This window comes from Ovis aries, chromosome 14, assembly GCF_016772045.2.
Source record: "Ovis aries strain OAR_USU_Benz2616 breed Rambouillet chromosome 14, ARS-UI_Ramb_v3.0, whole genome shotgun sequence".
NCBI lineage: Eukaryota > Metazoa > Chordata > Mammalia > Artiodactyla > Bovidae > Ovis > Ovis aries.
This window is the reverse complement of record NC_056067.1, coordinates 51,371,709-51,510,366: the sequence shown is the minus strand read 5'-3', so window position 1 is coordinate 51,510,366 and position 138,658 is coordinate 51,371,709. Positions and strand designations below refer to the sequence as shown.

Here is a 138,658-nt window from a genome sequence, read left to right as displayed (position 1 = left end):
TTTGGCAGGCAGGTTGCGCACTGAACCATGGGGAAGTCCTTCACGGACTTCTGTGGAACTTCAGGTGCAGCTGGTTCTCAGAAGTGGGATCACCTTCCTTGTGGGTACCAGGCTGTCTAAGTCTGGTAGGCAGTGGGCGCTCAGGCAGGGGTACCCGAGAGGAGATCTACATCCCAGGTCAGGAAGAAAGATTGAGGACTAAGAGGATAAGGGCCTGGATTCCTTGGTCCTGAGAGAGGAGGCAACTGGGGGCCCAGACACAAGGATCTGCATCCTGGGGCAAGTGGAGCTGCCTGAACTCCGACATCTAAGGAGGAGGACACCGGGGACCTGAACTGCTTAGAGTCCTGGGAGAAAGGAAGTCTCTCGACCTCGCCTTATTTTTTTTCATACTAATGAAAAATACTAATCATACTCTCATCTGATTTTCTAGAATTCAGGTGTCTTATTCTGAGACACTGCCTGGGATATAGGGAGCAGAGCCCATCCAAACCTCTCCTATCTCAGAGATTTAAACCCATAGGTTTTTTAGCACTTTCTCCCTTGGGGACCCAGGCTTTCTCTCCTTTACCCTCTGCCTTCTCCATGAATTGCAATTCCCAGGACACCTTCTCTTTCCCTTCTCCCTTGAGGACCTGGCAGAATGTTCTCTCATACTCCTTGTTTTGAGGGTCCCAGGAGTCCAGAGCCATAGTCACTTACCCAGACCCAGGAGGGTGTAGAGCAGAGCGGAGGCCAGCAGGAAGGTCTCGGGTTTCATGGAAGGCTTCATGATGGATGGATGAGTGACCCTGCAGGCCCGGGTCCCCAGCTGTTCTTATAGGAAGCTGGGAAGGGGCGTGTTTGGACCTACCTTACCCTAGGCTAAGAAATGATGAGGTAAGCCCTGGGGGTAGGTCTCTGCAGCTCTGAGTGGGGGAAGGGAATCAGAATCCAAAAGGAGCAGTGGCATCTTGTACCAACGACCCTCCTCCATGCAGCCCTAGGCGTCTGAGCTTCCAACCCTCTCTTCAATCAGGTCCCACCGCACCAGCCATGACCCCTTTTTTCTAACGTGAAGCCCACGATCAGAATCAGGTCATTTTGCTTCCTGTAGGGGAGAGCAGCTGCTACGACTCAGGTACCCTACCCCTTCTCTCCTTCCCCAAGGAGGAGCCCAGTGTGGGTGAGGCCCTACCTGTGAGTGCCCAGCAAATCCAGGCTGGTTTTGCTGGCGCCTGCTTGGCTCATACTCCCTTTTCTGTGTTTGGTCTGTCTCCATCTCCGACCCCACCCCACGATTCACTTGGGTCTCTCGGAGACTGAACAGAGGGCTGCTTGTTCAGGGCATGCGGATGGTAGGGGACAAATGCCCAGAGTTCCCACTGGAAAAGGAAGGCTGGGTGTGTGTCTGGTTCAGGCACATACTTTGTGGTTTATTGAGGTTCTTTACATACTCCCTCTGTCTCAGACCTGATCTTCAGGGATCAGAGATTTTCTCGTGTGTGTGTGTCCAGGTGTGTGTCTGTGTGTGTTGGGCGTGGGGAGAGTAGCCAGCCAGCCAGCTATGGAGGGGATCGTGTTGCGGTAGGCTCCCGACTTCCTGAGAAAAACGACTCTAGTTGGCTGGCCTCTTGCTTTCCGGGCTTCAGTTAGGGTGCTGAGGACGGCGAATTTCTGCTGGGGACCAATCCTGCTGGCCAAGCCGGTTGCTAGGAAAGCCTGGTGTGAAAGTGACTGGGAGGAGGGGCGAGAGAGCCGTTTGGCCAGAGCCAGGCAGGAAAATCTCGTTGCTAGTGAGCTCCGCGCGTCTGGCAGCTCTCCGGGGAGACGCACTAGGCATGCGCAGTGGTGACGTAACCGCCGACGCGCCGCGGTGTGAAAGGCCCCAGTCTCGTGCGCTTGCGCAGTGAAGGCCGCCCAGGGCGCACCCCCTGTGAGCCCCCTAAACTCAGAGCTTCGTGCATCTTTTGAGTCGGGGGAAGCCCACACGGCGTTGACATGCCGGAGATCCGCCTCCGCCATGTGGTGTCCTGCAGTAGGCAGGACTCGGTGAGGCACTGGCGTGGGGGAGGGTGGAAGAAGTGAAGGAATTCATCAGCGGGCTCTGGAGCTTCTGGAGTCTCAGAGGTGTTGAAGGCTAATCCGTATGCGGGGTGCCAAGAAAGAGCTTTATTGGGGTTCTTAAGAATTGCAGTTTGGGAGACAGAGATTCCGGTAAACGGAGTGTTGGCAGAGGGAATCAGGGGCTTATGAGAACAGAGGTCAGCAGGTTGTTAAAGTCGTGTGGAGAGAATTCTAATTGACTGTGATACACGGAAAGAAATATTTGGCTTTAAAAAAGAAGCTGTCCTGAGTTACTGAAGGATAAGGGTCTGATAAGTACCTTGAGTTCCTGGCATATATTCTGGATTCCTGTGTGAATACAGTAAGTGGTCAAAAGGTCAGATTCCACTGTAGCTGCGACCCGCTTGGTCAAAATTCCTCCCTGGCCCCCCGGTCGACTTAGAGAACACTTTTAGCAATACGCACTTCATTTTGGTTTTCCTTTCACAAAGGGGACTTTGTGCAGTTCTAAGGAGGGTCATCCCAGGGACGGGGAAGCCTGGTGGGCTGCCATCTATGGGGTCGCACAGAGTCGGACACGACTGAAGGGACTTAGCAGCAGCAGCAAGGAGGGTCATGGGAGAATTTCTGGGAGGCCATCGGGAATTCTGGAGAGATGTGAGATAGAGGAATTTGCTGAGAGAAAAGGGGGGTGTTTTGCTTCCTGGGAAGAAGCAGAGGTGAATTTCCAGGGGAAAATGTTGGGGTGGACCCCAGGTAGTGTGTGGGGTTCTTATTTTAACACTAGAAGGTTTTTGAATTGGGGTATAGCCAGAAAAGAGAAGGCAATGGCAACCCACTCCAGTGTTCTTGCCTGGAGAATCCCAAGGACAGGGGAGACTGGTGGGCTGCCGTCTATGGGGTCACACGGAGTCCGACACCACTGAAGGGATTTAGCAGCAGCAGCAACATAGCCAGATAACAAAGTTGGGATAGTTTCAGATGAAGAGCAAGGGGACTCAGACATACATATACATGTATCCATTCTTCCCCACACCCCAGTGTGTGGGGGGATTATAAGGAAAGTTAAACCTGGGTGATGTCAGAGGGCTTGAGAGAACTCTCAGACTAATCTGAGAGCTGGGGACATAGCTCTCATCTCTGAACCCTAACATTCCCTTTTCTATTCTTCTCTCCAGACCTACCGTGCAGAAAACCTTCTCAAGGCAGACACTTACCGTAAATGGCAGGCAGCCTCTAAGACCATCTCTGTAGTACTCCAGGTGATTCTGCCAGCTGGCCCCCCGCCCCCGCCCTGCCATCTTTGTTTTATTCCCGCTCTCTCGGTGGCCTGAAGGATCTTAGTTCTCTGACCATGAACCGAACTGAAGTCCCTGTCCTGGAAGCTCAGAGTCTTAACCACTGGGCCCCGAGAGAAGTCTCCTTCCCTCCATGTCCTTAATAGAAATCTGTAGGTCCACGGTCCACACTCTACTCTGGAGTTAACTGGCAGTGAGCTGAGGCACTTTCTCTTTGGTCCCCACCACCTCACCTGGACAATGAGCAGTGTGGTCCCTGTACCCTTAGCAGAGGAGAGAGGTGATGCAAAGAGTAGGCCAGGAATGAATCCGTGTGTGGTCCATGTAGGTTGCTGCTCTTTTCAGAGCCTTATCATCCTCAGTTGGAAGAGAGTAAACCATTGCTACACATTCTGCCTTCTGAAGGCCCTGGGCTTAGGACTGGAAGGCGTCTCATATCATCTAAGCCAATCAACCTCATTTTAAAGTTGAGGAAGCTGAGGCCTAGGAAGGGCCAAAGTGAAGTGGCCAGTCTTAGTGGCCATTGTGGACTGCAGAGTGCTGTGGTACATGCTTGGTGAAGTTGGAGGGAGCAAAAGGAAAAGAGGAGTTTGATCCAGGATGGTGACAGACTTCCCAACAGGCTTTTCCCATCAGGCACAAGGAACTGGTGGGAGAAGAGAGCTAGTGAGTTCCCAGGGCTGCCTGGGTGTTACCCTGCATGATCCGGCTGTCCAGGGAGTGGGATGGTGGTGGAGCTGTTATCACCCCTCGTGCATGGCGGTGCTGCGAGCTGAACCCAGTGTGATTGCTCTAGCTGCCTTTTTCTTCCTTCTTTGTGTCCATACGTTGACTTACTTTGTTTTTTATATTGATTCATTTTTGGCTGTGTTGGGTCTTAGTTGCAGCATGTGGGATCTAGTTAGCTGGCCAGGGTTGGGAACCTGGGCACCCTGCATTGGGAACATGGAGTTGTAGCTCCTGAATCTCCTGAGAAGTCTCTGTCTTTCTTTATTTTTAATTTTTGGCCACACCACATGACACTTTGGGGCATTAGTTCCTCAGCCAGGGACTGAACCTGCCCCCAGCCCCCTGCCCCGTTGGAGGCACGGATTCTTAACCACTGGACCACCAGGGAAGTCCTCCACTTCTGGATTTTGTCCACATTCATCCCTCCAATGTAAGGGTGTTTGTGGAGGGATGCTGGGGGCAAGGCCTGCCGGATTGTGTTAAATTTATTATTGTCTGTCTTACCCAGTGGTTCTGAAAATGTTTTGGTTCATAGACCTTTTTGCAAATTAGAGAGAAGCTGAGAATTCTCCTCCCAGGAATTATTCACAAAGCCACAAGATTTTGTGAATGATTTTTGGACTTTACATATCTCATAGTTCCCTAAGGTAGTACAGTCAGAATAATGAGAGCTAACAGTTTATTCACAGTTACAACTGTTTGGGAAAACTGTGGTGGGGCATGGTTAGGATTCCACTCCATGCCATGAGGCCCAGGTTCAATGCCCAACTTGGGAACATGCCCCCCACCCCAGAAAAGAAAACCCTGCCAGTTACCATTCTAAATGCCTCCTATGGGTTAGTTCATTGAATCCTCATAAAAATCCCATCACCTCAAATCTATTATTATCCCCTGTATGATGCAGAAACTAGGCGCAGAGAGAGTATACATTTGCCTAGAGGCAGTATTTTCAACTGAGAGAGAGATGCAGGTGGCTGACAAGTTAATCTCAGGTGGAATTCAAGTCCCCATTTCTCCCTCTTACTCTCCCTGTGACCTCAGGCCAATGGTTTCCTTTCTCAGAAGCTGTTTTCTCACCTGTCCATGGGGGATAATGTGATGGGCGCCCAGGGTCACCGTGACAATCCGGTGACATCATGTTTGCAGAAGTGCCGTGTCAGCACACAGGTGTGTGTGTAAAGGGGGGACTCACGTGTGTGTTACTGGATGGTCTTGCTGGGCTCTTTATGATCAGGAGCATCCTGTTTAATTCTGCACCGCTGTTGGAGTGGGGGCAAGAAAGACAGGAAGTGGGGATTGAGCGAGCCAGAGGAGCCAGCAGAGGCTCATGTCGTCCATAACTGAAAAGAGCACAAAAGGGAGGGTGTACACTGGAAAGGAAGTCCTCACCACAGGCCACCTGCTTCCATCCCCTCCTGCCCCAGCCCCCCATTCCTGCTGCCCAGGTCTTCCTTCCTGTGGCAGTCATCGTGAACAGCTTCTCATGTGGTTCCCCAGGTCCCTCTGTCCACATACAAGCATATGGATTCACCTGAACCCCCTTTCTTAAAGTATGTAATATGTAATGGGCATCACCCTTGCTTTTTCCAAGAAACCAATCTTAGAGGTCCTGTCACGGCATCAAGTTCTACCTGATTCTTCTGAATGGTGCATAACATTGCCTTTCATGGATGTGGAACCTTGTTTTAAAATTTTAATTTAATTTTTTAATTCGTTGGCCACAGTGGGCGGCATGCAGGATCTTATTTCCCCAACCAGGGATCGACCCTGTGCCTCCGGCAGTGGAAGCTCAGAGTCTTAACCACTGGATCACCAGGGAAGGCCCTTTAATTTTTATTTTTTGTTGAGGTAGAGTTAGAGTTGATTAACGATGTTGTGTTAATTTCAAGTGTACAGCAAAGTCATTCGGCTATGCATATACATGTATCTATGCTCTGTCAAAGTTATTTCCCACCCAGGTTCTCACAGAATACTGAGTAGAGTTCCCTGTGTTGTACAGTAGGTTCTTGTTGGTTATCTATTTTACATATAACTCTGTGTGCATGTGGATCCTGAGCTCCCTATCTGTTCCTCTCCCGCCTCTGCATTCGCCCTGATAACCATGAATTTGTTCTCCTGAGTCTGTGTGTCTGTTTCTGTTTTGTAGATAAATCCTTTTGTATAATTTTTTTTTTAGATTTTGCATAGAGACAATATCATATGATATTTATCTTGGAAAAGTTGTTTTAACTAGATGTCTCCTTGTTGGCAGACCTTCCGTGTCTCATTTATGCCACTGTCGTGAATCCTGTCTTCCTGAGACAGGTGCACACAGACCTGGGCCCCAGATGAGTCTCGTGCGCTTAAGCCTTTCTCCTAACTGCTGATACTTAGCGAACACTCTCTTCTTTCTTCATGAGATAAAATTCATGTAACATAAGTTCATTACTTTAACCATTGAAAGTGTGTGATTCAGAGGATTTGGTATAGTCACAGCGTGCAGCATTCATTACAGCGTCTAATCCAGAACATTTTCATCACCTCACCCTAAAAAACCCCAGAACCATTAAGTAGTCATTCCCTTACCCTCTTCCCACAGTTGTCCTTAGCAACTGTTGATGTATATTTTTAAAAAAGCAAAAAATATGAAATTCAGTTGTTTATTTTTTATTTTTCACTCGAATTTATTGAATTAATCTGAATTTAACATTGCTACTGTATACTTAAATCAACTTTTGATATTGACCTTTTTAATATTTAAATCCTAATATTTATATCCTATATTTTAAAAACTATATGATTATTTTAGTCTGAACTTCTTTTTCTGATTTTGTAAAAAGCTTGAGGTAGAGTTGGTTTACAGTGTGGTGGTACTTTCAGGTGTATAGCAGTGATTCGTTTATTTATACGTGTATAAATATTGTTTTCCGAGTCTCTTCCCTTATGCGTTATTACAAAATATTGCGTGTCATTCTCTGTGCTACACAGCAGGTCCTTTTGGTTATTTACTGGATACTAGTGTGTGTATGTACCACTGATGTGCTTTCTGTCTCTCCGAATTTGTCTGTCCTGAACGTTTCCTATAAATAAGACCTTGCAATATGCTCCCTGTTGTGTCTGGCTCCCTTCACGTAGTTTTCGGATTTCCTCCATGTTGTAACTTGCATCAGACCTTCATTCCTGTTTATAGCAGAATACCGTTCCATTAGCTCAGATGGTGAAGAATCTGCCTGCAATGCAGGAGACCGGGGTTCGTTCCCTGGGTCGGGAAGATCCCCTGGGCAAGGGAATAGCACCCCATTCCAGTATTCTTGCCTGGAGATCCCATGAACAGAGGAGCCTGGCGGGCTACAGTCCATGGGGGTCACAAAGCATGGGCCCTGACTGAGTGACTAATACTTGCCTTTTCACTGTTCCATTGTAGGGAATCATGCACTATATGTCCATTCATATGGACATTTGGGTTGTTTCCATATTTTTTAATCAGAAAGTTTTGTCTGTCATAAGAAAGACAGACAAGGGAGCATCTGTGTGTGTTAAAAGTAGAAGTACTCATATGTGAAATCCGAATTAGTCATTAAAATACAAAGGTATATGTCTTACTAGATGGAGGGTCCCATGCTTTTAATTTGGGCCAGGCAGAGGTGTTGAGTCTTGATTTTTTTTTTGGACGTGCCATGTGGCAGTGGGATCTTAGTTCCCTGACCAGGGATTGAACCCAGGCCCCCTGCGGTGGAAGCTGGGAGTCCTAACCCTGGGCCACCAGGGAAGTGCCAAGATGTGGAGGTTTTACCACGAGGATTGAAGTTGTGGAGTTGGAGAGCACGGTTGGCGTGTAGTCCGGCAGTTGGTCTGAATTTCTCTGCCAGTCATTACCTGTGTGTGCCGTGCAAGCCGTTGATTTTCCTGTCTGCATCTTGGTTCCCCATCTGTAAAGCATATCCTACATAGGGTGATCATCCCCAATTTACAGACAAAGAAACTGAGGCTCCAAAAGCTGAGCCTTCAAGGTGCTATAGCTAGTGTACAGCAGAGCTGGGCCCAAGCTCAGGAACCAGTAGTGAACAAAACCAAACCAGGCCCCGACCCTTAGGGAACATCCACAGAGTCCTATGTGATTGCAGGCAGGGGTGACAGATATACAGTTTGTCATAGCGCCATCAAGGAGAGCTTGTGGTGCCAGGTTGGAAGCCTGTTTAGCAGAGTCTGGTGGAGCTGGGAACACGGGGTCTCACATATTGTGTGTGCGTTAGTGGTCTGTTCCACCTTGTCGCTGAGAAGCTTCACTGAAAGCGGAGATCTTGATGTCAGGCCTCTGGACTGTTGCCTCGTTTTGGTGGCTGTATCTGTCCGCACCTCGCAGCTTTTAGGATCTTAGTGCTCCAGGCAGGGACTGAACTCAGACCCCAGCAGTGCAAGTGAAAAGCCCTCACCACTAGACCGCTAGGGAACTGCCCACCACTTTTTGACTACTATGAACACAGCTGCTGTGAGCCTTCTTGTAAAGGCTCTGTACAGAGATATCCTTGGGGTAACCATCTAAAAGAGTCAAATTGCAGGGTCTTCAGTCCTTAGGTCTAGGACTTACTTGCCTGTTGGCTCAGTGGTAAAGAATCTGCCTGCAAGGCAGGAGACACAGGAGAGGTGGGTTGGATCTGTGGGTTGGGAAGATGCCCTGGAGGAGGGCATGGCAACCCACTCCAGTGTTGTTGCCTAGAGAGCCCCATGGACAGAGGAGCCTGGTGGGCTACAGTCCATAGGGTCACAAAGAGTTGGAGACAACTGAACTGACTTAGCATGCAGGCAGATTTGCTTTCCTATTAGAAATGGACTGGTTTCCAAAGTGGTTGTTCCACGTCACGTTTCCTTCAGCAGTCTGTGAGCGACACGCCCTCACTGACCCTTGACATCGCCAGGCCTCATGTGTTGATGTCGCTGGGCCAGGCCTTAGTTGCAGCTGCACTTGGCAGCAGGGTCTAGTTCACTGACCAGGGATCGGGCCCGGCCCCTGCAAGGAAGTGCAGACTCTAGCCACTAGGCCCCCATGGAAGACCTACGAGTCTTTTAACTGACGTGCGTTGAATTTTAACCAGCACTTTTTCCACCTTACAAAGTACATTCTAACCTATGAGGTTTTCCTTGAACGCACATTCTTATTCTAAAGGTCTTAGGGAATTCCCTGGCGGTGCAGTGGTTAGGACGCCACTCTCTCATTGCCAGGGGCCCAGGTTCAGTCAGTCCCTGATTGGGGAACTAAAATCCCACAAGCTGTGCAGTGTGACCAAAAAGATTGGTAATAATAAAATAAAGGTCCTATCAGTTGTAAAAGGTGAACTGCGGCACTTTATAGTTTGAAGAGTTCATTTAGGTAGACAGTTCAAGTCAGACAGCCAAAACTGAAAGATGATTAGACGTGCTTTGTGGGTAGGACGACAGAAGATTTCAGAGAGAAAACATGGAAGTGGAGCAATTATTTACTGGGCTTGAGCGTGAACTTTTCAAATTAATCTATTTTATTGGGATATAGTTCCTTTACAGTGTTGTGTTGGTTCTCACTGGGCAGCAAGGTGAATCAGCTGCCGGTACACACATATCCCCTCACTCCTGGATTTCCTCCCCATTTAGGTTGGCACAGAGCCCTGAGTGCAGCGCCCCGCACCGTACAGCAGGTTCTCATCAGCCATCTCTGCCCGAGAGGGTATCAGGAGTATACGGGTGTCAGTCCCAGTTTCCCAGTCCATCCCACCTCCCTGGACCTGAAACGATTTCTTACTTGGGAAAATCAAGGGACTTGGCTGTTCATGATTAGTTGATTTCATTTTGTTAGATTGGAGTTCATCAACTCAGGCTTAAATTTTGATTGGTTTACTAAAGCTACCTAAGGCTTTAGAGTCACCCAGTCTAATGGCCCCCTTGATTAAAATTTTACATAAAATCAACCATCTTGGGGCAATTAAAAGGAAAAAAAACTTCCTGGCAAAGAGATTCAAATCAAAATTCCACCTTTTAATTATGAGAAGAGTCAATGCATTTTTGACTAAAACTGTATCTAATCTGGTCTGTGGATCTTTATTATTCACCTCTTATCTACCTAGAAATGTGGAATGGTCAGCTCAGGACTTTATGTTTGCAGAGGCTAGAAATGCTTATGTCAGTAGTTCCTCATTCCCTTGAGGTTTTTTAAAATTATTATTCAGTTCAGTTCAGTTCAGTTCAGTCGCTCAGTCATGTCCGACTCTTTGGGACCCCATGAATTGCAGCACGCCAGGCCTCCCTGTCCATCACCAACTCCCAGAGTTCACTCAAACTCACATCCATGGAGTTTGGTGCCATCCAGCCATCTCATCCTCTGTCATCCCCTTCTCCTCCTGCCCCCAATCCCTCCCAGCATCAGTCTTTTCCAGTGAGTCAACTCTTCGCATGAGGTGGCCAAAGTACTGGCATTTCAGCTTCAGCATCAGTCCTTCCAATTACTACACTTTATTTATCATTTTTGGCTGCACCAGGTCTTCATTGCTGAGCGTGCGCTTTCTCTCGTGGCAGCGAGTGGAGTTTACTCTCATTGCTGTGCACGGGCTTCTCACACAAAGACTTTGCTTACTGCGGAGCACAGGCCTTTGGTGCCTGGAGTCAGTAGTTGTGGGGCTTGGACTCAGTTGCCCTGAGGCATGTGGAATCTTCCTAGACCTGGGATGGAAACTGAGCGCCCTGCACTGGAGGGGGATTCTTACCCACTTACTTTTATATTGTGTGTTTCATGATATCAGTTTGTTGTTGTTCAGTACCTTAGTCGTGGCTGGCTCTTTGCGACCCCATGGCCCGCAGCACACCAGGCTTCCCTGTCCTTCACCGGCTCTTGGAGTTTGCTCAGACTCATGTCCATTGAGTCAGTGAGCCCACGATGCCATCTAAACTCTCAGCCTCTGCTGCCCTGTTCACCTTCTGCCATCACTCTTTCCCAGCATCCGTGAAAGTGGAAGTCACTCAGTTGTGTCTGACGCTTTCCAAGCCCACTGACTGCTTGTGGAATTCTCCAGGCCAGAACACTGAGTGGGCAGCCATTCCCTTCTGCAGGGGATCATCCCACCCCAGGGATCGAACCCAGGTCTCCCACATTGCAGGTGGATACTTTATCATCTGACCACCAAGGACGCCCTCCTAACATCAGGGTCTTTTCGAATGAGTCAGCTCTTCACATCAGGTGGCCACAGTATTGGGGCTTCAGCATCAGTCCTTCCAATGAATATTCAGGGTTGATTTACTTTAGGATGGACTGGATTGATCTCCTTCGAGTCTTCCCCAGCACCACAGTTTGAAAGCATCAGCTCTTTGGTGCTCAGCCTTCTTTATGGTCCAAAGCTCACGTCCGTGCATGACTACTGGAAAAGCCATAGCCTTCACTATACAGACCTTTGTCAGCAAAGTGATGTCTCTGCTTTTAAATATGATGTGTAGGTTTGTCATAGCTTTTCTTCCAAGGAGCAAGCGTCTTTTAGTTTCATGGCGGCAGTCACCGTGCCAGCAATTTTGGAGCCCAAGAAAATACAGTCTGTCACTCTTTCTGGGTTTCCACAATCAATATATGCAATCTTTGTGTGTCTGAGTCTGCAGTTTGTGGTTTCTACCAATCCTTAATCATGGCAGCCTATCAATAACCTCAGATATGCAGATGACACCACCCTTATGGCAGAAAGTGAAGAGGAACTAAAAGCCTCTTGATGAAAGTGAAAGAGGAGAGTGAAAAAGTTGGCTTAAAGCTCAACATTCAGAAAACGAAGATCATGGCATCCGGTCCCATCACTTCATGGGAAATAGATGGGGAAACAGTGGAAACAGTGTCAGACTTTATTTTTGGGGGCTACAAAATCACTGCAGATGGTGACTGCAGCCATGAAATTAAAAGATGCTTAATCCTTGGAAGAAAAGTTATGACCAACCTAGATAGTGTATTCAAAAGCAGAGACATTACTTTGCCGACAAAGGTCCGTCTATCAAGGCTATGGTTTTTCCAGCAGTCATGTATGGATGTGAGAGTTGGACTGTGAAGAAGGCTGAGTGCCGAAGAATGGATGCTTTTGATCTGTGGTATTGGAGAAGACTCTGGAGAGTCCCTTGGACTGCAAGGAGATCCAACCAGTCCATTCTGAAGGAGATCAGCCCTGGGATTTCTTTGGAAGGAATGATGCTAAAGCTGAAACTCCAGTACTTTGGCCACCTCATGCAAAGAGTTGACTCACTGGAAAAGACTCTGATGCGGGAGGGATTGGGGGCAGGAGGAGAAGGGGACAACCGAGGATGAGATGGCTGGATGGCATCACTGACTCGATGGACACGAGTCTGAGTGAACTCCAGGAGTTGGTGATGGACAGGGAGGCCTGGCGTGCTGCAATTCATGGGATCGCGAGGAGTCAGACACGACTGAGCAACTGAACTGAACTGAATGGTGTGTGTGTGTGTGTGTGTGTGTGTGTGTGTGTGAATTCCTCTTAGGGTAATATATTGGTGGAAATTCTTTGAGGGGCTGGTTTGAAGTTCATTCCTCCAAAGAGGATCTGCCCTGGCACCAGGTGATACTACATATATGGCACCACTTAGAGTTCTCAACTTGGGTCTTTCCGCACTGACAACTAGTTAGGATTTTTGCTCCAAATCGTTGACAGTAGAGATCATGGATGAGAATACTGCAGTGGGTTGCCATTCCCTTCTCCAGGGGGTCTTCCGGACCTAGGGATCCAATCCAGGTCTCCTGCATTGCAGGCAGATTCTTTACCGTCCGAGCCCCGAGGGAAGCCATTATTGGCTACTGAGTCTGCAGAGAGGCAGAGAGAAGTTTTCATGTTTTGTCTCTTGTCCCTGCAGAGCTAAGGCCGCCCACGGACACCCCCACAAAGCACATTTCTCCTTCATTTACCCGCAGCAGGAGACCTCTGCTCTGCGCTCTGAGTCCAGGGGCGGCTCCTGAGAGGCCTGTCTTCCTGAGTGGGCGCTAATGCCCTGTTTCCCTTCCCATCCTGCTCCCGCCACATTGTCGTTCAGTCGCTAAGTCCTGTCCGCCTCCTTGAGACCCCATGGACTGCAGCACGCCAGGCTTCCCGCTTCTTCACTATATCCCAGAGTCTGCTCAAATTCATGTCTGTTGAGTCAGTGATTCCATACAACCGTCTCATCCTCTGTCACCCCCTTCTCATCCTGCCACAAACTTTCCCAGCATCAGGGACTTCCCCAGTGAGTCAGATCTTCACATCCTATGGCCAAAGTATTCCTGCCACCTAGAGCCCTTTGAAAAGCAAGCTCTGTGCCACTTGGAATCACTGACAAGGCAGACACCAACATCAGTGCCACCCTGTATCAGTCAGGGTCCCACCAGGAGGCTGAAACCACAGCAGTTAGTTTACCAGAGAATTAATATAAAGAACTAGTAAGGAGGTGGCTCAGTCAGTGAAGAATCTGCCTTCAATGCAGGGGGCACCAGTTGGATTCCTGGTGTGGGAAGATCTCCAGGAGGAGGAAAGGGCAGCCACTGAGTGGGGTCCAGTATTCTTGCGTGGAGAGCTCCATGGACCAAGGAGCCTGGCGGGCTACATTCCATGGGGTCGCAAAGAGCTGGACGCGCCTTGGTGACTAAAGCACCACCATTGACTAAAGAGGACAGAAGACGCGGGTAGAACACAGAAGCAAGTGCTGGGAGCAGCCGCCACACTTAGGGCTGGAGGAGGAAAAGGAAGAGGTTGGAATTACAGAAATGAGGACGTTTGGAAGCTTGGAGGTGAACCCTTGGGGCAGAAACTCAGATCCTGAGGAGGGGGTGATCCGCAGCTGATTCTGGTCTTAGCCTGAGAACGTGCGGTGAGGCTAGTTCTGCAGGTCCTGGGACACTGCAACCTGGACTCACCTGCGCGACCCCTCCCAGATCCGCCCCCCCCCCCCCACCAAAGCGGCCTCAAAGCACATCTGGGGTGCTGAACACGTGACCTGCAGGATCCTGCCTCCCTTCACCAGCCTTGCAGCAGCCCAGGTGCTCTCTCTCTCTCTCTCTGGCTCCCCCTGCTGGCGGAGCCTGACGAGGAGCAGCTGGAGATTAGTGTTGTGCCAGCATCCCACCAGAGAAGGCAATGGCACCCACTCCAGTACTCTTGCCTGGAAAATCCCATGGACGGAGGAGACTGGCAGGCTGCAGTCCATGGGGTCGCTAAGAGTCGGACACGACTGAGCAACTTCACTTTCACTTTTCAGATTCCTGCATTGGAGAAGGAAATGGCAACCCACTCCAGAGTTCTTGCCTGGAGAATCCCAGGGACGGAAGAGCCTGATGGGCTGCCGTCTATGGGGTCGCGCAGAGTCAGACACGACTGAAGCGACCTAGCAGCAGCAGCATCCCACAGCATCCACGGCGCGCGGCGTGGCCCTGCAGCAGGCGCTGGTCGAGATGCGCGCAGTCGCCAAAGCAGTGCTGGCGCCGAAGGTGCCCATGCAGTGAGAGCTGGGCTGAGGGCCAGGGCTTTCGCGTGTGCCCAGGGCCCTAGCTGCCTGGCTGGGGCTGAGGACTCAAGACCCGGTGAGAGGGAGAGGGCGCGGGGTCCAGACTCTTAACATGGGATGTCTGGGCCTGAGAGATCGCAGACTGAAGGGTCGGCTGTCAGAATCCTGGGTGCTTGAAGGGAATAAGGGCTCTGACCAGGGGCTGGAGTGGGTGATATATAGTCTCCAGGATTCCTAGGTCCTGAAGGGAAATAAGAGTTTTAGGGACGGAATTCCTTATTTCTCTGGGGACCATTAGACTGTGGAACTCCTCAAGGGAGCTAAGGGTTTGGACTCCTGGAATGAGGCTATCTTGGTCTCTAAGAGTAGAAAGTAGATCTAATAGGTGTCTAGTCACCCTGCAGAGCAGGAATTGGACACCCTGATTGCTGATGAAGGTGGTCTCCTTCACACTGGGGATTCTGACATGAAGGAGGGGGCTCTGGGTTCCCCAGGGAGCTGGAATCCTTAGGCTTCTGAGCCACATAGGGTATACGATGTAGGTTTCCGGGGTTGGGGATAGGCCTGCATCCAAAGAGGGCTTTAAATCTTCTTTGGGAGGAGGACAGTTCTTGGAGTCTCAGAACTCCTGGCTTCGCAGAGGGCTGTGGTCCTTGCTTCGTAATTCATGGCTGGTGAAAGGTCTCCATGGAGAGGAGGGAACTGGGGTCTGTGTGAGAGAACTGAAGACCCTTTGGTCCCTCTTGGGGAATAGGAATTCCATCTGCAAGTTGCTAGTGAGGCATCTGTCTCTGGGAGTGTCCAAACAGAAAAGACTGAAGACTCCCTTGTGGAGGGATCACTGGCTGACCTCAGGTTGAATCTACGTGGCACCTGCAGGCTGGCAGGCCCTTGAAGGCAGAAATTCAAGGAAACAAATTCTACCACCGGCAGAAGCAGAGGAGGTCCAAAAGCCTCATCAGCTTAGCTGAATTTCTTCCAGTCTGGATAACGATACATGTGTGTTCATTGAGGTAGGGAACCATGAAGCCCCAGGGGCGGTTTGCCTGTGGTGTGTTTTAGAGGAGTGAATAAAAAAGTAGAAATTCTGTTGTGTGTCTGTTGTCTGGGGTTTCAGGGGGGTGGAAGATGCTTGGGACTCTGTGAGCTGGAAGCCGAGATTGCTGGGTCTGAGGGAGGGAGGATCCAGGGTGAGGACTCCAGGGTCCCTGGAGAGGAGGGATACTGGGGTCGTGTGCAGGATGGAACTCCTGCTCACCCCCAAACCTCCGCAGGGACCTTTGGTGCACTTGGCTTCTGTGCCCCTGTCATCTGTCATGAGAAGGATGTTAACCAGGGAGTCACAATCCCAGAAGGCTCTGGAACCCGACGGAGGAGAACTGGAGTCCCCTCCCAAACCCACCAGCGCACAGCCAGAAACAGAGCTGCCCCAGATACCTACAAACCCTTAGGAAGAAGAATGTTTCTTCTTACAAGTCTCAATTTGGGCATGGTTTGTTACACAACATTACTACAGCATCAACAGACGAATACAACTTTGTTGTTTTAAAGGACTGAGTTTAGGGACTTGCTTGTTACTGTAGCATAATCCGGAGTATCCTGATAGGTGCCAAGGTCTAGCATCTGCCACCGGAGAAGGCAATGGCAACCCACTCCAGTACTCTTGCCTGGAAAATCCCATGGACGGAGGAGACTTGCAGGCTGCAGTCCATGGGGACGCTAAGAGTTGGATACGACTGAGCAACTTCACTTTCACTTTTCACTTTCATGCATTGGAGAAGGAAATGGCAACCCACTCCGGTGTTCTTGCCTGGAGAATCCCAGGGATGGGGGAGCCTGGTGGCCTGCCGTCTATGGTGTCACACAGAGTCGGACATGACTGAAGTAACTTAGCAGCAACAACAGCAGCATCTGCCACACATGGCTACTGAGTAAGTAGTAGCTATTAGGGTGGTAAGTATTGGCCAGACACATTGTCTCCAGAACTGACACCGTCTTGAAGGCGCCAGTGCAGTGTGCTCAGCCACGGAGTGGGCTCTGACTCTTTGTGACTCCATGGACTGCAGCCTGTCAGACTTCTCTGTCCGGGGGATGCTCCAGACAAAAATAATGGAGTGGGTTGCCAGGCCCTTCTCCAGAGGGTCTTGCACATCCAGGCATCGAACCCGCGTCTCCCACATTGGAAGGCAGATTCCTGTCTGAGACAGCAGGGAAGCCCCTGAAAGGTGCTAGGCATGCACTAAGTCCTTTTTTCGTTTTCTTTCATTTGACTCTTAAGACAGCCCTTTGAAGTTATAGCTATTATATCCACATTGATGAACATGAACTCTGGGTCAAAAACAGGTTAACTAGGAGAGCTGATCATGGACTCTGGAGTCTGACCCTCCCAGCTGTTTGACCGAAGGCAAGTGACACCACAATCCATGCCTCAGTGTGTTCCTCTGTAAAATGGGGGCAATACTTTCAGCGTCACTGAGTTGTGATTATGAAATGAGGTACCGCATGGAAAACACTTAGCATGGGGACCAGGCAGGAAGTAATCCCTTAAGAAAAGGTAGCATCTTCCCTTTCTTTCTTCCAAAGAGACGGTTCCCAAGGGTTCAGACGCCTGCTTTTTGCATCCCATCTCCCCGAAATACAGCACATCACAGACTCAGGATTGTTCTGTTAACTTGTTTAATTTATAGACACATGGGAACCGTAGCAATTTCTAGAACCATAGCTGAGAAGGAATGGACACCAAACACCACATGGGCCTCAGTTCTTCGCTCAGGCTTGCCAGAAGCCTGGGGGTTCAAAGACAGCTGGTCTTCTTGATGGTGAACAAACGAGCGCCTGAGGGCACCAGGGTTCCGGGTTTGGTGTGGCAGGCGGTCTCCATACCACAGCCCCGGACAGCGAATTTGACACCTGCTAGAAGGGATTTTAGACTACAGTCAGGATCGCCAGCCTCCCTCCTCCTAGTCCAGGGTCATACGCCCCAGAAACCTTCTCCCCAAGATCTTTGGAGCCACTCTCTCCCTTAGAATCTGGAAGCATAAGGCTCCAGTTCTGGGCCTGTCTGGAACCCCTGTCCCTCCTCCCGAATGCCAGGTGCCCCTTACCAGGCTGCACCAGGCCAGACACGGCGACACAGCGGGTTTCCTCGCCAACGCAGAGCGCTTCCTCACTGGCAGTGCATGTTTCCGTAAAGGCAGCGATGCAGGAAGGACAGCGAAGGCCATTCTCTGTTTGGTTTCTCACGAATGCTGAAGGGGAGGGTGGAGGGTCAGGTAATCGGAGACGCGAGTCCCTTTCCCAACTTCCCAACCCCTCAGCAGACAGCTATTGGTAACAAACACTGCATTTTCAGAAAACAATGTCTATTTGGCTGTGTTGGCTCTTAGTTGCGCCCTGTGGAATCGAGTTCCCTGACCAAGGATCCATCCCCTGCAGAGGGAGCATGGAGGCTTAGTCAGTGGACCACCAGGGACGTCCCTGGACACCGCAGTTTACAGGAGAAGAAACCAAGACTCAGCGCCAGGAAGACGCTTGCCCCGCAGGTCAGAGACAGGCGCTCACAGCTGGCTCTGCGGGGGAGGGGTGGGCAGGGCGGGACTCCAGCCATCAGGCTCAGCTGGGGCTTACCGGGCAGGGGGTCCTGGTTGCAGCCATCCTTCTGGCAGCAGCGCCTCCTGGAGCCCATGTAGTTCTCAGGGTTCATGGTGATGCCGAAGAGTCCTGACTCACACTCGCTGGATTTCGCACACCCCTTGTAGCTGGTCACCGCCAAGGAGGCCTCTGCAGGATGGCCGTGGGCAGGGGGCTCAGTGGCCCCAGTCTGGACCCTTGCCCTGGGGTGTCTCCCCCACCTTAGAGTTGCCTCAGCCCACTGCTGTCTAGACAGGTCTCCTCCACCTCCCCAATTTAGACCTCTATTCTGCCTGGGGCATCCTCTGAATGGTTCATTCCATATGCAATCCATCCTCCCTCAGCCCCCAGGCTGTGCTGGACTCTCCAGGGTAGGCCTTTCAGCCCCAGAGCCACCCCACTGCCATCCTGCAGGGCTCCCACCTGCAGTGGTCTTTTCCAGACCACCTGTGACTACCCCTATGCCTGTGTGAATGGTCTCTTCCAGTCTTCAGCCTTCCCCTGACCCCTGGAATTCCATCCACCAAATGCTGGGATGGGGCTGCCATCCCCACCCGCTGTAACACCCATTTCCTTCTCCACCTAAGGTAGACGCTTCCAGATTTCCCAGGGTCACTCCCCAGACTTCCTCTCTATGGTCTCTTGCTGCCCTCCTTGGCTTCTCTCAGGTCTTCCTGAAGTGGTGTCTTCCAGTCTCCCTGGCCTTCCCCTTCCCCACCGTAGGCTGGGTGGGCTCCTCCAGGACTAGGGTTTCTGCTCTTTACCCGCCCTGCTTGGGTGTGTGGGTGCTCAGTTGTGCCTGATTCTTTGCGACTTCATGGAGTGTGCCCGGGGATCATCTGTCCTTAGACGTCTCTCTCTCTATGACAATATTGGGACTTCCCAGGTGGTGCAGTGGTATAGAACCCCCGTGCCAATGTAGGAGATGCAAGAGACGCGGGTTCCATCCCTGGGTGGGGAAGACCCCCTGGAGGAGGCTATGGCAAGCCTCTCCAGTATTCTTGCCTGGAAAATCCCAGGACAGAGGAGCCTGAAGGGTTACACTCCATGGGGTCGCAAAGACTCAGACACAGCTGAGCTCTCACCCAGTAGCGCCAGTATCTCCCTCTTTCTCATGTCAGGAACAGTCTGTTGCAGACCGCATCTCTGGGAGACCCCTCCCAGCTCCAGAGAATCAACCTGATCACATTCCTTTCAACTCACCCAAGTCCTTTTTACGCCCACTCCTTCACCTTTTACATATTAGATTTTCCGCTTCTCTGGATTCCACTCTTCCCCCATGTCCGTTGCTTTCCTAATTCTTTCTTTGGTAAGAAAGTCTGTATCTGCACTTCCCCATCCTCTCTTTGGAGTCTCATCTTCAGAAATCCTTGGCAACAGTGGTTCCTGTCATTCCACAGGATTCTCTGTCCACTACCCACCTCGAGATTGCCTTTCCCTCTTTCCTGACATAATCATCACTCAAAGGTTCACCCAGCACATGGCAGTATCTACCACCATGAAGGTGCCCCCCGCCTCCTCTGGATCTGATACCAGCCCATGCCCTCTTACTTCTGTTGGTCTCGGTCACGGCAACGACACAGGAGTCCTCATCCGGGGCACAAGTCTGCAGTTTCCCAGTGCAACTGGGACCGTCACCGACACACACCTCACAGCTCAGCGGGTACCCTGCAGTTAGAGAGCGGGGCTCTAGTGAATGGTGCTGTAGTCTGTGGGCCATGAGTCCCCAATCCAGACGGGGATGGGGTGGAGGGGTCTGAAGGAAGAAGGACTGGTTTCTCCCTAATCATGGGGAGGACACTGGCCGCTGAACTGGGATCTATCTGAAGCTCAGCAGGGATGCCATGGTGCTGGGAGCAAAGCTGCTCTCTGGGGCAGGGCAGAAAGCAACTCCGATCAGGGAGCAAGTTTATCAAATTACAAGGCTGGGGACTTTGGATGGTAGACCCCCTGATAAACCTTGAGGGATCCTGCTGAAGATACCATGAACTTTAAAAATGTTTTTTATATTATTAATTTTCTTTTTTCTATTGTTGGCTGTGCTGGGTTCCAGCTTCTTGTTGGTTTTTGTCTAGCTGTAGCGAGTAGATGCTACTTCCTACTTGCGGTTTGCGGTTTCTCATTTGTGCTGGTTTCTCCGCTTGCAGAGCACAGGCTCTAGAGCCTGAGCTCAGTAGTTGTGGTGAAGGGTCTTAGTTGACCCAGTGCATGTAGATGCTTCCTTGACCAGGGATTGCACCCATGTCCCCAGCTTTGGCAGGCAGATTCTGCACTGAACCACTAGGGAACTCCTTCATGGGCCTTCGTGAACCTTCATGTCCAGCTGGTTTTGGAAGTGGGATCACCTTCCTTGTGGGTACCACACTAAGTCCGGTAGGCAGTGGGTGCTCAGGCAGGGGTACCTGAGAGGAGATCTGCATCCCAGGTCAAGAAGAAAGATCGAGGACTAAGCGGATAAGGGCCTGGACTCCTTGGTCCTGAGAGAAGAGGCAACTGAGGGGCCAGAGGAGGGGCCCCTCAGAGGAGGGGCCCAGACACAAGACATCCGGGTCCTGGGGAAAGTGGAGCTGCCTGAACCCCTACATCGAAGGGAGGAGGACACCGGGGACCTGAACTGCTTAGAGTCCTGGGAGAAAGGAAGTCTCTCGACGTCGCCTCATTTTTTTTCATACTAATGAAAAATACTAATCATACTCTCATCTGATTTTCTAGAATTCAGGTGTCTTATTCTGAGACACTGCCTGGGATATAGGGAGCAGAACCCATCCAAACCTCTCCTGTCTCAGAGATTTAAACCCATAGGTTTTTTAGCTCTTCCTCCCTTGGGGACCCAGGCTTTCTCTCCTTTAGCCTCTGCCTTCTCCATGAATTGCAATTCCCAGGACACCTCCTCTTTCGCTTCTCCCTCTACGACCTGGCAGAATGTTCTCTCATACTCCTTGTATTAAGGGTTCCAGGAGTCCAGAGCCCTAGTCACTTACCCAGACCCAGGAGGGTGCAGAGCAGAGCGGAGGCCAGCAGGAAGGTCTCGGGTTTCATGGAAGGATTCATGATGGATGGATGAGTGACCCTGCAGGCCTGGGTCCCCAGCTGTTCTTATAGGAAGCTGGGAAGGGGTGGCTCTGGACCTACCTTACCCCTAGGCTAAGAAATGATGAGGTAAGCCCTGGGGTAGGTCTCTCCAGCTCTGAGTGGGGGAGAGGGAAACAGAATCCAAAAGGAGCAGTGGCATCTTGTGCCCAGCCCCCTCCTCCATGCAGCCCCAGGCATTTGGGCTTCCAACCCTCTCTTCCATCAGGTCCCACCGCACCGGCCGTCACCACCTTTTTTTCTAATGTTAAGCCCACGATCAGAATCAGGTCATTTTGTTTCCTGTAGGGGAGAGCAGCTGCTAGGACTCAGGTGCCCTCCCCCTTCTCTCCTTCCCCAAGGAGGTGCCCAGTGTGGGTGAGGCACTACCTGTGAGCGCCCAGCAAGTCCAGGCTTGTTTTGCTGGCGCGAGCTTGGCTCATACTCCCTTTTCTGTGTTTGGTCTGTCTCCATCTCCGACCCCACCCCAGGATGCACATGGGTCTCTCGGAGACGGAACAGAGGGCTGCTTGTTCAGGGCATGGGGATGGTAGTGGACAGATGCCCAGAGTTCCCATTGGAAAAGGAAGGCTGGGTGTGTGTCTGGTTCGGGCACACACTTTGTGGTTTATTAAGGTCCTTTACACAATGTCTCTGCCTCAGGCCTGATCTTCAGGGATCAGAGATTTTCTTGTGGGTGTGTGTCTGGATGTGTGTCTGTGTGTTGGTGTGGGGAGGGTAGCCAGCCAGCCAGCCATGGAGGGGATCGTGTTGCGGTAGGCTCCCGGCTTCCTGAAAAAATGCACTCAAGATTGCTGGCCTCTTGCTTTCCAGGCTTCAGTTAGGGCGCTGAGGACGGCGAATTTCTGCTGGGGACCAATCCTGCAGGCCAAGCCAGTTGCTAGGAAAGCCTGGTGTGAAAGTGACTGGGAGGAGGGGCGAGAGAGCCGTTTGGCCAGAGCCAGGCGGGAAAAGCTCGTTGCTAGGGAACTCGGCTCCTCTGGGCGCTCTCCGGGGAGACGCACTAGGCATGCGCAGTGGTGACGTAACCGCCGGCGCGCCGCGGTTTGAAAGGCCCGAGCCTCGTGCGCTTGCGCAGTGAAGGCCGCACGGGGCGCACCCCCTGTGAGCCCCCGAAACTCAGACCTTCGTGCATCTTTTGGGTCGGGCGAAGCCCTCTCGACGTTGACATGCCGGAGATCCGCCTCCGCCATGTGGTGTCCTGCAGTAGCCAGGACTCGGTGAGGGACTGGCGTGGGGGAGGGTGGAAGAAGTGAAGGAATTCGTCAGCGGGCTCTGGAACTTCTGGAGTCTCAGAGGTGTTGAAAAATAATCCGTATGCGGGGTGCCAAGAAAGAGCTTGGGGTTCTTACGAATTGCAGTTTGGGAGACAGATTCCGTTGAACGGAGTGTTGGCAGCGGGAATCAGGCGCTTATGAGGACAGAGGTCGCAGGTTATTACAGTCGTGTGGAGAGAATTCTAATTGGTTGTGATACACGGAAAGAAGTATTTGGCTTTAAAGAAGACGCTGTTCTGAGTTACCGGAGGGTAAGGGTCTGATAAGTACCTTGAGTTTCTGGCACATATTCTGGATGCCTGTGTGAATACAATAAGTGGTCAAAAGGTCAGATTCCACTGTAGCTGCGACCCGCTTGGTCAGAATTCCTCCGTAGCCCCCCGGTCAATCTTTGAGAACACTTTTAGCAATGCGGACTTCATTTTGGTTTTCCTTTCACAAAGGGGACTTTGTGTAATTCTAGGAGGGTCATGGGAGAATTTCTGGGAGGCCATAGGGAATTTTGGAGAGATGTGGGATCGAGAAATTTGCTGAGAGAAAAGTAGGGTGCTTTGCTTCCTGGGAAGGAGCAGAGGTGAATTTCTAGGGGGAAATGTTGGAGGGGACTCCAGGTAGAGTGTGGAGGGATTTATTATTTTAACACTAGAAGGTTTTGTATTGGGGTATAGACAGATAACAATGTTGGGATAGTTTCAGGTGAACAGCAAAGGGACTCAGACATACATATCCATGTATCCATTCTTCCTCAAACCCCAGAGTGTGGGGGGATTGATAAGGAAACTGAAACCTGGGTGATGTCAGATGGCTTGAGAGAACTCTCAGACTAATCTGAGAGCTGGGGACATAGCCCTCACCTCTGAACCCTAACGTTTCCTTTTCTACTCTTCTCTCCAGACCTACTGTGCAGAAAACCTTCTCAAGGCAGACACTTACCGTAAATGGCGAGCAGCCAAGGCGGGTGAGAAGACCATCTCTGTGGTGCTCCAGGTGATTCTGCCAGCTGCCACCTCCCCCCACCCCCAGCCCCCGCCATCTTTTTTTTCCCCCTCTCTGCTGGGTGGTATGTGGGATATTAGTTCTCTGACCATGAACAGAACTGGAGCCCCTTGCTTTGGAAGCTCAGAGTCTTAACCTCTGGGCCCCCAGAGAAGTCCCCCTCCCTCCATCTCCTTAATAGAAATCTGTAGGTCCAGGGTCCACACTCTACTCTGGAGTTAACTGGCAGTGAGCTGAGGCACTTTCTCTTTGGTCCCCACCACCTCACCTGGACAATAAGCAGTGTGGTCCCTGTGCCCTTAGCAGAGGAGAGAGGTGAGGCAAGGACTAGGCCAGGAATGAATCCGTGTGTGGTCCAGGTAGGTTGCTGCTCTTTTCAGAGCCTTATCCTCAGTTGGAAGAGAGTAAACCATTGCCACGCATTCTGCCTTCTCAAGGCCCTGGGCTTAGGACTGGAAGGTGTCTCATATCTAAGCCAATCAACCTCATTTTAAAGATGGAGAAACTGAGGCCTAGGAAGGGCCAAAGTGAAGTGGCCAGCCTAGTGGCCATCGTGGAATGCAGAGTGCTGTGGTACGTGTTGGTGAAGTTGGAGGCAGCAAAGGGAAAAGGGCAGTTTGACCCAGGATGGTGACAGACTTCCCAACAGGCTTTTCCCATCAGGCACAAGGAACTGGTAGGAGAAGCGAGCTAGTGAGTTCCCAGGGCTGCCTGGGTGTTACCCTGCGTGATCTGGCTCTCCAAGGAGTCGAATGGTGGTGGAGCTGTTATCACCCCTCATGCATGGCAGTGCTGCGAGTTGAACCCAGTGTGGGTGCTCTAGCCATCTCTTTCTTCTTTGTGTCTATATGTTGACTTAACTTTGTTTTTTATATTTATTCATATTTGGCTGTGTTGGGTCTTAGTTGCAGCATGTGGGATCTAGTTAGCTGGCCAGGGTTGGGAACCTGGGCACCCTGCATTGGGAGCATGGAGTTGTAGCTCCTGGATCTCCTGAGAAGTCTCTGTCTTTTTTATTTTTAATTTTTGGCCACACCACATGACACTTTGGGGCGTTAGTTCCTCAGCCAGGGATTGAACCTGCCCCCAGCCCCCTGCCCCGTTGGCGGCACGGATTCTTAACCACTGGACCACCAGGGAAGTCCTCCACTTCTGGATTTTGGCCACATTCATCCCTCCAATGTAAGGGTGTTTGGGGAGGGATGCTGGGCAAGGCCTGCCGGATTGTGTTAAATTTATTATTGTCTGTCTTACCCAGTGGTTCTGAAAATGTTTTGGTTCATAGACCTTTTTGCAAATTAGAGAGAAGCTAAGAATTCTTCTCCCAAGAATTATACACAAAGTCACAGGATTTTGTGAATGATTTTTGAACTTTTAATATTTCATAGTTCCCTAAGGTAGTATAGTCAGAATAATGAGAGCTAAGAGTTTATTCACAGATACAACTGTTTGGGAATAGCCTGGTGGGCCAGTGGTTAGGATTCCACTCCATGCCACAAGGCCCAGGTTCAATGCCCAACTTGGGAAAATGCTCCCCACCTCAGAAAAAAAAAACAAAACCCTGCCAGTTACCATTCTAAATGCCTCATATGGGTTAGTTCATTGAATCCTCATAAAAATCCCATCACCTCAAATCTATTATTATCCCCTGTATGATGCAGAAACTAGGCCCAGAGAGAGTATACATTTGCCTAGAGGCAGTATTCTCAACTGAGAGAGAGATGCAGGTGGCTGACAAGTTAATCTCAGGTGGAATTCAAGTCCCCATCTCCCTCTCTTACTCTCGCTGTGACCTCAGGCAAATAGTTTCATGTCTCAGAAGCTGTCTTCTCACCTGTTCTTGGAGGATAATGTGCTGGGCGCCCAGGGTCACCGTGAAAATCCGGTGACATAGTGTTTGCAGAAGTGCCATGTCAGCACGCAGGCGTGTGTGTCAAGGGGGGATTCACGTGTGTGTTACTGGATGGTCTTGCTGGGCTCTTTATGATCAAGAGCATCCTGTTTAATTCTGCACCGCTGTTGGAGTGGGGGCAAGAAAGACAGGAAGTGGGGAGTGAGAGAGCCAGAGGAGCCAGCGGAGGCTCAGGCTTCTCTGGCCTGGGAGACCGATGGGGGCTTGACAACTGTCAGGAAAATGCAGGACTTAGAGCAGGGGGGCAGCCTTAGAGCGGGGGGGCCAGCTGGTTGGGATGCCAGCTTTGCCGTGGGATACACGAGGAACAGTTTCCAAGGGACAGGTAGGAATTGGGCCTGGAGCCGGAGACAGAGCTGTAGGAGTTGTCAGCACAGAGACAGGCCCCGGAGACTTGAGAGTGGGTGGATTCATTTGTTCCTTGCTGCATCACAGCACCTTCTGTAGGCCCAGCGCTGTTGCAGGCACACGGTGCCGCAGACATCACAAGACACATATGTGACCTGTGGAGATTGGATATTTGCAAGGAAAGACGGACAGACCAATAAGTCAAACGTATGTCAGATGACGAGTGCTGGGGAGGATATTACACAGTCAGGAGGAAGGAGGAGTGTCTCCAGTGGGAGAGGAGGCAGGGGCAAGGAGTGTTTTGACTTTAAAAATATATACATTCATTTATTTATTTGGCTGAGTTGGGTCTTAGTGGTGGCGTGCAGTATCCTTTAGTTGTGGGATGTGGGATCTAGTTCCCTGACCAGGGATAGAACTTGGGTCCCCTCTCTTGGGAATGTGGAGTCTCAGCCCCTGGACCACCAAGGAAGTCCCAAGATGTTGAGGTTTTACCAGAAGGATTGAAATGGTGGAGTTGGGGAGCACTGGTGGCGTGTAGTCTGGCAGTTGGTCTGAATTTCTGTGCCAGGCATTACCTGTGTGTGACACGTGAGCCATTGATTTTCCTGCCTGCATCTGGGTTTCCCCATCTGTAAGGCTGGGGGAGTTAACAGACCCTCCCTCCCAGTGTGGTGGTGAGGATTCAGTGATGCCCGGCCCAGGAAGAGCTTTGCTCAGCGTGGTAGACAGAATAGCGGCCCCTAGAGGTGTCACAGCCTTCGCTGGTGACTCAGTGGTGAAGAATCTGCCTGCTGATGCAGGAAACAGGTTCCATCCCTGGACTGGGAAGATCCCCTGGAGAAGGAAAGAGCAACCTGCTCCAGTATTCTTGCCAGGAATGTTGTATGGACAGAGCAGCCCAGTGGGCTCCAGTCCCTGGGGTGGCAAAGAGCTGGACATGACTGGCCAACTGAGTGCGCACACGCACAAAAGTTGTCTGCATCCTAATCCCCAGAACCTGTGCACGTGTCCTTTACGTGGAGAAGGGGACTTTGTGAGGATTTTTAAAAATACTTACCTGGGCGGCATTGAGTCTTAGCTGGGGCATGCGGGATCTTCCGTCTTCCTTGTGGTGTGCGCAATCCTTTAGGTGGAGCATGTGAACTCTTAGCGGCAGCTTGTGGGATCAGGTTCCCCGACCAGGGTTCAAACCCAAGCCCTCTGCATTGGGAGGGCAGAGTCTTAGCCACTGCACCACCAGGGAAGTCCGTGTAAGGATCTCGAGGAGGGGAGATGGGCCTGGATGATTTGGGGGGAAGCAGTGTCATCACAAGGGTCCTTATCAGGGAAGGAGGGCGACTGGAGAACCAGAGAGGAGCTGTGGGCATGGAAGCAGAGGCTGGAGTGGTGCCACTGCTGGCTCTGGAGCTGGAGGAAGGGGCCACCGCCCAGGAGGGCAGGGGGCTCTAGAAGCTCAGACAAGATGAGGGAATGATTCTCCCCCAGAACGTCTAGAAGGAATGCAGCCCAGCTGTCACTGGCTTTAGCCCAGCCTCGTGACCTCTGGGAAGTTACACAGCTGCTTCCTGTCTCAGTGGCTCGCCTGTGAAATGGAGATAAAGATAGTCCCCGGCTCCCAGAGGTGTCGGCGGTCTTACAGGAGTTACAGGTCTGCCGCACTGTTTACACTTGGGCGCCGCCGCAGTGGCTGTGCATTGCGATGGTTAGCATTCTGCGTCCCGTCAGCTCCTTTCAGAAGCGCGGAGCCCCCCCTTCACTCATGAGGAAACTGCCGCTCAGAGAGGTTTTATGTCACCCAGGGCTGCACAGCTTGGCACTGGCAGGGCTAGATTTGGACTCGGGCTGGTCTCCTCACAAGCCCAGGCTCCTTGCTCCGCTGTGGGGACCTTCTTGTCTGTAGCAGTGTGCCAGCAGAGTCTCCAGGCCACCTCCCGGCTGGGAGGTGACATTGCAGATAGGGTCATCGGATGTTCCTGGCTGTGTGGGGTGGCGGACTAGGAACCTTTGGGGGTCACAGTCACTTGTCATGCTGTGAGCCAAATCAAACAACCCCAGAAACTTTCCAGGTGGTCCAGTGGTTAAGAATCCTTCTTGCAATACAGGGGCTTCAGGTGTGATCCCTAGTCAGGGATCTAAGATCCCACATGCCTGGGGTAACTAAGCTCAGTCATCCAAACAAAGGATCCTGCAACAAAGATCCCCAGTGTCGCAACTGAGACCCGAGTTAGCCAGATAAATAAATCATCATAATAAAAGCCCCAGGATGGAAAGTAGGAGATTGCTTCAGCCCCTGCAGCTGCCTTCTACCCCCGCAGCTGCCTTCCACCCCCACATGACTTTCTATGTGTTTACGTCAGACGGGACTGTCAGAGACTTTGGGGGAAGACTTCCTGCGGCCAGTTCTTATTTTTGGCCGTGCCGGGTCCTCGTTGTTTTAGCGTGGGCTTCCTCTAGTTGCGTTGAGCAGGGGCCACCTCTGATTGCAGTTGTGGGCTTCTCAGTGCAGTGGCTTCTGTTCCGGAGCACGGGACACAGGCTTCCGTAGTTACGGCACGTGGGTCAGTAGTTGCAGCTCAAAGGCTCTAGAGCACAGGCTCAGTAGTTCTGGCTCGTGGGCTAAGTTGCTCGGTGGCCTGTGGAATCTTCCCGAACCAGGGGTCAAACCCCTGTCCCCTGCACTGGCAGGCGGACTCTTATCCCCCGAGCCACCAGGGAAATTCAGCTCTTTCCTTCTTTCAGCAAATAATCATTGAGTGGTGGCTAATAACACTTCCTGACTGGTAGCCACAGGGTGCCTGCTGCATGCCATGCCCTGTGAGCGTGGTATTTATGTGCATTATCCTACATAGGGTGATCATCCCCACTTTACAGATGAGGAAACTGAGGCTCCAAGAGCTGAATTGACAAGGCCCTATAGCTAGGGAGTGGCAGAGATGGGACTCAAACCCAGAGTCCGTGGTGAGCCAAACCAGACCAGGCCCCTACCCTCAGGGAGCATCCATGGGATCCTGTGTGATTGCGGGCAGGTGTGCCCTTTGTCTGTATAGCGCCGCCAAGGAGAGCTCCGTGGTTAGAGCGCCGGGTTAGAAGCCGGTTAGGCAGAGTCTGGTGGTGCCAGGAACGTGGGTGCCGGGGCGTAGGCAATCGGTCAGTGTCTGTTTTCCAACTCTGACTCCACATCCTGTGCTGTGTACAGGGGACACGGTGGCAGCCTGCCGCCCTGCCCCCTCTGTTACCGAGTTCACTTGGCAACGAGACGAGGTGGCCCAGATGGGGGTCGTCTGTCTTCTGAGGTCCCTCAAGGAAGCCAGGTGGGGCACAGGGCAGAGCAGCACTGACCTGGGCCTTGTCTCCCCTGCAGTTGGAGAAGGAGGAACAGATCCACAGCGTGGACATCGGGAATGACGGCTCGGCCTTCGTGGAGGTGCTGGTGGGCAGCTCGGCCGGAGGGGCCGGGGAGCAGGACTATGAGGTGAGCTGGGCCTTGAGGTGGGCCCCCTGCTGATCCCTGCCCAGATGCCCCCATTGCTGCCCCAGGGTTTCCTAGCCCCTGGGCCACCTCAGCCCTTCAGAGGAGCCCAGGACTCGAAGAGATGAAGAGCTGACCCAGGTGATAAGCTGTGTGCCGAAACAGCATCACAGTTGCAGAAAGAACAGAAGGCACCTCTGTGTTTTACGACTCGGGCGTCTTAGTGGCTCAGCTGGTAAAGAATCCTCCTGCAATGCAGGAGGCCCACGTTCAGTCCCTGGGTCAAGAAGATCCCCTGGAGGAGGGCATGGCAGCCCACTCCAGTATTCTTGGGCTTCCCAGGGGGCTCAGTGGTAAAGAATCTGCCTGCAATGCAGGAGACCCAGGTTCAATCCCTGGGTCAAGAAGATCCCCTGAAGGAGGGCATGGCAACCCACTGCCAGTATTCCTGCCTGGAAAATCCCATGGACAGAGGAGCCTGGCGGGCTACAGTCCATGGGGTCACAGAGAGTCGGACAGGACCGAGCAACTAACACTTTCCCTTTCCCTGCTTGAGAGCAAAACTGCTTTTATCTGGTCCCAGAACTTCAAGATGTCCCGGAAAATTGACATTCCAAATTGCTTGGGGCGCCTCTGTGAGCTATTTGATTTGTGACAGATGTGTACGAGTCTCTTGCTGTATTACAAATATTTTAAATGTTGACCCAATCCCTTTTTTAAAAACCAGTTGAATTAATGCAAGCAGGACTGGGGAGATGATAGTGAGCCAGCTGGTGAGTCAGCCAAATGTTTTGGTGAAAAATAAACATATTGTGGAAAAGAGTTTATAATTGTAAGTGAATGAATCTGTTTTCTACAAGAAATGGTGTTTTCCTCGCAGTGAGAAGTTGTTTTTAATTGAGGTATGTTTTGCGTGTAGTAAAACGCACAGGCCATTGTTCTGACAGTTGCATATACCTGGGTAACCATCCCCCAGATCGAAGCATAAAACACTGGACTTCCCTGGTGTTCAGTGGTTCAGGCTCTGCCTTCCAATGTGGAAGTCCTGGGTTTGATCCCTGGTAGGGGAACTAAGGTCCCACATACTTTGGAGTGTGGCCCCAAAAAAAGGAAAAAAAATGACATAGAGCATCACTGGCCTCCCTGCAAGCTCCCTCTTGTCACTTGGGGTCACCCTCAGCTCAGGCCAGCACTACCCCTTTTCTGTCACTACAGACTAGTTTTGCCTTTCCTAGAATTACATATGAATGGTGTTACAGTATGCGGTTTTCAGCGTGTGTGTGGCTGTGTGTGTGGCTGGCTTCTTTTACTCTACACTGGTTTTTGAGGGTCTAACATACTGTGTGTGCGTTAGCGGTCTGTTCCACCTTGTTGCTGAGAAGCTTCACTGGAAGCGGAGATCTCAACGTGTTCCTCCATTCTCTTGTTGATGGGCCTCTGGACTGTTGCCACTTTTTGGTGGCTGTTTTTGTCCGCACCTCGAGGCTTTCAGGATCTTAGTTCTCCAAGGAGGGATTGAACGCAGACCCCAGCAGTCAAAGTGCAAGGGAGTGAGAGTGCAAAGTCCTCTCAACACTAGAGCGCCAGGGAACTCCCCGCCACTTTTTGGTTATTATGAACACAGCTGCTGAGAACCTTCTCGTACAAGCCTCTGTATAGAGATCTCTTTGGGGTAAATACTTAAAAGAGTTGAATTGCAGTGTCTTCAGGTAGATCTCTGTTTTAACCTTTTTAGAAAAGTGAAAGTGAAGTCGCTCAGTCGTGTCCGACTCTTTGTGACCCCATGGACGGTAGCCTACCAGGCTCCGCAGTCCATCGGATTTTCCAGGCAAGAATACTGGAGTGGGCTGCCATTTCCTTCTCCAGGGGATCTTCCCGACCCAGGGATCGAAGCCGGTCTCCTGCATTGCAGACAGACACTTTACCGTCTGAGCCACCAGGGAAGCCCAAACTAGAGTTTCTAGTATTGTGGTGGTTTAGTCACTAAAGTCTTGTCTGAACTCTTGCTACCCTATGGACTGTGGCCTGCTAGGCTCCTCTGTCATGGGATTTTCCAGACAAGAATGCTGGAGTGGGCTGCCATTTCCTTCTCCAGCCTGATTAGAAATGGATAGTTTTCCAGAGTGGTTTATTCCATTTTACATTCCCTTCAGCAGTATATGAGCTCCACACCGTTATTACACTTGATGTTGCCAGTCTTTCTTTATTTCGCTGGGCCAGGTCTTCAGTTCAGTTCAGTTACTCAGTTGTGTCTGACTCTTTGTGATCCCGTGAATTGCAGCACGCCAGGCCTCCCTGTCCATCACCAACTCCCGGAGTTCACTCAGACTCATGTCCATCGAGTCCGTGATGCCATCCAGCCATCTCATCCTCGGTCGTCCCCTTCTCCTCCTACCCTCAATCCCTCCCAGCATCAGAGTCTTTTCCAATGAGTCAACTCTTCACATGACATGCCTAAAGTACTGGAGCTACACCTTTAGCATCATTCCTTCCAAAGAAATCCCAGGGCTGATCTCCTTCAGAATGGACTGGTTGGATCTCCTTGCAGTCCAAGGGACTCTCCAGAGTCTTCTCCAACACCACAGTTCAAAAGCATCAATTCTTCGGCACTCAGCTTTCTTCACAGTCCAACTCTCACATCCATACATGACCACTGGAGAAACCATAGCCTTGACTAGACAGACCTTTGTTGGCAAAGTAATGTCTCTGCTTTTCAATATGCTATCTAGGTTGGTCATAACTTTTCTTCCAAGGAGTAGGCGTCTTTTAATTTCATGGCTGCAGTCACCATCTGCAGTGATTTTGTAGCCCCCAAAAATAAAGTCTGACACTGTTTCCACTGTTTCCCCATCTATTTCCCATGAAGTCATGGGACCAGATGCCATGATCTCTGTTTTCTGAATGTTGAGCTTTAAGCCAACTTTTTCATTCTCCTCTTTCACTTTCATCAGGAGGCTTTTTAGTTCACTTTCTGCCATAAGGGTGGTGTCATCTGCATGTCTGAGGTTATTGATATTTCTCCCGGCAATCTTGATTCCAGCTTGTGCTTCTTCCAGCCCAGCATTTCTCATGATGTACTCTGCATATAAGTTAAATAAGCAGGGTGACGATATACAGCCTTGACATACTCCTTTTCCTATTTGGAACCAGTCTGATGTTCCATGTCCAGTTCTAACTGTTGCTTCCTTACCTGCATATAGGTTTCTCAAGAGGCAGGTCAGGTGGTCTGGTATGCCCATCTCTTTCAGAATTTTCCACAGTTTATTGTGATCCACACAGTCAAAGGCTTTGGCATAGTCGAGAAAGCAGAAATAGATGTGTTTCTGGAACTCTCTTGCTTTTTCCATGATCCAGCGGACGTTGGCAATTTGATCTCTGGTTCCTCTGCCTTTTCTAAAACCAGCTTGAACATCTGGAAGTTCACGGTTCACGTATTGCTGAAGCCTGGCTTGGAGAATTTTGAGCATTACTTTACTAGCATGTGAGATGAGTGCAATTGTGCGGTAGTTTGAGCATTGTTTGGCATTGCCTTTCTTTGGGATTGGAATGAAAACTGACCTTTCCCAGTCCTTTGGCCACTGTGGAATTTTCCAAATTTGCTGGCATATTGAGTGCAGCACTTTCATGGCATCATCTTTCAGGATTTGAAATAGCTCCACTGGAATTCTATCACCTCCACTAGCTTTGTTCGTAGTGATGCTTTCTAAGGCCCACTTGACTTCACATTCCAGGATGTCTGGCTCTAGGTGAGTGATTACACCATCGTGATTATCTGGGTTGTGAAGATCTTTTTTGTACAGTTCTTCTGTGTATTCTTGCCACCTCTTCTTAATATCTTCTGCTTCTGTTAGGTCCAGACCATTTCTGTCCTTTATCGAGCCCATCTTTGCATGAAATGTTCCCTTGGCATCTCTAATTTTCTTAAAGAGATCTCTAGTCTTTCCCATTCTGTTGTTTTCCTCTATTTCTTTACATTGATCGCTGAAGAAGGCTTTCTTATCTCTTCTTGGTATTCTTTGGAACTCTGCATTCAGATGCTTATATCTTTCCTTTTCTCCTTTGCTTTTCGCCTCTCTTCTTTTCACAGCTATTTGTAAGGCCTCCTCAGACAGCCATATTGCTTTTTTGCATTTCTTTTCCATGGGGATGGTCTTGATCCCTGTCTCCTGTACAATGTCATGAACCTCAGTCCATAGTACATCAGGCACTCTATCTATCAGATCTGGTCCCTTAAATCTATTTCCCACTTCCACTGTATAATCATAAGGGATTTGATTTAGGTCATACCTGAATGGTCTAGTGGTTTTCCCTACTTTCTTCAATTCAAGTCTGAATTTGGCAATAAGGGGTTCATGGTCTGAGCCACAGTCAGCTCCCAGTCATATGCGGCATGCAGGATCTAGTTCCTTGACCAGGGATCAAACCCAGGCTCCTTGCATTGGAAGTGCAGAGTCCTAGCCACTGGACCACCAGTGAGGTCCTGCCAGTCTTTTAAATGAATATGTGTTGAATTTTATCAAGTACTTTTTCCATCATACAAGGTGCATTCCAACCAATGAGGTTTTCCTTGAACACACATTCTTATTCTACAGGTTCTAGGGGATTCCCTGGTGGTCCAGTGGTTAGGATAGGAGGGCATGGCAACCCACTCCAGTATTCTTGCCTGGAGAGTCCCATGGACGGACAGAGGAGACTTGAAGGCTACGGTCCATAGGATCACGAAGAGTCGGACATGACTGAAGTCCCTTAGCTAGCATGCACACGCGGCGGTCCAGTATTTACGACGCCACTGTCATTACCAGGGGCCCAGATTCAATCGGTCTCTGGTTGGGGAACTAAAATCCCACAGGCTGTGCAGTGTGACGAAAAATAATAATAATAAAATACAGCTTTCATAAGTTGCAAAAAGGCAAATTGATGGCACATTATGGTTTAAAGAGTTTATTTAAGCAGACAACTTGAATCCAAAACTAGGTAGCCAAAACTGAAAAATGATTAGAGGTGCTTTGTGGGTGGGCTAGGACAGAGGTGTTTAGAGAGAAACAGGAAAGCAGAGCAGAGCAGTTGTTTAATGGACTAGAGTTTGAACATTTTTTTAACTAATTTTTTTTTAAGAGTATAGTTGCTTTACAGTGTTGTGTTAGTTTAGTCGCCGCTGGGCAGCAAAGTGAATCAGCTGCGTGTACACACGTGTCCCCTCACTCCTGGGTTTCCTCCCCATTTAGGTCGGCACAGAGCCCTGAGTGCAGCGCCCCGGGCTGTGCAGCAGGTTCTCATCAGCCATCTCTGCCTGACAGGGTATCAGGAGTATATGCGTGTTAGTCCGTGTCCCACTCCATCCCACCTCCCTGGACCTGAAACGATTTTCTCACTTGGGAAAATCAAGGGACTCGGCTGTTCATGATTAGTTGATTTTATTTTCTTAGACTGGAGTTCATCAACTCTTGCTTAAACTTTGATTGATTTACTGAAGCTACCTAAGTACCCAGTCTAATGGCCTCCTTGTTTAAAATTTTACATAAAATCAACCATCTTTGGGGCAATTAAAAAAAAAAAAAGTTGTCTCTTCTTCTTGGCAAACAGATTCAGATCAAAATTCCACTTTTTAATTATAAGAAGAGCTAGTGCATTTTTTGCTAAAACTGTATCTAATCTGGCATGTGGATCTTTATTGTAAACCTCTTATCTACCTAGAAAAGTGGAATGGTCAGCTCAGGGCTTTATGTCTGCAGAGTCTGGAAACGTGTATATCAGTAGTCTCCTATTCCCTTGAGGTTTTTGGTTTTTTAATTTTATAATTTATTTATCAGTTTTGGCGGCACTGTGTCTTCATCGCTGTGCGCGGGCTTTCTCTAGTTGCACCGAGTGGGGTCTACTCTACTGGTGCACGGGCTCAGTAATTGTGCTCCTGGGGCTCAGTTGCCCCAAGACGTGTGAATCTTCCCAGACCTGGGATCGAAACCATGACCCCTGCACTGGCAGGTAGGTTCTTAACCACTGGACCACCAGGGAAGCTGCACACTTACTTGTGTGTTGTGTGTTTGATAATACCAATTTTTTGTTGTTCAGCTGCTAAGTCCTGTCTGTCTCTTCATGACCCCATGGGCTGCAGCCCACCAGGCTCCCCTGTCCTTCACTGTCTCCCAGAGTTTGCTCAAACTCATGTCCATTGAGTCGGTGATACCATCCAACCATCTTGTCCTCTGTTGCTTCCTTCTCCTCCTGCCCTCAATCTTTCCCAGCATCAGGGTCTCTTCTAGTGAGTCAGCTCTTCCCATCAGCTGGCCAAAGTATTGGAGCTTCAGCTTCAGCCTCAGTTCCTCCAGTGAGTAGTCAGGGTTGGTTTCCTTTAGGATTGACTGGTTTGATTTCCTTGCTGTCCAAGGGACTCTCAAGAGCCTTCTCCAGCACCGCAATTTGAAAGCATCAGTTCTTTGGCGGGGTGCCTTCTTTTTGGTCCAATGCTCACATTCATTAATGACTACTGGAAAAACCATAGCTTTCACTATACAGACCTTTGTCAGCAAAGTGATATCTCGCTTTTGAATACGATGTGTGGGTTTGTCATAGCTTTTCTTTCAAGGAGCAAGTGTCTTTTCGTTTCATGGCTTCAGTCACCGTCCACAGTGATTTTGGAGCCCAAGAAAATACAGTCTGTCACTCCTTCCGGATTTCCCCATCAATGTATGCACTCCTTGTGTGTCTGAGTCTGCAGTGTGTGGTTTTTGCTGACCTTAAATCATGGCAGCCTATTTCCTCATGCCTAATGGTGTGTGTGTATGTGTATGTGTGTGTGTTAATTCCACTCTTGGGTAATATATAGGTGGAAGTTCTATGAGGGCCTGGTTTGAAGTACATTCCTCCAAAGAGGATTTGCTCCAGCCAGCACCAGGTGATACTACATACATGGGACCACTTACATTTTCAACTTGGGTTTTCCCATTCTGATAACTAGTGTGGACTTTTGCTCCAAATCCTTGAGAGTAGAGATCTCAGGCAAGAATACTGTAGTGGGTTGCCATTCTGTTCTCCAGGGCATCTTCCCGACCTGGGGATTGAACCCAGGCCTCCTACATTGCAGGCAGATTCCTTACCGTCAGAGCTACCAGGGAAACCCATCCGGGGATAGGAGTCTCTAGAGATAATTTTTCATCTTTTCTCTGCTGGGAGAGAGCTCTGGCCAGAGCTAAGGGCTCCCACTAACTTTCCCCACCAGACGTGTTTCTCCCTAATTTGCTCATGGAAGGAAGGTCCAGCTCTCTGCACAGGGGTGTCTCCTGAGATGCCTTTCTTCCTGAGTTGGAGCTCACGCTTTGAACTCCCCATCCTCCCTGCTTACATCACGTTGTTGTTCAGTCACTAAATCCCGTCTCTTTTCAACCCTATGGACTGCAGCACGCCAGGCTTCCCTGTCCTTCACTGTCTCCCAGAGATTGCTCAAACTCTCGTCCATTGAGTTGGTGATGCCATCCAACCATCTCATCCTCTGTCATCCACTTCTCCACTTGCCCTCAGTCTTTCCCAGCATCAAGGTCTTTTCCACTGAGTTGGCGGTTTCTATCAGGTGGCCAAAGTATTCCTGCCGTGTAGAACCCTTTGATTCAATCAGGCTCTGTGTCACCTGAAGTCAGTAACAAGGCAGACACCAACATCAGTGCCACCCACTGTATCAGTCAGGGTCCCAGCAGGAGGCCGAAATTACACCAGTTAGTTTAACAGAGAGAATTAATGTAAATAATTAGAGAGAATTAATGTAAAGAATTAGTAACTAAGTATTGGACTAAAGAGGACAAGACGCAGGTAGAACCCAGAAGCACCTGCTGGGAGCAGCCACCACCCTTAGGGCTGGAGGAACAAAAGGAAGAGGTTGGAATTGTTGAAATGTGGGTGTTGAAGCTAGGAGGTGAACCCCTGGGGCTGAAACTCAGATCCTGAGGAGGGGGTGATCTGCAGCTGATTCTGGTCTTAGCCTGAGAATGTGCGGTGAGGCTAGTTCTGCAGGTCCTGGGACACTGCAACCTGGATCCACCTGCGCGACGACCCGCACCGCCCCGTACTTCCTCTTTGGAAGAACTGCTGCACAAACGGCAGCAAAGCACACCTAAGATGCTGCCCACCTGATCTGCAAAAATCCGCCTCCCTTCTCCAGCCTTGCAGCCTATCTCTCTCTAGCTCCCCCTGCTGGAGGAGCTGACAAGGAGCAGCTGGCAATTAGAAATGTCCCCAGCATCCCAGAGCTGAGCCACCAGTGTGGAATTTTATATATGTATATATATGTATAAGTTTTTAAAATTTTTTTCTTCTTTTTTATTTTCTCCATTATATTCCTTGATTATTTATTTGATTTTTTATTTTTCAAAATGGGTCTGAACTGAGAAACAGTCAAAAATTTTTTTTAATTAATCAATTTATTTATTTGGCTGTGCCAGGTCTTAGTCGTGACACACTAAGATCTTCAGTCTTCATTACAGTATGTGGGACCCAGTTCCCTGACCAGGGATCGAACCCAGGCCCCTGTATTGGGAATGCAGTCTTAGCCTCTGGACCGCCAGGGAAGTCCAGAGACAGTCAATTAATAGTGGGTGTGTCTCCTCTATCTCTTTGGTTTCTGGGCTGTTCCTTTGGGCCCTAACACTTCCCTTCTGCTCACTCAGTCGTGCATTTCTGAAAAGTAATTGTAAATATCCTCTGCTGGGAGCCCACCAATCTGGGAGGGTTCCCAAGGCTGTGCAGCCCTCTGCATGTCCAGATATGGAAGACTCTGGAAGAATTTAGAGAAGGGCGGTTCAGATCTGGGAGGAGAAGGATCCCTCTGGGCCCTGTGTCAGGGAGGGACTGAGAGGACACCCAGGAAGAAGAGAAGCGTCTAGAAGCCTTGAGGAGCGCTGAGGTAGAGCTGGATCTGGAGAGCCCTTAGACTCTGCTCAGGCCCCTGCGCTCTTCCAGTCCCTAGGAGGCGTCATTGCCACCAGCCAGGCCTGGACCTTAGCCACTCTGCCTTTCCCCAGGTCCTTCTGGTCACCTCGTCTTTCATGTCCCCTGCCGAGAGTCGCAGTGGCTCAAACTCCAACCGCGTTCGTATCTTTGGGCCTGACAAGCTCGTCCGGGCAGCAGCAGAGAAGCGCTGGGACCGAGTCAAAATTGTCTGCAGCCAGCCCTACAGCAAGGTACCCAGGGTGGGAGCGGGGTCCTTGGTTCCACGGGAGAGGCGAGAGACTGATATTGAGTCCCTGAGGGCTGGGAGGGCCAGGCAGTCCGCCTCCCCGGGGAATTACAAGGAGGCTAGGCCCCTGCGTTCTCTGAAATTGGTTTTCCGTCCTGCCTATATAGGAATCTTGGTTTCCTGGAGGGAGATTGGGAAGGGTGACCTGCAAGGTCTCACGGGAATTGGGAGGGGGATCTGCTGACTTGTGGGAGACGTGTGGCTTCTTAGAGCGGGGGCCTCAGAGTTAGCATCGTGAGATCTGGAGTCAGAACACTGGTTTAGAGCCTGGCTGCTGCACTCCTTAGCTCTGTGATCTCGGGCTGGTGACTTCACCTTTCCGGCCATCCTGGGATCCAGGTTCCTTCCATCTCATGGTTCCGCATCCACCCAGCAGAGGAGGAAAGAGCCGGGAGCATTTCTGAGTCACGGAAGTGGCACACGGCCCCCCTTCGCATTCCACGGGCAGAAAATTGGCAGGCAGAGTGGATTTGCCTAGACCCTGCAGCCTTTGCCAGTTGCTCTGAGGCTCAAGGGCTGAGCACATAAAGGGCTTTGTGCCAAGCCTGACCCCAAGTTAGGGCTCAGTGACAGCATGTGGTTATTATTCTTGTCATGATCAACCGGGCAGCTCCCCAGATGTGTGTATCCATTGGAGGGAAAGAGGCAGGAAGGGGTTTCTCTCAACAAAAGGGATGGGGCCAAGCCTTTGTCCTTGGCCAGACTCCCTGACTCCCACCTCTCCTCTCCCAGGATGCCCCCTATGGCCTGAGTTTTGTACGGTTTCACAGCCCCCCAGACAAAGACGAGGCCGAGGCCTCATCCCAGGTAAGCTCTGCCTGCCGCTGCCCCTGCCCAGAGCCTTCTCCCCACCTCTTCACCCTCACCTGCCAACAGCCCTCCCGCTGCACTGACCTTTTGGGACTTTAGAAGGTGACCAAGCTCGGCCAGTTCCGTGTGAAAGAGGAGGATGAGAGTGCCAGCTCCCTGAAACCCGGGGCTCTCTTCTTCAGTCGTATCAACAAGACACCCCCAGGTGAGGATTCCAGAAAGCCTGGGTCCTGAGCAAGTAAAGGCTGGGGGCCTGGATCCTGGGCCTGAGGGAGTGGGGGCTGGGGCCTGGACCCCTGGGTCACTGCTGGGTCTTGGGAACAACACTTTGTGACCCATGGATAGAAAGGAGCCCGAAGGCCTGAGGGTCCAGCCCCCTCATCCTGGATCCACTATCCCCCTCTGCAGTGGCAGCCGGTGACCCGGCAGGACCCAGCTATGCAGCGGCTACACTGCAGGCCTCCAGTGCCGCCTCCTCAGCCTCCCCAGCCTCCAAGGCAGCAGGCAGCACCTTCAAGGTGAGATCACCAGACCCTGGGGGGGCAGAAAAGGAGGAGAGGAGCTGGAGGCCTCAGCACAACCCACCCCCTCAGCCTCAGGAGTCCCCCAAAGGCAAGAGGAAGCTGGATTTGAACCAAGAAGAAAAGAAGACCCCCAGCAAACCATCAGCTCAGCCCTCAGTACCTGCCCTCAAAAGACCCAAATGTGAGCAAACTGGATTCCTTGTTCCCACAGAGGGTCCAGGTGTGGAGGGGCAAGGGATCCTGGGTCTGAGGGAAGAGGGCCTGGGGGTCTGAACTCCTGGGTCTGAGAGAGGAGGGGCTGGGGAGCCTGAACTCCTGGGTCTGAGACAGGAGAGGTGGGCGTGTAGCCCTACATTTTCTAACTGAATCCACTGTCTGGCTTCCCCAGTGCCAGCTCCCCCCCGTACCCCAGCCACTTCCCCCACCCCTGCCCCAGCACGAGGGGCGGCACCAGAGAAGCTCCGAGGAGAAGGCGCTGAGCCCAAGGCCCCCCGCGCAGGCCCGCAGGAGCTGGGGAAGATCCTCCAGGGTGTGGTGGTGGTGCTGAGTGGCTTCCAGAACCCCTTCCGCTCGGAGCTCCGGGACAAGGCCCTTGAGCTGGGGGCCAAGTATCGACCGGACTGGACTCCAGACAGCACGCACCTCATGTAGGCCGGCGTCCCCTCCCCTCACTCCCCGCTGCGCCTTCTCCGACTTCTTCCATCTGCTCCGTCTTGCTCGCTCTCTGTCACCTCGCCTCTCCGCATCCTCTGCCTCTCGTTCTCTTTCTTTTCTTCCCTCCTCCCCTCTGTCTCTCTCCCATGCCCCTTGTCTCTTGGCCTTTGCCGCTCAGTCTGCCCTCCGTTCTGCTCCCCACCAGCTGCGCCTTTGCCAACACCCCCAAGTACAGCCAGGTCCTTGGCCTCGGAGGCCGAATCGTGCGCAAAGAGTGGGTGCTGGACTGTCACCGCATGCGGCGGCGGCTGCCCTCGCGGAGGTAAGGCCTCTCTGCACACGTGTGCTTTACACACGCACACCCCACCCCGACCCTGCCCCTCATCCCTGTGCCGAGCAGCGCCAGGGATCTGGGGAGAAATCAGGCTGTGGCCTGCCAGCTCGGGAGTCAGCCGACTTCCCAGAGGAGGAGGGGCAGGGCTGGGAGATGGGGAGGAGAGGGAGGGTATCCTCAGGGGTCCCAGGAGGGCTCTGGGAAGTCTGCTTAGCAAAGGAAAAGGCTGCAGGCTGGAGAAACAGCGTTCACAAAGGCTCAGGGCGGAGAATGAAGTGTTGCGACCTGTTGACATTCATTCGTCTGAAACCCCTGTGTGGTGTCAGGCTGGGCTGCCCACCGCTGGACCCCAGACATCGGTCCCTCCTTTCGAGAGCCTCTGACTTTGATGAGGGGCCAGACTTATTGTGAAATACTTTGGAGGAGGGCCCACAGGGAGAACTGCAGTGAGCCAGGGTTCCTCAAGGAGAAGAGGTTCGCCAGGCTGAGCTGAGGCAGAGGAGCCGAGGCTGGCTCAGCCTGGTGTCTGTTGGGAAGTGGGGCTCCTTTAGCAGTCTGAGCCCCTGGACCACCGGGGAAGGCCCCCAGCACTTTAAGCCTTCTGAGTTTTCCCACGAGCCCTGGTTCTACAGTGAGGGTGACTTTCCCGAAAAGGGCGTCACCAGGTTGGAAGCAACCGTATCACGTGCAGAAGGGTCTTAACGTGGGGGCCAGGGCAGCATGCCCAGCAGGTTCACTCGCTTCTGCTGCGTACGCACTCTGCCCTGTGATTTGGGGCCACTTGATTCATCTCTCTGGGCCTCCGTTTCCTCTTCTGTAAAATGGGGCTGAAAATAGCACCCGCCTCAGGATTCAGCGATTCTGAACCTGTAAAGTGTTCACAGCAGTGCCTGGCACACAGGAAATTTGCTTTCAAGATTTTTCCCTTGATCAGTAGGCATTCTCCTAATGAGAAACTGACTTTGATGCTTGCCGGAGAGAATTATTTCTGATTTTTTTTGTTTGTTTCTGAAATGAGACATTTCTTCCCTCGGAGGGGAAGCCAGGGGTTGCTGTGGTCAATGGTGTGGGTGGCTGAAGGTCCACGGGGCCCTTCTGGAGCTGGGAGAAGGGGTAGACCAGGAGGGAGACCACGTCTGCACCCTGAGGATTTATTTATTGATAGTAAATGCAAGCGCCTGCTGCTTCTTAAGCCCCCTCCCCACCTCCCCTGGAGGACGCATCTGCTGTTGGTCTGAGGCCCGATCCCTCCTCCAGGTACCTCATGGCTGGGTCAGGCTCGAGCAGCGAGGACGAGGGGGGCTCTCACAGCGGCAGCAGTGGGAATGAAGCCCCCAAGGCTCCCCGAAAGGTCCATGCCCCTTGCCCGGCATGGGGGAGGGTGGAGTCGGGGGGACACGGTACCCCAAACTCTCTACTTCTGTCTCCTGCGGGCACACACTCACACCCTCATTGCCCCTTCCCTCCTCCCTGACCCACCCTCCCTCCTCAGCGCCCCCAGACCAAAGCCAAGCCCCCTCAGGCAGCAGGACCTAGCTCACCCCAGAGACCCCCAACCCCAGAAGAGACCAAACCAGCCTCACCAGGGGCCCAGGAAGATAATGACGACACTGAGGCGGAGCAGTCAGGTCAGAGTCTGAGGGAAGAGCGGCTGAAGACCCAGATTCCCTCGTCTAAAAGGGGAAGGAGTTCCAAGTCTGAGCTCCTGGGTCCAGCGAGATGGGGCTGGATCCTAGACAGTGGACCTAGGGGGTGGAGGGAGGCCGCCCCCTCACCCCCAACTGGATCTGGGGAGCAATTGGGTTGGGGGTTGAGACACCCCACCTATGCTCAGGTGTGAGGCTGGGAGGTAGGGGCCTCGAGCTGACTAAGTGTCTGCTCACAGAAGGACGGGACAACGGGGCAGAAGACTCTGGGGACACCGAGGACGAGCTGAGAAGGTAGGGTGGGGCTGGGTGGCTAGGGTGGCCCCGGCCTTGGGTGGAGGGGAAGCCGATCTGCACACTCTTTCCCCACCCTTGGCCTCTCCAGGGTGGCCGAGCAGAAGGAAGAAAGGCAGCCCCCTGGTCAGGAGGAGAATGGCGAGGACCCGTACGCAGGATCCACAGATGAGAACACGGACCATGAGGGCCCCCCGGAGTCTCCCGACCTGCCGATTCCCGAGCTCCCAGGTGGGAACCCCTCCCTCCTGAGGTGGGGTTTGCCCTGTCACTTGTCTAAGGTGACTTGCCCCAGGCCCCCTGGGATGGCCGCCGCCCACTCTGACTTGTCTCCCAGGCTCCTCACCCTCCTCCCTGACCTCTGCCACCTCCGTATCCTCTCAGGCCTGTTCCCTTCCTGTCAGCATCCGTGCCTGTCTGTCCCGTCCTGACTTCCACTGTGACCACCTCCCTCACAGCCCAGCCCCTTGCCAGACCCCGTTTAGCTTCTCACCCCCTGATGACAGGGGCCTCCCACTCCCTCGGCTTCAAGACCGACCTGGGGGCTTTAAGAATCTGCAGGTACCCCAGCTACACCCCCCGGGTTCAGCTTTGTCGGTGGGGGTGGGGCTCAGGGAATACAGCTGTGCCGATCTCCGTTGGGACCCGCCTTGCTATCCATCACCCCAGACATGGGGGCAGGCATCGGAGCCTCTTCTGGTCAAGAATGAAAGGAGAGGGACTCCCCGGGTGGTCCAGTGGTTAAGATTCCACGGTATGGAATGAACGGTATGACTGTAAAGGGGGTGAACTGTTTGGAAATCAACGAAGATTTCCTGGACACCTTTTTTGGGACTTTCAGATAAATATCTTAGGTGAAAAGGATGATACTCCAGTTCATTTGTGCAGGGGGCTCAGGTTTGATCCCTGGTCAAGGAGCTAAGGTCCCACATGTGGCGTGGCGCAGCCGAAAGAGAATGAAAGGAGAGCTGGACAGTCAGAGGCTCTGAGTGGAGGCGAGGGTCTGTGGCCTCCCGAAAAAGCTATTTCCACCCGGTTCCTCACAAGTGATGGGCAGGAATGTACTCTGATCCTCCTCCAAAGCCCCAAACGTGACCTTGGCAACTTAACAGAAAATCATGTTAAACTGGAACAAAGAGCCACCCTGAAGGTCAGCGTCAGAGAAGGCACTGGTTAACAGGAGTGGGCTAGCCAGTGGAGGAAGTGGCCGGATGTGAAGTTTCCAGCCTAGACCAAGTGAAGGAACTGACTGACCTGGTTTAAGAAACACATTGCCACTAATAGTAATTGTATCTATTACCATTAATATAAAACAAAACCCCATTAGGCCTGCCTAGAACCACTGCTTGTCAGGGATGGCTTCTGAGTCAGGGTGTCCACGGACATTCCGCACCCCATCCAGCCACTGCGCCTGCTTTCTTGTCCAGTCTGCAAATGTCCCGTGGCTCCTGGCTGGAACCCCGGGACTCCAGGGGTTCATGTTGGCTCTCCCCGCCCCATCTCCATCTCTCCCCTGCAGACTTCTTCCAGGGCAAACGCTTCTTCCTTTACGGGGAGTTCCCAGGAGACGAGCGGCGGACACTCAGCCGCTATGTCACAGCCTTCAACGGGTCAGTCTCCAGGGGCAGGAGGTGGGGGGTGGAAGGTCATGGGGAGGATGGAGAAGGGATATACCCTGAGGGTCGACACAGGCTGTGGAGCTCCGTGCCAGCCCTGCTCGCTGTGCTAGGGCCCTGGACGCATAGCTTCCCACACCACACCCCCAAACTCCCCGTCCCCGACCCTTTCACCCCCACTTCCTCTTGTCTAAAATGAGGCTCCTCACCGCCCTTCTGAAAGGATTGGTGCTGGCAGGAGCTGGCGGTTTCATGGATACGGCGAGCCTGGCACGTGGGAGTGGGGGACCCACGGGTGGCCCACAGGGGACGTGGGTGGGGGTGAAGAGAGGACGGCCTCTAGGGTGGTTGGGGAGGAGGGCGTCAAGAGACGGGGCGCCGATTCTCCGCCTCTTCGCATCCCCCGCCAGGGAGCTTGAGGACTACATGAGTGAGCGGGTCCAGTTTGTGATCACCGCGCAGGAGTGGGACCCCAGCTTTGAGGAGGTGAGTCCTGGAGGGGCAGGAGAGGGAGGCCCAGCCTGCCCCAGCACATCCCCCAGCCCCTCCTGGCTCACCCTTCCCACTGCCCCCCGCCCCTTGCAGGCCCTGACGGACAACCCCTCCCTGGTGTTCGTCCGCCCCCGCTGGATCTACAGTTGCAATGAGAAGCAGAAGTTACTTCCCCACCAGCTCTACGGGGTGGTGCCCCAGGCGTGAAATGTGTGTGGACAGACATGGACGCACACACACATGTGCACGCATACACACACCCACACGAGTGTAATAAAGGAGACTTGGCTTGGAGCAGCTGCCCCTCCCGCTCGCGTCTCTGAGAACCCCCAGCAGGCTCCCTGCCTTCTGTCTCAGGTTTGGTTCCACTTGGCTCTGAAGGCTGGGTCTTTGGGCCACCTGATGACTCCTGTCCTGGGGTCTGCGGAAGAACGACCGGCTCTCTGTCCGGGGCCTGGTTGGGAAGGAGCTCCTTATTACTCTCCCTGGTGCCTCCCCGCTTTGGCAGCAGGTGGTAGGGGATTGGGAATCTGACACTCAGCACACACCCCTCAGCTGGTTTGGATCCCTGGAGCCCATTCCCGTATCTCAGTTGTCCCTCTGGGGGTCCTGGGCTGTGGGTTGGGATGCTCATGGGGTGGCCTCCCTTGAAGTCTCAGCTCCCCTGGGCCAAGGACATCTCCCTTTCTCCAGGGCTCTCAGAAGTAGCTGTGAAACCATCCCCAGCCTGGTTTGACGTCACCTCATTTGGGAGGGAGAGCTAGGGAAGGGGCATTTAAATTACCCTCCACAAATCCCAGACCCTCTTTAAGGCTCCACCATATTTAAGGTGGGACCTGACCTGGTTGTTAGAGAATCAGGGTAGAAGGTGGGGGTGGGATGGGGGACTTATCTGGTGGTCCAGTGGTTAAGACTCCGTGTTCCCAATGCAGGGGCATGGGTTCAGTCCCTGGTTGGGGGAGATCCAGCATGCCAGGTAGCACAGCCAAAAATTACTAAACAAAATAAACAACCACCTTTAGGAGTTCCCTCGTGGTCCAGTGGTTAGGACTGCGCAGTTCCACTGCAGGGAAGATGGGTTCAGTCCCTGGTCAGGGAACTAAGGTCCTGCCTGCCATTCGGTGTGGCAAAAAAACGAAACCAAAACTTAGCAACAGGGAAACGAACAATTCACTTGCTCAGCCACAGTGGCCGTGCTTCCAGTGCCCACCGGCTGCTGGTCTGGACAGTGCCGACGGAGAGCCTTCCCTCACTGTGGAGAGCAGGTAGGGCAGCCCTGCAGTGCAGTGGACGGCAGCCTAGAAGCTCGAACTTCATCCTAGGGAGGGCAAAGGGCAGGGTCAGAGCTGGGGAGCAAATGACCACCAACTTGGTGTCTTAAAGGTCATAACCTAGATTTGAGGTCCAAAATGGGTCTCGCCAGGCTAACCATCAGGGCGCAGGCAGGGCTCTGGCTCCTCCTGGGGCTCTGGGAGAGAGTCTGTCCTTATCTTTATCTTTCCCACTTGCAGCCCACGACCCATGCCCCTTCTGTCTTCAAAGCCAGCAACGGCTGGTGGAGTCTTTCTCAGGCTGCGTCACTCTGACACTGACTTCTTGGGGTTATGCTGCGCCCACCTGGATAACCTGGGATAATCTCCCGGTTTTAAAGTCAGCCCGTTAGCAACCTTCCTTCCTTATGCTGTCTTTAAATGTTTTATTCATTTCTGACTGTGCTAGGTCTTCGTTGCTGTGTGGCCTTTCCTCGTTGCACCAAGCGGGGACTACTCTAGTTGAGTTGCCCGGCCTTCTCATTGCGGTGGCTTCTCTCATGGCTGAGCACAGGCGGGCTTCAATAGTTGGGGCACATGGGCTCAATAGTTGTGGTGCCCAGGCTTAGTTGCTCTGAGGCCTGTGGGATCTTCCCAGGTCAGGGGTCGAACCTGTGTTTCCTCCACTAGCAGGTGGATTCTTTACCACTGAGCCATCAGGGAAGCCCCATCATGCTCTGTTAATTCACCTTTGCCATGTAACATATCCACAGGTTCCAGGGATTAGGCTGTGGGTGTCTTTGAGGGGTTATTACTGTGCCACCCACACCCACCATGTGTAAGGCACTGGGGCTCTGGTGTGCCAAATGAGACATGAGTCCCTGCTCTCATGGCGCTGACATTCTGCTGGGGGTCAGAGACGGCGAGTGTCTTGCAGCGTGGCGATAAGCCCCGTGTGAGCAGAAAAAGCTGGGTGGGGTTATCCAGTGATGAGAGCGACAGGTCATGGGGAAGGCATCTCAGCACTCACCTGTCGGCAGGGACTCGGGAGAAGCAAGGGAGGGTCTGGGGGAGCCATCCCAGGCAGAGGAAAGGCAAGGCAGGAGCACATGCACGGAGCAGCAGGGCGTCGGGAAGGCAGGGGAACGGGGCCCACCCAGACTCAGCACTGTCCCCTGGTTTGTATGCGTGCGCAGTCCTGTCTGAGAGTTAGGCCTTGAGGAGCTACTGTTTGAGCTCAGATCTGAAAGGTGGGGAGGATGGAATGCAAGGTGGTTTATGGAATCGCCAGCATCAGGGGCATGAGCCCTTTCTGACTCTGATGCCATGGACTGTAGCCCACCAGGCTCCTCTGTCCATGGGATTTTCCAGGCAAGAATACTGGAGTGGGTTGCCATGCCCTCCTCCAGGGGATCTTCCCAACCCAGGAGTTGAACCCGAGTCTCTTACATGTCCATGATAATGGGTCAAACCCGCTTATCCTGCGTCTCCTGAGTTGGCAGGCTGGGTTCTTCACCACTAGCACTACCTGGGAAGCCTGGGTATGGCCAAATCCCATCTCTCCAGGAGTCAGTTTTCTGATCTAGACAAGCTAAGGTTGGACCAGATGGACACATCCCAAATGAGTTTGTGTCCTTGAGACTCGGATAGCGGTGTGGTTGCTTCCGAGGAGATCTGCCAAGACAAGCCCCATGGTAAACTTGGGCACAGGCCATACTGCTGACTTTGGAGGAGAGATCCTGCCCCTTGGCTGTCCCTCTCCCAGGGCCTTGCTGAGCAGCCTGCCATCCTGCGGCCTCTGGTTTTCATTTGTCTGGAGCCTGATGCTGGAGATTCCACAAACCACCTCACATTCCATCCTCCCCACCTTTCAGATCCGAGCTCAAATAATAGCTCCTCAAGAAGACCTTTCCTAACTCTCTGTATCTAACAGCATATGCCAGGTATACACTCATAATGAGCTTCCCTGATAGCTCAGCTGCTAAAGAATGCGCCTGCAATGCAGGAGACATAGAGACCCGGGTTTGATCCCTGGGAAGATCCCTTGGATGAGGGCATGGCAACCCACTCCAGTATTGGACTGGAGAATCCTACAGACAGTGGAGCCAGGCAGGGAACAGTCCATAGGGTTGCAAAGAGTCAGACACGACTGAAGCAACTTAGCATGCATATACTCATAATACTGTATCTTTGGACTTCCCTCCTGGTCCAGCAGTTAGGACTGCATCCCCAAAGCAGAGGGCATGGGTTTGATCCCTGGACAGGGAACTAAAATCCCACATGGTGGGGCCAAAAAGAAAAAAAAACCCAACCCTTATGTATCTTTATCATAGCCGTCCCAACGCTTATGTATCTTTATCATAGCCGTAACTTGGTTTGTTTATGATCAGAGTCACCAGCCTTTCCCTCTACAATTTATACTTTTTGTGTCAGTTTCTTTGTCTCTGAGGTTACTAAGATATTCTTTAATTCCCATCTAAATGCTCCAGAGTCTTGTGTCTCAAACTTAGATCTTAAATCACTAGCAACTTAATTTTTGTGTATGCTGTAAGGTGGAGAGCTGTATTCATTTCTACACTGCTGTAACAAATTACCAAGGTCACAGGATTTAAACAATACAACTTTATTCTCTTACAGTTCTGGGGGTCAGTAAACCAAAGTCAGTCTAAGTTGGGGTAAAAACGTGGTGATGTCTGGGTTGTGTTCCTTCTGTCTTTTAAAATTTATTTTTCATTTTATTTATGTATTTAAAATTGTATTTTGTTGTGTTTCTTCTGGCAGTTCTAGGGCAGAATCCATTTCCTCGCCTTTTCTAGCCTTGAGAAGCTGCCTGCGCTCCTTGACTCCTGGCCCCCCATCACTCCAGTCTTTGCTTCCATTGCCACATCTCTGGCTCCTCTGCCTCCCTCTTTCCCATGTAAGGACCCTTGTGATTACACTGGGCCCACTGGAATAATCAGGATAATCTCCCATCTCAAGATGAGATCCTTCATCATGTATGCCAAGCCCCCTCTGCCGTGTGGAAGCCAACACAAACTCAGGTTCCAGGGATTAGGACGTGGACGTCTTTGGGGGACCATTATTCTGCCGACCACAGGGTCTCATTTAATTTTCTTCTCTTTTCTCTCAGCTCATTTGCTGATTAGCTATCCTGCCCCGGCTCGTCTATGGTTGGGACTGGCAAACTACAGTCCATGGGCTGAATCTGCCCACCGGCTGTTTGTAAATAACGTTTTATCAGAACACGGCCATCCTTATATCCTAATGTGTTGTCTGCCTTTGCAGCACAACAGCAGAGCTGGGTAGTAGTGGCAGACCCTGTATGGCCTGCAAAACCTAATAAGATCTACTGCCCGGCCCTTTACAGAAGAAATTTGCCAGCCTCTGAGTATATAGTGAGGAGCATCTCCTGACAGGATCTTGTAAGCATAGGTCTGTTTCTGAGCTCCCAGTGCCCTCTCTCCAGCCTGTTCCCAAACCGACATCACCAGCCTCATGACAGCTGTGTAATAATTCTTCGAATGGGGGGAGGTGAGGCTCCCCTACTTGTTTAAAGTGGGCTTGGCTTCTTTATCTTTTTTTAGCCTATATGTTGTACAGTACTATTTCTAGACAATATTTATTTGGCTACACCAGGAGATAGTGGAGGACAGGGAAGCCTAGCGTGCTGCAGTCCACAGGGTCACAAAGAGTAGGATGCGACTTAGCCACTGAAGGACAACCAGGTCTTAGTTGCAGCACATGGGATCTTCATTGCAGCTGGTGGGATCTAGTTCTCTGACCAGGGACCAAACCTGGGCACTCTGCTTTGGACACATGGAGTCTTAGCCACTGGAGCACCAGAGAAGTTCCTTGGCTTCTTTCTCTTGTTTTTGCAACTCTGGCTGGTGTCCACCCCCTCACTAGACCAGGTCTGTCTTATCACCCTGTTCCTAACACCCTGTGCAGGGCCCAGCTCACAGTACCTGCCTAATACATGTCTGTAGAATGAAGAGCAGTCCACTGTTAGCTCAGTCATCCTTGTTTTATAGCAGGAGAAACAGGCTCCAAAAGGGGAACCATCTTTGCCCAAAAAGGTGCTTGTAAAGACCTTATAATACTCCCATTTGGAAATTCTCTGGCAGTCCAGTGGTTAGGACTCAGCACTTTCACTCCAGCAGCCTGGGTTCCGTCCCTGGTTGGGTAACTAAGATTGCGAAAGTTGTGCAGTGTGGCCAAAAATTTTTTTTTTTTAAATCCCATTTTATAGATAAGGCCTCTGAGTCCAGAGAAATCACAAAACTTGTCTGAGCCCCTGAGGCTCTTAAGTAGTGGGTCAAAGATGGCTCCAAAGCTTGGGCTTTAGAAAAATTTTTATGCTACTGGTGGTACACCCTCTGTGCTTGCTTTTATGATTTAGTATGCCTTGGGAATTCTACATGTCAATACATATAGAGCTGACTTTCCCCCCTGCAGCTACATCTTCCATTCTGTGGCTGTACTGCAGTTCCTTAGTTGGTCCCCTTATCAATGGGCACTCAGGTTATTTCTCATCTTTGGCACTGCCATTGTACTGCAGTGAACATCCTTAATCTTACATCCGCCCCCCCCCCCCCCCCCCCCCGGCAAGTGCCAGGATAAATTCTGAGCCGTGGAATAGCTGACATGAACATAGATGCATTCGAAGTTCTTTATACCTATAGTCGGGGGTTCCCTGGTGGCTCAGATGGTAAAGGATCTGCCCACAGTGCAGGAGACCCGGATTCAGTCTCTGGGTCAAGAAGATCCCCTAGAGAAAGGAATGGCTACCCACTCTAGTATTCTTGCCTGGAGAATCCCATAGACAGAGGAGCTTGGGGGGCTACAGGGATCCATGGGGTCGAAAAGAGTCGGACACAACTGACTAACACACACATACACAGTCAATGGCCAAAGCGGAGGCACTAATTTAAACTCACAACAACAAGGAGAGCTTGTCTCCACACTCCTCAGCAGCACACGATGCTAGCAGCAGTTTAACCTTTGCCATATGAATAGGTGAGGGGGAAACTAGAGCCAAGACCTTTCTAACCACACCTCCAGGTCCATGGTTTGGGACTCAGTGCAAACTCATGGATGACACTTTCCTTTCCCCCAAACAAAGGATTCCTCCGCCTCTAAGTTTGAGCCCAATGCGGGGGCAACTTCCCTTCTGTCTACCTGGAAGAGGCAAGTCCATACAGCCTGGCTTAGAGATGCCACCTTTTTATTGACCGGGGCTGGCAGAAGAAGGAGCCACGGAGCCGAGAGGAGCGCTCACTCCCGCTCCCCGGGGCTCTCCGCCTGGTGGCTGCGCTGGTGAACGAGTAGAAGGCGTCTCTGGCCAAACGCCTGACTGCAGCTGGAGCAGCGGTGCCGCGCGGTGGCCTGGCTGCCCGGCGCGGTCGGGGGGTCGTGGCACAGGCGATGGGCCGCCAGTTTGGAGGGGAACGAAAAAGCCTTGGGGCAGTGTGGGCAAGGATAGGGGCGGGCGTCGGTGGCATGGTGCGTGTGGCGGTGGGCCGCCAGCTTGGAGGGGTAGCAGAAGGACTTGGGGCAGTCGGGGCACGGGTAGGGGCGGGTGGGCGCGTGGGTCCAGAGGTGGGCTGCCAGCTTGGAGCGGTGGCCGAAGGCCTTTGGGCAGTGCGGGCACGGGTGCGGGCGGGCGCCGCTGTGCGTGAGGCGGTGGGCGGCCAGCTTGGAGGGGTAGGAGAAGGCTTTGGGGCAGTCGGGGCACGGGTGGGGGCGGGCGCCGCCGTGTGCCAACCGGTGTGTGGCCAGCTTGGACGGGTACGAGAAGGCCTTGTCGCAGTCGGGGCAGCGGTGCGGGCGCTGGGGCGGGGGTCGCCGGCGGGGTCGGGAAGGCGCCCCCGTGGAGGCAGCGGGCTCTGGAACAGACTGGCTGGGCTTCTGCGGCGGGCCCTGGTCGGGAGCTAGGGGACAGGAGGGTTGGTGGGCTCCAGAAAGCAGCCAACGCCCTGAATCTAGACCAGACTCCCCCTAGACCTTGACATTCTAGTATATTTGGACACCTCCAGGGTCATACTGAGGTTCCCCAAATGGCTTGATCCTGCTCCTCACCCACTGCCATGCATCCTCCTAAGGCAGGCTCCAAAGAGTTACGTCTCTGGAACCCCAGACCTAAGCTGTCCCAAAGCCACTGAAGTGTCCGTTTCCAGTATCCTCCCAAGTGATAACCCTGAAATCCTTACAGAGGATCACTGAGGTCCCCCAAAGACAACCTGGAGGATTCCCCAGAACGTTCATTTTGGGGATCCGAAATGGTTATCACCCTGGGCCCTCAAACTGTCACCCTAAGGTTCCCACAATACGTGACTCTCTTGGCCCCAATTCCTGGAGAACGCCCCCTCCCCCGGGGGAGACGCCCTCACCTTCTCCTTTGGTCACGGGCTCCTTGTCAGTGGGACTAGGCTCGGCGCCCCCGGCCGCAGACTCCGCCTCTCGCTCCAGCATCTTGCTGGCCCAGAAACCTAGAGGGAGGACCTAGCCGGGAGAGGGGGCGACGCCGGGGGTTATCAGGTTGTTGGGGATAGGACTGAGAGCCCATATTCAGGGCTTAATTTGTTCAGGAGCAGGGGCTATCACGTTGGGTCCTAGAAGGCGAGGGTGGGTGGAGCCTAAGGGTGAAGTGGGCGGGGTCACGCAAACCCGACCCAGAAGCAGTCTGTTTGGAACCTAGTCCCTGCGACTGAGCCTTCCAGCGAAGTGGGCGGGGCCTCTACAACTTTAACTCCCAGCCGCCCCGGGAGCGGAGCAGGCGGGGCCTAAGCCCAGGGTGGGCGGGGCCGGCCGCGGATGGGTGGAGCTATACAATTAAGACCCGAAGTCGGTTGCTCAGCAACTCTGTCCCAGGGGAGGGGCCTACGAGCTCAGTGTGCTGGAATTCACACCCAATAGGTAGCTTTACCCTGCTCTTGGCTCAGTCTCAGTCCATTAACGCCGCGTGCACTGCCTTTTAACCCCGGAGTGGTGCTGGAGACGTGGAGAGGAGAGGGGAGACCTGGAGGAAGACACAGAAAGAGCGTGGCTCTTGTGTTGCAATCCAGAGACCCATAATGGACTTCTCCCTCGAGGTCCAAGCGTCCGAGCCTTCACGCTACCCTTGGGATCATGGCATTCGGGTATCAATGCACCCTCCCAAGGCTCAGGCGCCAATGCAGCCCCTCCGGAACCTATGCATCAGGACCCCAATGGGTCCTTCTCTGGGAACTGTGGCGTCCAGGCCCCACTCCACTTCCCGAAGACCCAGGTGTCTGGGTCCGAACCCCTGCCCCCTCACCTGCGGACGGCCCCTCCCTGGGGGCGGGGCTCCGGGCCCCTCCCTCGGCGGCCGTGGCCACTGCAGCGCTGCCTTCGGATGCTGGGGAGCTGCACCACCCGGCGCGCGCCCAGCGACGGAAGGGAAAAGGAGGGAGCGCGCGCGAGCTGCTGGGCCCAGCCTTATTTCCATCCCCTCCTCCCACGCCGAGCCGGTGGGGGCGTCAGTTCGCATGCGCAGTCGCGGCTCGCGGGGGCTGCTGCGGAGGAGATGGAAAGGAAGGAGTGGGTGGGTGCGCCAGGCCAACGAGTTGGCGAGCAGGCGCAGAGCTAAACAGGCCGAAGGACCGCAGGAAAGTGTCCTGCGGCTTGCGGGGCCTACGGTGGCTGACTGGGGTCAAGCACGTGCCCGAGTTAACGCGGGGAAACCTAACTCGGAGATCACTGAGACAGCCTTCTCTTGTTCTGTTCTTCTGCTTTTCGAGAATTCTGCTGGGAGCTTGAGCTCCGGCTCGCGAATCAGTTTCAAGAATCCGCCTCCTATTCTCCCGTTCAAGGGATTGGCAAGGAAAGGGTAGCCATTTCCTCGAGAGAGGACGGAAGCGGGACTCCGGGCTCAGAGGGAGCTGATGCCCAGTGAAAGTCACGTTATTTGTACAGCGCCCGGCACTTTTCGCCGTTGGGTGATTCAGGATTCTCAGCCCCTCGAACCCCAATGCTAAGGCCCTGGGGCAAGGAGGGCGGCAGTGTCCACGTTTTCCGGGCCCCCGCGTTCCTGGCTGGAGCTCCTGATGCCTAGGCCCAGGGTGGCTTGCTTGGCACCATTGCGTGACGGTGCACCTTCCCGCCCCGCACAGGAATGATCATGAAGTGCCCATAAACTACCCCCGCATGGGTGGGTCTTCAGTTTGATAATCCACAAGATCTGGCAAGCCCTGGCAGTCACGGGAGTTATAAGGAAGGATTATTTGGGCTCATTTCCCCACCCACTCCTCCCAAGTGATTTTTGAAGCTATATACCAGGCCTCCTATTCCATAAAAATATTTTTATTATGCTTGGTTTGTTTGAATCAGTAAACAAGATCCACACGTTGGATTTGTTTGCTGTGGGTCTTCAGTCTCTTCTTTAACATTTTTAAAGGTTCATTTAAAAGGTTACTGCATGGAAAATGGATCATCGGGAGGCAGAGTGGAAGACAAGTCAATGAGGCGGCTGTTACATATTAATTATATTATTACCTATTAAAATAATATAATTTTGTAATAGTTATATTATCATTACAGCATCTGATCTTTTATATCAGAAATTGTCCTGAGTGCTTTATAGATGTTCATTCATTTAATCCTGACAGCAATTTTCTCAAGAGGAGGCGCTACTATGATAAAAATGATGCACAATGGGACTTCCCTGGTCTAGTAGTCTAGTGATTAAAAATCTGCCTGCCAATCCAGAGGGCATGGTGTCCATCCCTGGTCCGGGAAGAGCTCACATCTTTCTTCGTTGCGGTGAGACAGCTAAGGCCATGTGCCGCAACTAGTAAGCAGGCCCGCTAGAGCCTGTGCACTGGCAACTAGAAAGTAGCCTCCACTGGCTGCAACTACAGAAAGCCCGTGCACAGGAACGAGGACCTCATGCACCCCAAGGAAGATACAGCACAGCCAAAAATAAAAATAATTTCTTTTTAAGAAATGAGGCACTGGGACTTCCCTGGTGATCCCGTGGCTTAAACACCATGCTCCCAATGCAGGAGGCTCAGGATCAAACCCCGGTCAGGGAACTAGGTCCGACATGCTACAGCTGAGTCTGCATGCCACAGCTGAAGATCCTGTATATGGCAACTAAGACCCAGAGCAGCCGAAAAAAAACAAGAGGCACTAAGACTGATTCAGAGCAGAAAGAAGCAGGGCCAGGATTTGAACCCTTGCAGCCTAACCCTGGAATTCATGTCATTTACCTTCTTGCTTTGCTGCCTCTGTGACTGGGGCAGAGGGCATGATAATGGAAAAGTGATCTGATTGGAGAGGTTAATTCAACAGGGCTTAGTCATGAATGGAGAGGTAGTAGTAAAAGGGGGAAGGAGTCAAGGATGATGAAATAAGCAGAGCCGCCTCCCTGGGAGGAAAACGCCTAGAAATTGTTCTGAGCCAGGTGATCTGCCAAACTTTTTGCAAGCATGCACTCATTTGATTTTTTTCTAAATGGAAATACAGCTGCTGACAATAGTATATAAATCACGAGTGTATAGTCTAGTGATTCAGTTTATTGAATATAAAGGTAATATTCCATTTAGAGTTATTATGAAATATTGGCTATATTCCCCATTTGCATTGTATATCCTTGTGGCCTATTTTACACCTACTAGTTTATACCTCTTAATCCTCTACCCATGTAATGCCCCTCCCCACTGGTAACCACTAGTTTGTACTTATCTGTGAGTCTGCTGCTGCTGCTTTTGTTTCCTGTTACATTCAGTAGCTTGTTGTATTTTTTAGATTCCACATATAAGTGATATCATTGCAGTATTTGCCTTTTTCTGTCTGATTGATTTCACTTGGCAGAATGCCCTTCAAGTCAATCCATGTTGCTGCCAACAGCAAAATTTTGTTCTTTTTCTTATGGCTGAATCGTATTCCATTGTATATATACATCACATCTTCCTTAGCCATTCCTCTGTGGCTGTTCACTTACGTGGCATCCATATCTTGGCAATTGTAAATAATGCTGCTGTGAACATTGGGAGGCTTGTTATCGTTCCTTAGATCTTCACAGTGAGGGAGGAACTATTTTCAGCCACAATTTACAGATGAGAAAACAGAAACCCAGAAGAGGTTAAGTTTTGAGCCTGAGTCACACAGTTGGGAAGAATGATGGTAGTTTCTAACTCTTAGGATGCCTCACAGCTAACTCTACAAATCCCCCAGAGGGCGTGCATGCCTTCTAGGGACAGGTAGAGATCCTGCCAGAACAGTTAGGAATGGACCCTAGGGCTGAGGAGGTTTTATTTGGGGGATCCTCACAGTCAAGTGCCTGAGAGTCCCTGCTTTCCTGGCCTCTCTCCCCTGAGCTCCTGGCCATCCCTGTACCTCTCCTTGTTTTAGGCCTGATGTCTGCTCCTCTTTCTCCACCAACCAGACTGAGGACTCTCCTCTGAATCTCCAACTTCACCCAGCTTGAGCCAAACATTCAGGACACCTCAGTGTGAGGATAACTGAACCGAGTTCTCTCCTTGAGTCTGAGCCTGTCTTTCTGTCTCTCCCTTCTCTGGGTGTTTCTCTGTTCTGACAGGCTCTCCTTCCTGTACCTCTCTCCCAGCTCTAATGTTCCCTGCTCCCCACATCTCTTCCCATCTCCACAGTCTTCTAGCATCTCCAAGTATATCTTTTTTTGTGTTTTGGCTGTGCTATGTTGCATTCATGATCTTATTCCCTGAGAGAAAGTGAAAGTCGCTCAGTTGTGTCTGACTCTTTGCAACCTCATGGACTATACAGTCCATGGAATTCTCCCGGCCAGAATACTGGAGTGGGTAGCCTTTTCTTTCTCCAGGGGATCTTCCCAACCCAGGAATCAAACTGGGGTCTCCTGCATTGCAGGCAGATTCTTTACCAACTGAGCCTGACCAGGGATCAAACCTGTGCAGTGAAAGCACAGAGTCTTAACCCCTGGACAGCCAGTAAAGTCCTTCCGGGTATATCTTTGTGACCATAGTCCTTTTGACTCACACCCCATTTCAACTCTATGCCTCTCCATGTATCTCTGAAACTCTCCAGATCTCTCTCTCTATCTCTCAGTATCACTGAGTCTCTGCATCTTCCTTGTCTCTGAGTCTCTCCCCTCATAAAGTCCATCAGAAACACACTAGGAGTCTGGCAAAGCTGGCTAAGGGGAGAGGACCAAAGACGGAGCACTGGCTGTCTCCCCAAACATAGGGAGAATTACAGTCATCCCTCAGCATCCACAGGCTTTCCCAGTGGCTCAGCAGTAAAGAACCCACCTGCAATCCTGGAGACACAGAAGATGCTGGTTCGATCCCTGGGTCGGGAAGTTCCCCTGGAGAAGGGCATGGCAGCCCACTCCAGTATTCTTGCCTAGAGAATCCCACTGATAGAGGAACCTGGTGGGCTACAGTCCACGGGCTCATGAAGCGTAGGACAGGACTGAAACTACTGAGCGTGAACATGAGTTCAGTATCCACGGGATGGGGTGGGAGTGGTTAGTTCAGGACCCCTCTTGGCTACAGAATGGGGAATGCTAATGTATCTCATATAAAATGATGTGATACAGTTGACCTCTGAATCTCTGACCCTCTAGGTGAGGGTGGGGTGCCCTATTCTCGCTATTTATATGATTCCAAAGAGTAAACTTTCAGGCTGCCCATGACTAGACGTGTTTCAACTCTAGGTCCTTGGTGTAAATTAACAAAAGCCATTTTTAGAGGTTCACATTCCAAAAGAAGCCAAATGATTCCAAACCCGATTTTGCAAGGCATCATGGAAAATTATGTATTTATTTGGGGCTTTCCAGGTGGCACTAATGGTAAAGAACCTGCCTGCCAATGCGGGAGACTAAGAGATGAAGATTTGATCCCTGGGTGGGGAAGACCCCCTGCAGGAGGAAATGGCAACCCACTCCAGTATTCTTGCCTGGAGAATCCCATGGACAGAGGAGCCAGTCCATAGTGTTGCAAAGAGTCAGACATGACTGAAGAAACTTAGCAAGCATTTATTTATTTATTTAGCTGCACCTAATGGCTTGTGGGATCTTAGACCTGTCAATAGTGAAAGTGCCAAGTCTTAACCGCTGAACACCCAGGGAATTCTGGGAAATTATTTTTTTTTAATGATTTTTTTTCCTGGGAAGAGATAAACATTCCTGATAAAATACTTAAGCGAATTTAAAATAAACTTTAATTGGATAATATGTTGTTCTAGAACCAGGCACCCATCCAACAGCCCCTCAAGACACTAATGACATTGCACCAAACTTTTTTCTTTTTCTAAAAATGAGTGTCCAACTGCCTGGGTTTCCTATAAAGTGGCCCCAGAGCTATGAGTGTATTGGGGTCTCTTATTGGATTTCTACTTCTCCAGAGAAAGAAGTCTGTGCTTCTCCCAATGTACCTCCCTTGACCTTTGAGTATCTTCCTGTGTTTTGTTTTTCTGATTTTTTAAAAAATTTATTTTTTATTTTATATCAGAGTAGAGTTGATTTACAATGTTGTGTTAGTTTCAGGCGTACAGCAAAGTGATTCATTTACACGTATACACACATCCGTTCTTTTCAGATTCTTCTCGTATGCAGCTTATTACAGAAGGCTGAGTAGAGTTCCCTGTGCTATACAGTAGGACCTTGTTGTTTCTCTATTTTATATGTAGCAGTGTGTGTATGTTAATCCCTAATTTATCCCTCCCCTCAACCTGTCCCCTTTGGTAAGCATACATTTGTTTTCAAAGTCTGTGACTCTGTTTCTGTTTTGTAAATAAGTTCATTTGTATCATTTTTTAAGATTCCACATACAAGTGATAGCACATGCTATTCATCTTTCTCTCTGACTTACTTCAGGTAGTGGGATGATCTCTAGGTCTATTCATGGTGCATTATTTCATTTTTAATGGTTGAGTAATATTCCCTTTTATTTATGTACCACACTTTCTTTATCCATTCCCCCAGCTGATGGACATTTAGATTACTTCCTGTTTTGGCTGTGGTACAGAGTGCTGCAGGGTATGTTGGAGAGCATGCTTCTTTTCAAATTGTGCTTTTCTCTGGATATGTGCCCCTGGAGGGGGAATGCTGGATCATATGGTAGTTCTATTTTTACTTATTTATTTTTTTGAAGTGAAGAAGTGAAGTGAAGTCGCTCAGTCGTGTCCCATTCTTTGTGACCCCATGAACTGTACCGTACCAGGCTCCTCCGTCCACGGGATTTTCCAGGCAAGAGTACTGGAGTGGGTTACCATTTCCTTCTCCAGGGGATCTTCCCCACCTAGGGATCGAATCCAGGTCTTCCACATTGTAGGCAGACGCTTTTTTTCTTTTAAGGAACCTTTATACTGTTCTCCCGAAGGCAATGGCACCCCACTCCAGTACTCTTGCCTGGAAGATCCCATGGACGGAGGAGCCTGGTGGGCTGCAGTCCCTGGGGTCGCTGGGAGTCGGACACGACTGAGCGACTTCACTTTCACTTTTCACTTTCATGCATTGGAGAAGGCAATGGCAACCCACTCCAGTGGTCTTGCCTGGAGAATCCCGGGGACGGGGGAGCCTGGTGGGCTGCCGTCTGTGAGGTCGCACAGAGGCGGACACGACTGAAGCGACTTAGCAGCATACTGTTCTCCACATAGCGGTTGTAACTCTTCCAACAGTGTAGGAGGGTTCCCTTTTCTCCCCACCTTCTCTATCATTTATTGTTCATAGACTTTTGATGATGGCCATTCAGGCCGGTGTGAGGTGACTGTTCTTTGTTTCTCCGGGTCTTGCTGTCTCCTCTCTTCAGTCTTTCCAAACTCGCCAGCCTCGCTCTGCTCAGCCCCGCCCTCGGTCCGGGCAGTCGCGGCTCCTTTAAGGCGGGCCCCGCCCCCGCCCTGCCCCTCCGGGGTCAGCCAGCGGAGCAGCGGGCTTCCGCGGGCATTCGTCCTCCGCTCCGTCCCTACTCTGCCTTGGGCACCATGGCGGGGTCTGCACTGAAGGTCGCCGGCCGACGGCTCAGTCAACACACAGGGTCTGGAGCCGCCGTTCTCCTACGGCAGGTTCGCTGTGGCTGGACCCGGGAGCAAGATTACTGGGTCCTGAGCGGGTGCAAGGGCGGAACTCCTGGGTCCTTTAAATCCGGAGAGATACCCTGGCCCCAATCCTAGATCTTGGAGGAAGTGGTGTGGGGCTAGACTCTTGAGTCCTTTAAAGGTGGTGGTGGGGGGAGGTGAGGGTGGGGTGGTTCTGGAATCCCCCGGGCTTGGGGCCGGCAACCTGCCTCTATTTCAGAATGGGTGATGGGGACCCAAATTTGGCGACGGATGGATGTTGGAATTCTTTGGTTTAGACAGTAAAACGGGTCTGGAGTTTCTGGGCCGAGATCTTAGGAAGACACTCGAGTTGAGGCCCGGACTCCTGGGCCCGCAATGAGTGGAAGTCCGATTCTGCGCTCTTAGCTGTACCCGCCCCGCTTCCCAGATGTTTGAGCCCAAGAGCTGCACCTATACTTATCTTCTGGGGGACCGAGAGTCCCGAGAGGCGGTTCTGATCGACCCGGTTCTGGAGACAGCGCAACGAGATGCCCAGTTGGTCAAGGAGCTGGGGCTGCGGCTGCTGTATGCGGGTCAGTGCGGAGCTCCTGGGGTCTGAGGGCGCGGGGCCGCAGCTTGGAGCGGGAAGCCGGAGACCCGGACTCCTGGGTCTCAGGGCGGGCGGGGGCGGGCGCTGGGGGCTGGAATCCCGGGTCCTGTCTGTGCCCTCCCGGACCTGGCCCTCCTCTCTCTCCCAGTGAATACCCACTGCCATGCGGACCACATTACCGGCTCCGGGCTGCTCCGGTCCCTACTTCCCGGCTGCCAGTCTGTCATCTCCCGCCTTAGCGGGGCCCAGGCTGACTGGCACATTGAGGATGGAGACTCCATCCAGTTCGGGCGCTTCGTGAGTTGGATGCTGGGCCTAAGAGGGAGGTGGCCTGGACTTCCTGTGCTAAAGGGAAGTGGGGATGGAGGCCTGGGCTTCTGAGACCTGGGGTAGGAGGGGCGGCCAGGCCTGAGTTCCTATCTGTCTCTTGGAGGAGTTTCTGTCTCTGGGAGGAGGGCACCATAAATCCAGGTGGAAAAGTGGGCCAAGAGTCTCTGGCAGGTGTGTCTCTGACCAAACCCCTTAAGTCAACAACACTTAAGAGTTTTCTGTAACCTTGTGGCAACTCCTTTGCCGTTGGGTTAGGTTTTGACTGGGAGCTGGAATTCCAAGGTCATAGATAGAAGAAGGTGCATCCAGTAGCCCCAGAGCAAGGACTAACTAGGGTGAGGCAAGTGAGGTGCCCCGGGCGCAACACTTAAGGAGGCGCTCATTCTCACGTCTATGAAACAACAGGGCTGGCACCTTCGAGTGGGTGCCTCCTTAAATATTGAGCCCCTTTAGGAGCCTGCTTGCCTCACCCTAACTCCAGCCCCACTATTGCCTCACACAGCAATGGTCTGAAGGTTCCTACCTCCTTTTTCTTGCAACCAGCAATATCAGCAGGGTTCCGGCCAGAATTTTAACCCAGGGCAATATGATGGGTGAGGAGGGTGCTAGGGGGAGTTGCCCTCAGGGGGAAGGGGAAACAGCTGGCAGAACTCATTTCTGATCAGAGTTTCGAAACACTGAAGAGAGTTTGGCTGGCTTTGTAGACAGAATGTTAGATGACAGGGTGAGGACTTTGCCTCCAGGTTTTGCTAAACGAAATCAGTTTATCTGAGTCAGAAGATTTTGTGGACACGAGGTCTGTGTGTGAGATCGGAAGGTTTATCATTACTTTTTAAATTTAATTTTTATTTTATATTGGCGTTTAGTTGATTTACAATGTTGTGTTTCAGGTGTACAGCAAAGTGACTCAGTGACCCATTCTTTCCAGAGTCTTTTCCCATCTCGAGTTATGACAAAATATTGAGTAGGGTTCCCTCTGCTATGCAGTAGGTCTTTGTTGGTTATCTATTTTCTGTATCAGTTCAGTCGTTCAGTCGTGTCCGACTCTTTGCGACCCCATGAATCGCCCCACGCCAGGCCTCCCTGTATAGTGGTGTGTATATGTTAATCCCAGACTCCTAATTTGGGATCAGAGGGTTTAGCTCCACTGGTCACAGCTTCTTTATTTCAAGTCTTTTCCTGGAAGGAAGTAAAAAGAAAATGCATTGGACATTTATGTACACTGTGTTTAATAGGCAGGTTCTAACAAGCATTAGAGGTGTTAGAAACAGTTGGAGTTATGTGTCAAGGTCAGCCCTTTGTTATATTGGATGAGTGATGTTTTCAGTTAATCAGTGTGGGAGGCTTTAGCTATGGAAGGTTGTTTTAGTGCTTTTCTTTTTTTGGTTATGTGGAGCAGCTTGCAGGATCTTAGTTCCCTGATCAGGGATTAAACTGGGGCCACGGCACTGGGCTTGCCTTGTGGCTCAGCTGGTAAAGAATCCACCAGCAATGTGGGAGACCTGGGTTTCCATCCCTTGGTTGGGAAGATTCCCTGGAGAAGGGAAAGGCTACCCACCTGCTCCAGTATTCTGACCTGGAGAATTCCATGGACTGTGTAGTCCCATGGGGTCACAGAGAATCGGACACGACTGAGTCAGTTTCACTTTCACTTTTCACAGCAGTGGAAGCATGGAGTCCAGTCCACTGGGCCACCAGGGAACTCTCAGTGCTTGGTTTTTTTAAACAGCTTTATTGATATAGTTCACATACCATCCAGTTCACGCATTTAAAATACATATTCAGTGACTTAGTATATTCGGAGTTGCACATCCTTCACCACAATTCATTTTAGAATATTTTCCTCACTCCAGAAAGAAGATTCTGCACCCCTTAGCTGTCACCCCAGTGTGCCCTTCTTTCACTCCCACGGCTATAGGCAACCGCTAATCTCCTTTCAGTCTCTATAGATTTGCTTATTCTGGATATTCCATAGAAATGGTATCATCTAATATGTGGTCTTTGTGACTGTAACACTTGCCATAATTTGTCAGGGTTCATCCGTGTTGTAACATGTATCCAATGTTTCATTTCTTTTTATTACTGAATAGTATTCCATTGTATGGATATATCACATTTTATTTATTCATCAGTCGATGGGCAGTTAAATTGTTGCCACTTTGAGGGTATTATGAATAATGCTGCTATGAATATTCATGAATAAGTTTTGTGTGGGTGTGTGTTTTCATCTCTCTTGGGTGTATACATGGGATGGAATTGCTGGATCATATGCTAACTTTGTTTAACAGTTTGAGGAATTGTTATCAGAAACTGTTACCCAGGGTTTCCCTGGTGGTCCACTGGCTAAGACTCTGCATTACCAATGCAGACGGCACAGGTTCGATCCCTAGTCAGGGACCTAAATCCCACATGCCATAACTAAGAGTTCACATGCCTCAACCAAGATCCAGTGCAGCCAAAAAAAAAAAAAAACTGTTACCCAAAGTGTCTATACAATTTTATTTTTTTCAAATTGATCTTTAAAAAAAAAATGTGTGTGTGTGTTAGTCTCGCAGTCATGTCCAACTCTTTGCGACCCCATGGACTGAGTAGCCCACCTGGCTCCATGGAATTCTTCAGGCAAGAGTACTGGAGTGGGTTGCCGTTCCCTTCTCCAGGGGATCTTCCCAACCCACAGCCTGAACCTGGGTCGCCTGCGTTTCAGGCAGGTTCTTTGCCATCTGGGCCACCAGGGAAGCCCTTAAATAAACATTTTTAAAAATATTTGTTTATTTGGCTGTGTTGGGTCTTAGTTGAGGCATGTGGGGTCTTTCATTATGGCCACAGGCTTCTCTCTAGGTGTGGCTGTGCGTGCTCTGGAGCTCACAGGCTCACTAGCGGTGGTGCACGAGCGTAGCTGCCCAGAGGCATATGGGAGCTTAGTTCCCTGACCAGGGATCAAACCCACGTGCTCTGCATCAGCAGGCAGATTCTTAACCACTGGACCACCGGGGAGGTCCTGGCTGTACCATCTTATGTTCCCATCACCTGTGTGAAGGTTGCAGTTCCTCGACATCCTCAGCAACACTTTTTATTATCTGTCTTTATGATTATTCAGCATTTTTGTTTGTTTTTCATCTGAGTTCTTTATAAACCTTTGGAGATGGGCACTTTTCTTCCCCTCTCACTTCCCTCCCCTCCACTTTAAAAAGTTTCATTGTAACATGCATATTATAATAACAAGGGCTCATATTATACACGTGCAGCCTGGTAATTTTTTACGTATGTCTATCCTGGAGTATCCACCGCCCAGATCCAAATCAAGCCCACTGGTCCAAAAGTCTTCCGCGTCCCCCTTCCTGGCCATTGACAGTCACACGAAGGGACCGTTCTGACTTATTTAATCCGACTGGTTCTGTCTGTGCTGGACTTGATAAACAGGGATCCGTGTGTGCTCTTTGTGTCTGCTTCCTTCACTCTGCATATGCTTCTGTATAATTGTAGTTCTTCCCTTTTGTGTTGTATAGCAGTAGCCGGCACGCTGTTTCTGCCCAAGACCAGATAGTGAATCTTTTTGGTTTTGCAGGCCACATGATCCCTGTTGTAACTACTTAATTCTCCTGCTGCCGTGAAAGCAGTCGCAGACAGTGCAGGCGTGAATGAGCACAGCTGGGCTCCACGAAAACCTTATTTATGGCCCCTGAAAATTGGATTTCAATAATTTCCAAGTGTCATGAAATGCCATTCTTATTTTGATTTTTTTTTTCCCAACCATCAAAAAGAAAAACCATTCTTAGTTCCCAGGGCTTATAAAAGCAAGTGGCAGGCCAAATGTGGCGCATAGTTTGCCAGCCCCTGCTGTAGAGCATTTTATCATGTGAATTGATGACAGTTTATATATCCTTTGGATGGTTGATTTCAGTTTTGGCCTATTATGTATAACACTGCTTTGAAGATTCTTGAACATCACCCTCAATGGTAATGGTGGGCATTACCCTCAATTCCAGGGAGTGGACTTGCTGGGTCTTAGAACTGACACACATTTAACTTTAGTAGAAACCACCAGTTTTTTTGAACTGGCTGTAGATTTTGTGTTCACAGTGGACCGCATATGGATGGTTTCATTGTAGAATGGACTTTCTGTTTTATTAAGCAATGATTGAGACGTAAACCTTCCAGCAGCTCCCATGAGGGGTGGCAGATTCCGAAAGTCAGTCTTTCCTGTTACATATATTGATGTAGCTTCCCTGATAGCTCAGTTGGTAAAGAATCCACCTGCAATGCAGGAAACCCCGGTCTGATTCCTGGGTCAGGAAGATCTGCTGGAGAAGGGGTAGGCTACCCACTCCAGTATTCTTGGGCTTCCCTGGTGGCCCAGCTGGTAAAGAATCCACCTGCAGTGTGGGAGACCTGGGTTCGATCCCTGAGTTGGGAAGATTCCCTGGAGAAGGGAAAGACTCCCCACTCCAGGATTCTGGCTTGGAGAAGCCCATGGGGTTGCAAAGAGTCAGACACGACTGAGTGACTTTCACATACTGATGCAGAGAGGGTGCTGCTCAAGATACTAATCCCCAGGTCCCACTTAAGAGATTCTGATTTAATTGTTTGAGGCAGACACCAGAAATCAGTAGACTTTAAAACCGCACAGGCGATTCTCATTTGGCCCACCTGAGGATTTCAGCGGTTCTTCCTATTTGGAATGAAATATTGTAGAACAAGTCTGCATGCTGTTCTGTGCTTCGTCGCTCAGTCGGGTCCGACTCTGCGACCTCATGGACTGTAGCCTGCCAGGCTCCTCTGTCCATGGGATTCTCCAGGTAAGAATACTTCAGTGGGTTGCCATGCCTTCCTCCAGGGGAACTTCTCAACCTAGAGATCAAACCCAGGTCTCCCACACAGCAGGTGGATTCTCTACCTTCTGAGCCATCAGGGAAGCCCAAGAATACTGGAGTGGGTATTCTCCAGGGGATCTTCCCAACCCAGGAATCGAACTGGAGTCTCCTGCATTGCAGGTGGACTCTTTACCAGCTGAGCTACCAGGAAGCCCCAGAACAAGTCTAAACTCCCCACCAACATTTTTATGAAAAACTCTCAGCATACATAAAAGTTGAAAAAACATTGACAGCATATGCCTCTATCTATGCATCACTTAATCTTATTTTTTTAATTGAAGTGTAGTTGGTTTACAGTATCTTGTTAGTTTCATGTGTACAACACAGCGTCCATCTTATTTTTTGATGCTTTTTTAAGTACCTGGTCCCCCTAAGCAGAACAAATAAATTTAATTTTTTTCGCAAAAGAAAGTAAGTTTAGCTGATGAAACTTCAGAGTATTTAGCTACAATGGAAAATGACACTTTAGATCTTCAAGTTTAGCGAGTATAGAAACAGCAGTTAGTTATACCATGTCCAAGTGCATTTTAAATAATGGAGCAGAGAAATGAACTTGGGAACCAAGTGGGAAAAGGCTAGCGTTTACTTGCCACCAGGGGGCAGTGCGGGCCATGGGAACTGCCAGGTGAAGGAGCCTCGTGCTTGCGTGCATCTCTTGTGTTGAATTTCGCTGAAGGGGGCTTCCCAGGTGTGATCCTGCCTGACTTCAGAGGCTAGGTCATAACAGGCAGTTGGTGGCACAATGGTAAAGAACCTGCCTGCCGGTGCAGGAGGCATAAGAGATGTGGACTGGATCCCTGGGTGGAGAAGATCCCCTGGAGAAGGGCATGGCAACCCACTCCAGTTTTCTTGCCTGGAGAATTCCATGGACAGAGGAGCCTGGTGGCTGCAGTCCATAAGGTCGCAAAGAGTCAGACATGCCTGAAGCCGACTTAGCAGGCACATTTCTGCAGGAAATAGGCGAAAGGGCAGCTGTGGAGCTGTATTACGCCCTTGATGCATCATGAACGGGAAGAATAAATTTTTGAAAAGAATGTGGGGTTAGGCAGGTCCCACAGAATCCCTGCAGAGGATTACTCAGGTTTCAGGAACAGGCGAGGCTGGGCTAGGTCACCATGTTAGCTGCTCCCACCCACAACTTTTTATTTTTGGTGTTTCCAAAACTGTAGTAAATCAAAAGAATAGTACAGTTAATAGTCTCATATCTTTTCTCTGATGTTTACCGGTTGCTGACATTTTTTACTACGTTTGCTTTATTTCTCTCTCTTGTGTATATATTAATACTTTTTCCCTCCTTTTGTAGTCAAAACCTAAGTTGCAGACTTTTCCCCCCTAAAGACTTCTAAGATTGTTTTCCTATATCAGCAGTTCTCAAACTCAAACGTTTTGATCTGAGGATTCCTTAACCCTCTTAAAAGTTATAAAGGGCCTCCCTGGTGGCTCAGATGGTAAAAAATCTGCCTGCATTGTGAGAGATGGGGGTTTGATCCCTAGGTTTGGAAGACCCCCTGGAGAAGAGAATGGTTACACTCCAGTATTCTTGCCTGGGAAATCTCGTGGACAGAGAAGACTGGTGAGCTACAGTTCATGAAGTTTATGGAGGACCCTAAAAAGCTCTTGTTTACCTGGATTCTGTCTGTTAATATTTACTGTACTGGTTATATGTCAATCATATCTGTTTTAAAAAGAAAACATAAGTATTCTGATATGCAAAAAACATTTACTGTATCCGAAGTTGAAACTGAGACTTTTTTTAAAGCACAAGAATACACAAGCATCCAGCTGTCAGAGTTATGACATTATCACAGGTTATGTAGCTTCTGGAAAACTCCACTGAATTCTCATGGGAGTGAAAAAGGACAGAAGGCCTCTTCACACCATTATGAAAATAGTTTAATAGTTTTGATCTTGCAGACCCTCAAGGTTCCCTCTATGACACCCCCTTGAGAACCATTCTTTTAAAAAAAAATCTCTGTCATGTCTAACAACATAGATATGTTCTTAAATTCTTAAATAGTTCTGAAATCTAGCCCATGTTCAAATTTCCCCAGTTTCTCAGGAATCATTTTTATCAGTTCAGTTCAGTCGCTCAGTCATGTCCGACTCTTTGCGACCCTCTGAACTGCAGCATACCAGGCCTCCCTGTCTATCACCAACTCCTGGAGTCCACCCAGACCCACATCCATTGAGTCGGTGATGCCATCCATCCATCTTATCCTCTGTCGTCCCCTTCTTCTCCTGCCCTCAATCTTTCCTAACATCAGGGTCTTTTCAAATCAGTCAGCACTTTGCATCAGGTGGCCAAAGTATTAGAGTTTCAGCTTCAACATCAGTCCTTCCAATGAACACCCAGGACTGATCTCCTTTAGAATGGACTGGTTGGATCTCCTTGCAGTCCAAGGGACTCTCAAGAGTCTTCTCCAACACCACAGTTCAAAAGCATAATTTTTATAGCTATCCTTTTATTAAATAGGACCCAATCAAAGTTCATACATGGCATTTGGCTGGTATGTGTATTTAGTCTCTTTTAGTCTAGAACTCAGTGTGCAAAGAGTTTGAGCAAACTCTATGAGATAGTGAAGGACAGGGAAGCCTGGTGTGCTGCAGTCCATGGGGTCTCAAAGAGGTGGACACGACTAAGTGACTGAACAAGTCTAGAACAGTTTAATACCCTTCCTGCCCCATGGCATTGACTTTTAAAATAAATTGATTAATTAGTTTGGGCTGCAATGGGTCTTCCTTGCTGGGCGTGAACTTTCTCTAGTTGCAGTGAGCAAGGGCTACTGTCTAGTTGCGAAACTTGGGCTTTAGAGTGTGGGCTCAGTAATTGTGGGTCACAGGCTTAATTGGCCCTCGGTATGTGGAATCTCCCCAGAGCAGGGATCAAACCTGTATTCCCTGCATTGACAGGTGACTTCTTAACCACTGGACCCCCAGGGGAACCCCGGACACTGACTTCTGAAGCTCCCAGGGTGTTGTCTTGCAGAATAGCCCACTTTTCAGCTCCCAGGGTGTTGTCTTGCAGAATAGTCCACTTTCTGGGTGTGTCTGGTTGTTGCTTCCTGGTATCATTTAACTTGTTCTTCAACAACTTCCCTTTGCTATTAACTGAAGTTAAATGCAGATTATTTCTGTATTGGATGATGTGAAGTGAAGTGAAAGTCGCTCAGTTGTGTTGGACTCTGCGACCCCGTGGACTATACAGTTCAGGGAATTCTCCAGGCCAGAATACTGAAGTGGGTAGCCTTTCCCTTCTCCAGGGTGTCTTCCCAACCCAGGGATCGAACCCGGGTCTCCCACATTGCAGGTGGATTCTTCACCAGCTGAGCCACTAGGGAGGTCCTACTGGATGGCAATAATAATGAATAACTTAATAATAGTTAATAAAGATTGAGTGTGTGTTTCTCACTTAGCATTGTGCTAAGCTCTGGAAGTACATTCTCAGTGGGTAGCTCACAAGACTTTGGGAATCATATATTCCACTTCCTGGAAGCAGGTGTTGGGGGAGAAGGCAATGGCATCCCACCCCAGTACTCTTGCCTGGAAAATCCCATGGACGGAGGAGCCTGGTGGGCTGCAGTCCCTGGGGTCGCTGGGAGTCGGACACGACTGAGCGACTTCACTTTCACTTTTCACTTTCATGTATTGGAGAAGGAAATGGCAACCCACTCCAGTGTTCTTGCCTGGAGAATCCCAGGGACGGGGGAGCCTGGTGAGCTGCCATCTATTGGGTTGCACAGAGTCGGACATGACTGAAGCGGCTTAGCAGCAGCAGCAGCAGCTCTGTTTATGGAGAACACCCACTGCATCATCAACTTGATTATTCATGCTTCAGGCAGTAGTCTGTCTACTGTCAAGCCTTCTTCTTTTTTGAAAAGTTGACTTATTTTTGGCTGTGCTGGGTCTTCATTGCCGCATGGGCTGTCCTCTAGTTTCAGTGCTCGGCTTCCCATCGCAGCGGCTTCTCTTGTTTGTAGAGCAGGGGCTCTAGACGCGAGGGTTTCAGTGGTCACTGCACATGGGCTCAGTGGTTGCGACTCCCAGGCTCTGAGCGACTCATAGGCTCAGTAGTTGTGGCCCAAGGGCTCCATGGCCTGTGGGATCTTCCTGGATGAGGATTCGGACTCATGTCTCCCGCCAGTGCAGGAGGCCACCAGGGAAGCCCTTCTCTCTGTCTTTTTTTTTTAAATTAGAAGCTACAAATATACATTTTTGAGAAACCCTCCGAAAGATAAGGGTCAACAGCAAATTCAGACTTTTAACAACTACTGAGCAGTCCAGACGAAGCGTTACTATGGCTGAACCTGGTTCTTGACCCTCCACTGTGTCTTCTCTGACAAATAAATCTCACTAAACCTTCCTAACCACGTAGTAGGGATTCCCTGATGGCTCAGGGGTAAAGAAGCCACCTGCAATGCAGGAGATCCAAGTTAGGTCCCTGAGTCAGGAAGATCCCCTAGGAGAAGAAAATGGCAACCCACTTCAGTATTCTTGCCTGGGAAATCCCATGGACAGAGGAGCCTGGTGGGGGCTACAGTCCATGGGGCGGCAAAGAGACAGATACAACTTGGTGACTAAACAACAACATCCCTGTAGTGAGATCAGAAGTATTTTCCCATTTTACAGAGAAGGGAGTGCAGAGAGGAAAAGCGACTTGCCCAAAAGTTATCCTGAGAAAGTTGGCCGAGCCAGGATTTGAACCCAGGAGGCTTGGTGGTTTTGCTAGATCAGTATTTTAGAATTTTAAAACATTATTATTATAATACTGAAATTTATTGTATGCCAGGCATTTTTATTTTTTGGCTGTGCCACTTGGCTTGTAGGATCTTAGTTCCCTGACCAGGGGTCAAACCCCGGCCCTTGGCAGTGAGGGCGTGGGGTCCTATCCACAGGACTGTCAGGGAATTTCCTGAGCATTTTTAAAATGCTTTACAAAAAAAATAAATAAATAAAATAAAATGCTTTGCACACGTGAAATAATTTAATCTTTATAATAGCCCTATGAAGTGGGGACAATTATTATCCGCATTTTACAAATGAGCAGAGAAGCCCAGAGAGGTGAAGTAGCTTGCCCAAGGTCACACAGCTGGTAAAAGCAGAGCCAGATTTACAGCCCATGTCATAGGGCTCCAGGGACTGCTCTTAACCACTAAGCCATGCGCTTTCACTGAGAGAGAAATATTTTACATCTGGGGTCAGCACTGAAACCTCAGCTTCATGAAATAGCACTTACCTTCCTGTGCACCAGGCCCTCTGAGATTTCCCACTTATCCTCTCCCTCTCCGCGTCGCTCTTTATGTCTGCCCCACTTCTTTGTTTTGGCTCAGGGTTGTGTCTGTGAGATTCATCCATATCGTCATGTGTCGTTTGTTCATGCTCATCCTGTGCCTCAGTTTCCTCATCTGTAGAGTGGGGACAGGAATGATACTTACGGAGTAAGGATGTGTGAGGGAGGTCTGAATGAATTCCGTCCTGTCAAGTCCTTAGAAGAGAGCCTTGAAAAGGAGTCAATCAGGCCCGTGAAAAGTAGGCAGCCCAGACTGACAGGAGAAGAGGGAGTTGCAGGGGCAAAAAAGTGTGGCGAAGCCCGGTGTTTTCTGGAAATGACTCTGGGATTCAAAGTAGCTGGAGAAAGGAGGATGTCAGGACATGGGGCTGGAAACGTGAGCAGGCACCAGAGCAGGGCTGGAGAGCTGGAACTGTCCTGGGGCCCCTGGGAGCCTGGGGGAGGTTTTCTGTTTTTTTAATTGTTGGATTGAAAAAAAAATTATTTATTTTTAATTGGAGGATAATTGCTTTACAATATGGTATTCATTTCTGCCATATATCAACATGAATCAGCCATAGGAACATATGTGTCCCCTCCCTCTTGAACCCCCCTCCCCTAGGAAGGGTTTTGAGCAGGGACAAAATGGGATCTGGGTGGTAGAAAAGCCCCCTCAGGTCATGTAGGAGGTAGACCGGAGGCTGGTAGGCCAGGGAGGAGGCTGGTGGTTGGCCCAAGCAGGTGAGGCCTGGGATGGACAGGATTATGGGGGTTGATAGAGAAGGTAAATTCTAGATATTCCAGAGAAGGGAAAGATAAATACGGAGGCAATGGCAACCCACTCCAGTGTTCTTGCCTGGAGAATCCCAGGGATGGGGGAGCCTGGTGGGCCTCCATCTATGGGGTCACACAGAGTCGGACACGACTGAAGTGACTTAGCACTTAGCAGCAGACCATTAGTAAAGCCACCTGTGACACAGACTTAGTCATTAAGGGCCTGGGAGGTTTTGATCCCTGTGGCAGGCAGGATTGTGTTCAATTTATATTAAAATTTTGTGTAATTTATACACATCACATAATTAATATGCCATATACTGTTGACCCTTGAAGAACTCAGGGAGTTAGGGCCACTGACCCTCCCCACATTCAAAAATCGGGGTATATCTTGATACGGTCGGTCTTTCTATCTGTATTTTCTGCACATCCATGGATTCACTAAGCCAGGTTGGGTAGTACCGTAGTATTTACTACTGAAAAAAAAAATCCTCCTATATATGGACTTGCACAGTTCAAATCTGAGTTGTTCAAGGGTCAACCGTACACGCTCTAACTGTTGTTTAGTCACTCTGATTCTTTTGAAACCCTGTGGACCCAGCCAGGCTCCTCTGTCCACGGGCTTTCCCAGGCAAGAATACTGGAGTGGGTTGCCATTTCCTTCTCCAGGGAATCTTCCCGACCCAGGGATTGAACCCAGTTCCGCTGCATTGCAGGCAGATTCTTTACGGCTCAGCCACCAGGGAAGCCCCTATATACTCTAATTACTGGTTGTTTACAACTGATGCCCTTCTGATTGGCCAATACCCATGTTATTTGCTGTTGTTGTTCAGTTGCCAAGTCATGTCCGACTCTGTGGCCCCACGGATTGCAGCACGTCAGGCTTCCCTATCTCTCACCATCTCCCAGAGTTTACTCAAGTCCGTGTCCATTGAATCAGAGATACCATTGAGCTATCTCATCCTCTGTCACCTTCACCTCCTTCTGCCTTCAATCTTTCCCAGCATCAGGGTCTTTTCTAATGAGTCAGCTCTTTGCATCAGGTAGACAAAGTATTGAAGCTTCAGCTTCAACATCAGACCTTCCAAAGAGTATTCAGGGTTGATTTCCTTTAAGATTGACTGGTTTGATCTCCTTGCAGTCCAAGGGACTCTCAAGAGTTCTCCAACACCACAGTTCAAAAGCATCAATTCTTTATTGTTCAGCTCTCACGTCTGTACATGACTAATGGAAACACCGTAGCCTTGACCATATGGACCTTTTCCAGCAAAGTAATGTCTTTGCTTTTTAACACACTGTCGAGGTTTGTCATAGCTTTGTTATAACCAAAGTTAAATATTTTGAACATTTCTTCTGAATATCCATCCCCTTTTTTGGTTCAAAAATTTCCATGCTTTTTGTTTAAAAAATTCAGAGAGTATGGAAACATACAAAATAAAAAGTGAAATATCATCCCTCCACTACCAAAGGGCAATATTAATTTGAGGGGTCAGGGGATGTGATTTTTCCAACAAGATTTTGCAAGATTTGTGATTTCCCTTTGCACTTGTTTTGCATTGCCCATGTACCCTAGTGCGGATGAGCTAAGAAGGTGTTTGGCAGATAGTAACTGAAAAAACCATACAGTGGCTTGAACAAACAGTTTCACTTTTTCCTATAACAGGAAATTTAGAAGAAGGTAGTTATTCTCTGATTTGGCATCACGATCGTTTGTGGGGTTGATTATCTTGGCTTTTTTTCCTTCATGGTTGCAAGATAGCTGCTGCAACTCCAGCCATCACATCTTGTGTTCAGAGCCAGATGAAGCGGAAAGGGCAAGTGCCAGTCCCTTTTTATCAGGAAGGGAAAAGCTTTCCCAGAATTTCTCAGGATACTTGCTGAGATCTTATTGGCCAGAGAACTGTACCAGAGGCCACCCAAGCTGTCAGGGAGACTGGGAAAGTGCTTCTGCTGGGCACACTGATGCCCCAAACCAAACTGGAGATCTGTGAGTGGGGAAGGTTAAAACAGATATCGGCTGTGGATATAGAGTCTGCACATAGTGTCCTTTGATAATTAGCAGATGACTGCCCTGGACAAGGATGCTAACTGGTGGGAGGAGCCTCTATTAAGAGAGGAGGAGTGATATTGAGTGGAAACTAATCTCATAAGTGATTGTTAGATCACTGGGGTAATAATTGTTTTCTGACAGTTGCTTCACTGAACTGAATGTGGGAATTTAGATAATCAGGGCTCCCTGGGTGGTGTTTTTGTGCTTATGTGTCAGTTGTTCTTAACAGCAGAGCCTTACTAGTCGCTTTGAGAGCTCAGAAAATATGTGCCTTTGAGATGTTGCTAGATGCTGCTTGCAGCTGCTGCTAAGTTACTTCAGTCGTGTCCGACTCTGTGCGACCCCAGAGACGGCAGCCCACCAGGCTCCCCCGTCCCTGGGATTCTCCAGGCAAGAACACTGGAGTGGATTGCCATTTCCTTCTCCAGTGCATGAAAATGAAAAGTGAAAGTGAAGTCACTCAGTCGTGTCCGACTCTTAGCGACCCCATGGACTGCAGCCCACCAGGCTCCTCCGTCCATGGGATTTTCCAGGCAAGAGCACTGGAGTGGGGTGCCATCGCCTTCTCCGAGACGCTGCTTAGCTGCCGTCTAAAATGGCTTTTCTGAGTTGTACTCACATCCCAGAGGATGAAAGGGTTTGTCTCAAACACCCTGAGCAACTCTGACAGTTGCCAATCTGATAAATGAAAAATAAAGGTTTTAAAATTTAGATCTCTCTCTCCCTGCCCTTTTTTAAAGGGGATCAAACATCTTTTCAGATGTTTGTTCCCTCTTCCCTGAATTGCCTGTTCTTTTATTTAGCCATTTTTCTTTGGAGGTTCTTGATGTTTAGAAGCTGTTCAGATATTCTGGTTTTATAACACTTTCTTATACATGCTGCTAACATTGTCTCTGAGTTTTTTTGTTTTGTCACTCTGATTTTCCTTTTCTATAAGGAAGTTAAACTATGTGGTCCCTGTTTTTTCCTTGTGGCCTCAGGATTTCTATCTCAAGATTTTATGTATATATATATATATTATATTATAGATATAATGCATAATGTTATATAAACATTAATATAATATGTATCTATAAATATAGATCTATTCTTTTATATTTCCTTCTAGAATTTTGGTGGTTTTTTTTAGTGTTTATTTAGTTTATCCTGAATTTTGTATTTTATTTTTGATTACAAAGTGGCATGTTCACTGTAAAACAAAAAGATAATATAGGAGGAATCTAAAGAAAAAATATTTTGAGCTAATTAATACATTTTTTAAAATAGACATTGTTTAAGTTGCTTTGTAACTTGTTTTTTTTGCACGTACTGGTTATTAAACATCTTTTCATGCCATTGAATATTTGTGTATAGCACCATTAAATTTTATTTCAATGACATAATTTTAAATGTCTGTTTGGTATTTCATATTTATTAGCGTGCTTATCTTTTTCTTACTGATATGCAAGATCCTTTTGTATGTAAAGTATCCTGACTACCGTCTGGTATGTATGTGCTACAAAAATATTTTGCCAGCGTGTTGATTTCCTTTAAATTTTGTTTATGATGTTGTTGCCATTCTGAAACCTCAAATTTATTAAAATTCCAACCACCGATCTTTCCCTTCATGATTTATGCCTTTTAAGATGAATGTTCTTCTCTAACCAGAGATCATATATCAGGTTGGCTAAAAACTTCATGAATGAACTTCTTGGCCAACCTATTATTTCTTTGTATGTTTGTTGTTTTTCTAGTTTTATGATTTTATTTCCTTGTTTTAAGTTTGTAATTCATTGGGGGTTTACTCTGGAGTGATGTCTGAGTCTAGGATCTAACTTACATTTTTTTTTTTTTTAATAAAAAAAGTACACATTATCTAAATGTGACCCTGGGATGGGGTGGGAGCATCTGAGGCCAGTTTTACCACGAGTGTAAAACCATAGGCTTATTGGTGACTCTTTGTACTTTCCTTCTCTGCCAGGCCTTGGAGACTCGGGCCAGCCCTGGCCACACCCCTGGCTGTGTCACCTTCGTCTTGAATGACCACAGCATGGCCTTCACTGGAGACGCCCTGCTTATCCGAGGGTGCGGGCGGACAGACTTCCAGCAAGGTCACAGGCCCTTTTCCCTGACGCAAGATTTTAGTGTGGTTATGTGAATGCCAGGATTTTAAGTGTCCATTGTACGAATGAATGAACGAAATGTTAGATTTTTAGGGGATCAGGATTAGACTCAAGGAGTTTAGCTGCTAGGAGGTGGTTAGGTCCAGTGGTTTAATTGCTAAGGTGTGATGTTACCTTGGGCTTCCCTGGAGGCTCAGCAGTAAAGAATCTTCCTGCCAATGCAGGAGACTCAGGAGATGCTGGTTTGATCCCTGGGTCGGGAAGATCCCCTGGAGGAGGAAATTGCAATCCACTCCAATATTCTTGCCTGAAAAATCCCATAGGCAGAGGAACTTAACAGGCTACAGTCCTTGGGGTTGCAAAGAGTTGGACACCACTGAGTGACTGAGCATGCACGATGTTACATTTGGGGTTTAGCTGCTGGGGGCAATTACGTTAAGAAGTTTCACTGTGGGAAGGGTGTTTAGTTTCACGGTGTCAGGGTCCAGCTGCCCTTTGAGTATGTGTGTGAATGGGGTGGACACTAGATTGGGAGGATTCAGCCACCTTGCAGGGTGAGGCTGAATGAGAGAAAAGAGCCTTAGTGAGCTGGCTGTGGGTAGCCATGTCCCCAGGCTGCTTCTTGCTTCCTCTTTGCTTATCTTTCCATCTTGGTCTCTGTCTTTTTCTCTCTGAAGCTCCTAATCTTCCATTTATTCATCCAACACAGTCATGAGATCAAAGAAAAGATGAAAGAAAAGATGGCAGAACATTCTGAGAGGTTTGCTCCTGTCCCAATTTAGGACTCAGAGCTTCTTGCCAAAACTATGGCTCTATCCTCCTTTGCCTCATGTCTTCAATTTCTTACCTTCTAGTCCACTTTCCCTGCCCAGAATCCTTCCTTAGCACCCCCAGAGCGAGGGGACTTGGTGCTTCAGGGTCCTATCCCAACCTTCTTTACAGTCCTGCTGAATTCTTACCATTCCCCAAGTCTTTGCATGTGCTGTTCCACTTACCTAGAATTCCCTTCCCTCTCCTTCTCTACCCAAAGGGCTACTGGCAGAAAATGAGGGAGAAGGTTTAGCTACAGTGATTTTTATCCTCCTGTCTTTTTCCTGAAGGGAAGCAGTTTGGGAGCTTCTCTCAACCTGTTGTTCCACTGACCTCTGAACTTTTCCTTCCCCAGGCTGTGCTAAGACCTTGTACCACTCAGTTCATGAAAAGATCTTCACTCTTCCAGGAAACTGTCTGATCTACCCTGCTCATGATTACCACGGTGAGGGCTTCCTGGAGGAGTTGTGGGATTTACATAATTTAGCTTTTGAGGGGGAGCACTGAACTGCTGTCATACTCGTGTGGCTCTCGGACTACAAGTCCCAGGAATTCCTCTGGCCAAAAAAATCAAGTGCTGAGGTATACAGAGGGTAGATGTAGAAAATATAATGCCTGGAATTCCGGAAGGCATAGGCTTTCCTGGGACTTCCTTATAGACCTTAAGGAACTGGGAAACTACATTTCCCATAGTGCCTATTGGTTAGGGGGAAAGCAATCTGTTAGTCCTGGGCCAGAAATGTACCCTGAGGCCTCCTGGGAAATGTAGTTCTGGGAGGCCAGAAGCACTGTACAATTTGGCATTCCTCCCCACTCCCTTGGCCATTAGGGCTTACAGTGTCCACTGTGGAGGAGGAACGGACGCTGAACCCTCGGCTCACCCTCAGCTGTGAGGAGTTTGTCAAGGTCATGAACAAACTGAACCTGCCTAAACCTCAGCAGATAGGTGAGTGGCTGAGGATCTGGACTCCTGGATCTGAGGGAAGGAGCTGGGGGTCTGGACACCTGGGTCTGAGGGAGGAGGTGCTGAGGGTCTGGACTTTTCTCAAAGAAGAAGAACTATTGGGATGTCTGGGTCCCCAGTGGGGCAGAGGGGAAGACAGATGGTCTGCTTGGGCCCCTTTGTTTCACTCTTAGCTTCTTCGTTTCAGACTTTGCTGTTCCAGCTAACATGCGCTGTGGGATCCAGACACCCCCTTCCTGACCGACCCTGCCTCTCAGGCCACAGCTTACATCCGTTAAGAATGCACTAGGTGGGGTGAGGGGAGCCGTGCCATCACTGGGGCCTCTCTCCTCTTCCCCTCCCTTACTAGCCCCCTCAAGCTTCTTAAATAAAAATCTTTTTTCTCTGAATCTGACTTCTGTTTTCTGGGGGAACCAGTGAGTTTCTGGGCTGAGGTATCTGCGGTTAGTTCTGGTCCCTGGAGAGGTCAGGGAGCAAGGCAGGATAAAGGTCCTGGGAGCCTGGAAGGAGGAGATTTTTGTAACTCATAAGAGAGAAGCAAACAAATATGTGGGGCAGGGTTTCTCAGCTCCTTGGATTAGAACAGCCTTGAATTTAAACCACTTGCCCTGTGAGACCCAGAATAAAGTGCTTGAATTCTCCCAGCCTCAGTTTCTTCATCTGTAAAATGGGAATAATAGAAATAATAATGGGGTGTTGTGATGATCCAATGAGTTCATATACATGAAGTGCTTGGCACACTGCCTACACTGTAGATTTCCTATCAGTGTTAGCTATTATTGTTACTATCTTTTCGAATGATCTCTCAGGGACTTCCTGGCTTGAATGACAGTAAGCCTAATGGTAAAGACTATGGATTTTCCAGAGAACAGATATGTTGCTCACATTAACAACATGTGTAGACTCTGGGTATGCTTGCTCCCCTCAGCCTCAGTTTCCTGACTATAAAATGGAGATAGTAATTTCTCTGTAAGCTGCTGTAAAGATCAAATAATTTAATGTGTATAAAATGTTTATACTTTATATAGGCAGCTCCTGACATCCAAAAATCCTTTCTCACATAGCAGTTATTTTCCTGTTTTTGCTCAGAGAGGAAAGGGTCTGGCTGAGACCTTTAACCTCTGCCCTCCACCCATAGCAAGGTGGGGGGGCCACACTTCCCGCTGTCTCTGGGCGGGCCTCTGACTCAGCTCAGGGCACCCCCTCCTCTTGTCCAGCTCCCCAAACCGGTTGGGGCCCTTCTAAAGTGCTCATTAGAGGGGAGAGGCCCCTACCTCCATTCCCCTCTTCCTCTCAGGATTCTCAGAGTCTGGGCATTAGGGAGGCGCTTTTACACAGGTGACCAAGGCGCCTGGCCCCCCGGGGCAGGACTGGGGGCGCTGGAGGCAGAGCCGGGGGGGTCGTCATGCTGGGTTTCCCTAGGGTGGGGCCGGTGGGGCCGGTGGGGCCAGGATGGCCCGATGCCGCGGCTGCGGGCGGGGCAAGCTGGTCGCTCCCTCCTCCCTCGAGAGCTGTTGGACCTGTTGTCCCCCACTCCACTTCCGGGCTGCTGGGGAGGGGGACCGAGCAGCCTGTCTCTCCTCCCTCTTCCCCAGCCACCTGTCCAGCGGGCAGAAACTGCTGCGCCGGAGCGCAGAACGGAGCGCGCCGAAGCCTGAGCCGGTGAGGGGGCCGGGGCTGTGGGGGTCGCGGGCTGGAGTTCTGGAATCTCGCTCTCGAGGAGCCGAGGACTCAAGGCTCCTGGTTTGTCAGGAGAGGGAGACCAGGAGACCCGACTCTCCGATCCCTGGGTGAGGCTGCAGGGGCACGGCTCCCTTACACAGCGGGGTCAGAGCTGAGACTACGGGGCTCCAGAGAGGACAGAGCGGAACCCAGCTCCTGAGTCTGCGAAGCAGATGGTGATGGGGTCGCTCTAAAGTGGTCCAAGGGGATAGTTGGGGGCGGGTGGCAAGGTACAAGGCTCGACACCTGGATAGCAGGGAGGCGCCGGTAGGGGGCGTACTAGGACCCGGACTCAAATTCCGGTCCCGCCTCTTGGGGCGTGACGCCCCAGGAGCCACGAACCCCGCCCCTAGAAGCTCCAGGCCCCGCCTCTGGAATGCTCAGTCCCATCCTTTGAACTCTCAGGCCCCGCCTCTGGAGCGCTCTCCGGAGCTTTCGGGCGGGAAGCGCCGGCCCCCTGGGCCACGCCCCCAACTCCTCCGTAACCCCAGGCCCCGCCCACCCGACGGGAATTCTCAGCGGCCATGGGGACGCGGAGCAGCCCGGACCTGGAGACCCCGCCGGCGGCGGTCCCGGAGTGCGACACAGAGGTCCGATCTCAAGGGGCCTCCAAGCCCCGGGGGCACCCCAAAGACTCCCGCGAGCGGGAGGCGCCCGAGGCCCCGGCAGAGCTTCCGAGCGGCCAAGGAGCTGAGCAGCAGGCGAAGGAAGAGGAAGAAGTGGGAGAAGGCAGCAGCACCGAAAGCAGCCACGATGCGGTGAGGGACCCCGGGGGGCGAGAGTCACTGGGTGGGGGGGACCCAGAGGAGCAGACCCAAGCGGGCGACAGAGACACAGAGAGCCAGGTATAGGGAGACCAGATAGAGACCGAGAGACGGGGACACTATGAGACAAAGATCCAAAGGGGTCAAGGGACACTGCGAGAGCAGGGACAAGAGACTCAGAGAGTTGAGGATAGGCACAGACAGAAACCCAGAAAGAGTGATGCTCAGAGAAGCAGAAAGAGAGACAGAGAAACCTTGAGGCAGGGAGATACTCCGAGGGAGAAAGAAACATAGCGATTCAGAGACAGAAGACATACTGAGTCAGGCAGATGAAGCCCAGAGAAAAGGGGGAAAGGCTCAGAGACCCGGGGAGAGAGAAAGAGATGCAGAACCTTCGAAGACGTGAGGCCAAGACAATGGGAAACAGCGTCCTTGAGTCAGCGTTGTGCCCCCTCCCCGGACTGCGAGTCCCTGAGCCACCTCCTGGGGCCGAGCAGTCATCGGACCTGCACCCTCCCCGCCTCGGATAAAAGAGCTTGGTGGCTGAGGGTCGCTAACTCAGACTCCCACCCCCACCCCCCGCCCCAGAGACCTATTTAGTGACGGCAGGGGGCGAGTCCTCCCCAGCTGACTAGCCCTCTTCAACCTCAGGCGGAGGCTCCGTCTCCAGTGCAGACCCCGGCCACGCCCCCCGCACCAGCTCTGTCCGGAGAAGGGGTGCGAGGGGCGGCGCGGCGGCTTCGCGCGCAGCAGCTGGAGGCCCTGACTCGCGTGGCTTTAATGGAGCAACGAGTGAAAGAGCTACAGCGTCAGAGGAAGGAACTGAGGATCGAGGTGAGGCTGCAGACCCCTTGGGAAGTCTGGCCCCAACTCGTGGGGAGCCCCGTCAGGCCAGGCCCCCAGTCCTTTACACCCATGGGAGCCGAGTCTCAGGCCTCCTGCTGCATGCTCTCTTCGAATCCAGGAGTTCGGATTCCCAGCTCCTTCGATCAGAGCCAAGCAGGCGGCCGCGCGCCCCCACCCCTCCCTTGCTCTCGGTCGCAGGCCTCTGGGCCCCAGCTCTTGCCTTCTCTCTGCAGATGGAGGTGGAGGTGGCCCTGCTGCGGGGAGAGCTGGCTGGGGAGCGAGTGGCCGCCCGGCGGGAGGAGGAGCAGCTTCGCGAGCTGCTAGGGCGGCAGGTGGACTCAGAGAAGGGCGGCCAGGAGCAGCGCGAACAGGTGTGTTTGCCCGGCCGGACCTTCATCGTCGGTTCTCTTCCTTGTTGGACAGACATTCCTGTGGCAATCCTGGGACCTGGGGCCCGGGTTGCACCCCCTGTTGCCCAAGCCATGATACTGGGGCTGGGGGTGGGCAGCGGCGGGGACCTATGCCTGTCTGTTTCCCTCCTCCCTCTCTCCTGTATGACTTAGGGGCCTGACTCACTGGGGCGTGTTCCCTTGCCCCATTTCTCTGTGCTCTCTAAATGTTGTTTTGTGAAAAATGTCAAACCAACAAAAAATAGACTGTTGCCATGTGGTGTACTCCCCAGTTCAGCTGCGATGAATCCTCCGTTCCTGTTTCATGTCCTCTAGTTGGCTTCCCTGTCCCTAGATTTGAAATCCAGTACCAGACATCATGTTGACAGTGAATACTTCAGTTTTTTAAGAGCTCTTTTAAGAAAACATCACCCCTATGTCATTATCACATCTGAAGAATTACTATCTCATCTCCAGTCAGTTTCCATGGGTCCCAGACTGTCTCAAAAACAATGGCTAACAGTTGGCTGTTTGAATCGGGTTATCGCAATGGGTTGCAATGTCTTGCCTGTGTTGTTTCTCCTCTAATGGTCCCTGCCTACTGTTTTTTTCCCCTGAACTCTTTGTTGAAGAAACCAAGTCCTCTGTCCCATGGTCAGTATGTGACCAGTTGGACGCCGGGGGTGTCCTTTATCTCGTTTCGCTTCCTGGAAGCAGGTGGTTGATTAAATGTATAAGATGGATCAGATTCGGATGTGCTGTGGTGCATTTGGGGCACTGGGCCTGGGGGATGTTCTCTCTGATTCTCCAGACCTCAGTGAGGTCACTCTGATCCCTTCCTAATAGTTACTTACCTAAAGGCTTTAACATCCATTGTTGGTCATTGCTTGATGGGAGAGTGCTGCCCGTTGGAAAATGGTAACTTTGTAATTCTATCAGTCTCTCTCTTTGCCCTTATCTTACATATTGGAATTTCCTGGGGTTGGATCCTGAGTCTTCAGTTACCTCAAAGAGCCTGTATTTCTCCCAGCCCTGATTTCCCTCTCAAAATCTAGACCTATGTGTCCTGATTTCTAGGATATTGGTTCCTAGATGCTCCTTCTTCCCCTAGGACCTGGGTTTCCAGACCCCAGCCCCTCCTGCCTTAGATACAAGAATCCAGGTCCCCAGCCCCTCCTGCCTTGGATCCAGGAGTCCAGACCCCCAGTCCCTCCTCCCTCAGACCTAGGAATCCAGGTCCCCAGCCCCTCCTGCCTTAGATCCAGGAGTCTGGCCCCTTCTCATTCACCATATCCCGTGCTGACCTCAGCAACTCCCTTTTCCACACCATCCCCGTCTCACTGTCCTTTTGGTCACCAGGCCAGAGTCCTGAGCCTCATTCTGCATGCCTCCTTATCTCTCACCCTAAGCCTGTCAGTCACCACGTCCTGTTCTTTGTGCCCCCTGCATCTCTCTTGCTAGTTTATCTCCTTTATATCTGCCCTGCCTAGACCTCGGGCTAGGTCACATTCTTTTTTTAAATTTTCATTAGTTACTGATTTTTGGCTGGACTCGGTCTTCGTTGCTGCGTGCAGGCTTCCTCTAGTTGCAGTGGGCGGGGGCTGCTCTCTGGTTGTAGTGCTGGGGCTTCTTGTTGCTGTGGCTTCTCTTGTCACGGTACTTGGGCTCCAGAGTTCAGGCTTCAGTAGTTGGCCTGCAGCATGTGGGATCTCCCCAGACCAGGGATTGAACCCATGTCCCCTGCATTGGCAGACGGATTCTTAACCACTGGCCCACCAGGGAAGTCTAAGGTCTCATTCTTGTTGCCCGGAGGACTCAGGAAGAAGCTGGTCTCAACCCCTCGAACCTATCTCCCAGAGGGATGGTTCCACACCCAGATCCTACTCCAGCCTTTCAATCTTGCCATGACTCCCCACTGACCCGGATACGTGTTCCTCAGCCTGGTGGTCCAAACCACACCCGAGCTCCGTCTTGTCTGCCTTTCCACTGTCATCTCTCACCTGTATTCCCCCTCTCTTCCCTCCATCCTACCTTCTTTCTTCTTGGCTGCAGTCTGCCCTTACACTTCCTTTACTTTTCTCTTCTCTTTTATTAAGTTTTATTTTTATTTATTTATTTGGCTCTGCTGAGTCTTAGTTGGGGCACGTGGGATTTTCAGTCTTCATTGTGGCATGCGGAATGTTTTAGTTGTGATATGCAAACTCTTGGGCTTCCCTGGTGGCTCAAGTGGTAAAGAATCTGCCTGCAATGCAGGAGCCCCAGGAGAAACTGGTTTGATCCCTGGGTCAGGGAGATCTCCTGGGGGAGGAAATGGCAACCTACTCCAGTATTCTTGCCTGGGAAGTCCCATGGACAGAGGATCCTGGTGGGCTACAGTCCATGGGGCTGCAAAGAGTCAGACATGACTGAAGCAGCTGAGCATGCAGCAGGCCTGCAAACTCTTCCTTGTGGCATGTGGGATCTAGTGTCTTGAGCAGGGATCGAACCCAGGTCCCCTACATTGGGAGCTCAGAGTCTTAGCCAGTGGACCACCAGGAAAGTCCCTCCTGTACTGTTCAACTTCCATTCATTTGCACCATGCTGTTCCCTCAGTCCAGAAAGCCCTTCCAGCCCTCTCCAGCTCCCCAGGTCTCAATGCTCCCTGGTTTGTGTGGCTCACCTTAAAATCTTCACATCCAAGAAGCCTAGGCTTACCCTGATAGAAATGGTTCCCCCCATTCTGGTTCCCACAGAATCTGCGTGTTTCACTGCCCTGATTGTCCCAGGCTATAACTGGCTGTGTCCCCTGCTGGAGTACAGGGCCCAGGTCCGACCCCCTTCTGGGTCCCCAGCATCAATCACCAAGTCTGGATATGTTTAGCATTCATTCCCTCATTTATTTCTTTTTTAAAACTTTATTGGAGAATAGTTGATTTACAATGTTGTGTTAACTTCTGCTGTACAGCAAAGTGATTCAGTCATATATAGATAGACTCTTCTTTTTCTTTTTGGCCATGCAGCTCAGCATGTGGGCGTCTTAGTTCCCTGATCAGGGATCTAACCCATGGCCCCTGCAGTGGAAGTACACTGTCTTAACCACTGGACCGAGGGGAAGACCCCTCATATTCTTTTCCATTACAGTTTATCACAGGATATTGAGTACAGTTCCCTGTGCTAACAAGTCTGTTCTGTATGTGAGTTTGTTTGTTACATAGATAAGTTAATTTGTGTCAAATTTTAGATGGCACATATCATTATCATTCGATGGTATCTATCTTTCTCCTTCTGACTTACTTCGCTTGGTATGCTAATCTCTAATTCCATCCATGTTGCTGCAAATGGCATTGTTTCATTCTTTTTCATGGCCGAGTAATATTCCATTGCGTATGTGTACCACATCTTTATCCATTCAACTGTCCCCTCCTTCATTTCTTAAAAAGCTGTTTACTTGGTCTGCTCTGGGTGGGCCTGTACAGCATGAACCAGAGAGACAGGCTCCCTGCCCTCATAGAGCCAACACCCCAGACTTGGAGAGGGGGGACTCCCCAGGCGAGAAGGAGCTTGAGATCTGGCTGGCCTTAGCCCCAGCTGGCCTGTTTCCCTCCCTGTGCTCAGGCTGAGGCTGAGTCTGGTTGCTGTTGATGCAGGAACAGAGGCGGCTGAGCCAGGAGCGGGATCGTGTGGAGGGTCTTCGCCAAAGACTCCAGGAGGCCCAGGAGCAGCTCGACTCACAGCCCGAAGACCAGCATGAGCGGCTTCTGCAGGGAATGCAGGAGGTAAGGGGACCCGATATCCAGGCCACTCAGGACCCAGCCATCCGGGCCCTCAGTCCCCTCCTCTCCCACCCACCTAGGAGCTCAGGCCCCAAGCCCCTAACCCGCAGGACGCCAGGGTCTAGATCCCACAGCCCCTCCTCCCTCCTTGTCCAGGAGTCGTGGCTCCAGCCCTCCACCCTCCTGGTCCTTAGAGGTCCAGGCCTCCAGTCCTTTTGTGTCCCCTCCACAGATGAGGGAACAGCTGGACGTGGCCCAGCGTGCCTATGAGGACCTGGAGTTCCAGCAGCTGGAGCGCGAGAGCCGGCAGGAGGAAGAAGATCGGGACAGCCCTGGGGCCGGGGCGCCAGACCGCAAGGTCCAGGAGCTCCAGGCCAGTGTGGCGCAGCACAGGGTGAGTCGGCCTGGGCTCGCCTGCCTCCCTCGCCGCTGCCCTCTGGCTCCTCCACTTGTTGTCTCGTCCCTTCTCTGTCCTGGTATCCTCCCTGTCATGTTCTTCAAAACAGTCATGATGGTCGCTGATGTTTATTGGGCATTGACCAGGGGCCGGGCACGATCCTAAACATTTCATGAATCTTAAGTCATCGAATCCTTACAACAGTCCTGGGAGACAGGTCTTCATATCTTTTCCCCCATTTTCTAAATGAAGAAACTCAAGGTCAAGGTGCTCAAGTTATCTTTTCCAAGGTCACTTTGTTCCCAAAGGATTGAACTGGGATCTGAATCGGCTAGGTCTTCGCCACTACACTCCCCATGTCTCAGCCCTCATCTCAAACGATGCTCCCACCAGTCCTTTCTGGGAGCTTCACTTTCAAGGTTTCTGAAAAGTCCTGCTGGAAAAAGCCACAAGTTTGGCTGTATTTTGGAGAAGGAAATGGCAACCCACTCCAGTACTCTTGCCTGGAGAATTCCATGGATGGGCTACAGTCCATGGGATTGCAAAGAGCTGGACACGACTGTGTGACTAACTTTCAACTTTTGACTGTATTTAATACAAAGGTTCCCAGAGTTTCGGATTAGAAAGTTCCGATGTGGGTCTCCTTTCCCCACCTCTATTTCTGGGCGTTTTCCCTGTTGCTCTTTTTCCATTCCTGTCTCACGGGCTCTGTGTCTGCTCTCCTTCTGTCTTGACTCTTTTATTCTGTATCTTTTCCAGTTTCTCTCTTTGTCTTTCCCTTTTTCTGTTTCTTTTTTTTTTTTTTTCTGTTTAATATTTATTATTTAGTTGGCTGTGCTGGGTCTTAGTGGGGGCATGCAGGATCTTCGATCTTCATTGCAGCACGTAAGATCTTTTTAGCTCTGGCATGTGGGATCTAGTTCCCTGGCCAGAGATCAAACCCGGGCCCCTTGCATTGCGAACTCAGCGTCTGAGCCATTCTACCACCAGGAAAGTCCCTCTCTCTCTCTGTTCTTGGCAATGTCCACTTTCTCTGGGTCTCTGTCTTCCTCAGCCTCTGGATATGGGAACTTCCACCCCTCCAGCTCACCCCAGGTCTCTTCTAGGCCCTCAAAGGGGAGAAGGGCACTAGCGAAGGTTGACTCTGTGTCCCCCATGCCCTCCCAGGCATCCAGATGCCAGGGTCTCTGTTATGGGGTGGAGCAAACCCCAGGCTCTCAAGGAGGGGCTGGTTTTGGGGGTACCAGCTGGGGACCCAGGGGCAGCTGAGTAACCCGGGCCTTGGCGGGTGCCCCACAGCGCCGGATCCAGGTCTTGGAGGAGCAGCTCAAGTCGCTGGGGGAGCAGATGGCCGCTGAGAGCCGGGGGCTGAGCCAGAAGAAGGAGGAGGCCCTTCAGGCCCTGACGCAGGTCAGTTCACCGCCGACACCGGTCTTGCATCCCCACTTCCTGCTGGGGCATACCCTTGCCTCGCCTGCACCCCATATGTCCCCTGAGGTGTAGGAGTTGCTCATGTCTTGCCCTCCCCAGGAACGGAGCCGACTGCTTGAGCTTAACTGCCTTCAGGGAACCCCTGGCGGGGACTTCTCTGAGCCCAACCAGGCTCTCACCAAGGTATGGAGATTTCGTGTGCCTTTCAGCCCCCTCCTCCCTGAGACCTAGGAATCTAGGTCCCCCACCTCCATTCTCCCTTGGGATCCACCATTCTCAACCCCTAATCCCTTTTCACCCTGGGCCTCAGGAGTGCAGACCTCCAGAGCCTCCTCCTCAGAGAACCAGCAGTCTCTGCACACAAGTCCTCCTTCCCTGAGACCGCGTTCCCACTATCTTGGGGCCTTGAGCCTTTCCTTCTCCATCCAAGAAATGGGCTGGCTCTGGAGGCCTGGGCCAGAGCATCCTGGCAGTGGGCACCCATGCTCTGGAGGCCTGGGCCAGAGCATCCTGGCAGTGGGTACCCATGCTCTGGAGGCCAGAGCATCCTGGCAGCGGCCCTCCACCCCACCCCTTCTCCTGCAGCTCCTCTTCACCCAGAAGACAGACCGCCAGTTGCTGGTTCTCCAGGATCCCACTGCCCACACGGCCGCCGCCACCTCTTCCTGCCTCTTCTCTGTTCACAGCTCCCTCCAGGTGCCCCCCCCCCCACAAATACCTCATCACCGGGGGGTCTCGCTGGTCACCGTGGCTTTCTCTGCTGTGGGCATGGGGGAGGGAGGGAGGGAGGGAGAGGGGCGGCTGATCAAGCCGCATTTTTAACTTTCACCAAGCTCCAGCTTTATTACTTTTTCTTTCTTCTGCCTAACATCTTACCTCCCCTCCCCTGGAGAAATGGAACCAGGCCCGCCCAGGGGTTAATTTTATTTATTTAGTTTTTAAAAGATGTGTTTATTAATTTTTGGCTGTGTTGAGCCTCCGTGGCGGCGCTCGGGCTTTTCTCTAGTTGCAGCGAGCAGGGGCTGCCTTTCACTGCGGTGCCTGGGCTTCTCATCGCAGTGGCTTCCCTTGTCGCAGGCCAACGCCTCTAGGGTGCATGCGCTTCGGCAGTTGTGGCACGTGGGCTCAGCTGCTCCTTGGCATGTGGGATCTTCCCAGACCAGGGAACGAACCTGTGTCTCCTGCCCTGGTGGGTGGATTCTCAGCCACTAAACCACCAGGGAGGCCCCCAGATGTAAATTTTAAAAGCCACCCAGCAGAGCACATTGATAATCAGTCCTTCCCTCCCCAGCCCAATGAGCCCTGGCCCTCCTCCTCAGAACCGGGCAGCTATTTGTTTCTTTTTCTTTTTTAGTACTTTTATTTATTTATTTGGCTATACCTGGTCTTAGTTGCAGCATGTGGGATCTAGTTCCCTGACCAGGGATCAAACCCGGGGCCCCCTGCATTGGGAGCTCGGAGTCTTAGCCAGTGGGCCACCAGGGAGGTCCTGGTAGCTATTTGTTTCTTTCTTCCACATTTTCTGAAAAATGGGGGTTCCAATTTATGAATGGGTTAAAACATTTATTGAATATGTTGCTAGCAACTTTAAATGAAATAGAGTAGACAGTGGCAGCATGCTGTACCCGGAGGTGGGGCTATTGTATGGATATGGGGTCAGCGCTTAGAAAGAGTGAGCGGTTGTTCTATCACGTAAATGTTTTTTTCAAAAACATGTGTATTAGCTGCTAGTTGGCTTTTTTTTTTTTTTCTAGCTCAAGACTGTGGTGGAGATTTTTTTCTTTCGATACATTAAGAGGTGCCTTTTTTCAATGGCTCTGTAATAATGATATAAACAGTAAGAATCATAAAGACTGCTAAAATTTGTGAAGCCTTTTTTTTTTTTTTTTTGGTGGAGTCTTTATAGTGTGCCAGGCACTGTTTTATTTTATGAATTTAAATAATTTTTTTTTCTTTGGCTGTGCTGGATCTTCCCTGTGGTCCACAGGCTCAGTAGTTGCTGGGTGTGGGCTTAGTTGCCCCAAGGCTATAGGATCTTAGTTCCCCTGCCGCCCCCGCCCCTGCATTGGAAGGTGGATTCTTAACCACTGGACCACCTGGGAAGTCCCCAGGCAATGTTTTAAATGTTTATGTGGATTTACTTACTTAGTCGTTGCAACAACTCTACAAGCTGGGTTCTTCTTATCGTTTTATAGGGAAGAAACTCAGGCAGCTGAGGTTTCTTAATCAGCTAATATACAGCAAGGCTGGGATTTGAACTCAGCACTCTCAGAGCCCACATTCTGAACCACTCTGAGCTTCTGTGCGTACACAGTTCTGTGTGGGTGCCTGGAGCTCCTCTCTCTGAGGATGGCAGATGGAGTTTCGTGTAGTTTAAGCAATGATGTTATGAAGACCCATGTCTGTCTGTCTTTGTACCCACAATAATAACATAATATTGTTGTTGCTGTTGTTACTTACTTGGTGGTATCCAACTCCTTGTGACCCATGGATGGTAGCCCGCCAGGTTCCTCTGTCCATGGGATTTCCCAGGCAAGAGTACTGGAGTGGGTTGCCATTTCCTTCTCCAGGGGATCTTCCCAACCCAGGGACTGAGCAAACGTGGGCCTCCTGCAGTGCAGGCAGATTCTTTACAGTCTGAGCCACCAGGGAAGCTCAAAAGTTAACACTAATAAATTAATAATATCATATATTATAATATTTACCTGTTGATTATATTATATGCAACATATCTTAATAATAACAATATTATATTAACATATTATTAACTATTGCTAAAATAGTAATTGATATTAATATTTAAGAGCTTAATATAGGCCAGGATCTGCTCAAAGCCATCTTATCACTTTGAACCACACGGAATTGCTATTATTTGAAGGTGAAAGTTGCTCAGTTGTGTCCGACTCTTTGCGACCCCATGGATTCAAAGCCAGTTCCTTCTAACCCCCAAAATAAAATTTTATAGTAGGTGCATATACAATTTCATACATATATAACATATATTATTGAATTATATATTCATGAAACATATAATTTCTGGCTCCTCTGTCCATGGAATTCTCCAGGCAAGAATACTGGAGTGGGTTACCATTCCCCTCTCCAGGGGATCTTCCTGATCCAGGGATCAAACCCCAGTCTCCCACACTTCAGGCTTCTTTACCATCTGTGTCACCAGGAAAGCCCATTTGAAGGTGAGAAACAGTCAAATACTGACAGTTTGACATGCTTCAACTTAATATATTTTATATTAAAATTATGTTTCTTGAATATATAATTCAATAATATATATTATATATGTATGAAATTGCAAATGTACCTAACATGAAATTTTATTTTTGGTCAGAAGAAACCGTAGCATTGGGTCCTATTATTGTCCAGATGAAGGGTTAGCAGAGCCTTTGTAACTTTCTAGCTGGAAGGCTGATAAAGGTGGAGTGTCAGCTCTGTTGCCAGGCAACGAATGTGCCTTCGGGTAAATATGACCCTTATAATTAAATTGCATATCTATAAAGACTTGGTGGGAAGCCTGGGCCATTCCTATGGAGTCCTTACCTGAGTTAGTGGCTTCTGTGGACACAGAGCCTCTAAGGCCAGGTGGACCCGGCGTGGACCCCACACCCACCTTGCATGCGGGTGTCACCAAGTGTCTGGCCCTTGGACACTGGTGGCCGTGCCAGGCACTCTTCTGTGTGTTTTGCATGAGGTCAGTGTATGAATCTTGGCATCAGCTACGGCAGGGTGGCAGGACCTCGCTCACTTTACAGACGGGGAGTTGCCCTGAGAAGAGCCGTGACTTGCTAAAGTCACACACCCAACTAAGCGGCAGAGCTTGGTGTGAACCAAAGCTGCCTGATTCCTCAGCCTGTGCCTTTCAGAGACGAGAGTTTCTCAAGGAAACTTCAGAACCCAAGTGGGCACCTGGTTAACATGAGCTCATAAGCAGTGACGAGGGACCTCAGGGATGAAGTTGTATGTGCGTGCTTGCTAAGGCTGCCTCAGTTGTGTCTGACTTTGTTCAACCCTATGGACCGTAGCCTGCCAGGCTCCTCAGTCCATGGGATTCTCCAGGCAGAAATAACGGAGTAGGTTGCTATGGCCTCCTCCAGGGGATCGAACCTTTATCTCCTGAGTCTCCTGTATTGTAGGCAGATTCTTTAACCCCTGAGCCACAGGGGAAAGCCCCACAAAGAACACAGGGAGTCTTTGTTTACGCAGCCAGAGAAACAGTAGACAAGCAGATAAATGGAGGGATTATCAAATCACTCCCCCTTGCCCCTGCCCGTCTCTCCCTCCAAGTCCTACTGAATCCTTCTCAAATCCCACCCCTTCTTTCCAGGATCATGTGATGCCTAAGAGTACTGACTCTGCTCAGATTCCAGTACCTGTTGTGCCACTTCCTAGCTGGTTGACCTGAGATACAGCTCTGTGCCTCAGTTTACTTAGCTGTGAAATGGGAATAATAGCAGCATTCATTGGCTAATGCATTAAAGTACTTGGTGTGATGTCTGGCACATAGCAGGTGCTTAGTAAATGTGGGCACCTGTTATTCTGGTTATATAATGATTAGTATTATATTTTTTAATGAGGGAAGACCAGCTTTTTTAAAAAAGAATTCATTTTTGGCTGCATCGGGCTAGTTAGTTATAGTACGCGGGCTTCTCTCTAGTTGTGGCTTACAGGCTTAGTTGCCCCGCAGCATGTGGGATCTTAGCTCTCTGACCAGGGATTGAATCCATGTCTCCCGTATTGGAAGGTGGATTCTTAACCATTGGACCACCAGGGCGGTCCTTGATTGATATTGTTATAATTATTATAATTCTTATTCTATCCACTGCCACCCTTATTTCTGGTTTTTGTGACCTTCTACCACCCTCCTCAGTGACTTTCTCCACCTTAGTTTTTGGCTCCAAAACGATAGCCAGAGTGATCTTCATCCCTCCTACTTTTCAGCTCTTCCCTCCACAAGCCTTCCATGGTTCCCCCAGGCTCCTTGGTGTGGCCTGACCCCTGCCCACCTCTCACTATCCCCCTCCCTGTACTGACTCTGTTCAGCTGCAGGGGCACTGACCCCCTCCCCACCACCCGCACGCCATGCTGGCTCCTGCCTCAGGGCCTTTGCACTTGCCGATCCTGCCGGAACACCCTTCGCCTCAGGCAACCCTGGCCAACTTTTATCCTTTGGGCCTCAGGGGCAGTGTCCAGAAGGCTGTTCCTGGTCTTCCAGTTGCAGGTGAGCCTTTTTTATAATACCCGTTTATAACACTCTTTTGTAACACCCTTCACTCACAGCAATGTCAGATGATATGCATCTTGAATGATGACTTTTTCAGTTCCTTGAGGCTTCCCAGGTGGTGCAGTGGTAAAGAATCCACCTGCCAGTACAGGGGATGCAGGAGACCTGGGTTCAACCCCTGGCTTGGGAAGATCCCCTGGAGTAGGAAATGGCAACCCACTCCTGTATTCTTGCCTGGAAAATTCCACAGACAGAGGAGCCTGGCAGGCTACAGTCCACGGAGTTGCAAAGAGTCTGACATGACTGAACACACACACATATACACGTCACTCAGTCCCTACAGTGTCAGCTCCATGCAGACAAGACTTGGAGCTCTCTTGCCAGTGTGTGTTAGTAGCTGCCAGGCTCCTCTGTCCATGGAATTCTCCCAGGCAAGAATATTGGAGTGGGTTGCCATTCCCTTCTCCAGGGAACCTTCCCAACCCAGGGATGGAACTCTGGTCTCCTGCGTTGGCAGGCAGATTCTTTATGGTCTGAGCCACCAGGAAAGACCGAGTCTCTCTTACCTATGTGCTTCCTCAGTGCCAACAATGTCTCAGCTGGGAAGTGCTGGGAATATCAGTTGAGGGAAGGGAAGAGTGAAGAGCCACAGGAACTTGGGGCTCATTTTCATCTTTTTGAAGTGGTTTGAACCTTTCCTGACTCCCAGGGCTTCTGGAAGCTTAAATGGGTCTGTGATGTGCCAAAGACACTCTTGGGCAAAGACTGAGCACTTGGTAAATACTGGTTATTATTTTTATTTTTTTTATCTTCTGAATGAAGCTGCGTGGCATGTAGAATCTTATTCTCAAACCAGGGATTAAACCTGCATCCCCTGTAGTGGAAGTGTAGAGTCTTAACCACTAGACCGCCAGGGGAGTCCCATGGTTTTGTGTGTGTGTGTGTGTGTGTGTGTGTGTGTGTGTGTGTGTGTGTGTGTGTGCGCGCTTAGCTGTGCCCGGCTCTTTGCGACCCCATGGACTGTAGCCAGCCACGCTCCTCTGTTCATAGAATTTTCCAGGTAATAACACTGGAGTGGGTTGCCATTTCCTACTTCAGGAGGTCTTCGGGACTCAGGGATCAAACCCACATCTCCTACATTGACAGGCAGGTTCTTAACCACTGAGCCACCTGGGAAGCCCAGTAGTCCCATGGTTACTATTTTAAAAAACGTTTTAAAATAATACGGATATAGAGAATCACATCGACCACACGCACAGCTTAATAATTATTAATGGAAACACTCGGGGTGACGGCCCCAGGTGTCAGGTCACAACATCCCCCCGCTCAATGGTGACCCCTATCGGTCTCCCGGAGAATAACCACTAGCCTGACGTTTATCTTAGTCTTCTTACATTGAAAGTTCCATCAGTTCAGTGTCTATCGCCAAACGCTGTAGTTTAAACTGTGTGTGTGTGTGGCTACGGGCTTCCCTGGTGGCTCAGACGGTAAAGAATCCACCTGCAATGGGGGAGACCTGGGTCCGACCACCGGATTGGGAAAATCCCCTGAAGGAGGGCATGGCAACCCACTCCGGTATTCTTGCCTGGAGAATCCCCATGGACAGAGGAGCCTGGTGGGGTACAGTCCATGGCGTCTCAAAGAGTCGAATAAGACTGACTAAGCACAGTGTATCTCTTTTAAATCTCCTAGAATCCACAGAGAAGGCAATGGCAACCCACCCCAGTACTCTTGCCTGGGAAATCTCATGGACGGAGGAGCCTGGTAGGCTGCAGTCCATGGGTCGCAAAGAGTCCGAGAGTCGGACACGACTGAGCGACTTCACTTTCACTTTTCACTTTTGTGCACTGGAGAGGGAAATGACAAACCACTCCAGCAGGACAGGACTGACGCGACTTAGCAGCAGCAGAATCCACAGACTCCCATTTCTTTTATTGTCCCTCTTGAAATATGTTTGAAGAAACCAGGCAGTTGCTCTGTAGTTTCGCAGGCAGGGTTTGCTGATTGCATCTGTGGGGGTCAACACCACCTTGCTCTGCCTCTCTTTTTCCTGTAAAGTTGGGTGTGGGAGGCTGAGCAGTTGCATGACCGGCATTTTGGGGAGTCATCCTGGGAGCATGTGTCTCTTTTTTCGCGGCATCCATTGATTGATTCCCTGGAGGTCATGAGTGGGAAAATCCCATCTGTTATTACTTCATTTATTTTTATTGTTTTTTCTTTAATGTAGTTAAAGAAATCTTAAAACAAAAAAAGCAGTTATTATTTTTTGGCTGCCTGCTCAGCATGTGGGGTCTTAGTTCCCTGACCAGAAATGGAACCTCCACCCCCTGCGCTGGAAGTGCAGAGTCTTAACCGCTGGATTGCCAGGGAAGTCCTCCTTCTTCGTTTATTGATTGACAATTTTTTCTAAAGAGGGACTTGCCTTTATTGATTATTTGGTTACCCAGGGATATGGTTTTTGTAGGAAAAGAAAGTGCTTGACAATTTCACTTCATTCACCTACCTTCAAAATAAAGACTTGGTTCTTTTGGTGACCAATTCGATTTTTCTTTGACTTACATATATTTGATGAGTTAAGATCTTTAGCAGTGAGCATACATATTGATGGGCTTTCCTGGTTGCTCCTTGGTGAAGAATCTGCCGGAAATGCTGGAGATGCAGGGGACTTGGGTTTGATCCCTGGGCCAGGAGGAGGGCCTGGCAACTCACTCTAGTATTCTTGCCTGGAGAATCCCATGGGCAGAGGAGCTGGCGGCCACAGACCATGCGGTTGCAAAAGAGTCTTATTCGACTGAAGCAGCTTGGCATGCACGATATGTGTTGGTGCTCAAATTATACAACTTATTTATTCTTATTATCTTTTGTTATCCAAGCAGAGTTTTTGCTGTTTTTTTTTTTTAAAGAAATGATTTTAGTTTGCTTTCTTTGTTACTCTCAAATAAGTTTATTTTCATTTTGGGCGTAGTTTTTTTATTATTTTATTTTGAAATGATTTAAGACTTACAGGAAAACTGCAGAAAGAGCAGAAAGAATTCCTGTCTACCTGTCACCCAGATTGTGTGACTAACAGTTTACCACATTTGGCATTTGCTGTATCACCCTCTGTACACACACACCCACATGCACACACACCGTTTATTCTTCTTTTCTGAAGCATGATTCCCCTTTATCCCTAAATGCTTCTACTTTTTATCATCTGAGGTCAAGGCCATTCCCAGACGCAACCACAGTACAGCAATCACATTCAGGAAGCTAACATTGAGACAATACTATTCAAGTCCACAATGTTATTCATATATAAATTACCTAATTTTGGCTGTGCTGGGTCTTCGTTGCTGCTGTTGGTTTTCTCTAGCCGTGCTGAGGGGGTTGCTCTGCAGCTGCGGTCTTCTCGTTGCAGTGGCTTCTCTTGCAGCAGGGCACGGGTTCTAGGGCGCATGGGCTTCAGTAGCTGTGGCCGGAGGGCTCCGTAGTTGCAGCTCCCGGGCTCTGGATCTCAATGACGGTGGCACACAGGCTTAGTTGCTCCCTGGCATGTGGGGTCTTCCTGGACCAGGGCTGGAACCCATGTCTCCTGCATTATTAGCAGGCAGATTCTTTACCACTGAGCCACCAGGGAAGCTCTTGTTATTCATATTTTTGTCAGTTGTCCCACAAATGTTTTTTTGTTAGCAAAAAACAACAACAACAAAAAATTGTTTTTTCTGGTCCAGGAACACAGGTTGCACTTGGTTGTCATGTTTATTTTATTATTTTAAAAAAGAATATTCCTCTTGTTCTGAGTTTGAAGGGAGGACATTCAGAGAAAAGATCTTTGCCGCTGTTTCCATCCACTCAATTCACTTCCCAGGGGTAGCCAGGGTTACCAGTGTCTCCTGTCTTCCCAGAGATGTACTGTGTTTTTTAAAAAGTATTTATTTTTACTTATTTGGGCTTCCCCGATAGCTCAGCTGGTAAAGAATCTGCCTGCAATGCGGGAGACCTGGGTTCGATCCCTGGGTTGGGAAGATACCCTGGAGAAGGGAAAGGCTACCCACTCCGGTATTTTGGCCTGGAGAATTCCATGGACTGTATAGTCAATGGGGTTGCAAAGAGCTGAACACGACTGAACGACTTTCATTGTACATTGGATACTGAACAACTTTCATTGTACATTGGATATTTACTTATTTGGCTATGCTGGTCTTAGTTGCCACATTCGGGATCAGGTTCCCTGACCAGGGATGGAACCCGGGCCCCCTCCATTGGGAGGTCAGAGTCTTAGCCAATGGACCACCAGGGAAGTCCCAATACTCTGTACTGAAACAGTCAGGCATGTATACACTCTCCCCCTCTTTTTATGGGTAGGTGGTATCCTCTTTGCACTCTCTGTACTTGCTTATACCTTAAACATTATTTTCTAGCTGATATAAACAGCATCCTTTGCCTTTTATCTGCTTTGGGGTTTTCCTCCACGTGGATGATCTCAGGTTTATTGAGCCTGTCTCCTTTTGATGGGCACTTAGGCTGTCTCCTAGGTGGTCTCTTCCTTGCTTAGGTAGGGAAACTGCCTGCACTGCAGGAGATGCAAGAGACTCAGGTTTGACTTCTGGGTTGGGAAGATCCCCTGGAGAAGGGAATGGCTACCCACTCCAGGATTCTTGCCTGGGAAATCCCATGGACAGAGGAGCCTGGTGGGCTCCAGTCCATGGGGTTGCAAAGAGTTGGACACAACTGAGCGACTAACACTAACTAACTAACTAGGTGGTCTCCAGGCATCTGTGGGAATTAACCTTGAACTCAGGCCGTCTTGCACACGTCTGAGTGTACCCACAAGTCCTAGAAATGGAGTTGGGGCTCAAAAGGCTTATACATTTGTCATTTTGATTTTATTTCCTTTCTTTTTTCAAATTCATTTTATTTTTCTTTTTTACCATTTTTATCTTTTAAAAAGAGCCAAACGGACCTCCATAGATTTTTTCCAGTAAAACAGCCCTCAGCCTTGTGGGCGGAGAAGGCAATGGCACCCCATTCCAGTGTTCTTGCCTGGAAAATCCCATGGACGGTGGAGCCTGGTGGGCTGCAGTCCATGAGGTCGCAAAGAGTCGGACACGACTGAAGTGACTTAGCACACATGCACAATGAAACTCTTACCCTTGAGCCGTCACCCCTCAATTCCCCTCTCCTCCCAGCCCCTGGCAACCACTGTCTCTCTGGATTTGCCCATTCTGGTCAGTACACTGTGTGGCCCTTTATGACTACTCATTCACTCAGCATTGTGTTTACAGTGGCCTTCTGATCTGTGCCAATGAGATGGTGGTTTCTTTTTTTGAAAAAAATATTTGTTTATTTGACTGAGCCGGGTTGCTCGGGGATCTTCAGTCTTCACTGGGGCATGCAGGATCTTTAGTTGCCACCTGCAAACTCTTAGTTGCAGCATGTGGGATCCCTGACCAGGGATCAAACCCTGGCCCCTTGCATGGGGAGCTCCAAGTCTTCACCCTTGGACCACCCGGGCGGTCTCAAGATGGTGGTTTTCCTTGGCGGTTCTCCGATCTAATGGTGGAGACTGAGCATCTTTTCCTGTGTGCCTGGGCTGTGTGTGTTTCAGGGCTCCATTGGCCTCCAGAGGACTGGAAGCCTGTCCCGGAAGAGGGGAGAGAGAGCCAGTCAGAGAGGATGTCCCCGGCCTCTGTCGCTCCATTGTACTGGTGAGTACCAACTTCACAACACATACCCTCCTCTCACATCACCACTCTCCCTGCGCACAGGATGGAGAAACCTGGATGCCCCCATTGGGGGAGAGAGGGAGAGGCTTAGACCAGGAAGCATCCCAGCCCATTGCCCCGGCCCTTCTCCCCCCAGGATCCCTGGAGGCCTCGGCCCTCCCGCCTGAAGCTAGAGACTCCGGGAGGCACCCTCTCTATCAGCTGCTAAACTGCGGCCCCGGGAATAGGTGAGATGTCAGGGAGAAGGTGGGAAGACGTTGGGGAAGAGACTGGGCTCCTCTCACCGGCCCCGTCTCTCTTCCTTCCTCCCAGCTGCAGGGGCCTCTACCCAGACATCACCCGAATGGAGCAGCTCCTGCAGCAGGCTGTGGCGGAGAGGGAGCGGCTGCTGCAGGCCAGGGTGAGACCCAGCCCCTCCTCCCCCAGACCCAGGAGTCCAGACCCCCAGCCCTTCCTCCCCCAGACCCAGGAATGCAGTACATTTCCCCCACTTCTTATTGGTTTCCAGTCTTGTTGACACTTTCTTTCTGCACCCACAGGAAGGGACAAGAAGAAGCAAGGAAGGTCCCTCAGGCCCCCCGGTACCTGCCATCATGGTGAGTCTCACCCCTGCCCTCACTTCCCCTGGCCTCTGCCCTTTGACATCTCACCCTCTCCTGTTCTCCAAAGTGTCCTGGGCTTGGCAAGGGAAGGGGAACTCTGAAGACCTAGTTTCTGCTCCCATCAGGGTCCTCTGAATCCATGGTACGTGACGCACTGAGTTCTCTGTGCCTCGGTTTCCTCTTCTGTAAGTGGGTGCCAGCGTCAGCAGTTACTGCAGTATGAGGGTAACCACAAGCTGGGGCTTTTAAATCGTATTTAAAATTTTATTTGTTTGATTCTTAAAAAAAACAGAAAAACAACCTTTTTACTTAAGAAATATTCAAACAAAGGTTGACTAGATTAATAACCTCCCATGTGCCCACCATGCAGCTCATGACCGTTGTTTCATTGGTTGGTCATGTCCGGCTCTTTTGTGACCCCATGGACTATAGCCCGCCAGGCTCCTCTGTCCACGGGATTCTCCAGGCAAGAATCTTGGAGTGGGTTGCCATTTCCTTCTCCAGGGGATCTTCCCGACACAGGGACTGAACCTGCGACTCCTGCATTCGCAGGCAGGTTCTTTACCGCTGAGCTACCAGGGAAGCCCTCCATGTTGCTCCGCTGGTTATCAATATTGAATCTTATTTTACTCACGGACTTTGTTGTTCTGGACCCGCACCTACTTCCCATTCTGCAGCAGAACATTTTAAAGCCAATTCCACATAGTTTATCATTTCCTCCATACATCACTATGTACCTACTATCTATCTATCTGTATATATATTAACATAAGTTCCACTGTCATAGCTTATGAAATTATTACTAATTTTGTAGCATTCTAATACATGGTCCATATTAACATTTGGTGAGCACTTCCTCGCTAGAAGCCTCAGTTGCCTCTTCTGTGAAATGGGGACAATAATGGGCTATTTTGGAGAGGCAGGGAGTTGATCACTTGGCCCAGTGCTGGCCGCAGAGCAGACCTCCAGTACATGGTGATCACTTGGTGTTACTTGTGTGGAGTTGGCAGGATGACCCAGTGGCTGCCCTTTTAACCACCCCTTCCCCTCCTGTGCATTCCCCAGCTCCTCCCCCCACCCCCTCCTCACTCTTCCTTGTCTCCATGCAATTCGTCTCACCTCTATTTCTCATCCTTTCTTGCTTTGGCCTTACTTCAATGTTTTCAGCCCTCAATACTCATAGTGTGGTCCATGGACCAGCAGCATCGGATCCTTGAACTTCATTCCCCTCCAGACCTCCACCCTGGAATGACTGAATCCCAGTCTGCATTTTAACAAAATCCCTAATTGTCTCCAAAATAGATTTTGATGGTTGGTTATTCAAATCTGGATCCAAACAAAGCACACACAGCGCCTTTAGTAAAAATGTCTTAAATCTCTCAGATTGAGTCCTCCCTCCCTGCTTAAAAAAAAAAAAAAAAAAGCCATTTATTGGGTGGAAAAGTCCTTTATCTTGTAGAATTTCTCCTACTCTGAGTTTAGCTGACAGCTCCTCATTAAGCTTTTATTTCTACCTTTACTAAGAATATGAATACTTTTTTGTTACAACATACACCGTATTTCTTTATCTTTGTGGCCTCCCCGTGTGGCCTGTGGGATTTTAGTTCCCCAGCCAGGTATTGAACCCATGCCCCTGCAGAGGGAGTGCAGAGTGCCGGCCACTAGACCACCAGGGAAGCCCCTAGAGCAAACACTTTAGAATTTGGGAAAGTGAAGTTCTCCCAGCCTGGAGGCGCAAGTGTTTTCTGTCGTGGAGGAGACTTCAAATCTGTGTTTATACTTTTCCACATTCACCGATCAGCCTGCATTTGGTGAATTTATGTTCCTCACAAACAAGTACATGGTTCCCAACCCATTTCTGGTTCTCTCAAACATTAGGCCTTTCCTTATTCATTTCAACCCAGTATTTATGGAGTGTCTATTTATGGTGGCTTTCTCAAGTGGCTCAGTGATAAAGAATCCGCCTGTCAATGCAGAGGATGGAGGAGATTCGGGCTCCATCCCTGGGTGGGGAAGATCCCCTGGAGGAGGGCATGGCAACTCACTGCAGCATTCTTGCCTGGAGAATCCCACGGACAGAGGAGCCTGGCGGGCTACGGTCCATGGGGCCGCAGAGAGTCGGACGTGACTGAGTGACTGAGCACGCCCTGTGTGGTAGACCCTGGGTGACAGCAGAGTGGCAATCCCTGCCTTTTGGAAGCTGGCCTTTAGCAGGGGAGAGAGACAGAAAGCAGCATCAGTAAGTAACATAAGTAGCATGTCACGTGCTGATAAGAGCCAGGAATAAGCTAAAGCGGGAAGGCTGGTGGAGCCTTCCGGGTTGCCAGACATAAGCTCTGCCTCATTAAAAATGAAACACGCCTGCTGTGTAGCACCATAATTTATTAACCAGTCCCCTGCTGACTGCATTGTCCCCCATCCCCACCCCCTCACACCTCGAGCTGCCTTCTTACGTCTGTGAGCAAGTGTGTCCCTGGGGTTTGCGCCTGGGGGTGGACTCACCAGGTGACAACAGCGAGCTCATCCAGGAGACAGCCCCATGAGGAGGGTGCTGGGATGAGGAAAACCAAGACTTGGAGAGGGGCAGGGATTCCTTGGAGGTGACACGGGTGGGCAGTGGGGGAGTTGCCAGTCCCAAGCCCATCCCTGCTCTCCTTGACTGGGGCCCAGCTCCACCCATGTCCTACCTGGGCGACCTTGGTGAGTCACTTCCTCTTTAAGAGCCTCAGTTTCCTCCTCTGTGAAATGGGGACAATAATGGGTTGTTTTGGAGAAGCAGAGAGGTGATCACTTGCCACAGTGCTGGCCACAGAGCAGACCTCCAGTACATGGTGATCACTTAGTGTTACTGTGTGGAGTTGGCAGGATGCCCAGTGGGTGCCCTTTTAACCACCCCTTCCCCTCCTGTGCGTTCCCCAGCTCTTCCCCCCACCCCCTCCTCACTCTCCCTTGTCTCCATGCAGTTAGTCTCCCCTCTATTCCTCATCCTTTCTTGCTTTAGCCTTATTTCAGTGTTTTCAACCCTCAGTACTCATAGAGTGGTCCATGGGCCAGCAGCATCAGCATCCCTGAACTGAATCCTAGTCTGCATTTTAACAAAATCCCTTAGGGGTCTGCTTGCATGCTGGAGTCTGAGGCCTCAGTGTGACATTGGGGATCATTTACCATTCTTTGCAGGAAGCTTTCGGGAAGAATAGGTTTGATCAGGCTAGACCTTGTTACAGTAGATGCTTTGATGGCCTTCGTTGTGCTCCACTTTATGGCCACCTGAGCTGACCACTCTGCCTGGGGAGTTCTGGCTCGTCAGCTCTGGCTGTGTGACTTGGGCCTGTGACTTAACCTCTCTGAATCTTGGTTTCCACATCTGTAAAATGGGGACAATGATGTACCTACCTCCTGAGGAGAAGGGGGGCAAAGAGATTATAAAGTGTGTGTGTGTTTTAGCACAGGTAATGATCACCAATTTCATCACAGCAAGAATGCTGTCTACAACAATAATAATAATGGAATCAGCACTCTCATTATAACCACTCACCATCTGGTTCCTGTTTTACAGATACAGTAGATGAGGGCTTACTGGGGTTTATCACTTTTCTAACACATCTCTGGTGTTTCAGGGTGAGCACTAAGGTCAGGAAGACCTGGCTTCACATCCCTGCTCTGTCACTTAGAAGCTCTGTGTGACCTCAGGTGGATTGTTTCTCTCTGTACCTCAGTGTGCTCATCTGAAAAACGGGACTTATAGTAGCCTTGACCCAAGAGTGGCCACTGAGGGGAGTTGAGGAATGGTTGCTGGTAAAGCCCTGGGCAGTGTGTCAGTCAGTCGGAGTAGCTGTCAGAAATACCACCTTAATCGTCATTGCCAAAGTTAAAGGCTGTGCTGGTCCTTACACTTCAGCTACTGCGACGGGCTCCCCTTGCGGGTCCAGGCTATAGACTTCCCGCCCAGCTCTTGACCCTGTGACGTCACAGCCCCCTTCTCTTCCCTCCCCAGGCCCCGCCCATGCCGCCATCCAGCCCTGCTGGCCCTCGGGTCTTGGATCTCCGGCAGCACCTGGAGCGCTGGGGCCACAATCCGGAAAACTGCCCACACTTACAGGTTTCCGGAGGCTGCTGCCGCGGACCCCTGGTGAAGATGGGTGGCCGTATCAAGACCTGGAGGAAGCGATGGTTCTGCTTTGACCGCCAGGCCCGCCGCCTGGCCTACTATGCAGGTTAGCCCAGCCCCTCTGCCTGAGGTGCCTGGGCCTCCAAGTCTGTGAAAGAGACCACTCCAGACCTTCACCCCAGAGACATAGCAGCCCCACCCCCAGGTCTCTCCCCTCTTATGTCCATGTGTGTGCCTGGACCACCTAGTCGCTTCCTCCTTCAGCGACCCAGCCCTCATTGGGCATCACTTGGGTGCCCAGACCCCAGTTTCCCCATACCCAGGGGGAGCATTATCAGTGCCTAGCCCCCAGATCTAGGGTTCCAGGCCTCTCCTCCTTCCTCTCTAGGGTAATCGATGATTCTGGACCTCTCCTTGAGTCTCTGCCCTTCTCAGGGGCCAAAAGACTTGGGGACCTAGGATTCCAGCTCCCCAGACTCCACCTCCCAGCCTTATCCATTCACTACACCAGTCTCCCACCGACATTCACTCACCTCCTAACCACAGCGCTTTAGGGACCTTCAGATTCTATCACCATGCTCCTCACCCCAATCCCAGTCTCTGGACTTCGGCTCAGAGACTCCTCTCCCCCTTGGTACCCTCCCCTCCAACCCCAACCCATCTCTCACTGGCTGTTTCTCCCTCACCCTCTCCATCAGACAAGGAAGAGACCAAGCTCAAAGGTGTCATCTACTTCCAGGCTATCGAGGAAGTCTACTATGACCACTTACGCTGTGCCTTCAAGGTGAAGCCCCTGTTGGGTGCTGCCCTGCCCTCATGGTTGGAGCCCTGCCAGTCAAATCCTAGCTTATCCCCTGGGGAAGGGCCACCCATAGCCCCTATTGTCAGGGTACTCCATCCAGCACAGGAAACCCAAACAGGTCATTTCACTGCAGGGGCCAGAAATTAAGAGTTCAGTCTCTGGCTCTCAGCCACAGTTATTTTTCTTGGAACAATAGTTTGAGAGCAGAAATTTGGGCAACTCAGATGCCAAGTCAAGAATGAATGACTGAATTGGGCAAGGTGGGGACTGAGGCCGCCTGGGAGCATCGAAAGGAGAGGATCATTTCTTAGCATCTTCTCACAGTTGCCAAATGGGAATGGGTCCTGTGGTGTCATATCAGATTTATTTTTCCCCAGAGAATTCTGGAATTGGAATATTTATAAAAGTGCAGTGCCAGAAACTGATACAATGTTTAGAAAGCTCTGGAGAGTAACTGTGTCTCTAGAGTTTAGGTTGGAATCCCAGGTGTGGGACATCAGAAAAGTGACTTCCAGTCTCCAGCCTCAGTGTTTTCACCTGCAGAATGGGCACTCTTAAACCCATGTCTCCAGAGTTGAGGTTAAAGACAGAAAATGGACATAAAGGCTTTACTTAATTTGGGGTTGGCAAGTAGGTACTCAATAAATATGTTGTAGACTAAATTTTTCCCAGTTACAAACCAGGGAGACCTAGATTAAGAAGAGGGGAAATTTGAATGCTTGTATTTCTAATATATGGACTTCCTAGGGGACTCAGTAGGGCTTCCCTGTGGCTCAGGTGGTAAAGAATCCACCTGCAATGCAGGAGACCTAGGTTTGATCCCTAGGTTTGGAAGATCCCCCAGAAGAGGGCATGGCCACTCACTTCAGTATTCTTGCCTGGAGAATCCCCGTGGACAGGGAGCCTGGCAGGCTACAGTCAATGGCTGGCAAACAGTTGGACATGACTTAGCAACTAAGCATGGCACAGGGAGCTCAGTGGTAAAGGATCCGCCTGCAGTGCAGGAGACGCAAGAGACACAAGTTCAGATTCCTGGGTCGGGAAGACTTCCTGGAGGAGGAAATGGCAACCCACTGCAATATTCTTGCCTGGGAAATCCCTGGACGAGGAGCCGAGCCTGGCAGGCTACAGTCCGTGGGATCACAAAAGAGTTAGACAAAACTTAGCGACTGAACAACAGCAACAATGTCTAATACAGGAGAAGGTAGAGCTGGGGGATTGGGACATGGGTCCTTCCTTTAAATTCCTCTTGCTCCCATAATTCTCAGCGCCTTCCTGTGTTAATTCATTTAACCCTCATAACCCATAGAAGTAGGTAGCATCATTTAGGAGGACAGATCCCCATACATTCAGGGAGTTTAAATTACTTGCCCAACTCTACACATCCTGTAAATAGCAAGGCTGGAATTTTAACTACGGTGGAGTCATATCTGTTCTCTTAACCACCTCCACTCCACTACTTATTCCAGAGCCCGAACCCTCGCCTAACATTCTGTGTCAAAACGTACGAACGCCTTTTCTACATGGTGGCTCCCAGCCCAGAGGCGGTGCGTATTTGGATGGACGTCATCGTTACAGCGGCTGATGAGAACCACGCCCCCTGATTGACCACACTCTCTCGGGGGACGTCTCAGTGAAGCTCCGCCCCCGCGCCGTCTCGAAGCCACGCCCACTGCCGGGAAGCCTGGCCCCGCCCCTTTGTAACTCTCCAGGGAATTTTGTGGGTTTGATGGCTCGGCTGGTCTGAGCCACGACTTTTCCGGGCTGCAGGTGCCTTCTCCGGACGGGAAGCCAGCCCCTCGGACTCTGCCCCGGACTGGAGAAAAATTGCGGGGGCGGGAAGGAACTATTTATTGTTGCTCCTGTGATACCGAATTAAACATGGAAGAAAACAGTTTACTGAGGTTCCCAGCATAGACGTACAGGACCCCTCGACCCCTAGGCAAGGCATCTGAGTTACGGATACCCAAAACAACCAACCAACCATCCCTCAGCTGGTTCTTCCCATAAGGAATGGAGGTCTTCTTCAACCCCATGGTCTTGGATGGGAGCAGGGGGTGGGTGTAGAGAGGCATGTGGCAATTTTGTTTTTTCGCTTTGTGGGTCCGCATGCTTCCACCCTTTTGGACCTGACTGGGCAATTGCTAGGCAATTGGCAGTTTCTAGGAACTCCTAGGTTCCTGCCTTCCAGGCCTTGGCACATGTGATACCTTCTGCCCTTCCCTTCACCGGCTAGCTCCTTGTTCTTAGCTTCTTAATTGGATTGTCGCCTCCTACAGGCAACCTTTCCTGACTCCCCCACCTGGATCAAACACACCCTCTCCTTTGAGCTCCCCTGGGCTACAGTCCATTGGGTCACAAAGAGTTGGACACGACTGAAGCAACTTAGCAGTCACGCACACACGGTCCATTCCTGAGCATCCTGGGCCATCACTGGTGATGGATCAATGTCCCGACAGACTGGGAGCTCCAAGAAGGCAGAGCCAGGGCTGGCCTGGTCATGGCTGTATTTCCAGCACCATAGGGCACATTTCATTCCACGAAAGGGGAAAAAAAAAAGCTATCCTTTCATCTCTCAGTCTTGGTAAATAATATACCCGATGTTCCCTTTGCTAAGTTACCTTTCCCCACTCCACCCTACTCATCATTTAGGTCAAAACTCAGATGGTTCCTTCTCTAGGAAGCCTTCCCTGATTCTTCTGAGTCAGCTGTTTCCTCAGGGCTTCCCGTCCCAGCCCTGATCATTCTGCCTGCACCTTCCCCCTGGAGCCTCGACTACTCTCGGTCATCCGTGCTGATGAGTGTTTTATGTGCTGGGCGGGGGCTCCAGGAGGCAGAGGTTGGACTGTTTCCATCGCTACTGAGTCCTTGGCACACAACAAAGGGCCCGTCTGCAAAGTAGGTGCTGAGGCAATGTCTGATGGTTGAATAAACTGATGAGAGAGATGCTGAGGATGGGGTGGTGGTGAACAGGACAGACAGAACTTGTTACCGTTTAGGGCTCACCCAAGGTGTCCCCTTGGAAAAGACCCCGATGCTGGGAAAGATTGAGGGCGGGAGGAGGAGGGAGCCACAGAGGATGAAATGGTTGGATGTCATCACCGAGTCAATAGAAATGGGTCTGAGCAAACTCCAGGAGACAGTGAAGGACAGGGAAGCCTGGTGTGCCGCAGTTCATGGCACGCAGAGTCGGACACAGCTGAGTGAGTAAACGACTACAACAGCAGCAACAAGGTGTCCCCTCCTCCAGGAAGCTCTCCTTGATCCCTGGTGGGCTTCCACAGTCCCTTGAGCTTCCCAGATATAACCTTGACCCCTTTAAGCTGTCTCTGTGTGGAACAGGCCTTTTCCTCCCTTAAACTTCTCTGGAACTAGGCATTCAATTCCTCTGGTTCCCGTCGCCTCTAGTCCTGGGTGTCCTGTCCCAGGATTCCTTAAGGATCTAGTTGTCCTCCTGAAGCCCCAGAATGCAAACAACCCAAACCCCAAGCCTTTGGGGACCCCAACTGTTCCTTGGCCTCTACCTCCAGGTATGAGATATCTGGATCTTTGGATTATTTCATCCCTCAGCCCCTCTGCAAACTGGGTCTCCTTACAGGGACCAGCTTCCCAGGCATGTGACTCATGGGGTTGACAGGTCCCTGCGTTCAGAAGAGCCCTCTTGGATTTAATCATCTGCGATTGCCATCTGGAAATTCTTAGTTTTGCATTTGAATTTGCATTTTGGAAGTGAAGTCTGAAGGGACATGGAGCTTGATCTGGGGGGATTGGGGCCTTGGCTCAAACAAAGTCCCACATCTGTCATCTCCCACCTCCCTGGGATAGGTTCTGTCTGCCTTCCCCTCCTCGCTCCTGCCCTGTGACCTCTGCTGTCCACAAGCCCCGGCAGGGGCCTGGAAGCCCACAGGAGAGTCAGACACTTATGCCTCCTAGCATCTCAGGTGGGCACAGCAGCAGGCAACTGGTGGAAGGGGAACCCAGCAACCAGAATGGTTTAGTTGTGGGGCAGGGTCTCTAAACACCTGTGAGGGTCTGTGCTTGTCCCATGAGTATCCCTGTGCACAAGGGAACATGACATTAGACATTAGACCAAGGGAACATGACATGTGAGGCTGGGAGAGATGGAGAAAGGAAAGTAGCATTTATTAAAATTTTTTTTTTCTTTGGCCATGCGATGCGACATGTGGGATCTTAGTTCCCAGATCAAGGATGGAACCCACGACACCCCCTGCAGTAGAAGCTCAGGGTCTGGACTGGACTGCCAGGGAAGTCCCCAGCATTTCTACTTTAATACCTTTTATTACACTCTTTCCTGCCCTTTGAATCAGGTCCCCATATTTTCATTTTGCACTGGGCCCGGCAAATTATGTAGCTGGCCCTGGCTCTGACCCCTCCCCTTCTCTGACACATCCCAGAGGGAGTGGGTCTGAGGGAGGCTGGGAACATCACCGGTCCCAGAGCCTACCCTTCCCCAGGGGACAGGAAATCCATAGTGCAGATGGCCCCAGGCTTGTCTGACGCCCTGGCATGACCTCCGGGGCTGCAGACCTGGTGCCTCCACACTGACCCCTCTGTTCATCTCTCTGGGGAACCTATTCTAAACCTGTTTGCATTGACCCCTGTGCAGGGCAGTGGGGAGAGTCATACAGTAGTTATAAGCATAGACCCTGCATTTAAACCTTGCTGTGTTCTCTGGTCACAGGCCATGTTGCAGGGGTGGTGGGGCGGTGGGGGGGGGGGGGGGGGGAGCAGGCTGTCAGCACCCAGGATGCGGGCAGGCCTGAGCAAGAGGAGACTCCCCACCCTGGGTCCCACTCCCTCCCAAGACGCCAGCTCTTCTGGTCTGGCCAGTTGGGGTTCCTCCCTGAAACTCTCCCACGCAGCTGGGGCCTGCAGGGCCTCCTGCTCTGGAGTGCACAATAATACTTGTATTGTCACCCTGCCTCACTCCATCCCTCAGGAGATAGGGGTTTTCAGACCCATGTGGCAAAGGAGGCAGCTGAAATTCAGAGGGAGATGGTGTGGCTGGAGGTCACAGAGCGAGAGGATGGCAGAGGCGGGGGTAAAATTTTAGTCTGTCCAACTCCAAACTTGAAATTTTGTCCACTGCCTCAATCCACCACGAAAGACTCTTCTCTCTTTATTATAAGACACCTCAGAGGCTCAGAGAGGTGAAGACGCTTAGGTAGGGTCACAGAGCAAACCATAAGTGGGGCTGAGATTCCAAGGCTGGGAGGCAGGAAGGTAGGGGGCAGTGCTGAATGACTTCACAGTCACTCACTTTCTCTCTCTGAGCTGCGGCATGATGCCAAGTGACCCAGCCTAGGTGACTGAGGTGCTAGTCATTGTTGGCAGTGTGTGTGTGTGGGGGGGTACCCCATGGGGTCCAGGGAACGGATAAAATTTTTATGAACACAGCCGCTATTTTCCTGCCACAGGTAAATCTCATCATCTATTAGTGAGGAGAAACAAAGGAAGATTACAGCTGTAGCTTTAAATAATAATAGAATATAAATAATATACATAGTCACTTATATTAGTTTATATACGGGGATGTTTAGTCACTTTGTGGTTTGCCCCGGGTTCCTATTTGTTTCTGTGTTTGGACATGGGAGGCAGTGGTCCTGACTGTGTCTCACTCCATCACGGTCACAGTGCGGGCCTCATCTGTGTTGGTGCAGAGGCGGAACGGAGCCCACAGGCCTCCAACTCCCAGTCATCAGGCTTGTTGCTGTCTTTCTCACCCAGGAGACTGCCCTGCTCCCTCCCTCATCTCCTGCCCTCCTTCTCTCGCCCCTACTATAGTCTTTTCCGTTTTTTACAGAGGCCACAGTGGCATTCCACCCTGCCTTTATCCCTTTCTTTTTTTTAATACTGGAGAAGGAAATGGCAACCCACTCCAGTATTCATGCCTGGAGAATCCCATGGACCGAGGAGCCTGGTGGGTGACAGTCCATGGGGTTGCAAACAGTTGGACACAACTGAGTGACTTCACTTTTCTTTTTAAACTTTTTTTTTAATACCGTTTTTTTTTTTTTTTTTAAGATTTTTTCGATGTGGACCATTTTAAAGTCTTTATTGAATTTGTTACAATATTGTTTCTGTTTTCTGTTTTGGTATTTTGGCCATGAGACATGTGAGATCTTAGCTCCTCAATCAGGGATCGAACCCACACTCCTTGCATAGGAAGGCAAAGTCTTAACCACTGTACTGTCAAAAAAGACCCTCCCCTTTCTTTTTGTAAGAATCGTGTACATACAGTAAAGTGCATAAATATACAGCATATGGTTTGGTGATTTTTTACTTATTGGTAGTTACATGTGTAACCACCACCCAGATGAAGACAGGAGGGGCTACTTACTATTACTCTTTGGGGGCAATACCTTCCTAAAATGACCCCGATTTCTATCACCACTGATTAGCTTTGCCTGTTCTAGAACTTTCATAGAAATGGAGCCACATGGTATCTTTCATTTGTTTAAGACTTCTTGAGCTCCACATAAAGTTTCTGAGATTCACGTTGCTGCCCAGGCCAGTAGTTGGCCCATTTTCATTGCTGCGTAATTCCTTGGGTTTAGTGAATTCATTTCTTGAGAAGTTTTTGCATCAGGTGCCAGACTGACAGATGAAAAAGCAAGTCTGATTGTGTCCCCCAGACGTAGACCCCCAGAGACATTCTCCATCTTGCTCAAAGTTAGTTCAGATCTCTCTGCGGGGCTTGGCATGCCTGGAACAGTGTGACCCCTGCCTGGCTCCTGCGCCTCAGCTTCCCTCTCAGTCCCCTCACCCTCTGAGCTCCAGGCGCACTGCTCTCCTATGTTTGAATGGTCCATGTTGCTTCCCACCGAGGGCTTTGCCATGTGCTCTGCCCCCATCCCGACCTGCTTCACTGTTTAAACCTCCAAGTCTTTAAGATTATGAGGCAACTCAGTGATCTACATCTCCAGGGATGCTTCACTGATCAGCCCCCTACTTCTAGACTCCACACCTCCTTTTGGCTCCCTCCTTTTCTTCCTTCGTTGTCTTGGCTGGAAATAACAATTTGGATGATTATTTAATTCATATCTTTCTCCCCCATCAGAAAGTGACCTCTGGGAGGACCAGCACTGGTTCTGTTTAGTCTCCAGCATCACCCGACCCCAAACCTGCACTCATTCAATATTTACTGGATGCTGAGCATTGAGTAGACCCCTTCTGTGAGCCTCAGTCCTCTCCTCTCTCCCCCGTCTCAGACCCCAAACACACAGACTTTCTCCTGGGAACTGCCAGGGAACCATGACTCCCGCCCTTTCCCTCCTTGGCAGCTGTGGGTGACGACGCACCCAGGGGCGGGTGTCACGCCCCACAGCGGACGCTGATTTGGCCCGGTTGGGCAAGGCCAGGGTTGCCTGGGGGGAGGTTACTCATCCCGGGCTCAGGTAAGAGGGCCTGGGTTGGGAGCCGGCACACCTAGGGGGGAAGCCGAGAGAGCAGGACGGAACCATGGACCCCGCCAGGAGAGCAGGCTCCTGGGCAGCAATCTGGACTATTTGCTGGCTGCTCCTGCTGTCGCTGCTGCTTCCAGAAAGTGAGTCTGTTGCCAGAAGGGAGCGGAGGGGGCACAGTGGGAGGTCTAAGGAAGAGTCTGCCCCCACCCTGCCACCCCTCAATGGAGAGGGCCGCGGGAAGAATCTCCTGTCCAGAGCAGAAGGAGCTGCGGGGAAAATTCTTCCACTTGGAACAGGGGGATTGTGGGAAAGATCACCTGCTTCGGTGGTGGAGGGGGTGCTCTAGGAAGGATTTGCTACCCTGGGCAGAAGGGACTGTGGAAACTTTCTTCCATCCTGAGTAGACGTCTGGGGGTGAGTGGGGGTGGGGGTGGGGAGGGAAGTCTCACTGCATGACTTGACTGTGGGTAAAATTCTCCCATCCTAAGAGGAGAACTGAAAGAAGGAGTCCCCCCCATTTAAGTCAGGGATTCCCCCACCTTGGGCATAAGGGTCTGTGAAAAAGATACTCCCACTGTAGGCATGAAAGGGACACAGTGTCTCTCCTGGCCTCAGATTTGCGGCTACGTTTTCCTTGTCCCTGAGGAGGGCATGCAATCCACTCCAGTATTCTTGCTTGGAGAATCCCTTGGACAGAGGAGCCTGGCGGGCTACAGTCCAAAGGGTAGCAAAGAGTTGGACACGACTGAAACGACTTAGCGCGCACACATTTCCTTATCTCCCTGCCCTGGAAAAGGATGTGCGGTACAGTTGCACAGGGGTGGAGAGAGTGGGAAGGACTATTTCTTCTTTGGGGAGGAGACTTCAGTTGGGATCGCTCAGTTCTACTTGCCTCTGCACCCCCAGGAGCGAAGGCCCTGGAGTGTTACAGCTGCGTGCAGAACGCAGATGACGGGTGCTCGCCGCAGAAGATGAAGACGGTGAAGTGTGCACCAGGCGTGGAAGTCTGCACAGAAGCTGTGGGGGCTGTGGAGACTAGTGAGTGGAACCTCCTGGTCCTTGCCTACTAGCTTCCAGCTTCTCCATCCGGGCCCCGCCTCCTTATAGTCCAGCCCCTCCTTCTGACTTTGGCCACACCCACTCGAACGCATCCCCATTCTTCCCTTTCAGTCTGCAAGGGCCTGGGCCTTTCAACACACCCACGCCCTTAGGGCTTAGAGAGGTGAGGACTGAGCGCTGCGCAGGGGTGAGATGACCTGGGAGAATCCAGACCTGGGACTTCGTCTCCTTCAAGGGCACAGCCTGGCTCACTGAGATCTCGCTATCGCCTTCTGACCCTTTCAAAATCCTCTCCACTCTAACCAAACCTCCCCCATGCAATGGGGCCTTTGGTGATGGAGACCCACCCTAGAGATACTCTCCTAGGGTCCCAAGGCTGAGGCTTCGGGTCCCTCTGACCCGCCCTTGTCTGAGGTCACAGCTGCTAGGAGGCTCCATCTGTCTCTGAGCCTGTGCCTTCTTCGTCAGTCTCAGTTCTTTCTGATGTTGCTTTCCGGGTGAGACTCCCTGTGGTCGTGCCCCTTCTTATCACTCTTACCCCGTCCCAGCTTTTGTGTACAGTACCTGTCAACTTCTCTGTCCCCTCATACTCAGATCTCTCAAGTCTGTTGTCCTTTCTCCTCGGATCTGCTCTTTCTTCTGAACCCCCCTCTCCCCGGCGCTCCCACCTTGGCCTGCCTATCTTCTGGGCCGATCTATTCGAGGCCCCGCCCGGAGGCCACGCCCCTCTGACCCCGCCCCCTCCCCTCTTCGCAGTCCACGGGCAATTCTCGGTGGCAGTGCGGGGCTGCGGTTCGGGAATCCCCGGCAAGAATGACCGCGGACTGGACCTTTACGGGATTCTGGCCTTCATCCAGCTGCAGCAGTGTCCCCAGGACCGCTGCAACGCGAAACTCAACCTCACCTCGCGAGCGCTCAACCCCGCAGGTCGGTGGGGGCGGAGCCACAGCTCTGGAGGGCGGAGCCACGCCTGGGCCGAGCGGCTGGGACTGCCGCCAGCAGGAGGCGGGAAAAATCCTCAAGGGCTGGGGGCGGGGTCACACCCTGGGGGCGGGGTTAGAGGCGGAGCTGCGTGTCCGTCGAGGGGCGGAGACGTGGACTCGAGGGACGAAGAGCAGGTCAGTGCTTCTTGAATCCCCTGGACCGCTTCCTTCCTCCTCGCCCCCCTCGCAGGCAATGAGAGTGCCTACCAGCCCAACGGCGTCGAGTGCTACAGCTGCGTGGGACTGAGCCGCAAGGAGTGCCAGGGCAGGGCGCCTCCCGTCGTGAGCTGCTACAACGCCAGCGACCATTTCTACAAGGGCTGTTTCGACGGCAATGTCACCTTGACAGCAGGTGAGAGGCGCTCCAAAGCACCTGGCCTGCACGGGTCGTGGTAGCCTTTTCTGAGGCCTCATGGGTGGTAGGTAATAGTACCCCTTTACCCAAAGGGTTCCCTCACCTTCCCGCGCCCTCTGGGAACCGTAGGCCTAAGTTGGTGGCTTGTCCTAGAGTGTCATGAGAAATGCAGTCCTATTCCCAGGATAGCACGGGAATAGGAATACTTTAGTCCCAGAGTTTTGGAGGGAATATGTTTTCACAGAGGCTTGCCAGGTGCAGAATGGGAGGATGTGCAATGGGAAATGTATTTAAGTCTCTAAGATTCTGCCCAGGCATCGTGGGGAATCTAGTCCTTAAAACTCAAAGGTTAGTGTCTCCTAATACTTTGTCCCACCCCAAAGTATTAGAAGAGATGTGGTTCAGCCTCCAGGTCTCTGCCTCAGGGAACCATGAGTTCTTGAAATCCAGTCCTCTGCGGGGTGTATTATGGGAGATGAAGACCCTGATGCTGGAAAAGATTGAAGGTGGGAGAAGGGGATGACAGAGGATGAGATGGTTAGATGGCACCACCGACTCAATGGACATGAGTCTGAGTACACTCTGGGAGTTGGTGATGGACAGGGAGGCCTGGCATGCTGCAGTCCATGGGGTTGCAAAGAGTCAGACACTACTGAGTGACTGAACTGAGTTCTGACTCTAAGACTGAATTTTGACAACAGTGGAGTCACGGGAGGAAGAGGGAGGCAATGCTCTTCTCTTTCATCCTGTTGAGAGGTGTTGTATCCCAGTTCAAACCTTTCTTCCAAAGCACTGTGGAACTTGTAGTTCATTCTACACATTTTTCCTCTTAAGTCCTATGGGAAATGTGGTCTAGTGAATACAAAAAACAGCGGGACAGTGTTTCTCAAAGTGGGGCCCAAATGGAGACATAGGGATTAATGGATGCAGAGCCCTTCCGTCCCCTGTTTTGGATGTTCTTGACCTCGTGTTGCCCCTAAGTTTCGTTCTGGCTGTGCCTACCCTACCCCTAAGCATGGACCTACCCGTGTTTCTCTCCTGCAGCCAATGTGACCGTGTCCTTGCCTGTCCGGGGCTGCGTCCAGGATGAGCTCTGCACCCGGGACTCGGCGACAGGCCCAGGGTTCACGCTCAGCGGCTCCTGCTGCCAGGGGTCCCGGTGTAACTCGGACCTCCGCAACAAGACCTACTTCTCCCCTCAATTCCCACCTCTCGTCTTGCTGCCCCCACCTCGGTCCACCACCCTGGCCCCAACCAAATCTGTCAGTACTTCCACCTCAGCCCCATCCTCCACTGTCACCACCAAAGCCACCCCAGTCTCCACCACCACCCGGTCCACCACCAAACCCATCACCCCAGCTCAGACCAACCAGACGTCTCTGCAAGAGGTGGGGCATGAGACCTTCCAGGAAGAGGAAGCTAGCTTGGCTGGAGATGCTAGTGGCCACCAGGACCGCAGAAATATGGGGCAGTACCCCGTAAAATATGTGACCCCTAGTAAAGGCTCTGCGGCTCCTTGGGCGGGATGGGTGACTCTTCTGTTGGCTGTGGCTGCTGGCGCCCTACTATGAGCTTCTCCACCTCTTGCCCTACTTCCTGGGCCCTGGATATCTCCCTTTCCATTACTTCTTTTCCCAACCCCCGGACTGGGCTGGCCCAGCCCCTGTTCTCCCCAGCTTTTGCTGCACTGGTTTGCGGCTTTGGGACATCAAGTTACCGTTGTATGTGTATATATATATCCTGCCGGGGTGTTCTAGCTTTTTGAGGGCAGCAGCTGTATCCCCCGCATCTTTGTCTCTCCCTGGTGTCCTCCTGATACTAAGGACAGTGGGAAGTCAGAGCTGTCCCAGGGAAGGAGGGAGAGATGCTGATAAGCTCTCTGTTCTCTGTTCCAGCCAACCTGGAATAGGAGAGGCGAGGGTGTTGATGGCTCTGCCCCCCCGCCCCCCCAGGCCCTTCCATCTTTGTGGGAAACATTTTTTTGGCATCTTCTCTTTTCTAGACTGTGAGCTCCTCAAGAGCAGGGCCCGTGCCGTATCTGGCACATAAAGGCTTCAATAAAAGTTTGATTACTTTGTATAGTGTTTTGTTTAAAAAAATATTTATTTCTTTATTTGACCGTGCCCAGTCTTAGTTGTGAGGGATGTTTGAGTTTCGGCACGTGGGAATCTAGTTTCCTGACCAAGGGTCAAACCTGGGCCCTCTGCCTTGAAGGAGTCTAAGTGTGTGGAGTCTTAGCCACTGGACCACCAGGGAAGTCCTGTGTAGTGTTTTATAGGAGTTATTCCTAGTTCGCTGCTGACACCAGACTCGTGGGAAGTTGACCTAGGATGGGAATGCCAAGACCGAGATAGAGAAACTGAGATCCAGAGTTACAGCTCCCGGGGGAAGTCACACTTGAACACCATTCACCTCCTGAGTTGAACGGCGCATGTGGGCTGTCCCACCCGGTGAGAGGGAGACCAGGTAAGACCTCTGAGCAATGTGGAGGGGTGAATGGGACTCTTAGCAATGCTTGGGAGCAGAGGGGAGTTTTGTTTCATGGGTTTTCCTGCCTTGCTATCTATCTGGTTTCTTAAGAATCATTGCACAACACGGGGAATTTAGCCAGTATTTTTTTAGTCACTGTAAATGGAAAGTAACCTTTAAAAATTATATAGGAAAAAATAACCTAGCTTCACGATGAAAAAAAGAATCATTCAGTGGCTCGGTCATGGCATCCCACATGTCCGAAGGGCTGGCAGGTGCTGCCGTCAGTCTTTGCTTCCTGTTGGGAACTTGGGGCCTGAGCCTCACCACCGCCTTCTGCAATCAGATGAAGGGCTGAGGGGCCAGTGAGGGAAAGCCTGGCTTGGGAAGGAGAAACCCTGGCAGGCTTCTGGACTGCCTGAAGAGGGGGACCAGATGTGCGGAATAGTGAGATAGTAATACTGGGAATTCGCTGGCAGTCCTGCGGTTAGAACTCCGTGCTTTCTTTCTTTCTTTCTTTTCTTTGACTGCGCTGCATGGCATGTGGGATCTTAGTTCCCCCACTGGGGAATGAACCTGTGCCCTCTCATTGGGAGTGCAGAGTCTTAATCACTGGACCCTGAGGGAAGTCCTAAGGACTCTGTGCTGGGGGAATTAAGATCCCATAAGCAGTTTGGGGCGGCTAAAAAAACAAAAAAGTAATATTGCTGATATTACCATTCATAACAGGGAATATGCTAGATAATAATAATAGTAAATAGTGATTATTGCAACAAAATAGGGAATAAGAGCCTGAGCAACAAATAATACAAGTATCAGTAATGGTAACTATAGTTACGGGAATACTGGTCCTTTAAAAGAGTCTTACCAGATGCCAGGCTTGGGCTAAGGTTGTGTGCATCCATCTTCTCATTTAATTTTCCATATAATTCTTAGATGGCATGGTTTGGGGAAATACAGGCTAAGAATGGCAAAGTAATTTAACCCACAGCAAGTCATGTATTTATTATGTACCAGATAGTGGTTTAAGGGCTGTACTTGGATTAACATATTTAATCTAACCAACCATCCTGTGAATTAAGTATTGTTGTCGTTCAGTTGATAAGTCATGTCCAACTCTTTGTGAACCCATGGATTGCAGCACACCAGGCTTCCCTGTCCCTCACCATCTCCCAGTGCTTGCTCAAACTCATGTCCATCGATTCCGTGACACCATCTAACCATCTCGTCCTCTGGTCATCCCCTTCTCCTCCTGCCTTCAATATTCCCTAGCATAATGGCTTTTTTCAAGAGTTGGCTCTTCACATCAGGTGGACAAAGTATTGGAGCTTCAGCTTCAACATCAGTCCTTCCAATGAATATTCAGGGTTGATTTCCTTTAGGATTGACTGGTTTGATTTCCTTGCAGTCCAAGGGACTCTCAAGGGTCTTCTCCAGCAGCACAGTTTGAAAGCATCAGTTTATTGGTGCTCAACCTTCTTTATGGTTCAACTCTCACATCTGTACATGACTACTGGAAAAACCATAGCTTTGACTATATGGACCTTCGTTGGCAAAGTGATATCTCTGCTTTTTGAACTAAATATTAATGAATTAAGTAGTAATCATCTGCTTTTTATAAGATGAGGAAACTAGGCCCAGAGAGGTTGAGTAACTTACCTCATGTCACCCAGCTAATAAGCAATGGAGTTCAAGTTTGAACCCAGGCTGACCAGCTTTATAGAACATGATCACAAGCACTGTAACTTTTCCCTCAGCTTAACTAAGCTTTAGATAGACTTTTCCTGCCTCTAAACCACTGTACTCCCTATCACCCTCATCCCTTCCAGAATCCAGACAGCCTAACCACAGATGCCCCAACCTCCTGTTTCTTAGAGCATGTACTTTAGAAGATTTGTCATCATAAATTCTTTGCCCTTTTGAGATGTATGCATGCGTCTAAGTCCCTTCACTCAAGTCTGACTCTTTGCAACGCTATGGACTTTAGCCTGCCAGGCTCCTCTGTCCAAGGGATTCTCCAGTCAAGAATACTGGAGTGGGTTTGCATATAAATCTCTAAAAGCCTCTTGCCAGTTTTACAACCCAGGAACTGTCATTTGAAAGGACCTGGGATCTATCTCTCTGAAATATAAACATCACAGGAGACAGTACGTCTGTCTCCCAGTTTCCTGACTTCAGTCCAGCTTGTGACACCGCCCCTCGTCCTGATGTTGCAAGACCGTTTCCTTTTCCCTTGGGTGAAGACAGTTAGCAAACAGAGATGACCTGCCACCCCGACTTCCCACCCCAGTTCTTAAAAACTCAACTGCCTGTGTTTCAGCCAAGTTGTGTTCAGACTGAATTCTAGCCTGTCTCTTAACTGGAATGCCTTTTTTTTTTTTCCCTTCTATTTTTTGGCCATGCTGGGAGGCATGTGGGATCTTTGTTCCCTGACCAGGGCTTAAACTGTGTTCCTTGCAGTGGAAGCACTGTGTCTTAACCACTGGACCACCAGGGAAGTCCACCTTATTGGAACATCTTTTTTTTTTTTTATTACTGTTATCTGATTTTATTTATTTTTGTATTTGGCTGCATTGGGTCTCTGTTGCTGAATGTCGGCTTTCTCTAGTTGCGGCGAGAGGGGGCTACCCTTCATCGCAGGGCTTGGGCTTCCTGTTGCTGTGGCCTCTTTTGTTGCTGACCATGGGCTCTAGGGCACGTGTGCTCAGTAATTGTGGCTCCAGCCCGGGATTGATATTTGTGGCCCCCTGGCTCAGTTGCTCCATGGCGTGTGAGATCTTCCCAGGTCAGGGATTAACCCACATCCTCTGCATTGGCAGGCGGATTGTTTACCGCTGAGTCAAGAAGGAAGCCCTGGAACACCTTGGAATGAAGATTGTTAATGTAACCTGTGTGATTTTTGCTTTGATGAGCAAGACCTGCTAAGCAGCGTGTTACACTCTTTAGAGGTAAATCTGAGTCTGTATTTTGCAATCTTAGTAGTATAAATCAGAGGACTCCTGGGTTTCTGAGGGTGTTGAGACTGGAAATCATCCTTTTATCACCTCTCATTCTGTGGGGGTGAGAGTTTTCTAATTTTTGGAGGAAGTTCCAAATTTGGGAAGTGGGTGCTGATGGATACTATTTTTAAAAAAATAAAATCAGCTCTTACACAGATCCAGGATGTCCAAGATTTTATTTGACTCATTTATGAATGAGACCCTTATGTAAAATGTTGCAACCAATTCAAAGGAGAATTCCAAGAGCACATGCATATAAGCGATCGGGAATGCTAAAAGAACTGGTCAGTATCCAGAGAGAAATAGTCAACTATAATCTGCCAGGCAGGAATATTTGCATTGTTATCAGTTTATATCATTTTAGTATTACTACCATAGTTGAACTTTTTTCATTTGTTTTGATGTGGACCATTTTTAAAGTCTTTATTGAATTTGTTACAATATTGCTTCTGCTTTATGTCTTAGTGTTTTGGCTGCAAGGCATGTGGGTCTTAGTTCCTTGACTAAGAACTGCATCCTGCTCCCCTGATGCATTGAAAAGCAAAGTCTTAACCACTGGACCTTTAGTGATTAAGATAACAGAAATTTATTGACTCACATTTCGGACCATTGCAAATAATTTTTGTTTGGTAAAGAAAATAATTTCTGACAGAATGACTTCTGCCCAGTAAACAATAAAGCCCCAGAGAGTAAGGTTTTATCACTCTGTAAGACAAGAATTCATTTTGAGTCTCATTTTTTAAAGAGTCTTTTTATGTGGACCATTTTTAAAAAAGTATTTATTCGATTTGTTTCAATATTGTTTCTGTTTTCTTTTCTTTTCTTTCTTTTTTTTTTTTTTTTTTTTTTGCCACTAGGCACGTGGTTTCTTAGTTCCCCCACCAGGGATGAAACCCAAACCCCTACACTGAAAGGTGAACAGTCTTAACCACTGGACTGCCAGAGAAATTTCAGCATGCTTTCTTTTGTTGACTAAATATACTTCTATCTGGTCTATCAGTTCAGTTCAGTTCATTTCAGTTGCTCAGTCGTGTCCGACTCTTTGCAACTCCATGAATCACAGCACGCCAGGCCTCCCTGTCCATCACCAACTCCTGGAGTTCACTCAGATTCATGTCCATCGAGTCAGTGATGCCATCCAGCCATCTCATCCTCTGTCGTCCCCTTCTCCTCCTGCCCCCAATCCCTCCCAGCATCAGAGTCTTTTCCAATGAGTCAACTCTTCGCATGAGGTGGGCAAAGTACTGGAGTTTCAGCTTTAGCATCATTCCTTCCAAAGAAATCCCAGGGCTGATCTCCTTCAGAATGGACTGGTTGGACCTCCTTGCAGTCCAAGGGACTCTCAAGAGTCTTCTCCAACACCACAGTTCAAAAGCATCAATTCTTCGGCACTCAGCCTTCTTCACAGTCCAACTCTCACATCCATACATGACCATAGAAAAAACCATAGCCTTGACTAGACGCACCTTTTTGGCAAAGTAATGCTCTGCTTTTCAATATGCTATCTAGGTTGGTCATAACTTTCCTTCCAAGGAGTGTCTTTTAATTTCATGGCTGCAGTCACCATCTGCAGTGATTTTGGAGCCCCCCAAAGTAAAGTCTGACACTGTTTCCACTGTTTCCCCGCCTATTTCCCATGAAGTGATGGGACCAGATGCCATGATCTTCGTTTTCTGAATGTTGAGCTTTAAGCCAACTTTTTCACTCTTCTCTGTCACTTTCATCACTTTCATTTTTAACATATTTATATTTAATACTTACCATGGGTAAGGCATCATGCTGAGTGGTGCGGATATAGCTTTGAACAAGAAGTCATGGTTTACCTGAAAAAGAATATAGATATAGATATGTATGCATCTGAATCACATCGCTGCACACTTGAAACTATCACCACATTGTAAATCAACTATACTTCAGTTAAAAAAAGAATACCAGAATAAATCCAAGCATGTATACCTAACATCTATGTGCGAGTATGTGCTCGGTTGCTCTGCTGTTATCTGACTCTTTGCAACCCCATGGACTGTAGCTCACCAAGCTCCTCTGTCCATGGGATTTTCTTCTCTAGCAAGAATACTGGAGCAGGTTGCCATTTCTCCCTTCAGGGGATCTTCCTGACCCAGGGATCAAACCCTCATCTCCTGCATTGGCAGGCAGATTCTTTACCACAGAGCCACCTGGGAAGCCCACTTTGTGTATATATTAAGGGGAATTCCCTGGCTGTCCAGTGGTTAGGGCACCACACTCTTACTGCTGGCATCCAGGGTTCAGTCCCTGGTCAGGGAACTAGCTACCAAGAAAAAGTCACGATTCCTGCCCCTGTGAGGTGGAATATGGTTGAGTGGTTAAGAGCTTGGATTCTGGAACCACACTGCTTGCGTTCAAATCTTGGTCCTGCCATCTAACATCAGGACCACTTGGGCAAATTATTCAACTTCCCTGTGCCTCAGTTTCTCCATCTTTAAAAGAAAAGCAATCTAGAAGTAAGGAAATACTCAGAGAATGATGGGGATGTCAGGAGGACGCAGAAAGACATCTTAAAGAGGCTTCTTATGACCAAATCTGGAACAAATTGAACGTCAGATTAAATAAAGATAGTAAAGGATTATCGGGCTTCCCTGGTGCATGGTGGTAAAGAATCCACCTACCAATGCAGGAGACTTGAGGTTGATCCTTGGGTTGGGAAGTTTCCCCTGGAGAAGGAAATGGCAACTGACTCCAGTATTCTTGGCTGGGAAATCCCATGGATAGAGGAGCCTGGCAGGTTCCAGTCCATGGGGTCACAAAAGAGCTGGACACAATTTAGCCGCTAAACAACAGCAACAAAAAAAGGATTATAATCTACTAAATGAACAAGAATTCATGACTACAGACTGATTTAAAATAAAAAGGAGCAAAAGTACATTCTTAGAGTTACAAATTAAAGAATGATGTAGAAGAATAATTATCATTGTAAAGGTCACCATTTGACAACCTTTATAACGACAATTCAAGCAAGATTCAACCATAGATACTGTGATATTGTGATTTATAATAAGAAACCTATATTTGTCTTCATCCTGGTTTCTGACACAGAGCTCCTAAAACGCTTGGAAATTCCTAAGTGATAAGAGTGGTAAAAGAGTCTTGATATTTATAATAAACTCCTTTCAACCACACCTGAGTTTATGCTTACGAGGTGACTTTTGGAAAGCACCTAAGGATGGGGGCTGGTTACCTGGGGAATCAACCATGTAATTAGAGAGGTTGGAATTTTCAGGCCCTCCCAACCCCCACCTCCCAGGAAGAGAGAGGGGCTGGAGGTTGAAATCAATCACCAGTGGCCAATGATTTAATCAGTCATGTCTAGGTAATGAAGCATCCACCCAAAACCCCAAAAGCCTCCACCAAAACCCCCCAAAAGATGGGGTTCAGAGAGCTTCTAGGTCAATGAATTGTAGAGGTGCTAAGAGGATGGAGTGTCTGGAACTCCCCCGCCCCCTCCTGGTATCTTGCCTTGTACATCTCCTCCTTCTGGCTGTTCCTGAGTTACATCTTTTTATAATAAACCAGTAATCCAGTCGGAGAAGGCAATGGCACCCCACTCCAGTACTCTTGCCTGGAAAGTTCCATGGACGGAGGAGCCTGGTAGGCTGCAGTCCATGGGGTCGCTAAGAGTCGGCACGACTGAGCAACTTCACTTTCGCTTTTCACTTTCATGCATTGGAGAAGCCAATGGCATCCCATGCCAGTATTCTTGCCTGGAGAATCCCAGAGACAGAGGAGCCTAGTGGGCTGCCGTCTATGGGGTCACACAGAGTCCGACATGACTGAAGCGACTTAGCAGCAGTAGCAGCAGTAATCCAGTAAGTAAAATGTCTGAGTTATTTATTAAAAAAATTTTTTTTAAAGTTGATTATGTTGTATTTTCATTTTATTCAGTTCAAGACATTATCTCCCCCTCCCCCTTCTTCTATTTTGGCAACACAGCATGCAGGATCTTTGATCCCCAACCAGGGATCAAACTCAGGCTCCCTGCGTTGGGATAGAGGAGTCTTAACCACTGGACCACCAGGGAAGTCCCTCTCTGAGTTCCTTGAGTTGCTCGAGCAAATTAACCAACACCAAGGAGAGGGTTGTGGGAACCTCTGAGCTATAGCTCATCAGTCAGAAGCACAGGTGACAACCTGGACTTGTGATTGACATCTGTAGTGGGTGGCGGGAGGCCTGGACTGAGCTTTTTTAACCTGTGGAATCCGATGCTATCTCTCAGTAGATAGTGTCAGAATTGAGTTACTTGCTTGTAGTGTTGGGAAAAAACATACAGGTTTAAACCAGTGGATTTAACCCTCCTACACTGTTGGTGGGGCTCTAAATTGGTACAGCCACTGTGGAGAACAGTATGGCAGTTCCTTAAAGAGCTAAAAATAGAACTATCCTATAACCCAGCAATCTCACTCCTCGGCATATATCCGGAAAAAATCATAATTCAAAAAGATACATGCACCCCAGTATTCACTGGGGCTATTTACAATAGCCAGAATATGATATCATATGATATTTGTCTTTCTCTAACTTACTTCACTTTAATATGATAATTTCTAGCTCCATCCATGCTGCTGCAAATGGCATTATTTCATTCTTTTTATGGCTGAGTAATACTCCATTATATATATATGTACATTTATACATATATATGTTACAGATGCAAACACTGAGGTACAAACAAGATTAAGAGCTTCCTCAAAGTTCCCCAGAACAGAGATTTGGACCCAGGGAGTCTGACCTCAGACGGTGCCCCTTAAACAAATGGTTCACACGTTAGGTTTCGGGGGACGCAAATGGGAAAGCCCTGCCCTAACTTCTGCATCTTGCCATTTAGTGCTGTGCTGTTCAAGACGGTAGCCACCAGCCACATGTGCTACATATATCTAACTTTTTTTTTGGTTTCCACTTCCTGTTCTTTTATTTATTTTGGCTGTGCCAGGTCTTCATTGCGGCCAGTGGGCTTTCTCTAGTTGCGGTTGAGCGGGAGTTCCTCTCTAGCCCCTGTGCTCCAGCTTCTGATTGCGGCAGCTTCTCCTGTTGCAGAGCATGGGGTCCGTAGCTGTGGCGCTTGGGCTTAGTTGTGGTGAGGCATGTGGGATCTTCCTGGACCAGGGATCGAACCCGTGACCCACAAATTGGCAGGCAGATTCAGGGAAGTCCTGTCCCTACATTTAACTTTAAATCATTACAATTAAATAAAAAATGTAAATTCAATTTCTCGGTGCTCTTTGAGTGCTGTGGCCATTGTATGAACAGCTTCAGACATAAAACTTCCCATTATTACAGCTGTCAATGGACATAAGCAATAAACAAACTGTTAATAGGAATAGAAAATTTTGAGTTTTGTTTGAGCCAAACAGAGCAATAGCCCAAGAAGCACTTGAATTGTGTTCCGCTAGACTACAAAAAGAGGGAGGCTTGTAAAAGCAAAAACCACAAAATTACATAAATTGTTTGTCAAGAGTCAGGACTGGAGCTGGCGAGAAGTAAGGGTGCTGTTTAAGCAAGGATTGGTTGGGATCCAAAGTGGGTTGCTTAGTTACAACGGGAGTTCTTGAGACCATAAGGCTCCAGCTGGCAGCTGCTAGCAGATATTGTTTTGAAGATGGCTGGTGGTGTCCTCAAATCCGGTGCAGTTCAGAAAATGCAGGTTCTCAAGTGATGCAGGAATGTGGCTGAAACCACATCCGCAGCGGCCACTCAGCTCCATTTTGAATGACTGACCCACAGTTGCCCCATTTGAATTTTTAAATGCATTTTCTTTCATGGTTAAAGCAGATGAACTTCTGATACGCCACAAAACTTGCTGTTCTAATTAGCATAAAATTTAAGTTAGCTTGGGAATTCCCTGGTGGTCCAGCGGTTATAATTCTGCGCTTTCACTGCTGAAGATCTGGGTTTGATACCTGATGGGGGAACTAAGATTCCACATGTCAAGCAGCGAGGCCAAAAAAAGAGAAAGTTTGTTAGCTCATATATTAGCCAGAATGAGTTCCTGGAATCTCAATATGTGAAAATTTCTTCCATCACAGCACTGGACCCTAGTGGATAAGATGGAAAAGGTGTATAATTTCAATCCCACGGCAGAGGTGATGTTGATGAGCACTGGGACCCAGTTAGATGGTGTGTCAGCAACAGACTGGGGAAAAATTTAGCCAGCTGGACATTTCCTCTCCTCACTCTTAGCTTTAATCTTTATTATTATTATTTTTGCAGGCTTTTCATCTGCCCCCATACGCCTGTTATTTTTTCCAACTCTCCACCCTCCCTCTGACATTTCTATCATCAGCATAAATTCAGTGATTAGTCTATTGTAATCCTAGTTCCTTTGATCCATATCATGATGAATTTCCAGTGGGCTGAATCAGAATTATTTTTATGCTAGAACCATGTCTCTCCTTGGTTTGCTTTAGGTTGCGTGCATGCTAAGTCACTTCATTTGTGTCCATCTCTGCGTGACCTTAACATCCTCTGTTCATGGAATTCTCCAGGCAAGAATACTGGAGTGGGTTGCCATGCCCCTTCCAGGGGATCTTCCTGACCCAGGGATCAAACTCAGGTGTCCTGCATTGGCAGGTCGGTTCTTTACCACTAGCGCAAGCTGGGAAACCTTTCTTTAGATTAGGTAAAGGAAGAAGATGAATGTGGAGTTTGAGGTGGAGAGATCTAGTTTGTATTCTATATTTATGGCCTATGTGGATTTGGGCAGGTGACTTTACCTCTGTGAGCCACTGTGCCTCATTTTGTAAAATGAAGATCATCACAGGTACTTCCTAGGGGTTAAAGTGAAAGTCACTCATTCATGTCCGGCTCTTTACAGTCCATGGAATTCTCCAGGCCAGAATACTGGAGTGGGTAGCCTTTCCCTTCTCCAGGGAAACTTCCCAACCCAGGGATCAAACCCAGGTCTCCCTCACTGCAGGCGGATTTTTTACCAGCTGAGCCACAGGGGAAGCCCAAGAATACTGGAGTGGGTAGCCTATGCCTTCTCCAGTGGATCTTTCTGACCCAGGAATCAAACCAGGGTCTTCTGCATTGCAGGCAGATTCTTTACCAGCTGAGCTATCAGGGAAGCCCTCTTAGGGTTGGCATGAAAATAGTGACGATTAGGCCTGTACCAGCCCTAGGTGGGTAGAACATTTAATGACTGGTAGCTGCTGTCATTTGCAGACACTTCGCTTTCTGAGTTCTGCACTTGTAATTCTTCAGGGCAATAATTACAGCATGTGGCACAGAATGCCACATTCAGAAGCAAGATCTGGGATTTCAAGCCACTGGATTAGAAATCTACAAGGTGGGACTTCCTTGGTGGTGGTTAAGACTTGGAGCTTCCACTGCAAGGGGTGGAGGTTCGATCCCTGATTGGGGAAGTTCCACATGCCAGAAAAAAACAAACAAAAACAAAAAAGAAATTTATAAGGTGGGAGTTTACAAATGCCATCAGTAATCATGGCCATGGATTGAAACCCAAGTTGGAGTTGGAGTTTAGGGGCTTTATTTACTTACTACCTTGTTAGTTTATATGAAAAATCTGACAATGTCACTTCAATGAATGAAAAAAAGTGAAAGTGAAAGATGCTCAGTCAAGTCTTAGTGAGCCCATAGACTGTAGCCTGCCAGGCTTCTCTGTCCCTGGGATTTCCCAGGCAAGAATGCTGGAGTGGGTTGCCATTTCCTTCTCCAAGGGATCTTCCTGACCTAGGGATCCAACCTGGGTCTCTTGCATTATAGGCAGATTTTTTTTTTTTTTTTACTATCTGAGCCACCAGGGAAGCCTGTGACTTCAATAAAAACACACTTAAATGTGGTTGTTAGGAAAAAATCGGATAGGATGTGCTCTAGCATATATTAAAGAAAATCCAGAATATCAGTCCCTGCTTTTGAAAAAAAACAATTGTCAAGCCCTTGCAAGGCAATCTCTAGATTCCACCCTGTCCAACAGAACCTCCAGTGACCATGGAAATGGTCTGTAGCCTATGTTGTGCACTGTGCTAACAATGAGCTCATGAGTGCATGTTTAAAGGTGGTGAGTGAGAGCCATCAAAGTTTTAATTTTGTTTAATTTGAATTAAATTTAATCAGCCGCTTGTGGCTTGTGACTACCTTGTTGGACAGTGAAGCTCTCGTCCGACGGCCTGAGTGCTGGTGAAAGTAGGAGGCGTGTTCTTGTAACTGGGTTGGATGAACAAACAGTGGTTCCTGGTTCGGGATCTAAGCACTGACATCGTTTCTCCCTGATTATGCAAGTCTGCTCTTGAGAACTAGTCTCTGCTTTCAGAATCAGCCTGGCCGTGAACTAGCCGTTTAGTTTCTCTGAGCCTTGGTTACCCCATCTGTCAAATGAGGGATAATCACATTCCTTTTGCAAGGCCTTTTGTGAAGGCAGCCTAGAATTCTAAGCTAGCCCCACCTTTTCTTGGCTGCGTGACCTTGGGCACATTACTTAACCTTTTTCGGCTTTAGTATCATTACCTTTAAGATGGGAGTGAATGTTACCTTCCTCCTGAGATTGTTGTGAGGATTAAGCAGTATTTGTCAAGTACTTAGAGCAGTGCCCAGGGCGTGATACAACCTACATATATATTTGCTCCTATATTAATAATATGCTTGTGGACAAAATGTGTAGGTCAGGAAATCAATTTAGTAAGTCTCCACCAGTGCTTTTGGAATCTGTTTCTTTTCTGTGTGTCTTAGAATTTTTTTTCCTGTGTTAGGTTAACCATTTATAAAACCACATTTGATATTACCTTTTTAAAAACTAAAGTTGATATGCAACATTTCAGGTGCACATTTTCAGATTATTTTCCATTATAGCTTATCACAAGAGAGTGAATATAGTTCCCTATGCTATACAGTAGGTCCTGTTGTTTGTATTTTATATATAATAGTGTGTATCTGTGAATCCCAAATTCCCAATTTATCCCTCCCCCCTTTCCCCTTCGGTAAATGTAAGTTTGTTTCCTGCGTCTGCGTGTCTTTCTGTTTTGTAAATTTATCTGTATTAGTTTTTAGATTCCACATATAAATGATATCATATGATATCATTTCACTTAATATGATGATCCATTCACTATTATATTTTTTAAAATTTTATTTTATTGAAGTATATTTGATTTATGTGTTATGATCTTTTTGAGCAAGGCTATGCTTTGTTTCATGATGTGTTTATTTCAGTTTCACAAATATGTTCTGTACTGTTTTTTTGTGTCAAATACATTTCTTACCCCAATGTGTTCAAACAAATTTCAAAAGCAAGCTTTAATATTTTTAAATTGGAAAGATCTCAGAGTTTTTGAAAAGTTGCACGTACAGTACAAAGAAATTATCTTTCCTAAACTATATAAAAACGAGTTGCCAAACTTAAGCTCCAACACTTACAGATGTTTAATGTATTTCCTACACACAGGATCCTCTTTTACACAAAGTATAACCTCAGAAATAAAAACGTATTAGCAGTGATGAATTACTACCATCTAATCTTCACGCTGGGACTTCCCAAGTGGCTCAATAGTAAAGAATCTCCTCCTTCCAACGCAGGACATGTAAGAAACTCGGGTTCAACTCCTGGGTCAGGAAGATCCCCTGGAGAAGGAAACGGCACCCCACTCCAGTACTCTTGCCTGGAAAATCCCATGGACAGAAGAGTCTGGTGGGCTACAGTCCACGGGGTCACAAAGAGTCGCACACGACTGAGCGACTGAGACTACTCTTCATTCTCCGTTCAAGTGTCACCCGCTGTCCCAGTGACGGTGTTTCCAGCAGGGGTTCCGTTCTAGGCTCTCGCGTTGCATTGTGTTGCCAAGTCTCTTTCACTTCCTTTAGTCTGGAAAATTTTTTCATTCTTCCCTTGACCTCCATGACTCTTGTGAACGTTACAAGGCCAGCTTTGGCTAGGATGCCCATGATTTTGTGTTCGTCTGATATCTTGTTCTGATCAGATTCTAGTCATGCGCTTTGGGCAGGAGGGTCACAGAAGTGATGTTAGGATCTTACAGCCATCAGGATGCTGATGCTAAGGTGGAGTCTTTCAGCCTTCTCCACTGTAAAGTTACTCTTTTCCTCTTCGTGATTAATGCGTTTTCTGGGAAGATCTTTTGGGGTCATGTAAATACCCTGTTCCTCGTCAGAACTCTCGATTTATTCATTCATTTAGTCATATCAGGATAACCTCAGAGCGTCAAAGGACTGTAATCTATTAAAATCACTGTTTATTTTGATGTTCCAGTTGTTCCCAATTTGACCTGCCCTTTGCAGCTGGTTCCAGGTCATTTTGGCCTGTTCCCCTCATCCTGTTTTCTTTTTTTTTCATTTTAGAAGCTAAGTGATTTAAAAACAATTTTTTTTTATTGGACTAGAGTTGATTTACATTGCTGTGTTAATTTCAGTGGTACACCAAAATGAGCCAGTTATATACACACACGTATGCGTGTGTACATTTACTAATATGCACACATATATATTGGGCTTCCCTGGTGGCTCAGTGGTAAAGAATCCACCTGCAGTGCAGGAGATTCAAGAGGTGCTGGTTCGATCCCTGGGGTGGGAAGATCCCCTGGAGGAGGGCATGGCAACCCCCTTCAGTATTCTTGCCTGAAAAATCCCGTGGACAGAGGAGCCTGGTGGGTTACAGTCCACGGGGTCCCAAAGAGTCAGACATGACTGAAGCGACAGAGCACGCACATACATATATGTATATATACACATTTATATGTATATATTTACATATATTAATAAATATATGCCTATAGATCCCCTGGAGGTGGGAAAGGCTACTGACTCCAGTATTCTGGCCTGGAGAAGTCCATGGACTGTATAGTCCATGGGGTCGCAAAAATTCGGACACAGCTGAGTGATACTTCACACATGCCTATGTATACACACACACACACACACACACACACACACACACACACACACGCTTTTTTAGAATCTTTTCCCATATAGGCCACTACAGAGTACTGAGTAAAGTTCCCTGTGCTAAATAGTAGGTCCTTGTTAGTTATCTATTTTGTGTATCCCATCATTCTTTACACATTATTTTGCTTCCTGGCACAGCAGGGCATGGCAACCCATTCCAGTATTCTTGCCTGGAAAATCCCATGGGCACAGGAGCCTGGAAGGTTACAGTCTGTGGGGTAGCAAGAGTCGGACACGACTGAGTGACTAAGCACACACACACACACAGCAATACAGGCTCTCCTTGTATTTGCTCTGTCCCAGTTCTAGAAGTCTTTATTCCGAGAAGCCCTGATCTATTTCACTGGAGAGTGACATTTAGAAACCAAGAGTCTGACGTTACATGTGGTCATTACTATCGGCTCTTACTGCATCCAGGCTCTCTCAGTGGGTAGAGGTAGGGAGTGTGTGTGTGTGTGTGTGTGTGTAGATATAGGTTAAGGAGGCATTCTTACATGAACAAATTTAAAGAGATAGAGGAAAGCAACAGAATGGGAAAGACTAGACATCTCAAGAAAATTGGAGATATCAAGGGAACCTTTCATGTAAGAATGGGCATGATAAAGGAAAAAAAAATGGTAAGGACCTAATAGAAGTAGATGAGATTAAGAAGAGGTGAAAAGAATACAAAGAACTATACAGAAAAGTATTGATGACCTAGATAACCACAACGGTATGGTCACTCACCTAGAGCCAGACATCCTGGAGTGTGAAGTCAAGTGAGTCTGAGGGAGCATTACTACAAACAAAGCTAGTGGAGATGATGGAATTCCAGCTGAGCTATTTAAAATCCTAAAAGATAATGCTGTTAAAGTGCTGCACTCAATATGTTACCATATTTGGAAAACTCAGCAGTGGCCACACAACTGGAAAAGGTCAGTTTTCGTTCTAGTCCCAAAGAAGGGCAATGCCACATTATGTTCAAACGACTGTACAATTGTGCTTATTTCACATGGTAGCAAGGTTATGCGCAAAATCCTTCAAGCTAGGCTTCAGCAGTACATGAACCAAGAACTTCCAAGTATCATGCTGGGTTTAGAAAAGGCAGAGGAACCAGAGATTTACATCTATATTTTAAAAAATTTTTCTTAAACTTAAAACATACTGATATGGGTTTCTTTATTCAATCTTTGATGAGGAGCCTAGGCTTTCCTTTTTTTAAATTTTTATTGAAATACAATTAATTTAAAATATTGTGATAGTTTCAGGTGTATAGCAAAGTGATTCATATACACATACATGTGTTTGTATATATAAACAAATATATATATATACTTTTATATATTCTTTTCTACTATAGGTTATTACAAGATATTGGATATAGTTCCCTGTGATTTACAATAGGTCCTTATGGGTTATCTACTCCATATATAATAGTGTGTATATTTTAATCTCAAACTCCTAATTTATCCCCTCCCCTCCCCCACTTTCCCCTTTGACAGCCATATGTTTGTTATCTATGTCTGCGAGTCTATTTCTGTTTGGCAAATAAGTTTATTTGTATCATTTTTTAAGATTTCACATATAAATGATAACATATAATATTTGTCTTTCTTTGTCTGCCTTGCTTCACTCAATATGGTAATCTCTAGGGCCATCCATGTTGCTGAAAATGGCATTACTTCATTCTTTTGTATGGTTAAGTAATATTCGACCTGTATTCATTTCTACATCTGTCTTTCTATATTGAAAGTCATGAGTTTACACTACCTCTAATTCCAGCCCAGCACTATGGGGCTCATTCTGGGTTTCTCCCTTTGTATCATTGCAGCTCACTTTTCTGGCAGTGAAAACACTGGCCCCTGGTGCCCTTGATATATTTACCTATTTGCTGGATCCTCCTGAGAGTATCCCCCTGCCTGCTCCTCTGGGCCCTGGGGTGGATTCCCTATTCCATCTGAGCCCGGACACCCTATTCCTGGCTACTCCAACCCCTCTTCCAGACAACTACTTGTTTGTGCTGAGGAAGGGAAAGGAAAGGAAGAGATCGACGTGTTTAAAATAGAACAGGGACTTCCCTGGGGATCCAGTGGCTAGGACTCTGCACTCCCAATGCAGAGGTTTGATCCCTGGTTAGGGGACCAGTTCCCACAGGCTGCAACTAAGAGTTTGCATGCCCCAACTAAAGATCCTGTGTGCTGCAATGAAGACCCAGAGCAGCTAAATAAATATTCTTAAAAACTTCCTTTCCTTATAAAAGAAATAGATTATTGTTTTGCTCTTCCAGCTTCTACTTAGAAGCCCCTAGCTACTCTTTCCTTTCCGTTTCTGTTCCTTGTTATTAACACTAGGTTCCGCGTAAGTTAAGTGTTCTTTTACTGAACTGGACATATCTTAAAAATCTTTTCAGTGCGATGCTCACTGTAACAGAAGTCAGAGGAAAAAGGAAAAGGAGGTGAAAGAGGAAGAAGATGAAGAGCGGCAGAATCTAGTTACATAAAAAACAACAATGATACAACCTGTGTGTGTGTGTGTGTGCCGCGTGTGTGTGCACTCGTGCCCTACTCTCTGAAATCCCATGGGCTGCAGCCCACCAGGTTCCTCTGGCCCTGGGATTTTCCAGGCAAGAATAGTGGGGTGGGTGGCCAATTCCTTCTCCAGGGAATGTTCCTGACCAAGGGATCCAACCCAAGTCTCCTGCATTGGCAGGCACTGAGCCACCTGAGAAGCCCTGACATAATCTCATCCCTGTGTTTTTCCCAAGGTTGGACCTTTGCGGTCCCTGTTTGTACTTGAGAAATGGATTTCAACATCAGGCAGGGCTTTTTGGGGATGAGGCGGGTGTGACAGGGGACAGAGGGAGAGACTGGCCGAACTGGTCTTGCTGGTTTCTCTTCTTCCCAAGTTTGTGTTTTTAAGGAAGGGCTCATTTAATTTCAGTTACATAAATAATACACGAATACCTTCTCACTGTAAAAACATTCAAACAATACATAGAGAAAGCAAAAAGCCCTTTTGAGAAATGGGTTGTCAACCAGTGACAGAGGAGGAATTTGGAAGGCAATGTGGAAATATTTTTCAAAATGATGAATGTACATCACTTTGACTTGGCAGTTTTCCTCTTAGGAATTTATCTTACAGGCATGGATCATACGGCCAGCACGAGGTCTGCCCAAGTGATATTAATTACAGTAATGTTTGAGGTGCCAAAAACTCCTAAGTGTCTATTAAGAGGGGGCTGGCTAAGTTAATTAGGTACATTCAGACCGTTTGATGGAGAAGGAAATGGCACCCCACTCCAGTACTCTTGCTTGGACGATCCCATGGACAGAGGAGCCTGGTACACTGCAGTCCATGGGGTCGCTAAGAGTTGGACACGACTGAGCGACTTCACTTTCACTTTTCACTTTCATGCATTGGAGAAGGAAATGGCAACCCACACCAGTGTTCTTGCCTGGAGAATCCCAAGGACGGGGGAGCCTGGTGGGCTGCCGTCTATGGGGTCGCACAGAGTTGGACACGACTGAAGCAACTTAGCAGCAGCAGCAGCAGACCATTTGATGCTCTAAGGGCATTTGAAAACAAACAAACAAACAAACATGAGGCACATATAGAGTTTTGTAAGAAATTAAAACTGTGTATAGAATAATAATGCAAATATTCAAATAGAGTCCGTGGCTAAAGGGAAAAAAAAAAAACGAAAACAAGGCACATCTTATATATTAGTCTGGAGAAACCTTGAAGATCAAGTTAAAAATTAAAGTAAGATGCAGAATGGTGTGCCACCATGGTGTTAAGTGGGCTTCCCAGGTGGCGCAGTGGGAAACGATCCACCTGCTAACGCAGCAGACTGCGGTTAGATCCTGGGTCGGGAAGATGCCCTGGAGGAAGAAATGGCAACCCAGTCCAGTACTCTTGCCTGGAAAATCCCATGGACAGCGGAGCCTGACAGGCTACGTGGGGTCACAAAGATTCAGACACGACTGAGCTCGCACGCATCGTGTTAAAAAAACGATCTATGTGTAAACCCTTGTATATGCCTAAAACCCTTCAGGAAATTCACACAAGGCAATAACTAGTTTTGACTTGGAAAGAAATTGGGTGGCCACGGAATGGGCGTGGGAGGATATTTTCCCATCCTTCCTGATGCATCCTTTCTATCCTTCCTGTGGCTTTTCTGAGCCTCAGTTTCCCCACTTGGAAAGGAAGGGTCATGACAAGGGACACTGGAGCTCTCTTTCTGGAGCTGGCATAGAATCACTCTTAGTGAGAGGCCTTGTCACCCCCCTACCTCCACCCCCTGGTCTGGGGCTTCACAGAGGACTCACTCCAACTTTCTGCTTTATCTGGTGATAAAGAGACACCGGCACCTCACTGTTTATAGCATCATTATTTCCAATAATGCCAAGACATGGAAGCGACTTAAGTGCCTATTAACAGGTGAATGGATAAACAAGAGGTGGAATATTGGAATATTACTCACCCATAAAAAGTATGAACTATGCCATTTGCAGCAATATGGATGAACCTAGAGATTATCTATGTAACAGAAACAGACTCAGACATAGAAAACAAACTTCAACAAAGGCGGGGGAGGGGTAAATTGGGAATATCAATTAATAGATGCACTCTACTATACATAAAATAGATAACAAGAATTTTACTGTCTAGCACAGGGAACCATATTCAGTATCTTGTACTAAAATTTAATGAAAAAGAATTAAAAAAGTATATATGTGTGTGTATAATGGAATCACTTTGTTGCACACATGGAAATAACATAATGTGTAAATCAACTATACTTTTAAAAAAAGTAGCATTTGCAGCCATCAGTCTGTAGTCAGATGCACAAGGGGATTTTCTTAATTTTTTGGCAATCTCTGGCAAGTAAGGGGCAAGACAACCCAGTCCTTTCTAGTATCTCTGCATTCCCACATTCACCCTCAGGCTTGGGTCCCACTGTGGGTTTCCCCTCTAGCAGTCACAAGAGCCATCAGGGTTCTCTCTCTGCAGAGACCTCTGGTGAGTGAGGAGTGGTCTCCTGTGCGCTGTCACTCATCCAGCCTAATAAGTGACCTGTGTCAGCCCATCTCAGTTCTACATGGCAGGAGCTCCACTGCCTGGTCCAAAATCCTGCTCCTCCACCCATGTGTGACTTTGGCCAAGTCCCTTCTAGCTTTCTGTGCCTCAGTTTCCTCATCTGTAAAATGGAAGAAGACATCCTAATCAGCTAATGTGTCTAGACCTGCTCTGTCCAAGAGGGTAGCCGCTAGCCATCTGGCCCTTTAAATGTGGCTGCTCTAAACAAGGTGCGCTATCAATGTAAAGTAGGGACTGCATTTGGAAGACTTTGCATGTCTATGGTTGATCCTGATCACAGTGCCAGTTGTCCCGTTGTTCACACTGTCCGCACTGTTCGCTGAACCCAGGGTAGGCAAGGAGAGAGTTAAGGGGCTGGAAGAAAATGCAAGGAGCAGTATTTGTTCACTCCTGGCTGGTACAGCAGCCCTAGCAGCAGACTCGCTGTATCCGCTCCTCTCATGGCTGATCCAACAGACACAGCCCTGAGGCAGCAGTCATGCGGCCCCTTCTAGGTGGAGCTCACACATGCCTTCAGCCCACAGTAGCTCGTGACCAAGCGCATGTGCAGTGCTACAAATGATCTCAGCTGTTACACAGTCATTATTTACAAAATGTGGGGCCAGAGAGCCTGAACACGCTATCTTAGCTAACTCGCTCTCGCCTCACAGTATAAAAAAAATAAAAGAATGTACAGCAAGTCATTTGTAATTTTTATGTTGATCACATTCTAAAGTGATAATATTCTGACTGTGTTGGATTTAAGTATGATTTATTTCACCTTTTTCTTTTTGCTTTTTTTAAATGTAGTGACTAGAAAATGTAGAATTACATTTGAAGCTCACCATTATAGTTCTGTTGGACGGTGCTGGTTTAGAAAAACTGTGGGCACTCAAACATTAGCTTCTACTTCAAGCAGCCCTCAGAGCCCATTTTTTGTTCTGACAGTCACTGATTGGTTTTCTCCACAGCTTTATTGAGGTACAATTGACAAAAATTGTATGCGCTTATGGTGCACAAAATGATGATTTGATATACATATACATTGTGAAATAATTACCACAATCAGGCTAATAGTGAAGGACAGGGAAGCCTGGCATGCTGCAGTCCATGGGGCTGCAAAGAATCAGACATGAGTTAGCAACTGAACAACACCACCACCTCATGTAGTCACATTGTGTGTATGTGTGTGGTGATCTACTTTTTAGTGATTTTCAAGTAAATAATACATAGCAGTAATAAAGTCACCATGCCGTGTGTTCATTCAAAAAACTAAGATCATGGCATCCGGTCCCATCACTTCATGGCAAATAGATGGGAAAACAATGGAAACAGTGACAGACTTTATTTTCTCGGGCTCCAAAATCACTGTAGATGCTGACTGCAGCCATGAAATTAAAAGACACTTGCTCCTTGGAAGAAAAGCTATGACCAACCTAGATAGTATATTAAAAAGAAGAGGCGTTACTTTGCCAATAAAGGTCCACCTAGTCAAAGCTATGGTTTTTCCAGTAGTCATGTATGGCTGTGAGAGTTGGACTATAAAGAAAGCTGAGTGCGGAAGAATCGCTGCTTCTGAATCATGGTGTTGGAGAAGACTCTTGAGAGTCCCTTGGACTGCAAGGAGATCCAACCAGTCTATCCTAAAGGAAATCAGTCCTGAATATTCATTGGAAGGACTGATGCTGAAGCTGAAGCTCCAATACTTTGGCCACCTGGTCGAAGAAATGACTCATTGGAAAAGACCCTGATGCTAAGAAAAATTGAAGGCGGGAGGAGAAGGGGACAACAGAGGATGAAATGGTTGGATGGCATCACTGACTCGATGGACATGAGTTTGAGCAAACTTTGGGAGTTGGTGATGGATGGGGAAGCCTGGTGTGCTGCAGTCCACGGGGTCACAAAGAGTCAGATACGACTAAGCAACTGAACTGAACTGATGCTGTAAGCTAGATTCCCAGAAATTAATCATCTTATAAAAACAAGTTTATCTCCTTTGACCAATATATATCTATTTTACCTGATGGTAATTTTTTATTGTTTTTTGTTGGTTGGTTGGTTTTTTCATCTTTTAAACATTTATTGAATGTAAGCTGGGAAACAAGCAGATACCGATCTCAGCAGTTAGGAGCTTTGTGAGTATTTTTTTTTTTAATGTATTATTTATCTATTTATGGGTATGCTGGGTCTTCTTTGTTGCTTGGGCTTTTCTCTAGTTGCAGAGTACAGGGGCTACTCTCTAGCTGTGGTGGGCAGGCTTCTCATTGCGTGGCTGCTCTTGTTGTGGAGCACTGGTTTTGGGGCACCCAGGCTTCAGCAGTTTGGCTCAGGGGCTTAGTTGCTGTGTGGCGTGTGGGATCTTCCCTGATCAGGGATGGAACCTGTATCCCTTGCATTGGCGTGCAGATTCTTTACCACTGAGGCACCAGGGAAGCCTGGTTGGTTAGTTTTTAGATTATGAAGTTAGGACAAATGGCCAGCATTTACAGAATTCTGTGTGATTCTTGAATATCTCTCAAGTCTACTCATTTCTTCCCTTTCTACTGCTTGAGTCCGGGCTACCTCTTCTCTTGCCTGCTCCCGCTGTTCTCCAAGATTCTGTGCTCAGGTCCGCTTGCGGTCACCAATCCTGGTCCCAATAGATAGTCCTTCCTTACTTCTGGGCATTTGGGAGGATTACCCTTTCCTGCCTTAAAGAAACACGTGGCCACGTGACTTCTTGTGGCCAATGAAATAAGAGCGGAAGTGACGCGGGATGCTTCAGCATGGAAGCGTTCAAACTTACATGCGTCTCTATTTTCTGTGTCCTTGTTGCTGTGACCACCAACCTTCCAAATGGGAGATCTTTTGTCAGCCAGGGTCATAGTGTGAGGACGACGTGGAACAGAGTGAGGAATGATGCTCACAAGGAGTAAACAGTCTTTGAGCCACTGAATGCTGGAGCCGTCTCCGCAGCATAACCTAGCCTATCCTGACTGATGTGTTCCTCACCCCCTTCACTTGCCCTGCAGTTGGAATCTTTTGCAAAGCAGGCCGAGTTCACTGTCTATCACCCTTTCATGATTCCCAGCACTGCCAGGAGACAGTCTAAGTGCTTTTTGTGGCCCTACCTACCCTTCTACGTGATGCAGACTCCTTCCTGCCTCTTACGCCTCTCCCCCACCCTTATTTACATTTGTATTCTAGTTGTCCCGAACTTCTATTTACCGGAAGCATTGGAGTCTTATGCTCACTTCCTGGTTTTTCTGTGTGCTGTTCCTTCTACCCAGAATGCTTTTCCCGGGTCCTGCCCTCTCTTTCTCTCTACCTGGCTGACACCTACTCCTCTTTTAAGACTCACCTCAGATATCCTCTCCAACAGGAAGCCCTGTCTGACCTCCAGTCTGGCTCAATCTTCCTTTGGAACTCCCACAGTCCCTGGGCTTCCTCCATAACTGTTGTGATCACTCTAGATCATCTCTGAGGAATAAGTCTGTCTCCACCACTGGAGCCCCTTGAGGGCAGGGCTGGGTAAAGAGGAGGGTTTCAAGAAATGTTTGTTGAATGAATAATAGATAAATTAAGATGTTGAACAGAGCTCTCTGTCACAGGGTTTCTGAGAAGCGGGGTGATATCTCTTCTGCTAGTTTCATTTCTCTGTGGGAGCCTTTCTTCTGATCCAGCGCTTAACAGCTGGCATAATCATTCCTGAACACTGCAGGGAAGTGGCTGTGGTTTCTGTGGAAAGTCCCAGAGAAAT

At 49.5% G+C, this 138,658-nt stretch overlaps 7 protein-coding genes across 20 annotated transcripts in view; 4 read left to right on the top strand and 3 right to left on the bottom strand.

Annotated features, from left to right (window-relative positions):
- The window catches only part of LOC101111695 (phospholipase A2 inhibitor and Ly6/PLAUR domain-containing protein-like), a 5,019-nt gene extending 3,227 nt beyond the window's left edge, over positions 1-1,792 (bottom strand). For both annotated transcript variants that reach the window (XM_027978416.3, XM_027978417.3), the window contains exon 1: positions 703-1,792. In XM_027978416.3, coding sequence (XP_027834217.1) covers positions 703-772 — 70 coding nt within the window. In that variant the 5' untranslated portion in view covers positions 773-1,792. The remainder of the gene's footprint in view (positions 1-702) is intronic.
- A 15,398-nt stretch (positions 1,793-17,190) lies between these two features.
- LOC101108413 (phospholipase A2 inhibitor and Ly6/PLAUR domain-containing protein-like) lies at positions 17,191-22,272 on the bottom strand. 2 transcript variants are annotated; one of them, XM_027978414.3, is made up of 5 exons: positions 21,143-22,272; positions 19,713-19,829; positions 18,159-18,311; positions 17,636-17,779; positions 17,191-17,444 (listed from the first exon to the last, which is right to left on the bottom strand). In XM_027978414.3, the coding sequence occupies exons 1-5, from the start codon at positions 21,210-21,212 to the stop codon at positions 17,326-17,328; spliced, it is 603 nt and encodes a 200-aa protein (XP_027834215.1). In that variant the 5' UTR covers positions 21,213-22,272; the 3' UTR covers positions 17,191-17,325. The 2 variants fall into 2 exon arrangements, with proteins under 2 accessions (XP_027834215.1, XP_027834216.1); XM_027978415.3 differs by having other exon boundaries at positions 17,191-17,441.
- Positions 22,273-22,319: 47 nt separating this feature from the next.
- On the top strand, positions 22,320-45,143 carry XRCC1 (X-ray repair cross complementing 1). Of its 7 annotated transcripts, none has more exons than XM_042232098.1 (17): positions 22,320-22,471; positions 23,423-23,515; positions 29,149-29,259; positions 38,265-38,423; positions 39,212-39,286; positions 39,389-39,494; positions 39,698-39,807; positions 39,883-39,994; positions 40,202-40,460; positions 40,673-40,789; positions 42,059-42,152; positions 42,294-42,429; positions 42,690-42,741; positions 42,833-42,972; positions 44,261-44,351; positions 44,768-44,843; positions 44,943-45,143. In XM_042232098.1, the coding sequence occupies exons 1-17, from the start codon at positions 22,421-22,423 to the stop codon at positions 45,054-45,056; spliced, it is 1,896 nt and encodes a 631-aa protein (XP_042088032.1). In that variant the 5' UTR covers positions 22,320-22,420; the 3' UTR covers positions 45,057-45,143. The 7 variants fall into 7 exon arrangements, with proteins under 7 accessions (XP_042088032.1, XP_027834214.2, XP_027834212.2 ...); XM_027978413.2 differs by having other exon boundaries at positions 42,687-42,741; XM_027978411.2 differs by having other exon boundaries at positions 22,320-22,779; positions 42,687-42,741.
- A 1,012-nt stretch (positions 45,144-46,155) lies between these two features.
- On the bottom strand, positions 46,156-53,520 carry ZNF575 (zinc finger protein 575). 3 transcript variants are annotated; one of them, XR_006056195.2, is made up of 4 exons: positions 53,397-53,520; positions 53,025-53,117; positions 52,489-52,600; positions 46,156-46,167 (listed from the first exon to the last, which is right to left on the bottom strand). XR_006056195.2 is itself a non-coding variant. In XM_015100027.3 (4 exons), exons 3-4 carry the CDS (start codon positions 52,568-52,570, stop codon positions 51,374-51,376), a joined length of 738 nt encoding a protein of 245 aa, XP_014955513.2. In that variant the 5' UTR covers positions 52,571-52,600; positions 53,025-53,117; positions 53,397-53,520; the 3' UTR covers positions 51,307-51,373. The 3 variants fall into 3 exon arrangements, 2 of the variants coding, with proteins under 2 accessions (XP_014955513.2, XP_042088034.1); XM_015100027.3 differs by lacking the exon at positions 46,156-46,167 and adding an exon at positions 51,307-52,029; XM_042232100.2 differs by lacking the exons at positions 46,156-46,167; positions 53,025-53,117; positions 53,397-53,520 and adding an exon at positions 51,307-52,029 and having other exon boundaries at positions 52,489-52,742.
- Positions 53,521-60,001: 6,481 nt separating this feature from the next.
- On the top strand, positions 60,002-78,260 carry ETHE1 (ETHE1 persulfide dioxygenase). 2 transcript variants are annotated; one of them, XM_027978406.2, is made up of 7 exons: positions 60,002-60,121; positions 60,543-60,687; positions 60,853-61,001; positions 75,956-76,085; positions 77,263-77,352; positions 77,737-77,853; positions 78,059-78,260. In XM_027978406.2, exons 1-7 carry the CDS (start codon positions 60,041-60,043, stop codon positions 78,109-78,111), a joined length of 765 nt encoding a protein of 254 aa, XP_027834207.1. In that variant the 5' UTR covers positions 60,002-60,040; the 3' UTR covers positions 78,112-78,260. The 2 variants fall into 2 exon arrangements, with proteins under 2 accessions (XP_027834207.1, XP_060254093.1); XM_060398110.1 differs by lacking the exons at positions 60,002-60,121; positions 60,853-61,001 and having other exon boundaries at positions 60,534-60,687.
- A 1,840-nt stretch (positions 78,261-80,100) lies between these two features.
- On the top strand, positions 80,101-105,519 carry PHLDB3 (pleckstrin homology like domain family B member 3). Of its 3 annotated transcripts, XM_027978403.2 has the most exons (15): positions 80,101-80,351; positions 81,009-81,191; positions 81,437-81,574; positions 85,219-85,347; positions 85,577-85,738; positions 87,041-87,151; positions 87,272-87,355; positions 87,758-87,868; positions 97,996-98,095; positions 98,250-98,340; positions 98,426-98,513; positions 98,653-98,709; positions 102,710-102,929; positions 103,522-103,607; positions 105,095-105,519. In XM_027978403.2, exons 1-15 carry the CDS (start codon positions 80,118-80,120, stop codon positions 105,227-105,229), a joined length of 1,929 nt encoding a protein of 642 aa, XP_027834204.2. In that variant the 5' UTR covers positions 80,101-80,117; the 3' UTR covers positions 105,230-105,519. The 3 variants fall into 3 exon arrangements, with proteins under 3 accessions (XP_027834204.2, XP_027834206.2, XP_027834205.2); XM_027978405.2 differs by lacking the exon at positions 87,758-87,868; XM_027978404.2 differs by lacking the exon at positions 103,522-103,607.
- A 5,551-nt stretch (positions 105,520-111,070) lies between these two features.
- On the top strand, positions 111,071-115,528 carry LYPD3 (LY6/PLAUR domain containing 3). Its single transcript, XM_004015301.5, has 5 exons — positions 111,071-111,192; positions 111,959-112,090; positions 112,868-113,038; positions 113,285-113,446; positions 114,494-115,528. Exons 1-5 carry the CDS (start codon positions 111,108-111,110, stop codon positions 115,018-115,020), a joined length of 1,077 nt encoding a protein of 358 aa, XP_004015350.2. The 5' UTR covers positions 111,071-111,107; the 3' UTR covers positions 115,021-115,528.
- Positions 115,529-138,658: the final 23,130 nt, after the last annotated feature.

Excerpts from the sequence above, each read along its gene's own strand:
- ZNF575 (XM_015100027.3), bottom strand. The coding sequence starts at position 52,570 with ATGCTGGAGCGAGAGGCGGAGTCTGCGGCCGGGGGCGCCGAGCCTAGT. Across the intron at positions 52,030-52,488 it reads GCCCGTGACCAAAGGAGAAG|CTCCCGACCAGGGCCCGCCG; the intron begins GTGAGGGCGTCT and ends CCTGTCCCCTAG.
- ETHE1 (XM_027978406.2), top strand. The coding sequence starts at position 60,041 with ATGGCGGGGTCTGCACTGAAGGTCGCCGGCCGACGGCTCAGTCAACAC. Across the intron at positions 61,002-75,955 it reads CCATCCAGTTCGGGCGCTTC|GCCTTGGAGACTCGGGCCAG; the intron begins GTGAGTTGGATG and ends CTTCTCTGCCAG. Across the intron at positions 76,086-77,262 it reads GCGGACAGACTTCCAGCAAG|GCTGTGCTAAGACCTTGTAC; the intron begins GTCACAGGCCCT and ends TTCCTTCCCCAG.
- LYPD3 (XM_004015301.5), top strand. The coding sequence starts at position 111,108 with ATGGACCCCGCCAGGAGAGCAGGCTCCTGGGCAGCAATCTGGACTATT. Across the intron at positions 111,193-111,958 it reads GTCGCTGCTGCTTCCAGAAA|GAGCGAAGGCCCTGGAGTGT; the intron begins GTGAGTCTGTTG and ends CTGCACCCCCAG. Across the intron at positions 112,091-112,867 it reads TGTGGGGGCTGTGGAGACTA|TCCACGGGCAATTCTCGGTG; the intron begins GTGAGTGGAACC and ends CCCTCTTCGCAG.
- XRCC1 (XM_027978408.3), top strand. The coding sequence starts at position 22,666 with ATGAGGACAGAGGTCGCAGGTTATTACAGTCGTGTGGAGAGAATTCTA. Across the intron at positions 23,516-29,148 it reads CCATCTCTGTGGTGCTCCAG|TTGGAGAAGGAGGAACAGAT; the intron begins GTGATTCTGCCA and ends TCTCCCCTGCAG. Across the intron at positions 29,260-38,264 it reads CCGGGGAGCAGGACTATGAG|GTCCTTCTGGTCACCTCGTC; the intron begins GTGAGCTGGGCC and ends GCCTTTCCCCAG.
- PHLDB3 (XM_027978403.2), top strand. The coding sequence starts at position 80,118 with ATGGGGACGCGGAGCAGCCCGGACCTGGAGACCCCGCCGGCGGCGGTC. Across the intron at positions 87,869-97,995 it reads CTGTTCACAGCTCCCTCCAG|GGCTCCATTGGCCTCCAGAG; the intron begins GTGCCCCCCCCC and ends TGTGTGTTTCAG. Across the intron at positions 98,096-98,249 it reads TCTGTCGCTCCATTGTACTG|GATCCCTGGAGGCCTCGGCC; the intron begins GTGAGTACCAAC and ends TTCTCCCCCCAG.
- LOC101108413 (XM_027978414.3), bottom strand. The coding sequence starts at position 21,212 with ATGAATCCTTCCATGAAACCCGAGACCTTCCTGCTGGCCTCCGCTCTG. Across the intron at positions 19,830-21,142 it reads CTGCACCCTCCTGGGTCTGG|GGTACCCGCTGAGCTGTGAG; the intron begins GTAAGTGACTAG and ends CTCTAACTGCAG. Across the intron at positions 18,312-19,712 it reads CGTGACCGAGACCAACAGAA|AGGCCTCCTTGGCGGTGACC; the intron begins GTAAGAGGGCAT and ends GCCATCCTGCAG.